The 144,179-nt window shown below is 36.0% G+C and overlaps 4 protein-coding genes, 2 long non-coding RNA genes, 1 other non-coding gene and 2 pseudogenes across 10 annotated transcripts; 4 read left to right on the forward strand and 5 right to left on the reverse strand.

The window, feature by feature from the left end:
• Positions 1-16,279: 16,279 nt before the first annotated feature.
• Positions 16,280-17,151, forward strand: LOC146884247 (uncharacterized). The gene is made up of 3 exons (XM_085665914.1): positions 16,280-16,468; positions 16,567-16,696; positions 16,970-17,151. The coding sequence occupies exons 1-3, from the start codon at positions 16,280-16,282 to the stop codon at positions 17,149-17,151; spliced, it is 501 nt and encodes a 166-aa protein (XP_085522040.1).
• A 4,898-nt stretch (positions 17,152-22,049) lies between these two features.
• Positions 22,050-28,892, reverse strand: LOC114195197 (abscisic acid receptor PYL8-like). Of its 2 annotated transcripts, XR_003606454.2 has the most exons (4): positions 28,485-28,892; positions 23,957-24,172; positions 22,803-23,289; positions 22,050-22,583 (listed from the first exon to the last, which is right to left on the reverse strand). XR_003606454.2 is itself a non-coding variant. In XM_028085588.2 (3 exons), the coding sequence occupies exons 1-3, from the start codon at positions 28,614-28,616 to the stop codon at positions 23,071-23,073; spliced, it is 567 nt and encodes a 188-aa protein (XP_027941389.1). In that variant the 5' UTR covers positions 28,617-28,892; the 3' UTR covers positions 22,668-23,070. The 2 variants fall into 2 exon arrangements, 1 of the variants encoding a protein (XP_027941389.1); XM_028085588.2 differs by lacking the exon at positions 22,050-22,583 and having other exon boundaries at positions 22,668-23,289.
• A 6,888-nt stretch (positions 28,893-35,780) lies between these two features.
• On the forward strand, positions 35,781-36,746 carry LOC114194968 (uncharacterized). Its single transcript, XM_028085370.1, has one exon. It carries the CDS (start codon positions 35,781-35,783, stop codon positions 36,744-36,746), a length of 966 nt encoding a protein of 321 aa, XP_027941171.1.
• A 15,860-nt stretch (positions 36,747-52,606) lies between these two features.
• LOC114193058 (uncharacterized) lies at positions 52,607-59,541 on the reverse strand. Its single transcript, XR_003606214.2, has 3 exons — positions 58,762-59,541; positions 57,335-57,407; positions 52,607-52,815 (listed from the first exon to the last, which is right to left on the reverse strand). It is a non-coding gene; the product is annotated as an uncharacterized LOC114193058 (long non-coding RNA).
• Positions 58,561-65,186, forward strand: LOC114193057 (uncharacterized). 2 transcript variants are annotated; one of them, XR_003606211.2, is made up of 3 exons: positions 58,561-58,753; positions 61,384-61,501; positions 64,488-65,186. It is a non-coding gene; the product is annotated as an uncharacterized LOC114193057 (long non-coding RNA). The 2 variants fall into 2 exon arrangements; XR_003606212.2 differs by having other exon boundaries at positions 61,384-61,482.
• Positions 65,187-73,250: 8,064 nt separating this feature from the next.
• On the reverse strand, positions 73,251-87,540 carry LOC114194341 (E3 ubiquitin-protein ligase SINAT5-like). Its single transcript, XM_028084502.2, has 3 exons — positions 86,897-87,540; positions 74,926-75,312; positions 73,251-74,101 (listed from the first exon to the last, which is right to left on the reverse strand). The coding sequence occupies exons 1-3, from the start codon at positions 87,131-87,133 to the stop codon at positions 73,739-73,741; spliced, it is 987 nt and encodes a 328-aa protein (XP_027940303.1). The 5' UTR covers positions 87,134-87,540; the 3' UTR covers positions 73,251-73,738.
• LOC146884248 (uncharacterized) lies at positions 75,086-83,250 on the reverse strand (annotated as a pseudogene). Its single transcript, XR_014984168.1, has 4 exons — positions 83,095-83,250; positions 81,290-82,938; positions 75,733-81,214; positions 75,086-75,312 (listed from the first exon to the last, which is right to left on the reverse strand). The product of XR_014984168.1 is annotated as an uncharacterized LOC146884248 (transcript).
• A 14,008-nt stretch (positions 87,541-101,548) lies between the features above and the next one.
• Positions 101,549-106,134, reverse strand: LOC146884249 (uncharacterized; annotated as a pseudogene).
• Positions 106,135-106,896: 762 nt separating this feature from the next.
• On the forward strand, positions 106,897-107,003 carry LOC114195711 (small nucleolar RNA R71). The gene has a single exon (XR_003606544.1). It is a non-coding gene; the product is annotated as a small nucleolar RNA R71 (small nucleolar RNA).
• Positions 107,004-144,179: the final 37,176 nt, after the last annotated feature.

The raw sequence follows: 144,179 nt of genomic DNA on the forward strand, positions 1-144,179 counted from the left end.
TGGGTAAGAGTGGAAAGCTAGAGATGAATTTGGTAATGGTAATGAGTGAATTGTGAATTGATAAGTGAGGAAGGTTAACATAAGATAAATCTGTTTATTTTATCAAAAACATACGGTGATAGGTTACATGGATGGGAGTGGAAAATTTGGTTAGGGAGACATTCACTCGAGGAGTGATGTACTAAAGTAGAGTAACATTAGCTGGAATCTGAAGGTAGAGAATGTGTATGAGAAGGTAAGATTGAACTCAGTGGGATCTGTCTTGGAACACAAAGCAGCGTAGTACCCTTAAAGAGGAGGACCTTGATAGGAATGGGAAGTGCATCTTGTAGGAAATTTGAAAATGTTAACATATGTGAGCGTGGTAGAGGCGTGATACACTGAAAATATAACTATTAAACTTGGTGGAGAGACTAATGTGGTCTAGTTATGAATTTCTGTGACGTAATTCAGAACAGTACAGTAACTAGTGGTGCAACTGATACAGCGCCTGGCGGTGGCGGTTAGGCCGCCAGGCGATATCGAGGCAACAGTGGGAATGATGCAGGTGGCGCCTGGCGGTGAGGGAGGTCCCGCCAGGTGATAGAGAACGAACAGAGGCGATATGGGGTCGCGTCCGCCTGGCGGTGTGAACGTTTCCGCCAGGCGGTTGTTGCAGACTTTGAAATTCTTTTGGAGGCGCTTGGCGCCTGGCGGCACGTGTCCCCCGCCAGGCGGTCTGGAAGCTGGCAGCGCCTGGCGGTACGTGTCCCCCGCCAGGCGATTTATACTGCTGCAGCCTTGAGTTTTGGTTTATGAATTTGTGATCTACGGTGCGTCTAATGATGCTTTAAGGGTGAGGTTGCTGGTGTTCCTGGAGTTGTGGCTCGGGATAGGGGTTAAGCACGTGGTATTCCTTGAGTTGTGGCTCGGAATAGCATCTCTAGAGTTGTGGCTCGGGATGGCGGATGAACGCGAGGAACCCTTGAGTTGTGGCTCGGGTTGGCGAGTGTTGCCGGTGTGAGTGTGCTGGTTGTGGCCAGTACGGACGGGTCCGGATAGATTGCCCTCCTCAGTTGTTGGCTGACGAGTTTGGTAGTCTTGGGACGATACGGACTATGTTCGTATATGGGAACTCTACCTGGCATTGCGGTGTATGATCCGTAGCATGTTTTCCCGCACGTGCTCTATCGGTTGTGGCCGATAGGTATGGCAGCAAGTCACCTTGAAGAAATCCTTAGACGTTGTAGAACACGAATAATCTGATTGGGGGTCAGATGGTAGGAATTAAGGAACTGGGTAACGTGATATGTTTATGTTATGTACGATATCTTGTGTGGATATGCTTATGTTTCTGTAACTTTATTCATGTGATTTAATTGTTAAGCTCACCCTATCTGCGTGTGTGTGGCGATGGTCGTGTACGCGGTACACGGGAGCAGATTCTGTTGATGCAGGTGGCTCAGGTGACGCTTAGCCGCGGAGAGGGGTTAGATGTGGGGTAAATGCTTATGTTTCTTTATTGCCTTTGAAAACAGTTGTAAACCCTGATGGGTAATTTTATGACGTGTTGTTTTGGTATTCATAGACTTTATTTGATGGTTTAATAAAGTTTCTAAATTTTCCCGCCGTTTTGGGAAAATGAAGTAATATTAAAAGCACGTGGTTTTATTTATTTCATTTATTTATTTATAAATCAGTAATATCCTGGCGGGATGTTACAGTACGTCTTAAACAAAGTTGTCAAAGTGATTCCTTACATTTTGCAACACCTTGACGAAATCAAGTTTGCACACCCACAAATGAGTGAAAAATGGACACTTAAGGAATATAACAAAACTTTCTTATCATGGTTTAAGAAAAAGGTTTACACGATTCCAAATGTTTCTAAAACTTTATTTGATGAATCCCGTCCCAAGGGTCCATATCTTAGGCCATGGTTTAGGCCAACCTTTATTTGTTTATTTTTAAATAGATTAATAAATATTATAGGAATAGTGTTTTTGTGGTGTAATTAGCATTTACTTTGGGTTGTATTTTAGGCCCACATTGTTTTCAATATTATTTCTTTGTAAATGTTTGGGGCCGATGCTTCCCATTATCACGCAGCCCAACTTACTTTCATCAACGTCACTATGGTGTGGAGTTGCAGCCATCTTCCAACAATACATGCAACATCAATATATCCATCTTTCTCTACATGTCAGCACACCAAATCCTTCAGCATTCATATTGGGCCTGCAACCAGCATCCCAATATCCTTCAGCGTGTGCATCACCTTAGCTTATTTTAGTTAAAACGTGAGTGCAAGACCCACAAGCCAGTAGGATTCATGAGAAACCTATCCCTTCTCTTGGATGTAGTGTAGCTAGGGTTCACCTCCAAACCTCCACCGCCATTCTTTGTTAGGGTTTCATTCTTCCCTTCTTCATCCTTAGATGTTAGGGTTTGTTGGCCAACCTTTTCCACTTATCGTCGTTAGGACTATGTTAAATGGGATCCTTTGCTTTCTCTTCCGTTTAATATTTCTCGGCTGCCTTTGTTCCCCTATAAAAGGCAAGCCAATCTCTTGTATCATTAGCTTTGATGAATAGAGTGAATTTTTCCCTATTTTCAGACCTCACCCTTTAGAGAGGTTTCTCACCTCTTAGGGTTTTGAAACCCCGAGAGTGCTGGTGTAACGTTCTTATTGAAAATTACTTAAATAAAATAAATAAATAATAATTGAAAATCAAACGTCATAATTTTATTATTCCCAAACATAGAAAAATTTAAAAATTATTCGACAGGCTTAAAATTAAATAAAACCACTTCATAAATGTATTATAGGTTCCAATAAACCTACTGAATAAAAAAACATAATAAAAAAATCCTATCCAAAAGTCCTATGCTAGCCCTCTCTCCATCACTACGCATAAACATCATCAACATCGCTAAACACAAACAAAAAGGGTGAGCTCATAAATAATTAACATATAAGTTAATAAATAAAGATACACCCAATTATGTTATTCTATTTAGTTCTTAGCTAAGACCTTAATTCCCCAAGGCTTTTCAACCTACAAGTCACACAAATAATTGACCATGGACTCATAATATACGATGCTCCCACGAACCTGCCCGCTCGTGGTCCTGCCTTTACGAACCTCCTCGCTCATAGTCCAACTCTACGGATCTTCCCGCCGATAGTCCAACACACGTGATCCACTAGCTACGAACTTCCTCGCTTACAGTATCTCTTAAGTGTGAGCACAGAACATACGAACCTCCCCGCTCGTATCCTCAAACGAGAGTATCAGGATATGAACATCCCCGCCCATATCATCATGTGTTAATCACCATCCATGAACCTACCCACTCATGTCACAACACCTCCTGATCCAAGTCTCACATCATAACACACAAATTGAAATAAGAAACCCACTACGTATAGTGCTACCGCTTGGTGCTGCCTAAGCGCCGCCAAGCGGAAATCCTGCGCAGACCGCTTGGCGGGACACCACCGTTGCCAAGCGCCAGACTACCTCCAGACCCACTATTTTAGGGTCTATCGCCTGGTGGTTAATACCTCATCGCTAGATGCCAAATGTTGCAGGGATGTCCCTACTAATCCTATCGCCTGGCGGACACTCGTAGGTCGCCAGGCGCCATACCAGTAGTGTGTTCCTATTGGTTTTGACACCCAAAAATAGGTTGCTCTTCACTCCAGGTTACTTCTGAAGGCAATAATGCACACTCCCATATGAGGGCCTGATTCTAAGTCCTCACTCACACCACACATTATTCACTTACTTATAACTCATATTCACAAATTCATAAATTCAAAACATATGATTCACCAAGTATTCCATCATTTTTTTTCATGACTTAATCTAACTTTTGAAAATGATACTCAGTCTAGTATCTCAGATAACCAACCTGCTTCTATAACATAAATTCCCAAGCCTAATTCCCTTCACTTAAATTAAGCCTACCATTGTAATTTGGAAACCTCACATTCATACCTTAATTACCACACCCATCGAAACCAGACCTTACCTCTAGTCCCTTTAGTCATTTCCATATCAATTACTTACCATATTTTAGCAACTATATTAACCATTTAATTAATACCTCCCAACTTACCAAAATTCCATACATTAAGTGACCCATATTCGCAATATTTCCATTATTACAACATAATTATAATTCAATTTAACTCTCTAAAGCCTCCTTCCCAAATACCCAATTAATTTCCCATAACTGCATACGTACACAACTGTCGCCTGGCGGCTAAAAGGTTGCTGCCAGGCGATGCATCAGTACCTGGGTAATTAACCTAGGTTTTATGCACCCGTGAGAACCCATTTCCACTTTTCACATTTTAGTTATCTCAAAGCACTGGAACCACACAATTTCTCAATTCAACACACATATATATATATATATATATATATATATATATATATATATATATATATATATATATATATATACACCAATTGGCATCATACACTTCTAATCACATCTTAATCAACCCCTATGTCCAAAAATTTAGATTAATTCCTTGATTCTAACATGAACTCTTCATGTTTACATCCCCAATTATATTCACGAGCTCCTCAATAATAGAAATATCATAGCATTACACAATTTCACAAACATAGAAGTTTCACTGGAAGATCAAAACATCATGAAATCCACAAAACACAGCAAAACAGTGATAATCACCACGCGTCGCCTAGTGGTTCCATCTCGCCACTAGGCGATTCATGACAGAACCCAAAAAATTGGGTAAAAAAGATGTGTCGCCTGGCGGCATACTCATGCCCGCTAGGCGATTTTCGGGTGAAAGTCCAGAAGCTTATGAAAATAGCGTAAATAGAGGGAATTTCATGCAATTATGGTCACAAATGGCACTATGTATTATATACGAATAAAAGCACCCGAAAATAGCTCCCTTACCTGGATTCCTTGCTCAAAATTCGGGTTTGGTGTGTGTCCACTCCAACAATGGTTTCTAGTCCTCAACTATCCCTCCTTTAGGTGCTCGAAATTAGCTCTTTTCACAATTGCACTTAGCCTCTCTGTTGGCTCTCAAAAATTTTCTTTTTCCTACCCTAATCACTCTTAATTAATTCAATTCATTAAAAAAACGAAAATGTTTAATTGTGTATGTTAATGGTCATCAATTCCCATTACCTTGATGGTTTCTCAGACCTTTTGGCTTCTCACTTTGACGGCTAGGGTTTGTTGACCCTTCTCATTGATGCCAAAAAGAAAGCTTAATTCATTCTTAGCAAGGTTTAAACACACAACCACACAATTACAAAGTCAATGCACAACCAATTCAACCAATTCATGTTTCGTTATAATTCCTACACCGTTAGGAATTTAATATCATGCACCAAGACACAAATATATTCCTAAAACAACAAGCAATTAAATTAACACACAGTTTGGCATACCCAAGACTCGAACCTAAGTCATCTCACCACAAACAAGTATTTTTAACCATTTGAGTTAATACTTTTCCACATCATAAAGACTAATAATTATTGTAATAAAGACTTCCATTACCCGCATTTATTAAATAATTATTTAAATTTCTCGGGTCTTACAGTTGGTGAGGATCCTTGCGAGAATGAGAGAGAATCGTTCTCTCCTTGATAGATTCGAGTTTCTGCTGCATCTTGAGTGCGTTTGCTCGTGGATTGTGCGATGATCTACCGATTGGAGTGAGAATTTGGAACTTCCACGATGGAACGACTATTAAGGCTAGCTCGTGGGCTGACACCGATGTGATCACATATGGCGGGTACTGCATAAATAATAATTTTTTTTATTCAAAAATGGAAGATGGCAATAGTACAATTCAAAATAATTGGGTTACACTTCAAGTTGAGGCTGTACATTTTGTCAACTTTAAGGACAAAAATCCAGTTACGACATCCATGAGTTATTTCGGAATAATACAAGAAATATGGGAAGTTGAATACGTAAGTTTTAGAGTGTTAGTTTTCAAGTGTAAATGAGTTGATAATAATTCAGGTGTGGGGACAATTGATCTCGACTTCACTTTCGTGAATCTTAACAAGATTAGTTATACGAATGAACCATTTATTATGGCTAGTCAAGCAAGACAAATATTTTATGTCATTAATCCAACTAATAAAAGACGATCTATTAGAAAGAAGAAGCTTGCATGGAAATCATGATGAAGATTGTCTAGATATACTTGAGAAAATGTCTTTTTCATCAAAAACCATTCAAGACAAGGATGATGACGTAGTCGATGACATTCATGCTATTTAAGGTGATCATAATGAAGGCATATATGATAAAACAATACATTAATAAGTATTTATTTATTAATATTGTCAAATTTTCAATTTTTTATTTTTCCTGTTCGAACCTTATAATGGCCATTGATTATATTTTTCTTATCTACATTTACTCACAATGTGTTTTTAGGTCTGACAAGCTCTAGATCAAGAAAGAGCGGACTTGGTAGATTTGTGACTCGATTGCTAGATGTTAAACCTATCAAATTGCCCTAGAGAGGTTGGCGGTCGAGATTGATCCTCAATCGAGTCAACCCAAAGGCCCATGGACAGAAAAGTTCCGTAACTATGTATGAATGTAGGCCAAAACACATGTCTCTATTGCGATTGCATCTTGGGATGACGTCTTGGAGGTCGAGAAGAACCTTATATGGCATGATATTCTGGTATGTTTACTTAAAACAACTATAGTGGTTATTATGTTACCTAATACATAACATGTTTTCTATTTTCAGTAGTAAAATTTTGACATACTAAACATTAGGCGAATTAGGAAGAAATTGTTATCTCACATAGCTACCAAATGGAAGGACTTTAAGGCAAGACTCACACGTTTATATGTGTTCAGAGACAGGCAACATGGCACTACTTGTACTAGGTACAAAATAATTGAGGAGGAGTGTATGCAATTTCGTGCATCTAGAGAGTTTGAGGACTGACATGTTTGTTTCTTAAATTTGTTTATAGTGACACTATTAATATATTTGTGAATTATAGTTTTTAAATTATGTTGTGTGTGACGGGAAAAAAGATAGCAGCCCAACAAATACAAAGGCTTACTGATGCACCGCACGTATTCTCTCAAGGTGGCTATGCATTATTGGAGAAATAATTGAGAAATTCTCATTCAAAGGCTTTAAAACTTGAGTCCCCTGACCTAGTACCTATAATTCCTAGGTACGAGATGTGGAAGGTTGCACAAACTAAGTTCGATGAGCACATGACGTCATAATAAGCTCAAATCATATATGAAAAAATAGTAAGTACAAACCCTATTTGACACCCATAGTTCATATGCAAATGCTTTATGATTAAACTTACTAATGTGGTGTAGGATAAGTTATTTGAGAAAGAGACTTAAGGTTCTTAGCCATGGTCGAGATGATGACATAGCTCATAACAAAGGTCCAATTACTGGAAGCATGTTAAGAAGACTACAAGAAGTTTGAGAGCATGTTGAGCATAGTGGGCCTAACGGACTTCAACTCCTTTTCTCGTGGGCCAAAGAGGACATCAAGATTTGATAGGATTTTAATTAGTCTCGTAGCATAGTTCTTAATTATGTCATGTATTAGGTTAAGGTTTCAATAAATGTAACAACATAGGTGACGACATAGAGAAAAAATGGATCATAAATCACCTAACTATTGAAATTGGATCCATTAAAGCCCAATTTCAATAAATAGGTCGAGAGGTCCATCTAGCATGTTCCACACCTAGCACATTTAGCACATGGTGCAAATGAGAAAGGAATGACTTGCCACATGGCTAGTGATTTGCAAATCATAAGAAGGAGTTAACAACATGTGTTGAAATTTCATGCTTCCTTCCATTTTTCTTTGGCTGACTTTGGATCCTTTCTTTTTCTCCTATAAAGGAAGGCGTCCCCCCTTTGTAAAAATCACTCTGGAGTTTAGTGAATTGCTATTGAGATCACTCTAGAAACCTACCTTGAGAGTCAACTTGGCTAGAGCTTCCTTTAGGATCTCCTCTAGCTACCCTCCCTCTAGGATTGGCCTGACCTTCCTAGTCATCTTCCATAACCAAATCTCTTAACCACACCAAATATCTCCTTCTTTCAAGTTTGCTTCCTTGCTACATCTCCCATGAAGCTCTCCATCTACATCAAATCACGCCTATGGAACTTCATCAAGGGATGATATACTCACAACGACGATTGGAAAGTCGGAGCACCCAGGTCGTGTGCATGGTGTTGGAGGTGCAATTGGTCTTCGAGATTACTTTGGTCCTCTACAAAGAAGTAACAAATTCTTGAGTCAAGAGGCCTTAGCGAAGATGAAGCTCCAAATGAAGGAAAGAGTCAACCAACACATGGTAATTATGGAGCAACGCTTCATGGAAAAACTTCAACAACAACAAGAAATACAAAGACCACTTGAAGAAAAGCTTCGATCCATGCACCATTAGAATATGGAGTTACCAACTAAAGCTCCAACAACACATCGTGTGAGCATAAAATAATTTTTCTAATAACTATATTCCAAATATGCTCACGATGTTCATGTTCTTTAAGTTCCCTCCTTTATAGAACATTATAAACATGCTTCAAGGAGGCTTGTTTTGATCTTTGACCTTATCATAAATCCTTTCAATTGCAAATGTTATTCCTCAAGTTCTTCTTATATATGTTCAGGAGATAGTCCTTTATCATAAATATGATCTTCTTGAAGAGAATTTGTCTTCAAATCTGTACCACTTGAAATTCAAGAGATAGTCCTCTATCATATCCTCCTTCTTAAGGAGAATTTATCCTCAAATTCGTATACCGCTTGAAGATTCCTTATCAAAACATCTTTGTACAATTGTCTTGGTAAAATTAAACTTATGGGGATGAGTTAGAAAATAAAAATAATTGTATAAAAAAATCATCTAAATAATTCCACATCACAAAAATATTAAAAAGAAGTAAAGTTGATAAAAAATGTACCATAAAAATGATTTGATACACCATCAAAAGAAATTGCACATAAAAAAAAATTATAATTAGGTTATTATACAAGAAAAGAAATACCTAAAATTACATGATTAAATATCCAAAATTAAGAGTCAAACATTCTCACGTGAAAAAAAAAATTGAAATCAATAAAAAGGAGTTGAAACAATCAAATGTGTAACTAGAAACTATTTGATCCAATTGAAATTGAGAATGTGCCATTTCAATATAACCGCACACATAGAAAAAGAAATATAATCAAGATTGTGTTAAGAGGGAACATACTTTGAAGATCTGGATGAATTTTATGAATATAGAACAAACCAAACAATTGAGAGATGATTTAATAAACTATGAATATATTAATAATTTAAACAATGATGGAATGAATATTGTGCAGAAAAAAGAAAAATATGAACATATTCATCATCGTTCCTTTATATAGTTTGAAAAATTAAATATCACTTATACTCATATCCATACTTGATTAATATGAAAATTCTTCATCAATACATAGATATATTCGAATAATACTAAAATAAATGAGTTTATAGATTGTGACATGGTCATGTCTCAATATTGTGATGTATACAACTTTGCGCGTATTTCAGTATATCTTCCCTTTGACATCTTTTATGAGTCGACAATGTTATTGTCATCACCAAGAAAAAAAAGAAAAAATCAATTCAATTCAAGATAGGAATTAATTTTCACTTTAAATCCTAGCTTCAATAAGTTGGATTCAAATAACTAGAAATGGTTTTAATTGTAGGAGGCAAAATTGTGGATTTGAGTAAGTAAGGAAAGGAGCAAACATCTTTAAAACAAATCTATGAATTTGTAGTTTGTAAGTGGTCTGTCATGATTAGGATGAGGTCAGCAAATGTCTTTTCAACGGAAGTAAGAATGGGTCTTTTGGTTGAAGCCACAAGATAAATCAAATTCTTTTCAGTCACCCTAGAGCCAAGTAGATGATAAAGGATTGATCCCTACCAAGGATGATGGCCCATGGCGCATGCTTAGAAGAAAGGGAGTTGCTTGATCCCTTCCTTTGCTTTTATTTTCTTTAGTTTAAAATTCCATTAAGTTGTCTTGGTTGACTATTTTTAAGTTGACTTGTTGACCTTCACTTTGGGTTGTCTTTTTGACTCAAAGGATTAGCTTAACCTAAAGCCAACATGGTAATTCAAAATTAACTTGTTTTGTAGGTTCATTAAGAGGTGGGACAAGGAAGGACAAGTGACCCATTTAGATGGCTTTTGGAGAGCACATATGGAGGAAAAAGAAGGAGCAAAGCTTTCTAGAAACATCTAGAAAGGATGACCACATGCCTTGGCCTCCAAGAAGTCTAGAAACATCTAGAATGAGCATCCACCTTGGCTTGGCCAAGAAGGCTTCTAGAATGTGTCCATGTGCTCCTTTATTAGCCTACTTTCTAAACTCTAGGTTTTGTTATTTGCATTGTAATCCTTTTTAGCTTATTTGTTTTTGCTAAGAGGCTCCTATGTAAGACCCAAGAAATTTAAATAATTATTTAATAAAGTCGGGTAGTAGGAGCCTTTATGACATTTAATGCAAATTGTTGTGACGTGGAAAAGTACTAGCTCAAATGGTTGAGAGTACTTTATTGTGTGAGAGGACTTGGGTTTGAGTCCTATGTATGTCAATTTTCATGATATTTTAATATGTGTATTATTTTTAATGATATGACTGAATGTGAATAGTGATAATGTAATACTAAAATTATAGGAATTATTAGAAAACATGAATTGGTTGAATAGTTGTGCATTGATTTGACATTGGCATGTTGTGGGTTCAAACCTTGCTAAGAACGAAACTAACCTCTCTTTTTGCCAAATTTTATTTTGACTTGAATATGAAAGGGTAAAGAAAACTCTAGCTGCCAAGAGAGGCAGCCTATTGGGCTGGAAAACCACCGAATAATGGCTCTTGAATGGACATTAACTTTAAAATTTAAAACCATTTTCGTTTTGGGGTTAATTGAACTTAATTAAGGTAAATTTGGAAGAGAGAGAGAGAAAGAGAGAAAAAAAAAACGTGAGAAAGGAAGAGAGGAACTACTTTGGACGTGAAAAATAGAGATTCTGGAGGTAATTGAGAGAGATGCTATTGTGTTTTTGGAAGAGTGAGAGCTGAAACCTTGGAATAGAAAAGGGAGGTTCTTGAGTACCATAAAGGAAATGTTAGAAGAGCAATTGCAGCAAGGAACTCTAGGTAAGGGGAGTTGTTTTCGTGTTTTTTCTATCGTATATAACATATATTGCATTTTGTGATCCCAATTGTATGAGAACCCCCACTGTTTGTGCCATTTTTTGCATGTTTGTGGGTTTTCGCCCAGAAACTGCCTGGCGAGTATGAGTATATCGCTAGGCGATGCATCAGCTTTAACCTAGTTTAGGTTCTATAGCATGAACTGCCTGGCAATGAGATAGAACAACCAGGTGATGTATGGTGACTGTCACAGTTTCAGTGTGTTTTCATGTATTTTGTGACGTATTGATCTTCCAGTAGACTTCTATGACTGCGTGTTTGTGTATTGTCATGATCTCCCTATTGTTGGGGTGCTTGTAAATTTTAATTGGATATGCAAACATGATGAATTGTATTTCAAATTGAGGAATTCAATGAAACTTTTGTTTTTGGAGGTATAAAGATGTATGTGAAATTTTATGGTGCATAAAGTATAATATGATTGGGGTTAAGTTAATAAATTGTGTTGGGTTCTGGCGAAATGTAAACTGAGATCAAATTTTGGGCAATTTGAGTTCTTCGTAAGTGCAAAAACGTGAGTTTTTTGGCCAGGTTCTGATACGTCGCTTGGCGGCTCCTCGCTGGCCACCAGGTGATGACGGTGGGCAGACCTAGTTTGGTATAGTGATGTAGTTGGCTGCGAGAGAGAGCTTTGAGAATTGAAAGAAATTGGGAATTTAGTGGATGAAAATGGGAAGATTAATGCATAGGTGTAAAATGAGAAGGAGAATTTAAGAAGAATAATGGTATATGTGTGCTAAAGAATAGTTGGAATTAAAGCGGGAATGGCACTAGGAAATAGAGAAGGTATTATTTTGATTGAGAATATAGGTACTAGAAAAGATGTGCTATACAAGGGTACTTTTGAAGAAGTATGATACTTATGCATTAGTGGCTAAGTCATGAATCATAGTGCGTGTAAAATTAAGGGAAAATAAATTGCGTAGAGATTGTGGTACTATTGCAATGGAAAATAATCAGTTATTGACTTGGATGTGCTGGATTGTGTGTAATGTCGTTAAGTTAGAGCAAATCCTTGGAGAGTGATAGCATGCTTGATAAATTCTAAGTCATGACTAGTTAACGTGCTCTGTTGTGTGCAAGAAAATCAGTCATTGGTGCGTTACTATCAAGGTGCCTGGCGGTGCGATGAGGAGCGCCAGGCGATAGGAGCAGTAAGGAGGTCCTTGTACGCATGGCGCCTGGTGGCAAGGTGTGCTCTGCCAGGCGATGGACCTTACAACAATGAGTTTGTGAGAAGATGGCGCCTGACGACGAGGAGGTTCTGCCAGGCGGTCTGCATAGCCATTTCGCCTGGCGGCGCTTAGGCTGCGCCAGGCGATAATGTTGTTGATTGGTGGCGTGTGTTTTTTAACGCATTGATGCGAACTTGGTTAAGAAGATGTTGTGCCATGAGCGGGAAGGTCCATAGATTGTGGTGAACACATGATGATATAAGCAAGGAGGTTCATATCCTGTTACTCTTGTGTGGGGATATGGGAAAGGTAGGTTTGTATGTTTCGTGCTCACACTTGAGAAATGCTGCGTGTGGAGAGGTACGTAGCTAGTGGATCACGTGTGTTGGACTACGGGCAAGCAGGTTTATAGACCAGGACTACGAGCAGAGAGGTTCGTAAAGCAAGACTACGAGCAGGGAGGTTCGTAGAGGCAAGACCATGAGTGGGCAGGTTCGTGTGAGTATCATAAATCCCGAGTCCATGGCTAACTAATTGTGTGAAATGAAGGTTGAAAAACATTGGGGTATTAAGGTTTTGGCCAAGAACTAACTAGGATGAATCATATGAGTGTATTGCTTTTACTCTATTAACTTATATGTTATTTTATTTATAAGCTCACCCTTTCTGTTTGTGATTTTTGATGATCGTGTGACTTGTCACATGGGAGCATATGGTATTCCAGGTGACGTTGTTGATGCATAAACGACGGAGAGAGGGCTAGCTTGGGGACTTGAGTTAGGGATTTTGTTATGTTTTCATTATTTTGTCAGAAATTGGAATTTGTATCGACAGTATTTCTCTTGTTTAAATAAATTATGGCGCCTTGAACGATGTTTTAAATTTTCCCGCGTTTGGGAATAATAAAATCACTATGTTTTAATTTTAATTCTTATTTAATTATTTTTATTAAGTAATTTTCAGTAGGGATGTTACATTTGGTATCAGAACAAAAGTTTTTAAGATTTTTGGGGACTTTGGGGAGTGAGCTTATCATGTTTCCTCTATGAAACCATTGTGTGCTATTGATTGTCAACAATTGATTTTTTTTGTCATAATCTGAGTTGTTTAATGTGAACAGCTGAATTATGTGGCGTGCACAAGCGATGGCTAATAGGAGGCCCAAGAATAACGCTTGGGCTAACGAGATTGCGAATGCAATCTATAGGATGGTGGACGCGGTGCAGCCTATTGCAGTGCAGCCGATGGCTATAATTCCACCAGTCCGACCCGTGACGATGCAGGATTTCATGCGTCATTAGCTAGCAAAATTTACTAGCAAGGCCACCGCAGATGAGGCAGACACATGACTACGAGAATGCGAGAAGATCTTTCGGGTGATTAAGTGCACAAAGGCCCAAAAGCTTACATTTGCCATCTTCTTATTGGTGACCGACGTAGAATATTGGTGGATGGGGATGCAACAACATATGCAGACTTGGGAGGAGGAGGTGTCATGGGCAAACTTCAGGAAGAGGTTCCTGGAGAAGTATTTCCCTAACAGCGCTAAACATGAGTGCGAGGCTGAGTTCCTCACTTTGCAGCAGGGGAACTTGTCAATGTAGGCCTATGTGGAACGGTTCGAGTATCTGGCGAGGTTTTACTCACAGGCAATCATAGAAGAATGACGCTGCAGAAAATTCGAGGGAGGTTTGAAAGATGAGTTGCGGCGATTCATTATACCGCTGTGGGTCAGGGAGTTTCCTGTCTTTGTCGAGTAGGCCAAGAGTGTAGAGTAGCTAGAGATGGGGCCCTACAGGGTCAGTCGACCCTAGAAGAACAGTGCAGAGGATAGACAATAGAAGAAGCCCTATAGTAAACCTTAGTCATCTTCACAAAAGTTATGGTGCTAAAACTATGGAAGAGAGCACCTGAGGATAGATTGTACTAAGTCGGCGGGCAGTGGAGGAGGTAGCACTAGAACTCACAAGTGCTACGCTTGTGACCAGCCGGGGCACTTTGCTAACAAGTGTCTTAATAAGAAGACCACTCCTGGAGTGCGACCGCAACAACCTTCGACATAGAGGCCTAGAGCAGCAGGTCGAGTCTTTTCCATGACTACCATAGAAGCCACCGAGTCAGGTGGCCTCATACTCGACTATTGTATGTTGTTGGGTAATCGGGTATTGGTCTTATTTGATCCAGGAGCTTCGCACTCCTTCATATCTCACGACTGCATGAAGAAGTTGGGATTGTCGACTCGTGATATGGGATGCGAGTTAATAGTCTCAACACCAGCATCTGGACAGGTTTCAACCAATTCTGCCTGTGTTGGATGCTCGATTGAAGTAGAGGGCAGAAGGTTCAAGGTGAACCTTGTATGCTTGCCTTTGGAGGGACTAGACGTAATCTTGGGAATGGACTGGTTGTCAAGTAATCACATAATCATTGATTGTGGATGACACAGAGTGGTGTTCCCAGAGTCAGAAGGGATTGAGTTGATCTCAACTCATAGCGTTTTTAAGGAGATTAAAGATGGAGCTACTTTTTTCATGATAGTGGCTCAAGGAGAAAAGAAGAGTACTATCGAGTTGATCAGAAGTATCCCAATAGTGGAAGAATATGCTGACATGTTTCTAGAAGAAATACTTGAATTGCCACCAAGGAGGGACATAGGTTTCTCTATTGATCTAATCCATGGAGTGGGTCTAGTGTCGGCAGCCCCATATAGAATGGCACTTGCTGAACTAGCAGAATTAAAGAAGTAGATAGAGGATTTGCTGGAAAAGAAATTCATCAGACCTAATGCATTGCAGTGGGGAGCTCTTGTGTTACTGGTGAAGAAGAAGGATGGAAGTTCTCGGCTATGTGTGGACTACCGATAGTTGAATAAACTGACGATAAAGAACAAGTACCCACTGCCGAGGATGAATGATTTGCTAGATCAGGTGAGTGGGGCATGTGTGTTCTCCAAAATTAACTTGAGGTCTGGATACCATTAGATCTTAGTTAAGCCGAAAGACGTTCAAAGACAATGTTCAGGTCGAGAATGGACATTACGAGTATGTAGTAATGCCATTTGGAGTGACTAATGCTCTAACAATCTTCATGGACTACATGAACTGGATTTTTCGGCCATATTTGGACAGATTTGTGGTGGTGTTCATAGATGACATTCTCATGTACTCCAAGAATAGGGAGAAGCATGCTGATCATCTGAGAGGTGTATTGACAGTACTCAGAGAACATCATCTCTATGGCAAGTTGTCTAAGTGCGAGTTCTGGTTAGAAGAGATACATTTTCTGAGGCATGTCATCTCTGCACATGGAATTGCGGTGGACCCAAGCAAGATTGATACAGTGTTAAAGTGGGAAAAACCACAGACTGTGACATAGGTACGAAGTTTCTTAGGGTTGGTAGGGTACTACAAGAGGTTTGTAGAGGGATTCTCTAAAATGGTAAGTCCTCTGACCCAACTCACTAGAAAAGACCAACCCTTCTTCTGGACAGAGAAATGTGAAGAGTGCTTTGAGGAGATGAAGAAGAGATTGACTACGACTCTAGTACTAGTTATTCTAGATACCAGTAAAAAGTTTGAGGTGTATTATGAAACATCTTATTAGGGTTTGGGGTGTGTACTGATGCAGGAGAAAAGGCAAGTGGCTTATGCTTCGAGACAACTGAAAGTTCATGAAAAGAACTACCCCATCCACGATTAAGAATTAGCTGCTGTTGTGTTCGCTCTTAAGAATGGAGACATTACTTGTATGACTCTCAGTTCCAGGTTTTCAGTGATCACAAAAGCCTGAAATACATATTTGATCAAAAGGACTTGAACATGAGACAGTAGCGATAGATGGAGTATCTCAAGTATTATGATTTCGAGTTACTCTACCATCCAGGTAAAACAAATGTAATGGTGGACGCCTTGAGTCAAAAGAGGATGTACATGTCGGCAATGATGGTAAAAGAGCTGGAGTTGATTGAGAAGCTCAAGGATATGAATCTGGGTATACAATTGGGAGAAGATTCCATCAGGTGCAGTGTACTAACGCTGACCAACGACATCTTGGGAATGATCTGAGATGAGTAGAAGAATGACGTTGAGTTACACAATTTGTGAGTTGGCTGGGTATCGAGAAGGGGAAAGATTACAATATGGGATCAGATGGCATCCTGCGATATCCAGATAGAGTATGTGTACTTGGGAATTGGAGATTGAGGAAGCAAATTCTAGAAGAGGGTCACAAAAGCCATCTTAGCATACATCCAGGTATGACTAAGATGTATAAGGATATGAAACAGTCCTTCTGGTGGAACGGAATGAAAACCGATGTCGCTGACTTTGTGGCATCATGCTTGGTGTGTTAAAAGGCAAAGATTGAACACTAGAGACCGGATGATATATTACAGTCGCTAGACATCTTGTAGTGGAAATGGGATAGCATCGCCATGGACTTCGTGACTCATCTGCCGAGATCTACTAAAGGGCATGATTCAATCTAGGTGATCGTGGACAGGTTGACTAAGTGTGCACATTTTCTAGCGATTAATCAGCTGTCAATGGACAAGTTGGCTGAATTGTACATTCGAGAAGTTGTCAGATTGCATGGGGTGCCAGCTAGCATCGTATCTGACAGAGACCCGAGATTCACTTCTCACTTTTGGCAGTCGTTACATACAGCTTTGGGAACCCAGTTGCGAATGAGTTTCGCATATCATCCCTAGACAGATGGTCAATCTGAGAGGACGATCCAATCATTGGAGGATCTACTACGAGCTTTTGTGTTGGACCATATGGGAAGTTGGAGTGAAATGCTTCCATTGTTGTGGATGCATAAACGACGGAGAGAGGGCTAGCTTGGGGACTTGAGCTATGGATTTTGTCATGTTTTCATTGTTTTGTCAGAAATTGGAATTTGTAATGACATTATTTCTCTTTTTTAAATAAATTATGGTTCCTTGAACGATGTTTTAAATATTTCCCGCGTTTGGGAATAATAAAATCATGATGTTTGAATTTTAATTCTTATTTAATTATTTTTATTAAGTAATTTCCAGTAAGGATGTTACACCCTAGACACTTCTATTTAGGGGACCTCTAACACTTGTACAAGGGTTGAACATTTTAGAGAAATTAAACACCTTTGCGTATCAATCATTGTGAGAGTCTTTCTCCTTAGGGAGTGAAGTTCTTTTAAGCCTTATCTTGAATCTTGATTCAAGTGGTGACACACATCCACTCATCTTTAAGGTTGCCATGGCTTCTTCTAGCCTAGCCTTGTAGTGGCGTGCTTCTCACATTTTTATCATTCCTTTCCTTTCCATTTTATGCTTTCTTCTTCCTTTGTGTGTACGACTTGGGTTTTATTCTTTTTATGTGTTGTCCACTCTTATTTGTTTTGAATCAATCCATTCTACTTTTCTCTAGAACCTTGGAAAGGAACCTTCACATATAGATAGCTTGCTATCTTAATGTCCAATGGGGATTCCCTTGGTTTTCTTAATCAATCATCACCATATTCATTAATCTTCTAAGAGGAACAAAATAATCCTACATCAGTAGAAGTCCATAAATTACAAAGTACAAATACTTCTCATCTCTTTACTTCTACTACTTATAAAAAAAGAACTTACTCACACTTAGATGGAGTCAGGCTTGAAGTAAACTTGTGTTTTGATCCAGAACAATATGAAAGTGAAGAGATTGAGAAGTCAGTTGTGAGAAGAAAGGGAAAACAAGGAAAAGGGTTGATTTCTCTTTTTTCTATGTTGGTATGTTATCATCACTCTTATTGTTGCCATATAAATGAATATAGTCACGTGAGTGTCAAGTTCCACTCTTTCCTTAAAGAATTAAAGAGTTCATATTTTCTATTGAACTTTTGATGTTGTCCATTATTCTGCTTTTAAAATATACTAACGTTGGTATTTAAAATATCAAAATTTGTGTTCATTATATTTTGAAAGTACAATAAAATAATAATATAAAAAAATTTTAAAATAACTTTTTTGTCTTAATTTTCGTCAAGTTTAGTCACATCAATCCTAATTTTGCATTTTTGTTTAAATAGATCAAAATTTTCATCAATTTTTTCAATTAGGTCTTTTTTATTTTATACCGTTTAAATCATTAACGATAATGAATTGTGACTGCCACGTGTCACTTTATGATTTTTTTTTATTTATTCTTGAAAAAATGTCCACGTGTTAACCCAACAGCGTGCCACGTGTCAGAGTCAATGTTTTATATTCAATTTAGTCCTTATATTTGTTATTTTTGTTCAATTTAGTCCCAATTTTATTTAAAATTTAACAATTTTGTCATTCTTGAAATTGAGACCAAATTTAATTTTTATATAAGTTATAATGATGTTTTTGTTAAAATTCACATTTTTATTAAATATTTTTGTTTAAGGTTACGATTAGTTTAAAATTAGAACGAAAATCTTAAGGATGAAAACTAACACCATTGATATAATTTTAAAATTAGTCTTTTATTCTTCAAATTTTTTGTTCTAATTTTAAACTAATTATAACCATAAACAAAAATGTTTAATAAAAATGTGAATTTTAACGTAAAAAGTAAATTTAGTCTCAATTTGAAGAGGGATAAAATTGCTTTTAATTTAAAAAAGTGACTAAATTGGATAAAAATAACGAAAATAGAGACCAAATTGAATATAAAACATTAACTTTGACACATGACACACTGTTGGATTGAAGAAAATTGACGAAAAATAAAACTTATTTGAATAAAAGAAATAAAATTATGATTGATTTAACAAAACTTGACACAAGAAAAAAAAATTTTAACCTAAAAATAGTCAGCAGAAAATTCAAATCAGAATTTAACAACGTGGACAGAAAGAAATATACATAATATGATATATTTTAAAAATATCAAATTAAGACTTTAAATAATAATAGGACGAGATCCAACATAAACATATAGTGGGAAGGAATGAGTCTAATACAAATTTACTTTACATAAATTATAAACCAGTGAAAATGTGCTACAAATGTATGCATATTCACTTTTCTTTATAATAATAAAAAATAATAAAATTATTATTATTATAATTATAAAATTAATTTTGAATATTTTTTAGTTTTATTGTAAATATTTTTTTATTTATTTTATAGGTAATTTAATAATTAAAAAAAGATTAAATTTAAAAAAATTGATCAAATTGAAAAAATGATTAAAGTTAAAAAAAGATAAAATTAAAAAATACTTATTTAAGAAGAGTTAGATTTATATGTAAAAAGTAGACCCAAACTCTTATTCTCTTGGGCCAGCTTGGGCAACTCTTAAGTATAGATTTATTTTTTGGGCTTTGTATTATGAATTTAGTAGTGTAAGATTTCTTTTAGGCCTTATATAGTGGGTTAAGTAACATAGGATTTTGGGCCTTATAGAAGCCCATGAGTTGGAGCGCATCTTTCCATTGACTTTACAAAGTCGATATGCATATATGTGTTAGCTTGGAAGGTAAGGAAGAGACTTGTCTCTTTTGGGAGAGAGTGGTCATGTGTCATGCTCTCATTGGAGAGTTCTCCTTAATGGCTACATGACACTATAAGAATGGAGAAGATTTTCCCACCTTCTTAAGCAGCCACATGATACTCTAGGAATGAAGAGGATTTCCCATCAGTGACCACATGTCCTCCTTCTATTGGAGAGAATTTTTACCTTGATTTCCAAACTAACCTAGTTTAGAGTTTTTAGGGTTTTGCATCTCCAAATTTGGAGACACCTTAGGCTATAAATAGAGGTGTCTCCTCCCTTATAAATAAGTAAAGTTATATTGTGTATTCTTACTAAAGTCAAGGCTAGAGCATTCCATATAGTCTTCTCTGACCATCCTTCCTTGAGTAATGATCTAACCTTACTTCAAAGCACACCATTCTACTCACCAAACCACCAAAACCATGAGTTACTATCCCTCCATTCCTTGCTTCCGCACTCCTACTCTTCACCATGGGTCCATCTTCTAGCTTTTGGAGCATTCTAACTTGAGGAGGGAGCCATCATTTATATAATTTTGTTATTTATACATAAGAATGCTACTTAAAAATTTTTTGATGTGAACGAGACATGGAGAAAACATTTAAATATTAGTGTGACATTAATTGTAGATCTACAAAGTAAATTAAACAATGACAATAGTTGTCTTAGAATGGGAATGTCTTTTGGTGTATAGTATTCAAAACATATATATTGCATGATTATTTAATGAATTACTTATTGGGAATTTTGTCTGCACCCTATGTTTCCTTCCTGTACCCTATATGTGATGAAATAACTATTTTATCTTTATTGAAAAATTTTGAAACATGTTTCTGGACTACATAATTTATTTATTTTTTCAAATTTTACAATACAAAATACATTTAAAATATTATACATTTTAAAATATATTTTCGAATCCAAAAATATGTTTTTAATTGCACCATTCATAATATATTTAAATTTAAATAAATGATACATTTTAGATCGTGTAATTCGAAATCTATTTCAAATTTAGAAATACATTTTGAATTACACGTCTTGAAATATATTATTTATTTGAGATTAGTTTTCTTCTTCCTTTTCCTATTTGATTCATGTATTATTGACGTTAATTTTTTCAATTGAGAAAATAAAGTAAATAGTTGAATGTTGCAATTATGCGGGCATGAATAGTGTTGTAAGAAGTACAAAACATACTCAGTGAAGTGGGTGATTGTAATTTGTGATGAATTTGCAGAAGTTGTCATTTGCCTTTTAGTAGGAGGATTTGCCCTCAAAATCTCAACAGCAAGGTAGTCAGCTTAGAAATGGGGTTGCTTTTTGACTTGGCATTGGAATTACTGTGGATGGTGTGGTTTTGGTTGGTGGATGGCTCTTTGTGACTGCCATTGCTGCTGCTGTCTGGTGCACGAGAATATTATTGAAGAATGACACCTCGCGCCGTTGAAGGAAGAGACTTTTGTTTAATGCAGAATCCAAATTTCCGTTACTAATTTTACAATCCAAAATGAAAATTTACATTATAATTTACATTCTCATTGTCTTTGTATTACAAATTATAAAGTCCAAAATGTAATTTATATTTTAGATTGTCTTTAAAATTTATATTAAAGATTGTATAATTTAAAATATAAATTTACATTACAAATTACGTCATCCAAAATATCAACAGAAAATAATTGAAATTTTAAAAATTATAGGATTCAAGAAGAAAACATATCATACACTACATAGATTCTAAAACTCTAAAAAAATTGTTCAATGTCAAAATTGCTAAAATGAATATTAATCTTAAGTTATATTATTTTTAGTAGAAAGTGATTTTTTTATTACCACGTTATTTTCGCTAATGAAAAACATTTATTTTCAACAATGTTCTTTGACTTTAAAAGTGTATATTAAAAATCCTCTTATATCGAAAATTAAGACAAGTCATTCAAACATTCACTTATGGAGAGTACTTTTATAGAATTAAAGAGTATAAACAATAGTTACATATTTAATGAAATTTAAAAGAATAATCTTTTAATAATCATTAGTACATACTTGAATAATCATTAGTACAATATCAATAGTAAATACATGAAAATAAATAAATGATTTCACGTAATTTCGACGAATAAAAAACAACTAAATAATTTTAAAATAGTCCTATACAAAAACGTTAGCATATTGAATCAGTAAAAACACCAGTACAAATACTGGCTCAACCAATATGAATGAAATAAAACTGTAGCTTTGTAGTTCCAAGAGACCAAAACACTACAGTAGATCTAATTTGTAAAATCTTGTATTGATTTCTCCAATTTATCTTACAAAGACAAATTCTTTCTTTTTTCCTTTTTCATTTCCACACCCCTCAACAAGAACCAATAGCAAAAGTCCTCCGAAAACGTATGTATGGTAACAAAAAAATACATTTATTTGTAATAAGATCAAATTTTTTAATTAATTAATGAATATATGAATATTTTTATTTGATCCATATAAATCATGTTTCCAACCACTTCATATATGCAATTAAGAGTGCACAACTTTAAACCTCGAATTACATACCTCTGCTCTTCCCTTTCTTTTCGTATCGGCCAATCCTCTTGGGTTCCACATGAGCTTCTACGGCTGTCACTTCAGATGTTCGTCATTCCTTCAAAACAGAGAAAAGGGGAAGAAACTAGAGAATTACCAAAGAGGAAAAGAACAAAGAACCAAAGCAATTGGAACTCCGGAATTACGTAATCTTTGCTAGATGTTTAATTTTACTGCAATTAGAAACTACAGCTGACCAATCAAATAATTTTAGACAAAGTTTTCACCACCACCTATATACAAAAAAGAACATAGGAAAACGAAAAAAACCACGAACATCTATCTCCAAGCAGCACCTGGTCCTTCACCTGTTACAGTACTAGATTTAGTCACCTGTCTCAAAATATTGTTCTTTAACTCCTAATGAGAGTAAACAGCATATACGACAAGGGTAATCAATAGAGCAAATAAATGAAAAACACTGCTACTCTATACTAATGGAAACAGCATATTTGCCAGTCAGTCTCCTAAGCTTCCGAGATAGGAAAGCCACTGAAGCTTCATCCATGGCAGTCAAGTTCTCAGCAACTTCTGAACATAATCTCCTACATCCGATCAATTGGTTCAGTGCGATCTTGCACAGCAAGCCCTTCTGAGACATCAGCAAGTGATTTGAGATTGCATTTTATTAAGGCCTCCACGAAGTAGCAGGTCTCATCTTTCGTGTTGCCCTCAGGTATATCCACCACAAAAGATTCAATTACCAGTGTACCTGGCCTTCCATCAATGATTTCTGGGTGTAGAGACATGATAGAGGAGTAGTTCTGAAAAACACCAGATACAACTTAGGATAAAAGTTTATTCTTTGTCGGTTGAGAAGGATAAGATAGTTTAACCATTTAGCCCAATTTCTCAGTAAGGCCAACTATTCAAAATTTATGACTCATGCTGGACGCAATGCTATTTGCATCTCTCATACAGAAACATCAGTTATTACAGACAGCAAAGTTCCACATCATTTGCTCATCCTGACTTGTTTTTTTTTTTTAACTCTAGCTCATCAAGGAGGAATTTAACTGGTTGACAATGAAGATTCTACTCACACTGTACATGCTACCATAAATTATACATGCAGGATAATAGAAACCAGAACCAGCATAAGGAATTTCCTGAGAATTTCATTACCTCCAAACTGAAATAACAATTCCAAATTTCACAAATATCTATTTTCTGTTATCTAAATGATTAGACAGAACTTGAAACATTTAAATTAAATCAGGCTGCGCAATCCTCCATCTGTCTAAGAAATAATAATCCCTTATACCCTATACCTACAGCAAAAAACAGCTAACCTTTCATTGATATTTTGATTTGGAAAGAAAAACTACTATAAAAAAAGAGAGTCCAGTATAAAAGACAACATGCATAAAAAATAATTGAGTGAAGTTATCTTCACAAAGAGAGACAAATAATTGAGTGAAGAATTCATACCCTAAGTCTATGATCACCACCAATAATCCTGATGCTGAGAATATGCTCATTGTCATCGAGGAGTTCCAATCTTTCTGTACTAGTAGTGGCTGGAAGCCCTGATTTAACATCGACTTCTCTCAGACTCCCAATCTCAAGGTTTCCCCTTACAACACACCTACTCACAAATGGCTTGTACTTCTGTGGTTGATCAAACCTCCTCACCAAGGACCATACCTAGAGAAAGAAAATCAATGCACAATCAATAAACAATTTCAAGCAGACATGGTAGGTGCTGGCAGAGCATAAACATTAGCAATCTCAAAGAAAAAGTGTTTCCACATTATACAAGACTGAAAAAATACTGTCAGGAAGCACATGATACTCTAGATTCCAAAACGGAAGCAGTGAGGACCAGAAAATGGAACAAAATTACATTCACTTTGAATTTATTAATCTTCACTTAGAAAAATAAATATTGAACTATACTATTGTAATACACTTCTGCAGAAACAAAACTGTGTTATATTATGCATTATATATAAACATAAATGTATCCTGATTGAACCTACCAAACCAACAGTAGCGTTTATATTTATTTGTAAATCTGACAAATTTGTTATTGTCAAAACCATGCTGCTCATTGTGTATATTTTAGGAAGTTTGTATTTTATTCTTATTATATTTTTAATCTTTATTAGAGATGTATCTTGGTATTAAAACTAAGATATGTATTTAAAAACAATCCCATAATTAAAGAGGTTTGTTTCCTTAGAATTAGTTCTCTGAATTTCCTAAAATAAACAGCAGGGTCATATATTTATAGGTCCAATGACCTCATATAGAAGAAATATATTATTCTGTTTTAAATTCTGAGATGGTATCAGAGCTCCTCATCTTTGGAAGTTTCTGACTCTGTCCATCAATCCTAAAACGCAGCCTTCATTGCTGTGCCTCTTTGATACCTGCACTTAAACTTCCTGGACCTACAAAAGCTGCACCTGAATGTGCACCTCAACCTACACCCAAGCCTGCAGCTAATGAGGGTGGAAAATTTGAGAAAAATCTGATTTATTTAAGGAGAGAAAAGGCCATTCCAAAATCTGTCCATATCCAAGAACCCAACCTACAACCATTACATGAGGTAACAATTTCTAATCCTATAATTTTTTATAATTCAAATGAGTTTTCAGAAGCACAGGTGGACCAAAACCTAGACCTTCCCATTGCCTTAGTAGAAAGTGGACCAAAACATGCAGCCAACAAACCCAACAACCACTTTACCCTCTATCAAATTTCTTGTCCTTTGAAAAATTCTCCCCTTCACAATCTTTCTCACAAACCTAAACTCTATAACCACACCTTCCTTTGTATCTGAAGCATTATTTGACAAGAAAGGAAAACAAGCCATGGATGTGGAAAGGAAGGCATTAAACAAGAACAAGACCAAGGAACTTGCCACCTTACAAACAGAAAAAACAAAAAAAAAAAAACAGCAAGGTATAAGTGTGTATATACGGTGAATATCATACTGCTGGGACTATTGAACATTATAAGGCAATGTTAGTGGCAAAAAGACTCACTCAAACCTATGGAGTGAATTACTTGGAGACATTTGCCCAGTTGCTAAGATGAACACAGTCAGAGTAATATTGTCATTAGCAGCAAATCATGATTGAGATATGCAACAGTTCAAAGTGAAGAATGAATTCCTACATGAAGATCTTGATGAAGAAATATACATGGAGTTGCCCTAGGCTATGAAGGACAAGTTGCTACTGGAACTGTTTGCAAGTTAAGAAAGACTTTGCATGGGCTTAAACAATCCCCTAGAACATGGTTTGGTAGATTCACCAAGGTTATGACAAGTATTGATTAGAAACAAAGTCTAGGGGATCACACTCTATTCATCAAACATTCAATTTCAGGGGGAGTAACAATATTGTTGGTGCATATTGATGATATTACAGTAATTGGTGATGGCAAAAGGGAGTAGAAAATGTCAAGTCAATGCCTTGCCACAAAATATGAGATTAAGACACTAGGAAGACTTCAATATTTTTTGGGAATTGAAGTGGCTTATTCCAAAAGAGAAATCTTCATATCTCAACAAATGTAGTTGATTTAATTAAAGAAACAAGGAAGACAACCTGCATACTAGCTATTACTCCAATTGATCCAAACATGAATTTGGGAATTACAGAGGAGGGTATTGCAATGGACAAAGAAATGTATCAAAGACTTGTTGGTAGACTTATTTACTAATCTCATGCTAGGCCAAACATTGCTTTTATTGTGAGTCTAGTAATCCAATTTATGCACCAACCAAAGGAGGCTCATTTAGAAGTTGCTCTTAGAATTGTTCAATATTTAAAAAGGACTCCAGGGAGAAGAATTTTATTTAAATGAAACAAGAGTGTAAGTCTTGAAGCATATATGAATGCAGACTATGCAGAGTCAGTTGTGGATAAGAGATCAACTATTGGATATTTAGTGTGCCATGAACATTACTCTCACACCTATTCTTCGAAGATGTCTACTGGTTTTTCTTGACATTTTGGTTTAGAGTAAATTATAGGATGAACTCCTACATTATATGAGATAGATTTTGGCCTGTTCACTAGATCAATCCTTCTTTGCTAAAACAAAAATTGAAATAGTACCAAACAGAAAATCTTTCTGAAATGATGAATAAGCCCACACTATAAAAGGAAAAAATATAGCAATAGCAAATAATACATTGAATCATAATATGTGATATGAGGGAAGAAACCAGAGTTATCCTACTCTAATACGAACAAAAAAGTGGATATCAACACCCTCAACAATAAGGGTGGCAGCAAATTCACGTAGTTCTCAATCCACTTTCAAGAAGGTTAGTAATGAAGTGAAGGCAATCAGTGAGGGGCGCAACAGAGGAAATTTCGAATGGTTAATGCACTAAGAACTGCAAGAGATAATTAAAAGAGAAAATAATGTTTGCAGGTGGCGCTATGTTATTCATTTCAGACAAACCAGAAAAGTCTAAAATTCCTACCAGAACAGTTTACCAAGCAAAGACCAATTTAGATGAGCTACAAAATTGATTCGCTATGATTATACAATTTGTTATAAACCAAGGAAAGACAACTTAGCGACTGATGCTTTTTCTCAATGTTCTTCTCTTCCAACATTATATCTGTTGTAAAAATGGAAGGATAGCATGGTTGAGAGAAAGAAGTTCAAAAGGATCCTAAAGATTTGTCCCGTCCAGCAATCCATCCAAACTAATAAGGTCAAGAAAGGTCGTAGATTAGTACTCCTGAGAAATTTCGTGTGAATCCCTACTTCAAAGAATTTCATAACTCATATTGGGGGCACTCTAGGTCTTTCAAAACTTATAAATGAATAGCTAGATTTGTTTATCAGATGGGTATGAGGACCAATATTAAAGAGTATGTAGCTTCTTGTGATATATGCCAGAAAAATAAGTCCAATACACAATCTCAAGCGGGTCTATTACAACCTCTCCCTATTCCAAATAAAAGTTGTGTTGACACATCAATTGACTTTATAGGTGGCCTTCCACAACTCAAGGAAAATATTACATTCTAGTGGTAGTGGATCAACTAACTAAATTGTTCATTTCTTTGCATTGACACCCTTTCTCAACCAAGACTATAGTGGGACTGTTTGTTAAGAAAGTGGTTCATTTGCATGGATTTCCATCCACCATTGTTTCACATCAAGACCAACTGAGTAGCTTTTAGAAAGTACTCTTTAGGCTAACAAGAACTCAGCTTCGCATGAATACGGCCTCTCATCCACAGGCTGATGGACAAGTAAAAAGAGCAAAATCGGTCTGAATTAATGAACTGTAACTGCTACCTGCAAGGACGAAGAATGAGGTCTGGAATAAACATCTCACTAGAATCACAATGCCTTCATTTCATAAACTGACCTCGGATATGCATATATTTCGTAATCTGACCTCGGATATGCATATATTTGGGTATTTTTACGGGAAGAAGAACTATTTCCCCCCAAAGAACCTTTCTCAGGGTAAAAGCAATTCTTTTTCTCCAAAACAAATTAAACCAAACATGCACTAGATCACCTCCTACCTATTTTCCTGACACAAACATTCGTTTTCCGAAACCTAAAAAACAGGACCAGATCAAACGGTATTGAGAGATAGATCAACCACAAAAACAACACAGAATAAGTTCCAACGACCTTAAAGAAAACAGCTAAGCATTGAAGCATAACTGTTACCCCCAGCAACCCGCATCCAAACTACCATTTATCCCTCAAAATAAACAAAACAATAAACAATTCCTCGTAAATCAAACTCAAAACGGCAACACCGTTGAAAAAGTTTAGAAAAAAAGCTGACACATAGATGCTCTAATATTCCAATAAGGGTTACGAATATTCCACAGGATCACATTGATGTATACATAAAAAGGAAAAAATCTTCGCAACATACATCCAACGCCCTACTGAGTCAGAATAACACACAAATATTCCATAAATAATTAGAAATATTAAAAAACATTAAAAAAAAGACCTGAGGAACCGGTGCTCTTATATGTTTAACAAGCGCAGAGCCACACTGATTCTCACCAGGCTCGTGCCTGTGGTGTCGTCTAATGTGCTCCATCTCCACGTTGCTCAATCCTCCATTCCCAATCTCATTCATTTTGTTCCCTCTCTCTCTCTTCAACACAAAAGCCAAATCTCAAAACACTCAGTTTCTAATTTCCAACCGCGACAATTGCCAACGTCACCATAGGACTGCGATGCCGAGCCGATAGGCGGCGAAGAATTCCGATCGCCGTCCAACAAGGCTCACCGGTTAGAAAAACGGGTGGGTTACCGGGTAAAACGAAGAAGGTGATGGGCCTGAGCCACAGAAACACCACCGCGGATCATGGAAGGGAAAACTTCTTCTACCGAACCTCTTTATTGTTGTCCCAAATAACCAAAATACTTAAATATCAATTGCTAAATGATAAATAATTTAAAGCGTAAAAGAGTAAAAATAGTTAAATAGTAAATATCGCCGTCGAACTTTGAAAAAAATATACCATTTTCAGTCATTATTTGATTAAACTTAGAATCTATATCTATATCTATATATTTACATATTTAATATTTTTTAATACGAAGAAACCCCTTTTTATATATGCGTATTTAAAATTTTATTATATAAAAATAATAAAAATTTTAAAATATAAATAATTTTACAAAAATGATATTTAAAATCTTAAATAATATAATTTAGGCTTAAATATCTTTCTCGTCATCATTTTAGTAGTGTTTGTTGCGGGTGGTCCTAATTTTTACCAAATATTTGAAATGGTCCTCATTTTGGCAATTTGTGTTTAATTTAGTCATTTTCTGTGATGTCGTTTAAATCAGTAACGAAATATTGTATAAGTGGCACTGTTTGTATTATGGTTTAATTGTGGTGTATTACGTGTACAGTATAACTGAAATAATTGCGAAGTTAGGGATAAGTAGGTGAGCTAGGGTTTTGAAAATGAATTGGTGGGCAAAAGAAATTTTTACACTATTCCTTCCTCCATTCCCAAACCGTGTTGGTGCCTTCCTGCAATCTTCTTCTTGCAATCCCATTATCTAGGTATATCACGGTCCCAATCTTCTTCCTTTACCTCACAGTCCCAATAGTGTTGTAGCACTTCCTGCAATGTTGGTGGTTCGACGAGAAATGGATTAACCTCAATTTGTAACTGTAGAGAGATGACAACTTTGAGGGTGACAAGAACTCCAAATAATATTGGTAGATGACATCTCTCTACAATTAATAGCGCCTTTACCTCACAGTCCCAATTACAAGGCGCTATTAATTGTACAATCTTTTTATTTTTTGTTAATAAAAAATGTGTGTGTTAATTTTTGGTTTGTTGATTGACAGAATGGTGGTTCCAATACTATATGTTGTAACTTCTTCGAATGGCGGTGTGAAGAAGATGTTGACGAAAGGGATGTCATCATCATGACATAAAGGAGGCAAATTAATGATTTGGAGAATTCATTGAAGGTTGCCAAGAAGAGATTGCAATTAGTAATAAGGTTCAATTGTGTTTTTATTGTATTTTACATAGTGTTGTTTTATGTAATATTTTAAATTTCATCTGTTTTGTACTATTCTCAAATGAAGAAATGAATTAGTATTGCTATGTTGATATTAGTCCCAACCTGTTCAAAATCATAGATGTATATAGGCATTGAAAAATTGAAATTGAACTAAGTTCAGTACATTAATGTTTGGTAATGCCTGCCAAAAGTTAAATTGAACTAAGTTTGGCAAAATTGAAATTGAACTAAGTTTGGTAAAAGTGAAATTTAGTACATTAAGTCATCCTCATAAAGATTCAATACATCAACGTTTGGCAAAAGTAAAATTGAATGAAGTTTGGCAAAATTTAAAATACATATAATGGCTTACTAAGGTTATCTAATTCTACATTAGAAATGCCAAAAAATAAATAGGACGTAGACATTCATGGGCATGGCCTCCTAAACTGCAACTTCATCATGGTGTTTGATGGTTGTGACTGCTGACATGGTTGGTCTAGTGCTGATAGTGTTGGTGCTTGACTTTTGTTTACTGACTGTGGCGTCTGAGTGGATTGACTCTCCACTTCATTATGTGTTGGTTGAGTTGTTAGGGGTCCTTCTGTTTGTTGTGTGGGTGGTGAATCAACAGGATCAGCAGGGTCAACAGGCTCAACATGTGGTGTAGTTTCCTCAGCCTATACTTCTGCTACAGTTTGCTCATCCACAGGTTTTTCTGGGCAATTGTTCTTGCTATGGCCAATCTGACAGCATATGCTACATTTCTTTTTGTGACCACCTTTGCTCATTTGTGTGTTATCCTTCCTCAACTCCCACTTTTCCAACCTTCCTTTTTTCTTGGATCTTTTTGGTAAAATCTTCTTATATGGTGGGTGGACGTCAAGGTAGGGACTTCTTTCCATAGGACCTCACTATTAACTGGAAAGATGATGGATTGATACATTTCTTCGTAGGTGGACCTCCTAAACTAGATTGGTATGAAGTCCTCAACATTCACATTGATGAAATTCATTGCTACAATAGCATGGCAGCAAGGGATAGCAGTCAAAAGCCATTTCCTACAGCTGCAGTGTTGAGCGTCCACATTGACTGTGTACTTATCTCCAGCCATGGATATGTGCCTCACTTCAAATAGTTTGTCTCCTGACTAGCTGCAAAAATGTGTTAATCAGTACACATATAAATACAAAAATAAGTGGAATGTGTAAAAAATACAAAACCTAACCTTGGGATCCAATATTTGGTTAACTCTTTTTCCTTATCAAGTTTGTCAAGGATCTTGGGGCAGATGGTTCCTTCAAAAGTGGTAATCTTCTTTCTCTTGGTGGCCCACCTTTCCATTAAATAAACTTTGATTTCCTCCAGCATTGTGATAATGAGCTTGCCTCTTGCCTCCACTATGACACTATTAAATGCTTCACTCATATTGTTGACTATTGTATCATATATGGCTCGACCACTAAATCTAGATTTAGACTAGAACCTACATCAATCATAGCGTCAGTATTGAGAGGTATATCAACCAGGTATTTGCACAAAAGTTTGATAAGAAAGAGATACCTTGGAGGTATAACAATGAGGTATCTGTAAGCATCAATATTGTTAACATCACTCTTTCCCAAGTTGTTGGGTGTGTGCTTTTAGCAGCCTTCCACATAAGTATCTTTAATTTCTGGTCAGAGAATCCTTTTCTCAAATTTTCATATAGATGCCTCATGCAAAACCTGTGCTCAATAGTGGGTAATAGGTTATGGATGGCGGACACTAATCCTTGTGCAATGATGAGATTATTAATATTTAAAAAGTAAAGATAAATTAAGTAGTTCAAGATGATTCAAAAAGTGCACATACCTTTTGTTGGTCAGAAATAAATGTCATTGTCCTACACACTTCAACACCTCCAAGATCATCAATAAGCAATTCCAAAAACCATGTCCAAGTTTCTTTGTTTTCAACTTCGACAACAACATAGGCTAAAGGTAGTAACTGATCATTAGCATCCCTACCCATAGCACTCAACAACTCACCCCCGTATTTTCCTTTTAAAAAGCAACTGTCCAAACCTATGATAGGTCTACAAGACACAAAGGAATCTTTGCATGCTTTTGAGCAGGAGTAAAACCTTTGAAAAATTGCTTCATCATTATCATTTTCCACTTTGATTTTAATAGTAGATCCAGGATTACATCTTAGTAATTGATGTGCATAGTCGTAGATTCTTCTATACTGCTCTTTAAATGATCCATCTACTATATCTATAGCCAGTTGATGAGTGCGTATTTTTGCTCTCATTTAGTGTTTAATTTTAGATATTTAATTGAATTTGTGTGCTTAAAGAGTGATTTAATTGACAGTTTTGATAATTAGGCTGTTTGAGCTTATGTGATAAAAATGTCTTAAAAGTGATTTTTAGCAACATAAATTATTTCTTGGATATTTTAACATTTGTTAATACAGTTGAAGTTAAGATTAAGCTCATTTAAGGTGGAAAAATAAATTAATTGAAGTTACAAACCACCTTTAAATAAGTCTAAAATCAGCAAGTTCTGAAAAAATCACTTTTACACCCCATACATTACTTATACACTCCCTTTTTTCAAATGGACCTCTAAAAACCTGTTCTGCATCCTTAGTTTTTACTAAATTGCACCCCTCCTACCACTTAAACTCCACTCAACTAGATCATGTCATGTGGCAATCCTCCACTAATTGAGTTGACCAATCAGAACAAGCCACGTGGCATTAATCATTGCACATGCATGTGAACCAATCTGGGCGTGCCACGTCATCCTCTTCAACCCTAGCTTCTTCTCCTAGAAACCCTAGCAGCCACCATTGAAGCCTCCATCACGCCCGCCGCTGGCAGCACCTACACCAGGTACGACCACCAAAACAACACCTCCACGCATCTGCATTTCGAACCTCCCTCCACGTTCACGACACAACACGTCGTCGGAGCAGCCATTGCAACAATGACCATGAAAAACGCATATGTAGTTTTGCACAGTTCATGTAACCACCGTCCCTGCAAGTCACACCGCTGCACTTGAAAACGCAAACCACCACGCCGTTAGAGCCTTCTATCTTCTCGTCGGCCACCTGCATCATCATGGTAGTCCACCACTGTTAGCTTTGCACCTCACTAGAAACAGAGCAGTGTCGCTAGAATTGAAACGCTCATCACCATCACGCGAGCGCAACGAACAAATTTGCAAATCACAGCAGCCAACCTCGCATCATCTTCTTCCACGAACCACCTGCATCACCACGCAACTGTAGCAAAACACGAACCAAATTCACACACATCGTTCGTCACAGTATCCATGGCAGCACCTGCACCTGCATCAAATAATGTCGTAGCAACCAGTTTAGATTGCCTCTCATCTAGATCCACCAAAGAAGCGTTAACGTTTAGGATGCAGTGCAAGACCCGTGAAAATTAATTAATTAATTAATAAATATGGGTAGAAAGAGCCTTTATGCGTGATCATGTTGTGTGATAATAAGATTATAGAATTATAATAGTTATCACTGAATGTGAATTGGCATAGTGGTTGTGCTTTGGCCATATGAGTGGAAGGTCACGGGCTCAAACCTTGATAGATAAAAATTAACCTTTATTTTTGCCAAAGTTAGTTTCGAGTGAATGTGAAGAGGTAGAGAGAACCCTAGCAGAAGGGGCAGTCCTTAAATGAGAATTAAACACACCATAACACCTAATTTACGTTTGAGAATATGATGTGAATTGATGTTGCTGTGAAAGCTTGTATTTTTGGGTGTCCAGAATGAGGGTTTTGGTATTGTTGTTGTTGTCTTTGGCCAAACCTTTAGTTTTGGTGAGGCAAACCTGTTGAAAACATGTTACTGTGATGGAGTGATGAAATAAAGTGCTTGGTAATGATTGAATTGCGTTTTGGGTATGGTTTTGGGTCTTTTTGTGATTGAACAGTGGCGAAACTCTGCAAGTTTCGCCCAAGCGACTCCTTCTCGCCTAGGCGAGAGTTGTAGGAATTGATTCGGGGTTTAGCCTCGAGCAATTCGCTCAAGCGATCAAGGCTGAGGTTGAGCGAAACGCAGTCTCGCTCAGGCGAGAATGTCTCGCCTAAGCGAGTCACGATGAAACTTGTACCATTATTTGAGCGCGATTTCTCGATCAGGCGAGAAGTTTTGAGTTCTGAGCAATGGACTCTCTCACCTAAGCGAGAGTGGCTTGCCTAAGCGAGTTCACGAAGTGAATTGATGCATGTTTACGTCGAATCCTCGTCCAGGCAAGGATTGTGCGTTATTTTGAGTGAAGGTATGGCTCGCCCAGGCGATAAGAGCTCGCCTAAGCGAGATAACGTAGAGAAACCACTGTTTCACACTCGCGCAGGCGAGGTGAGGTAGCTTAAGCGAGGCTGATGGACTAGCCTGAGCGAAGAGCTCTAGCTTAAGCGAGTGTACTGCGAGTTTAGTGGTTTTGTGCAACATAAGACTGTTTGATTGTGAGATTTTAAAATATAGGAATTATATGCTTGTGTTTGTGGTGTTTGGACTTGAAGGACTAAGTCTGGGATGTGCTTGATGGTTGGACGCATGATGGGCATGGAACTGTGTAGTTCCCGTCGGCTGCTAAGTAGCGAGGAGTCCTTAGTATGGTGATTACATGCATCAGGCGCACGATGGGCAAGGAACTGTTAGGTTCCCGTCGGCTGCTATTGGGCGAGGAGTCCATAGGGCAGGATTATGAGCAGGATATGCTAATAGGGTTGGACCACGAATGGGTTAGTTTCGTGGGAGCATAGTAAAGTCCCAAGACCTAGTTCATGTATATGACTCATGTAGGACTATGAGATCACGAATGGGTAATTTGAAAACAATGAAATACTTAGTCATGTTATTTTGGGGTGGGTGGCATATTTATTTCATGTATATATTTATATATTGTGCATAGCTCACCCTATCTATGTGTGTGGCGATGATCGGGTAATTTATTATTCGGGAGCAAATGATGTTTCAAGTGAGCCAGGAGACGCTTAGTGGCGGAGAGTGGGCTCAACATACGAGGGGATTTTAGAACTGTTTTTATTTAATTTTCCATGTAATTTGATTACAGTTTGTACAATTTGAGAATATTTGGATTTTTTTTAAATTTTTTAGAGTTTTGAAAATTCCCTGTATTTTGGGAAACAAATTATATAATGAATGAGGTATTTATTTTTCTGCCTTGTTTATTTATTTATTTACGTAATTGTTCTTTATTTTAAATAATATCCTGTCAGGATGTTACTTTTGGTATCAGAGCAAAAGTTTTAAAAATATTTTTAAATATTTTGGGGCTAGTGGGGAGTGAGCTTGTCGATGTGGTTGTTTGTTGCGTGTTTGTGTTGAATATTGAAAAAGGTGTGAGTGGTTTTGTTTGACTAAGTGACTGATTTTTAACAGTTGAATGTGGCGTATCCAGGCTATGGCTGCTAACAGGAGGAGAAGGAGTAGTGGTGCTGATAACATCAGGGAGGCTATTCACCGGATGGTGGATACGATGCAGCCACCCGTAGCAGTGCAGCCTAGAATGGCGATTGCACCAATCAGGGTGCCGACCGTGGAGGAGTTCTTGTGCCACAAGCCAGCGAAGTTCACTGGCAAAGCCTCTCCTGATGAAGCGAATGCATGGCTCCGCAAATGCGAGAAGATCTTTAAGGTGATGAACTGCGAAGATGAGCTGTAGCTACTGTTTGCCACATATTTGCTGAATGAGGATGCAGAGTATTGGTGGGCGGGAATGCAACAACAGATGCAGACCCGGGAAGAACAGGTGGAGTGGACTAGCTTCAAGACGCGATTCCTGGAGAAATACTTTTCTAACACGGCCAGGCAAGACATGGAAGCAGAGTTTCTCGCATTGCAGCAGGGAGAGATGACAGTACAAGAGTACGTAAATAAGTTTGAGCACCTGGCAAGATACTACTCATATAATATTACAGAAGAGTGGAGGTGCTTGAAGTTTGAGCGAGGACTCAAACATGAACTAAAGAAGGTGGTGACACCTTTGAGGGAGAGAAGATTCCCAGTCTTTGTGGAACAGGCCAAGAGTGCCGAACATCTAGAGAAAGGCCCTAGTCCAGTTGTCCGACATCAGAGGAATGTCGCAGAGGTGAGACAAATGAAGAAGCCTTACAACCGACCACATGCATCTCAGGGTACCACTTGCTACCAGTGTGGCGGACCCCATCTGAAGAGAAATTGTCCTCAGTTAACAGGTGGGGTAGGAGGGTTAGGAGACCGTCACAAGTGTTTCATATGCGACAAACTAGGACATTTTGCCAATAATTGTCCAAAAAAGAAGAATTTGGGTGTGAAAAAGCCAGCAACATCGCCAGCAGAACGAGCTAGAGCGACTGTGAGGGTCTTTGCCATGACATCTACTGAGGCTACTCAGTCAAGTAACCTTATACTTGAGCCTTGCTTATTGTTGGGTAGTTCAGTGTTAGTGTTGTTCAATTCTAGAGAAAAACAGTCATTCATTTCTATTGCATGTGTGGGGAGATTGAGCTTGGAGAAACGTGACTTGGGGTGTGAGTTGCTTGTTTCTACTCCCTCCTCGGGTCAGGTGGCTACCAGTTCAGTCTGCGTCGGGTGTTCAATTGAAGTGGCAGGTCACAGATTCAAGGTGAACTTGGTGTGCTTGCCTTTGGAGGGACTGGACGTGATACTGGGATGGACTGACTGTCTAACAACCACATCATGATTGACTGTGGACGACGCAGTTTGGTATTCCCAGAAAATGTAGGGTTGGAGTTGATCTCGACTCAACAGGTGTTGAAAGAACTTCAAGGAGGGGCCATGGGTTATATGGTGGTGGCCAAGCGAGAGAAGAAAAGTGTTGCAGAGATGATTCAATCCATACTTGTAGCTAGCGAGTATGCGAATGTATTTCCAGATGAAGTGCCAGGGTTGCGGCCGAGTCGAGACATTGACTTCACCATTGATCTCATTCTTGGTGCAGGTCCAGTGTTTATGGCTCCATACAGAATGGCACCAACAGAGCTCGCAGAGCTCAAGAAGCAAATTGAAGAGTTGCTAGAGAAGAAGTTCATCCGGCCCAGTGCATCACCGTGGGGAGCTCCGGTGCTATTAGTGAAGAAGAAGGATGGAAGTTCAAGACTATGCGTTGATTATTGGCAGCTAAACAAGTTAACCATCAAGAATAAGTACCCACTGCCGAGGATTAACGATCTGCTCGATCAATTGAAGGGAGCAAGAATCTTCTCTAAAATTGACCTACGATCTGGATATCATCAGATCCTAGTCAAGCCGAAGGATGTACAGAAGACAGCGTTCAGGTCGAGGTGTGGGCATTTTGAGTATGTGGTGATGCCATTTGGAGTAACAAATGCACCAGCGATATTCATGGATTACATGAATAAAATCTTTCGACCTTGGTTAGATAAGTTTGTCGTTGTCTTCATAGACAACATTCTTATTTACTCTAAGACGAGAGAGGAGCATGCTAATCACATGAGGGTTGTATTGAAGATACTCAGAGATCACCAGTTGTATGGGAAGTTGTCCAAGTGTGAATTTTGGCTAGAACAGGTACAATTTCTTGGACATGTCATCTCAGCCAAGGGCATTGTAGTAGACCCGGCTAAGATTGAGACGGTGCTTAAGTGGGAAAGGCCTAAGACAGTGACAGAGGTGCGAAGTTTCTTGGGCTTAGCAGGTTATTACAAGAGATTCGTGGAGGGGTTCTCAAAGAAGATGAACCCTTTGACACAATTAACAAGAAAAGATCAGTCGTTCTCTTGGACTGAACAGTGTGAGGAGTGTTTTGAGAAGATGAAGAAGTGTTTGACTACCGCTCCAGTGCTAGTAATTCCTGATACAGAGAAAATGTTTGAAGTATACTGTGATGCATCATATCAAGGTCTGGGGTGTGTATTGATGCAAGAAAGGAGGCCAGTGGCATATGCTTCTCGTCAATTGAAGGTGCATGAGAAAAATTACCTAACTCATAGCTTGGAGCTAGTCGCCATTGTGTTTGCTCTTAAGTCTTGGAGGCATTACATGTACAGGTCTCAATTTCAAGTTTTCAGTGATCATAAAAGCCTGAAATACTTGTTCGACCAAAAGAAGTTAAATATGAGACAACGCATGTGGATGAAATACTTGATGGATTACGACTTTGAATTGCTTTATCACCCAGGCAAGGCAAATGTTGTAGCTGATGCTCTAAGTCGTAAAAAGATGCATATGTATTGCATGATGGTAAAGGAGTTTGAGCTAATTAAGAAACTCCGAGATATGAATCTGGGGATGCAGTTTGGGCAAGGAGTTATACAATGCAGCTTATTGAAAGTCACTAATGAGTTCTTAGATGAGATACGAGTGGCTCAAGGACATGATATGGAGTTGCAACAATTTATAGGATGGCTGGGTATAGATAAAGGAAAGGATTACCAGATGGGAGCGGACGACATCCTACGCTTTAAAGGTAGGGTGTGCGTGCCTATGGGACCTATTTTCAGGAGGCAGATTCTGAAGGAGGGTCATCAGAGTCGTTTTAGCATACATTCAGGTATGAGCAAGATGTATAAGGATTTGAAGGAGTCTTTCTGGTGAAACAGAATGAAGGCAGATGTCGCAGACTTCGTGGCTCAATGCTTGGTTTGTCAAAAGGCCAAAATTTAACACCAAAGGCTGGGAGGTACATTGCAACCATTAGACGTACCTCAGTGGAAGTGGGACAATATCTTTATGAATTTTGTGCTGCATCTTCCGAGGTCAACAAAGGGACATGATTCAGTCTGGGTGATAGTAGACAGACTGACAAAATATGCACATTTCTTGCCTATGAATCAGAAGTGGTATATGGACAAGTTAACGGAGTTGTACGTGTGAGAAGTGGTGAGATTGCATGGAGTACCCGAAAGCATAGTGTTAGACCGGGATCCTAGATTTCCATCACGGTTTTAGCAATCATTGCAGGCGGCCTTGGGTACACAGTTGAGGATGAGCTTAGCTTATCATCCTCAGATGGATGGTCAGTCCGAGCGGACTATCCAATCTCTAGAAGATTTGTTGAGATCTTATGTGCTGGACCATCTGGGAAATTGGAATTATGTGTTACCCTTGGTAGAGTCCACGTACAATAATAACTATCATGCTAGTATTGGAATGTGACTGTTTGAAGCTCTATATGGAAGAAGGTGTAAAACTCCATTGTGTTGGTATCAAGATGGAGAAACATTTATAAAGTCAAGTTGATTCAGGAACGGATGCGAGCAACTCAAAGTAGGCAGAAGTCTTATGCCGATAAGAGAAGACGACCATTGGAGTTTGAGGAGGGAGATCATGTATTTCTCCGAGTTACTCCAACCACGAGTATCAGAAGGGTTCTTAAATCGAGGAAGTTAACTCCGAGATTTATAGGACCTTATCAAATTACACGCAAGATAGGAACAACAGCGTATGAGATTGCTCTACCACCGCACCTAGCCAACTTGCATAATGTGTTTCACGTCTCACAGTTGAGGAAATACATTGCAAGTCCAAATCACGTGTTAGATTCAGATGAGGTGCAAGTGCGCGAGGACCTGACCACGCCAGTTGGACTGGTTCGTATACTGGATACCTAGGTCAAGCAACTAAGGGACAAATAGTTAAAGACAATGAAGGTACTTTATGGGAGATGGAGGACATCATGAGGAGGTCATACCCTCACCTGTTTGTTGGTAAGTTCTATTTTCGAGGACAAAAACTTTTAAAGGTGGGAGGAATGTAAGACCCATGAAAATTAATTAATAAAATAAATAAATAATTAATTAATGCGGGTAGGAAGAGCCTTTATGGCATTAAATGTTATTTGGTGTGACGTGGAAAAGTACTAGCTCAAGTGGTTAAGAGTACTTTAATTGTGTGAGAGGACTTGGGTTCGAGTCCTATGTATGCCATTTATATGTTGTTTGATTATTTAAATTTTAATATTATGCGTGATCATGTTGTGTGATAATAAGATTATAGAATTATAATAGTTATCACTGAATGTGAATTGGCATAGTGGTTGTGCTTTGGCCTTGTGAGTGGAAGGTCACGAGCTTAAACCTTGATAGACAGAAATTAACCTTTATTTTTGCCAAAGTTAGTTTGGAGTGAATGTGAAGAGGTAGAGAGAACCCTAGCAGAAGGGGCAGCTAAGAGGGGCTGGAAACCATCCTATAATGACCCTTAAATGAGAATTAAACACACCATAAATCTGAAGCAAAAGCAATTGTGAACCAAGGGTCCTTCATCCTTCTCAAATTTAACCAAAATTCCAGGTTAGGGGAGCTGTCTTTAATTGTATACGAATTTTGGTTGTAATTCAGTGGTGGGTTCATGCTCAATTTGATTCTGTATGATATGAAGTTCATATTATAGGCATTGTGATTGAGAATTTGATGTTTGGGTGTCTAGAATGAAGGTTTTGGTATTGTTGTTGTTGTCTTTGGCCAAACCTTTAGTTTTGGTGAGGCAAACCTGTTGAAAACATGTTACGTGATGGCGTGATGAAATAAAGTGCTTGGTAATGATTGAATTGCGTTTTGGGTCTTTTTGTGATTGAACAGTGGCGAAACTCTGCAAGTTTCGCCCAAGCGACTCCTTCTCGCCTAGGCGAGAGTTGCAGGAGTTGATTCGGGGTTTAGCTCGAGCAATTCGCTCAGGCGATCAAGGCTGAGGTTGAGCGAAACGTGTAAGACCCGGGAAATTAATTAATTAAATAATTAATTAATTAATAAATACGGGTAAAAGGCGTTGTTGTGATAATTATTGTTGTTTATTATGATGTGGAAAAGTACTAGCTCATGTGGTTGAGAGTACTTGATTGTGTGAGAGGACTTGGGTTCGAGTTCTATGTATGCCAATTATGTATGTTATTTTATTATTGCCTTTTTCTAATATGTATGATTATGGGATTGATGATGTAAGCTTTTTTTTTTTACTGGAGGGTATCACCAAATGTGATTTGGCATAGTGGTTGTGCTTTGGCTTTATGCGTGGGAGGTCACGGGTTCAAACCTTGATAGGCAAAGAATAAGCTTTAGTTTTGCTAATTATTAGTGGTGGTATGAATGTGAAGGGGTAAAGAAAACCTAGCAGAAGGATAACCATTGGGTGCTGAAAAATCTTTCCACTAAGTGACTTGAATAGCTATCAAGCCCACACTTAAGTCCAATTTTGTGTGAAAAGTATGGTTCTGGGTGCTAATTGCCATTACAATAACATTGATATCGATTGCATGTTTTGTGGTATGTTTTTGGGTATGGTTTGACACTGTTTTGGGTAAAATCCGTGTGTGACAGTGAGGGAACTCTGCAAGTCTCGCCCAAGCGAGTCTATCTCGTCTAGGAGAGAGTTGCAGAACCTCACGTCTGATGTGGGGTCGCGCTGCTCGCCCAGGCGACCTTGGTTTGATGTTGAGTGACTCAATCTCGCTCAGGCGAGGAACACCTCGCCTAAGCGAGGTCGCGAGGAAACTTAAGCGCGATATCTCGCCCAGGCGAGAAGTATTGGTGTTTTGAGCGACTCTGTCTCGCTCAGGAAAGAGACATTCGCCTTAGCGAGGTCGCGATGTGGAATGACATGGTTAAGTGGTTCCTCGTTTAGGCGAGGGGAGCGTGTTGCATTGAGCGATGGTGCAACTCGCTCAGGCGAGGGAATCTCGCCTAAGCGAGATAACGTGTAATTGTGGTTGTTTAAAGCTCGCCCAAGCGAGGCGAACTAGCTTAAGCGAAGCAGAGGGCTTAGCTTGGGCGAGGAGTTCCTAGTCTAAGTGAGCTTGTGTGAATTATTGTGTTTCTATGTGCTTGCGAGCGTGTTTTGGATGTTTATCATAAGGATCGACTTTATATGCATGTGGTGTGATGTTTGGGCTTGATGGGCTAAGTCCAATAGGGGCACGGGATGTGCTCGGAAGTTGGACACATGATGGGCATGGAACTGGTTGAGTTCCTGTCGGCTACTAATGGGCGAGGAGTCCTCAGTATGGTGATTGCATGCGTCGGGCGCACGATGGGCAAGGAACTGTGATGTTTCCGTCGGCTACTATCGGGCGAGGAGTCCATAGTATGGTGATTGCGTGCGTGCCAGGGTCCAAGTTATGAGACTTGGATGTTTTACTACAGACGAGGAGTCTGTAGGGCAGGACTATGAGCGGGAGAGACTCATAGGGTTGGACCACGAATGAGTTAGTTTCGTGGGAGCACAGGGAAGTCCCAAGACCTAGTTCATGCATATGACTCATGAAGGACTATGAGGTCATGGTTGGGTGATTTGGAAATTATGAGTTTGTACTTATATTGTTTTGGATGGGAAAGCATATTTATTTCACATATATCTGTTTATGTTTTATTGTGCATAGCTCACCCTATCTGTGTGTGTATGGCGATGATCATATAATTTGTTATCCGGGAGCAAACGATGTGACAGGTGAGCCAGGAGCTGCTTAGAGACAGAGAGCATGGGCCACTTGGGATTTTGAAAGAAACTCTACTGTTTTGTTTTTGATGTAAATATTTTCTATGTTAAATTTTAATATCATTTGTAAATAACGCTATGGTACATTCGGATTATGTATGGTACTAATTATGATTTGAAATTTCCCGCATTTTTGGGAAATAGTTATAATTAATGTGGTATTTATTTTAATTGGAAAACTTATTTGTTTAAAATAAGTAATATTCCTTAGGGATGTTACAAAACGCAGTCTCGCTCAGGCGAGAATGTCTCGCCTAAGCGAGTCACGATGAAACTTGTACCATTATTTGAGCGCAACTTGTCGATCAGGCGAGAAGTTTTGAGTTCTGAGCAATGGACTCTTTCGTCTAGGCGAGAGTGGCTCGCCTAAGCGAGTTCACGAAGTGAATTGATGCATTTTTTCGTCGAATCCTCGTCCAGGCGAGGTTTGTGCGTTATTTGGAGCGAAGGTATGGCTCGCCCAAGCAAGAAGAGCTCACCTAAGCGAGATAACGTAGAGAAACCACTGTTTCACACTCGTGCAGGCAAGGTGAGGTAGCTTAAGTGAGGCTGATGGACTAGCCTGAGCGAAGAGCTCTAGCTTAAGCGAGTGTACTGCGAGTTTAGTGGTTTTGTGCGACATAAAACTGTTTGATTATGAGATTTTAAAATATAGGAATTATATGCTTGTGTTTGTGGTGTTTGGACTTGAAGGACTAAGTCTAATAGAGGTCTGGGATGTGCTTAATGGTTGGATGCATGATGGGCATGGAACTGTGTAGTTCCCGTCGGCTGCTAAGTGGCGAGGAGTCCTTAGTATGGTGATTACATGCGTCGAACGCACGATGTGCAAGGAAATGTTAGGTTCCCGTCGGTTGCTATTGGGCGAGGAGTCCATAGTATGGTGATTGTGTGCGTGCCAGGGTCCTAGTTAAGAAGGCTTGGATGATTTTACTACGGACGAGGAGTCCGTAGGGCAGGATTATAAGCAGGATAAGCTCATAGGGTTGGACCACGAATTGGTTAGTTTCGTGGGAGCACAATAAAGTCCCAAGACCTAGTTCATGTATATGACTCATGTAGGACTATGAGATCACAAATGGGTAATTTGAAAACAATGAAATACTTAGTCATGTTGTTTTGGGGTGGGTGGCATATTTATTTCATGTATATATTTATATATTGTGCATAGCTCACCCTATCTGTATGTGTGGCGATGATCGGGTAATTTATTATCCGGGAGCAGGTGATGTTTCAGGTGAGCCAGGAGACGCTTAGTGGCGGAGAGTGAGCTCAGCATACGAGGGGATTTTAGAACTGTTTTTATTTAATTTTCCATGTAATTTGATTACAGTTTGTACAGTTTGAGAATATTTGGATTTTTTTAAATGTTTTAAAGTTTCAAAAATTCCCCGTGTTTTGGGAAACAAATTATATAATAAATGAGGTATTTATTTTTCTGTCTTGTTTATTTATTTATTTACCTAATTATTGTTTAAGTAATATCCTCTCGGTATGTTACATGCAGCACCACAACTTCCTCCTTTTTCGTTCATCACGAAAACATTGTAGCACTTGCAACAACAACTAGATGGAAGAGGAAACCCTTATTTTGGAGAGAGAAAGCACAACTTCCACGTGTAAGTCTCTCCATGGACATTGAAATGGTCAAATCTGGTCAAAGCAGTTAACTCTGGGCAAATTCTGGTCAAAGTTGGTCAAACAAGAGGGGTTTAACTACAAATACTGATATTTTTGGATGTCTCTGCAAATTTGGACTATCAGATCTCAAAATGGCTGATTTGGAAAATTAATACAAATATTAGTTGGTGATAATTTATCATATATCTTTAATTAATTAATTTATTTAATATATTAGATATTGATATTATCAACCAACTATATTTGTCAAATAGTCTATATCTCTCAAAATATTTTTGAATGTTTATCTTTATCTTTATTTTAAAAGATATTTGAGAGGATTTAGAAACTTAAAAGTGCAGTCCAAGTCCTATATAAAGAGACCAAGGGAGTAGAAGAAAAATCTCGAGACTTCAGAGTTTAGGAACCCTTAAGGGGGGCCTAATTTCGTTTCCTTTCTCTCTCCATTCTTATATTCTTCTTTTATTTTTATTTTGCATTCCATGAAAGGCTAAACTTCTTGGGTTGATTCCATTGTAATTTCTTAATTGGATTCTGAGGTTTGAATAAATTTGTTTGTTCTTTTGATTCTTGTTGAGATTTATTTTCATATATGTCTTTTGGTTCTTAATTTAGTAAAAGTAATGATTTTTATATTGTAGCAAGTTAGTTAGCATAATGTTAAATCTATATAACATAACAATTGTATGAGTCTAAGGGTTTTTAAATTTTAATTGAGAAGTTACTTTGATTAATTTTAGAAACTTTCATATGATTGCATGAGTTTTTGCTAATAATTGAGAAGTTACTTTGATTAAAGGTGAAAACTTAGATTATAATTAATCAAGAAGTTACTTTGGTTAATTAGCTTTTTACTATATATAAAAGGCAAAAGAATGGACATGATAAGGATTAGTAATATTTAATTGAGAAGTTACTTTGGTTAAATTTACTAAGATTAATCTACAAAGTTCTTGCTTTTGATTGAGAAGTTACTTTGGTTGAAAGTAAGGATGCTAACAAATTAATTGAGAAGTTACATTGATTAATTTGAAGTCTTAAATAAGAAATCAATAACAATAATCTTTGGGAAACCAATGATGAATCCTATTTTGAAAAAGTAGTGGAATCGACCTATTTTTCTTTACTATTGTTTCTATCTTATTTAATCTTTTATCTTTATCTCTCGTATTTTTATTATTTTATTTGACTAACTCTTTTGTATAGTTTTATAAGAACTAATTTGTTAAAAATGAATTCCACGTTCGTTGGGAGACGACTTTGGGTTACTTTACCTTTTCTATTTTGTTGACTACTTTTTTAATAATACTAAAGTTGTTATAGATAAGTAGTATTAATTTGATCGCGTCAACGACAATGTTATCACCAGTGCCCTTGCTTTACGAGCTGTTGATATTGACACATGTGTATTCCATTTTCTTAAAGCCCTTTGACGAACGTCATTTATCTTTAACTTTGGATTTTCTATTAGAGTCCGATCTAAGGTTTCACTAAGCCACTTTGCTTTAATGATATTAATCTTGAACTCCTTGCTACAAGAATGAAAAACAAGTAGTTTCCTCAATTGCCAAATCTTACGGCTAGATACATATGAACAATATGCAGACCGTTGACATTTATTTTGTGCACCCAAGCAACCAACCCTAACTCTCTTACTATCATTTTTCACGAATTTTAGATTTCTCCCTACATGAATTACATAAGTTCTAATAGCGTCCTTGAAATAGTTGTTGTCTAGAAAGACAAATCCAACTTCCCATTTGTAATTCGCCATACTTTTTGGCATTACAAATGTCTGGAATGGATCACATCGTGTCCTTTCATCAATGTTTTCTTCATCCCCAACTATCTCACTTTCGCTATCTGGCCCACTAAGTAATTCTTTAGAATGCCACTCATCATCAAATAACTAACTTAAATGATGTGCTCTATTTTCATAATTGCCTTTGCTGGAATCATCACTATCATTGTTTTCATTTATACCTTCCACTTCAATATCACTAGCCACATTCAAATCCACATCCACAAGTCCTGGACCCTCAAGACTGTCCCTATCCAGACCACTCCCAACCCCCACCTACACTTCAGTAGCCTCTTCATGGGCCTTTACTTCAGCATCCTCACACTACACTTCGTGAACCTGAGACTGAGGATCCACTTGCTTAACCTAAACCTCAGTCTGCACTTCATGAACATGATCCTACACCTTAGTCTCCACTTCATGATCCTGCACCTTAGCCTCTATTCCTCCCACTTCACCATCCATTTCCCCAACCTCACCTTCAGCCCGCACTTCACAAATCTCAACCTTCATTTCTCCAACCTGAACTTGCACTTCACCTACCTCACCATCCAATTCCCCAACCTACTCCTCTTTACAAACCTCAGCCTCTATTCCTCCCACCTCACCAACCATTTCCCTAACCTCACCATCCATTTCCCTAACCTCACCCTCAGCGTGCACTTCACAAACCTCAGCCTCCATTTCTCCAACCTAAACTTGCACTTCACCTACCTCACCATCCATTTCCCCAACCTCACCCTCAACCTGCACTTCACAAACCTCAACCTCTATTTCTCCACCTTAAACTTGCACTTCTCCAACCTTAGGATCCATTTCCCCAACCTCTTCATCAAGAGTTGGTGTATCACAAAGGTACAAAATTTTTTCGTCATCCACATTATTACGTACCTCTTCCTCATCAACACCATCTACTATCTCTACTTCATCCACACCATGATCCACAAACAAATGCACCTCGCCATAATGCCTAGAAACTTTCACCATATTAATTGCACCATTGTCATTTGACAATAGGTGAAGCATTTTTTGGACAACAAACCACATCTCCTTAATGTTAACATACCCAAACTCCTTAACTGCGTTTAGAACTTCAAAGTAACTCCACAAATCTGGGTCGCATGACCAGGTTGATTTTTCCCCATTCATATAATGGATCCCACCGTGGTGTACAAAAATACTACCGTGGTGGACAATAACATCAAACCTATCATCACTCATTACCCTAAAGTAAATTCAACAAAGAAAAAAGTTGTATAATAAACCCTACTTTTACTCAATGGGGAACACTGTTATAATCAATTACAATTAAAGTAATAGGAATCATACCCACCACTGACAACCGTCAAAGAAATGAACTAAAGTAATTCCCCACCCAACCCCTACCTATAGACAAAAACTACACAAAAAGTCATGCAATTAACACCCCGCCATGCACAACATCACAACATTCGAACTAGAGCAAATCCCAAAACATAATCACAAAAGCCATAAACCCAAATGATGAAAATCGGCAAACTTTATCACAATCACGAAAACCCTAAACCTAAGAGGAAAGTACTCACCTCATCGATGATGATAATTTGGTGACGTCAAATCGAATGCAGAAATCCCCAGGTCCAATTGCAACCTTTCCCCTCGTCAATGCAGAAATCACATTCTAGATGCTCAAATAGTGAACCTGTCTCTTACAATCCCTAATTACAACGTTTGCCCCAAATTTTTAATTTCAACATAATTACTCCAGTTGTATTGTACACGTAATACACCATAATTAAACGTAATGCAAATAGTGCCACTTGTACAATGCTTTGTTACTGATTTAAACAGTATCACAAAAATGGACTAAATTAAACACAAATTGTGAAAATGATGACCATTTTAAACATTTGGTAAAAAGGAGGACCACCCGCAACAAACACTATGATAATAAAGATGAAAAAAGTATTTAAGCCTATAATTTAAATATATACATATATATATATATATATATATATACACGAATATTATTAAAAGATTATAGGAAATTATTTTTAAATAAAAAATTTATTGCAGAATTTTATATTTATTACGGAATAATTATGAAATGTAAATTTTTATAATGATATATATATATATATATATATATATATATATATATATATATATATATATATATATATATATATATATATATATATAATACTTCATCCTTTACCTCTAAGTGAGGTAGCTAAGGATCAAGTACAAATGAAGCTTAAGAGAGAGGAAGAAAAAAAGGGAAAAGAAGTTCAAAAGTAGAGAGTAGGTAGTTGAAGGTGGGGAAATTAGTGTTTCTTCCCCAAGGTCATTCAACCCGAAGCCCTTTCAACTAAAAAATCTTTAGAAAATATGCTTAATGAAGAACAACCTTCACACCTCTTGTTGTGTCAAGGAACACTCATATAGACTTCTAGTGAATCTTCCACTAAGTCTCTACCTTCTTCTATTGAAAATCTATTGAAAGAATTTGAGGATGTGTTTCCTAAAGAGGGACCGATTAGTCTTCCACCTTTTAGTGGAATTGAACATCAAATTGATTTTGTGCTTGGGGCTAGTCTACCAAATAGACCAGCTTATAGGACTAATCCTCAAGAAACAAAGGAGATAGAGACACAAGTACAAGATTTATTAGATAAGGATTGGGTTTAAAAGAGTCTTAGTCCTTGTGTTGTGCCTGTCTTATTGATTCCAAAGAAAGATGGCAAGTGGAGAATGTGTTGTGATTGTAGAATCATCAATAATATTACAATAAAATATAGACATCCAATCCCTACACTAGATGATATGTTGGATGAATTGCATGGTTCCATTGTGTTTTTTAAAATTGATCTTAAAACTAGGTATCACCAAATTCACATTAAAGAAGGTGATGAGTGGAAAATTGCTTTCAAGACCAAGTTTGGGTTATATGAATGCCTAGTAATGCCTTTTGGCCTTACTAATGCACCAAGCACTCTCATGCGTCTTATGAATCATCTCTTGAGGGATTATATATGAAAGTTGGTTATAGTTTATTTTAATGATATTTTAGTGTATAGTAAGAGTTTGCATAATCATGTAATGCATCTTAGGTCAGTCCCCTCAATTCTTAGGGTCAATCTTTTGTTTGCTAATGTAGATAAGTGCATTTTTTGTGTTGATAGTGTCATTTTCTTAGGCTTTGTGGTCAATAAAGATGGGGTTCATGTGGATCCCACGAAAATCAAGGTTATTCAAGAATGGCCTAGTCCTAAAAATGTAGGAGAAATGAGGAGCTTCCATGGTTTGGCAAATTTCTATAAAAGGTTTGTTCCTAATTTCTCTAGTCTAGCTTCACTACTTAATAAGTTAGTGAAGAAAGATGTTACATTCATATGATGGCAAAAACAACAAAAAGAGTTTGATGAATTAAAAGAAAGATTGACCAAGGCACCTGTCCTAGCATTGCCAAACTTTGCAAAAACCTTTGAACTAGAATGTGATGCCTCGAGAGTTGGTATAGGTGCAGTATTATTGTAAGAAGGTCATCCCATTGCATATTTTAGTGAAAAACTCCATGGCGCTTCTCTCAATTATTCCACCTATACATTGTATGCACTTGTATGCCTCGAGACAAATAAAGGCACCCACCACAAAAATAGAGTTCTTTTCAGTTTTCTACACTTTTAAATTAAACATTTTAAATTATTTTATTAGATGCATTCCTTTGGTATTAGATAAGTTATTTGTAAGTATCTTTTGGGGAAAGCATGGGAATATTATTTTGAAAATTGGTTGAAAAAGGAAGTAGGACATCGACACTTTTGTATTAGAACTGATTTTGAAATTTATGAGTGTAAGGAAGGAAGGAGGAGTAGCAGTGAATGATTTAGGAAAGATACTTTGTGTAGATAATGCACGATTGAACATTGATAAAAGATATGAACCTAACTAGTAAGAATTGAGAACCAAACATTGTGAGATAAATTGAGTGAAGCACCTTGTGCTAATCTAAATTCCTAATTTTTTGTTAAATGTTTGTCTTTGACCTGCACACAACGAGGTGAGGAAAGGATTAAGGAAAATTTTGTTCTTATATGAGCTAGAGCCAAACAACCACCTTAAATTTGAATCAAATATCCTATTTGAGCCATGAGCCTTGAAAATACACGCCCTAGCCTGAAAACTATTTATAACCTATCTTTCTCACTAATGAGAAAGATGGAACTACATGTGCATGAATTAAAAAGTAGTTGTACAAACAAGGACAAACAATGAAAACCATAAAAATAGGAAAATTTGGTCAAAACGACTCAATGAAAAAGTTGATATACCTCATAGGATAGAATTAAGATTCATAAAGCATAGCCAAAATGATGGAAAAATGGTTTACTTGAATGCCAAAGGATGGAAGAGGACCAAGGCACTCTTCACTGAATTGCGAAATTGATGCCAATGATGGAACATGACCCAAATGTAGGAATAGGCTTTGGTGCCAAATGATGGAAACCCACTTCATGAATGTTGAAGTTGCTTCCATGGAGATGATGCGCCTGGATGCGCAATCTTGAAACGATGAATGAGAATTTGTTTGGAGAGTGGTTTAAATGTGTGTCGTGAAGGAGGTTGGGTCAATCCTCAAGGAAAAAGGTCTAGGAGAAGTCAAGAAGATAACTTATACTAGTGAACTTAGAAAGGGCGAGCTGCATATTTGGAAGGATTTCTCTATATTATTTCCAATTGAATTTACAATGCTTAGGCACTCCTATTTATAGAATTTAGGAGTGAACCCAAGCATAAAAAAGATACAAAGAACCTTGAAACTAACAAGCTCTAGAACTTTAAAGAGTGACTAATGAGTTGATGAAGGATTGACCACTCAAAGAACCATGGAGACTCCCCCAAGGAGAATTACTAGGAGCATGACTAAAGGGGAGGATCCTTCTTCTATGTCTCTTTCTTTATTTTCCATCTTAATTTCTTGATTTCCCTAAGTTGACTTGGTTGACTTAATTTTGGTTACCTTGTTGACCTTTGACTATGGTTGATTCATTGACCAAAATTATTTAAACTTAAGCCAACATGCTAATCCTTGTTTAAGTTGTTTTGTAGGTTAATTTTGTAGAGAAAAGCTTGATAGGTGGCGCATGGTGATTGGAGGGCATGGATGATGTGGAGGAGAGAGTAAAGCAAAAGCAAAAAAGCATAAAGCAAAAGTAGACATTGTACCTTTTGTCTCTTTTGCTCTTTATGCTCCTTTGCATGATTTGGAGACCACTTTTGTCTCGTCCTCCACCCTTTTGGCCGAGAATCAACATGGGAAGCAACATCACCATCTCATTTTGTGCCTAGCTTGAAGATGCTTCTAGAATTAGGGTTTCATTGCTTTTCTAGTTAGCCCTTTTCATCTTTTGTACTTTTCTTAGACTATCTATTTAAGGGGAGCTCTTCCACTTGTAAAAGGGTTGAATACTTTGAATCTAAACACTCTTGTTTTCAACCTCATTTCGTGAGTTATCCCTCCTCCCGAGGAGTGGAAGAACTATTGCCTTATCTTGCTATGCAAGTGGCGACACCATACACTCATCTCTAGAGCTTGGTTTGGCTTTGCCTACTCTATGAGTGGCGTGCTCCACTTCCATAACCACTACTATCTTCTCTTCCATTTTATTTGTTCTTCTTCTTTCATTGCATTTTCGTTTTTGGTTTTGCTCTTGTTTTTTTCGTTTCTAAGCACCTTAAACTATTTATTCTCCTATTGAACTCTTGTAAAGGAACATTCACATCTAGATAGATGGCTATCTTAATGTCCAGTGGGGATTTCCTTGAGTTTTCTTTAAACAACTCCTTACCATATTCATAATCTTAAAAGGAAACAAGATAATCCTTCATCATGAGTTGTCAATTTCATGCACCAAGTTAACTACCTAATGTTCTAAGGGTTAATTGAGGCCCAAGCAAGCCGAAATAGGACCTTAGTTCGGATAGTCAATTAAGAATAAGCTTGTAAACCGAAATTGCACATTTGTGGGACGCTGCCTGATTTAATCGATTAGGTTATTTACATAATCGATTAGATTGAGTTGTCACATATTGGCCAAAATACAAGGCCTAAAGGAAATATAAGCTTGGCCAAAATACAAGACCTAAAGGAAATACTTATTTACATTTTTACAAAGCTAAGGGAAGGAAAAAAAAGCTTAATACACTATCTTCCACAAAAAGAAGATGATTAGGGCATGACTTACCATGAAGCAATGTAGGACATTCCTAGAAGAGTGACTAAAAGCATTTAGAAGAGAGACATTTAACCCTTCTTTTTCCTTGTTTTCTATTTCCTTATGTTGACTTTTCCTAAGTTGACTTTTGTTGACTTGACTCTGGTCGACTTGTTGACCATAGTTGATTTGACTTAAGTTGACATGTTGACTATTTTTCTTGTTTGTTTTGTAGGTTAAACTTATGCTAATTCAGAGGAGCTTTGCACTACTTAGAGTGCAATAGAGCTTTGGCCTTGCAACCAAGCTCACATGTGCACAAAGGAGGAGAGGGAGGCCTTGTATACCTTCTAGAATGTGGTCCCAAACCACACATGTAACGTTCTAGCCGAAAATTACTTATTAAAAATAAATAAGAAATAAAATTTAATAAACATCATATATATTCTCGCAATTTCCCAAAAATGTGGGAAAATTAAGTCTTCAAATGTCGCATATGTGAAAAAAATAAAATTGCAATATTCATTTATTACAAAACCAAATCCTCGGTAATAAATAAAAAAATTACAAAAGGAAAATCCATGATGAAATTTAAGAAAATTGTCCCATAGTGATCCCCATTCCATCTCTCTATGCATCTGTATGCTCACCTGCATCAACATCTGCTCCCATGTAACGAGTTACATGATCATCGCCAAACACACACAGATAGGGTGAGCTCAGTTAAATAAATCAAACACATATCAAATAAATATAAATTACATCATCTCATAACATAACCCGGGTTAGTCTACTCTTTCCCTTTTTTCTTAGATCTCCATTTCCAATACTTGCATTAGACGTCTATTATTTCTATACCCTTTAGGTGAGATCAATGATCGATCTTCGCTGCACGAGTGTCTACTCGCCCCTCTGACTATAGGCCACCACCTGATATTCCACACGTGGGAATAACTTTGCCACAACATCTCACCGTGACACCAAGTGGAGCTCTCCAAAACAAACATAAGTTTGTAGTTGTTCCCAGGCTACCAAAGCTCTATCAGAATGCACTGAAGAGGGCAATCACCCGAAACCTCGCCGTACGAGCCATAACTCGCACACTCCACTAGACTTCCTAAACCACCAAGCTACAACCTAGAGTGATCACGTGTTACCCCAATACAAGATACACTCATAACTGGGTCCCTAGCCAAAGCCTCGCATCATGAACATCACCTAAAACTATGTAGAAACCTTTCCTCGCGCACAATCACTGAACCAAAACCGCCTGGCACGCATCTCACGCCGCTAGGCAAAATCTGGGTCTAGACCGCTTTGCGGGCATCTCACACCGCCAGGTGCCACGCGCCATCAGAGGTGCTGCTGCACCGTCACCACCTGGCAGGCCCAAGCCTACCACCAAGCGCCACGCACCATCCAGGTCATCTGCTGCACCACTTCTGCCTGGCGGAACCAACACTACCGCCAGGCGCCTCGCACATACAGGGCCCACTGCCACTATTTTAAGTTGATATCGCCTGGCGGCTCGCCCTCGCCGCTAGGCGCCATACTAGTAGCGCAATTGTTACTAATTATTGGCACATTGAACAGGTCCTACGGGACCTCAAATCACACATTTCACAAACTCACATCACATGTGCAATTATCCATTTATGCTAAAATAACTCAATCATAATGAACACATCTTAATCAAGTCAATAAGACAATTATTCTCATTTATACACACCATGTTTTCTTTTATATACTGAATTGAACTCTATCCTATTCCACTTAATATAATCCAAATATTATAACAATACAAATCAACAATTAAATATATCATGCCTTCCAGATTGTCAATAATATATATGTACTTTTGGAATACACTAGTATGGATGCATATAATCTTCATCACTTCAAGACATCACTCAGCATAATCCATTCGTGAGTATAAATCTGATAAGCATTTTTACACACTTTGCACCTATCATTTTCTCAGTTCTTAACATACAATTTAATTAACTATGAATCCCCTTCTACTTCACATTCCACATTACAACTCAACCTGTTAACCTTATCATGCTTACTAATTCGAGTCTATCACATACCACAACGCATTTAATTTCCCACTCAACCACTCCCGTCATGTGAACACACCCAGAACAATTTTCTGCTAGTCTGATGGGGCACCTAGCGGCATCCTCCGCGCCGCCAGGCGGTGCGTGAAGAAATTGGGTTCTGCTTAGGTTTGTTCGCACCAACCGTGACTTCCACACACCCCAATTATACTACCAGTTCCAATTAGCGTTTTTAATCTAAAGTATGAGTGGTGACATCACACGAGTCTATGTCAGTTTATTTCCATACTATTATCATACAAGCAATCCAATAATTCAACCTGACACAATGTTTCATTATTTCAACACCCCGTAAACCCCAACCCCATATGGAATCCCAATTCATACCAATTCCGCACAATATTCAATTCACCACAGTTTTTCTTCTTTCAATACATTTATACACACATACAAAATTAATTCTAACAACACAAATATCACAAAACTCCGCACGAACCAGAAAATAGACAAAACTAATGGCGTCGCCTGGCGGGCCACGGAAAGCCGCCGGCGGTTCAAGAAAAATCAAGAAAGTAGGCTTAACACGCATGTGTCACCTGGCAGCGCATGAGCTGCCGCTAGGCGGTTTCTGGAAAAAATCCAAAAACACGATAAATGAGGATAAATAGATTCTACACTTCCATTATGATTCAAAACATATATTCATGCGATAACAGAGTGAAAATAAACAGTAAGAACTCCCCTAACCTGGATTTCCTTTCCAAATTTGAGAATTCCTACACTTCCCACTCCTTAGCAATGAGCCTCTCCTTGCCTTCTCTCAATCTCCTTCCCAACTTGATACCAATCTCCCCCCACTCTCTATTTTTTCAGTACTATAGGTGTGTTTGTGCAGAAAGATTGCTCTGCCTTTCTAATTTCTCTCTTATTTCCTTTCCAAAACCTTAGTTTTAATGGCCATGAAGAGAAAAAACGAAAATTGCATTAATCTTGTGTTTAATGGTTAATCAATGATTGTTCAATGGTTTTCTACTCGTTCCAGCTGCCTTCTTAGACAGCTAGGGTTTCTCTACCCTTCCCATTCATGCCAACAATTGAATTTAGCAAAAAGAAATCATTTTGCTTAAGCCAAGGTTTGAACCCATCACCACACAATTGCAATTCAAGTGCACAACCAATTCAACCAAGTCATATTTCATGATAATATCATACATCAAATATTATATCCCTACTTGTCACACCAAGCATCTCTTAAAAAAAACTAACAATTAAATAACACACAATTGACACACATAGGACTCAAACCCAAGTCCTCTCATAAAAATCAAGTGCTCTCAACCATTTAAGCTAATACTTTCCACGTCATGAAGGTTAGCATTTAATCCCATAAAGGCTTCTCTTACCCACATTTATTAAATAATTATTTATTTAATTATTTAAATTTAGTGGGTCTTACAACACACATGAGAGAGAAGCTTGGTAGCCAAGCTAGGTCACCTTCCACACCAAAGTTTTCACCTTCGGACCTAGTTTCTAGAAGCTTTCTTTTTCTTTATTTAAAGACACCCCTATGCTTTGTTTGCTTTGCTAAAAGGCCCCTCACCATCACCTATTTAAGGGGCTCTCCTAGACTTGTAAACGGGTTGATTCTTTGGAGTTAATATACACAATATTCAACCATTTGGTGAGGTGTTCTCTCTTTAGAGTGTGATCTTCACGAGCCTTATCTTGAGCTAAGTCTCAAGTGGAGACATCACTCATTCATCTTTGGGTTGGTTGCCTTTGTGACCCACATAGTGGCGTGACATCACTTGAATCCCCTCCCCTTTCATGTCTTCCATCTTTTACTTCATCTTTTTATTATTTTTTATTCGATTTTTATGTTAACTTTGAGTTCTTATTTTTGTTTCTTTGAGTAATTGAATTCTTTTCTCCTCTAGAGCTCTTAGAACTGAACATTCACATCTAGATAACCTTAGTTATCTTAAGGTCTAGGGGAATCTTCTTAGAGCTTGCTTAATCACCACAACACCATATTTAGTAAACATTAAAATGGATTTGTATCAAAAGAGCTCTTTGAAGTCTTTCTTCTTCTTCCATTCTCCTAGCCATGGCTCATGTTGTAGCTCCCTGGATGGGTTTCCATCATACCCTCCCTCGTGAAGACGATTTGTCCTCAAATCGGAAATATATCTAAGAAACCATAAATGTGATTGTTTATTTCCTCCTAGATCAAAGATATACTTGCAATATCCATTGAAAGAAGATTGAATAAGTTTTTGTACCAAAGTAATAGTATATCTAAAGAAAAGAACAAGGAATTTTTGTATTTTTGAAATGATTTTCTTTAGATGTAATAAGGCCTAATTTAAAAAAATGTTTGTGTCCACTTTGAGTTAATTCTATCTTGTAATGCAACATTAACTCAAAGTGTGATTTTTGAAAATCTACAGAGGAGTTTAAAACAATGGGAGTGGAAATGGAGTTAAAAACTCTTCAAAAGTATATGTTCCAATTAAGAAATAAGAATCATTAATGAAATGGGAAGAGGTAAAAGATTTGAAAACTCCCTTTAAAATTTATGATTTAGTTATAATAGGGGAAGTGGGAGGTGTCTTTAATAGCACTTCCTCATTGAGTAGGATTTCTTCTCTCTCCTTTTCTCTTATCTCAACTTTCCATGTACACTTAGTAGGAGATCAAGAACAAGTTGATCTAGTAGTCTTAGAATTTGAGGGTTATGCCATGACATGGTGGCTTCAAATTTGTATGAATTCTAATGACCAAGAGCCACCTACAGCCTCTTAGATAGACATTAAAACTTTGATGCAACTAGGTTTGTACCCTCCTACTATAGGAGGGAGACTCTTTTGAAGCTCCAAAGGCTTCAACAAGGGACTTTGTATGTGAATGATTATGCTAAATTGTTGAAGTCTCTATTTCTCAAAGTAAGACTTCAATCTGAAAGTGAAAAGGAAAATGTAGCTAGGTTTTTAAGTGGTCTTAGGAGGTAAATACAAGATGCGATAGAATTATATGGGTACTATTGTCACTTAGCCATCAAAGTTGAAACTCAATTGGAAAAGAAAAATAGGCCAAAAGGAGTAGTTCATATACTTACTATTACACTAATACTTGTAAGGGAAAAGAAAGAAAACATGATAAAATGCCTTCCAAAAGCTCCCACGATCCACCTGCAAACTATCAACACCCAATTTCGTCTATGTAACAATGATAAAAATAATAATAGAAAAAATTAATTAAAGTTCAATTGAGAAAAATAAATAAATAACTAATAAAATAAAAAGGTAAAAAAATATGTTTTAGTTTGAGAAAGAATAAATATCTATGTTTATTTTATTTATTATTATTATTATTATTATTTTGTTATTTATTTATTTTATTTTTAATTTAATTTAATTTTTTTGTTCATTTATTTGTGCTTTTTTATTTTATTTTTATTTTTATTATTACTATTATTTTATTATTATATTATTTTTCTTTCTTTTTATTATAGTTCCATTTTGTTTTACGTCTCTTATTCTAGTTTAATAAAAAAAAGAAAAAAAACAAAAGAAAAGAAAAAAACAACAAAAAAAGTGAAGGAAAAAGAAAAAAGAGAGAGAGCTAGAGGTTAACGTAAGGTCCTTGTTATGAAGGAAAAAGAAAAAAGAGAGAGAGCTAGAGGTTAACGTAAGGTCCTTGTTATGAGCAGACTCATGCCTTTTTAGAGCAGACTCATGCCTTTTTAGAGCAGACTCATGCCTTTTTAGAGCAGACTCATGCCTTTTTAGAGCAGACTCATGCCTTTTTAGAGCAGACTCATGCCTTTTTAGAGCAGACTCATGCCTTTTTAGAGCAGACTCATGCCTTTTTAGAGCAGACTCATGCCTTTTTAGAGCAGACTCATGCCTTTTTAGAGCAGACTCATGCCTTTTTAGAGCAGACTCATGCCTTTTTAGAGCAGACTCATGCCTTTTTAGAGCAGACTCATGCCTTTTTAGAGCAGACTCATGCCTTTTTAGAGCAGACTCATGCCTTTTTAGAGCAGACTCATGCCTTTTTAGAGCAGACTCATGCACCTATGCCTTTTTAGAGCAGACCTATGCCTTTTTAGAGCAGACCTATGCCTTTTTAGAGCAGACCTATGCCTTTTTAGAGCAGACCTATGCCTTTTTAGAGCAGACCTATGCCTTTTTAGAGCAGACCTATGCCTTTTTACTATTGGCTAGTTGAAAGATGTTCAGATGTGCATAAGTTATGCCATCATTGTTTTTGTATTGGAGCAGGAAGCAACATCTGCTCTAAGCCTTATCTCACATCCCAAGATTGGAAGGGAAAGCAACATCTGCTCTAAGTCTTATCTCACATCCCAAGATTGGAAGGGGCAGAGGGAAAGAGAACAGAACAAAAAGAGAGAACTACATAATAGGAAAAAACTAAGATTGAGGGGACATAATAGGAACAGAACACACCCTTGACAAAAAATTGCATCCAGAAAGAGGATATAGTGAAAGAGATTTTACAACAAGGTAACAAGGTAACGACCTTTAGCTGCTTAACTTCTGTTGGCTTTGTCTAACAATGATGCTTCTGAACGTATGCGTTGAATTTATTTGAATTTATACACTCTCGCACATCATCATCCATTCATAACCTACACCTCCTCGCCAATTCTTTCGTCACAATTTTTCATTCTCAAACTCATTTGAATCAATATCATCATCTTCATCCAACACGCATGAAACCATCATCAATGCCACGCAATCCCCATTTCTCGTCTTCCTGCATTGAACCTGAACCACTTTCATTCTCGTCTTCATTACTCACCTGCATACCTACATTCACCTTCTCCAATCTTCTTCCAACTAAACCACCGAACGGAACCCCCATTCCAATACCAAACACCCGCATCTCCTAAAACCTAATCCCCTTCCATTCAGTGTAATCGGAAACAGAGAGGAAAGAAAAAAATTGTCGGCGGCGAGCTAAACGATTGAACAGAAATGTGCGGCAACCTTGATTCCAGCGTTGGCTCCACGCGAGGAAGAGAGAAATTGTGCCAAGGAAGTGGCCGCCAACGATGACTCTAGCTCTGACTGTTGCTGGCGATGGCAGCGACCCTGGGTGCTCGCGCGAATGTAGTTCGAGTCTGGGCTCTTGTCGTCAACGACGATTGGCGTCGCCGGCAAGCCTGCTGATGGTGGCGTGGTGGCGTGGTGGTGCGACGGCTGCGGACTTTGCAAGGGAGGAGCCGCATGTGAGAGGAAGAGAAATAAACCCTTTAGGGTTTCTGATTCTTTTAAAAAAATAAGAGGTTGGGTTTGGGTTGGTTGACCCATCTTTACTCCGCGCGTCCCCATCTTTAATATTTACATACACCCATTTTTTATCTCAGTGCACCCCTTTTTTTCTTTATCTCGCACCCCTGTTTTAATTTTACATTACAAGTACTCCCTGATGTTTACTAACCTCGCACTCCTGCCGCACTTGTTTCATGTTATACTTTGCGCACTACCATAATTGAGAATATCACACCCCTGTTTCAATTTTATGTTGCGAGTACCCCTGATGTTTACTAACCTCGCACCCCTACCACACTTGTTTCATGTTTTACTTCGTGCACCACCATAATTGATAACCTTGCACCCCTATTTATGTTGGTCTTATTTTGGGTCTGATTATGTTTACTAATTGCACCCCAAATTTTCAGAATTTACAGCCTTCTTGTATTTTTACTCTATTTTAAGATTTTTACTTATTACACCCCACTGTGTTTTATGCCTACACCCTTCATGCATTTATTTTATTTTTTATTTTTTATTTTTTACCTTCATTTTATTTTTTTCCCATCTCTTGTACACATGTTTTTTTCCTCTAAAAAAATATATTTGAAAATTATAAAAAATTACAAAAATAGAAAAATCTAAAATCTAAAGAAAAAATGTTCTCTTTCACTTTATTGTGTCTATCCGGTCGCCCCCAGCGTGTGACACTCATTTTCAAAAATACAAAAAATAATCTTTTTTTTCTTTTTCTCTTTTAGTGTTTTCTGACCGCTCACGTTGTGTGACACATTTATTTTCAAATAGTTCAAAAACATAAAAAATATATAAAATTTTCAAAATATAAAAATATCAACAATTCCAGCCAAAAGTCTTTTTTAAGAACTACGTGATCCTTGATTCTCCCTTGTGAGATACGTAGGAGCGAGGTCAATCCTTGTCAGGTTCACTTCCAAAAAATTAAATCATTTTCCAAATAGTTTTCCAAATATATTTTTAAAGAACTACGTAAACCTTGATTTCTCATTTTAAATGAGAATACATAGGACCAAGGTCAATTCTTGTCGGGCCAAAAAAAACATTTTTGTTTCTTTTTAGCATTATTGTCTTATTATTTTTGGGGAAAATTAATATTTTCAAAACCACATCAACTTTGCATTTTTAATTAAAGGTACCACCCTCGGGCGAGCGTTGTAGGGTGCTAACATCTTCCCTACACGTAACCGACTCCCGGATCCAAAAATCTGGTTTTTCGCAGACTTTCTTTATTTATGGTTTTCCATAGTTTTCCAAAAATAATTGTGGTGACGACTCCAAATCTCTTATTAAACTCGTTTTCTTTTATGGTTCGTCGTCCCATCGCGATTCTGATTGCGCGACAAACATAAATTCGCTTACAACTCAACCAAATGGTCTGTTACAATCGCAACAAGTTCACTCCACCTGCTAATCAAACTTTCGTACTTGGGGGGCTTTTGTATCTATCTAGCTCAACAAATATACTAAAGAGCATGGCCTAATAGGACACATTCAACATTATTGGCATAAAGTAGCTAAATAATTTTAATAGATATTTGTTGGTGAAATTACCGTATATTAGCAGAATATATAGTAAAATCTCAATAGTTTATTTACATCATAAATATAGTTTTATATCATATATCAACATAATATATGGTTAAATAAAATATTATTGTTATTATCATGTTGATTTATCATAAATATAGCAAGTTTTTATTATTTTTTTATTTTATCATAGATTTCATAGCGCATAGAAACCCTATAAATATACATGATATTTCCAAGGAGTACAATCATTTTCTTATATTCACTCATATTCTCATATAGATCCTAAAGCTCTCTTACTTATTTGAGTGTCGTATAGTTTTTTGTAGGTGGATCTTTCCTTTTGGACAACAAGGGATTCAATTGCAGCTATCAGGAGCATACAAGCCATAACTTGAATCTTGTCACCTATCCAAAGGTCCACACTCTAGATCCCGGTAAAAATAGTTTTGTATCATGAATCATGAGACTCATAAACATTTAAAAAAGCGTAACATACAAGACATTCAAACATGTAAAGATGTAATTAATAATAGCAACCACATTAAAAAAGACTAGTTGTATATTGGGTAAATTAAATTAGTATTATAATGGTTGGATTTAGCTAGTTTATATGACCCAACTCCTTTGTTAAATGGAAAAAGAAATATGTATGGGTTGATAAATAGTTTAGCCAAAGAGAATAGAAAGAAAGATGATATAAAAATAATATAGATGATAAAAAATTATATTCATAAAAATGTGTATCATTAAAAATAATATAGATGATAAAAATATCTCATAAATAATAGTAAATTTTAAGCATTAAAGTTTACGAATTTCCTAATATTCAGTTATAACAAAAAAAAATCAATAAAGAACAACAAGCAAAATATCCCTAATGTGTATCATGTGTAGGGATGACAATGGGTCGGATCGGGCACGGGTAGTGCCTACACGCTACCCGACCCACAACATAAAATCTAAACTATTACCCGTCCCATTGGATATCCATTTAAAAAATACCTATGGAGTTTTAAAACCTATAAGTATCCATGGATACTCGTAGATATTTAAAAATAATAATTTATAGATTTTTAAAATGAAATTTAAATCAAATTTAAAAAAACATAAAATAGAATGTAAATTAAATATAATATAATTTTAATTACATTTAACCTAATAAAATATAAATTAAATTTTAACTTTAATTTTTTATGGGTAATGGATACGGGCGGGCATGAGTACTGGATATCCCCACCTGACCTATTTATAAGCCGATATTATATGTTACTCATTACTCGTGGATATTGTTTGAAGTATTCACTTACTATTGAGGTGGCAAATGAGGATAGCTTGACTCGTTTTGGCAAATGGGCTAAGTCAAGCTCATCCATGGCTGAGAAACGGGTAAGGAATCAAAACTCATGCTACCACATGATGGACTGGCGAGCTAGCCGCCACTTTTTGTTTTTAATTTTTTTTAACTTTTTTATTTTTTTAATCTCTTTTTTAATTTTATTTGTAAAATTTATTTATATACATACTTATAAATAAATATTTAAAGAATATTTAATCATATAAATATTTTCTAAGTCTTTAACTAATCAATTAATATTTTCAATTGGATAAATTAAAATAATTATTATATTTACATGTTAAATTACTCTATTATAACATTGAAACTTAATTTGTAAGTAATAATGATTTAAATTATAATAGCATTGCATATTTATATCTTTATAACAATATAATATAAAAAATTTAATATTTTTAATTATTTTTAATTTTAAAAATAATAAAATAAAATAAAAATGGGGTAGCAGGCTAGGGGCCAAAGGCAAGCTGGCCGCCTTTGGCCTAACAATTTGGCGAGTTAAGTGGGTCAGACCAAAATGGACTGATAAGTTGAAAACTCCAACCCGACTCATGCCATTTGGGTGGGCTGGCTTTGCCACCCATACTTACTATCCATAATTGATAAAATCGCTAATACTTCCATATATGAGTATTTTTGTCATTTTGAATTGTGTGAGCGATAAGAGTCGTTGATACTTGGAGATATGAGTATTTTTTTTCTTTGAATTTTGTGAGCATTTACGCTTGTGAGGTACAAAAGCTAACCCTAACAAAAAACACATTGATTCCCAGATTGCCCCATAGTAAATATTAAAAACAATTTTTCTCTCTCCTATTTAATGCAACAACCCCACTTTAATGCACCAACACCCCTAATTTGACTTAATTGTGGGCGTTGCAAGTGTGAGATCTGCAAGTCCCCTATTTATGCACATCTGGCCAAGCTTTTTCCTTCTCTCCAGATCCGGCCAAGGACATGATTTTCTTTTTTTTTTCTCCACATCTGCAACGTAGCAACACTTCTTCTCCACATAAATTAAGTTTATTGCATATCCACATTAGAAAATAGGAACTAAAACTTCGTTTCGATGGTTTCTTGATTTCTATAGTGAGTTTTTTTTTACGAAGTGTCAAGTAAAATGGATGTTGACATCCAGTATAGCAGTTTGTGTTACGGTTTTCGAAATTCGTAAACCCATTTTTTATAATTATTTTGTATTATGGATGTCGACATTGGGTATAGTGCTTTGTGTTGTGGATGTCGACATTTGGAAGCTATATTTTTTTTAAAATGTTTTTGTGTTGCGGATGTTGACATCCAATATATGGGTTGTGCTACGGGTGTGGACATCCACTGACCTTTTTTTTTTGAATTTTTTGTTTTGCGGATGTCGACATTCGATATACTGGTTTATAATGCGTAAGTCGACATCTAATAATGCTTTTGTTTTGTAATTTTTTGTTTGTTGTGGATGTCGACATCTGCTATAGTGGTTTGCATTGTGGATTTCAACATTCGGTAATTCTTTTATGTCCTATACTTACGGATTTTGACATCCGATATTTGTCGGTTGTTGGTCTTTTCTATTTTTTTTCTCTTTGTTGCTCGTGTGGACATCTCATCTGGTTTATTATATTGCTTGACATCAAGTTTATTCAAATTTGTTTTTTAATTTGTAGTTATGTGTTCAAGCTCACCAGCGACACAATAAAACGTTTCAAAAAAAAACGCTGTTAGAAATGTTGCGGATAGAGGTTGGAGTGTTTTTTCAAAACGTGAAAGCTTTGAAGGTGCAGGGTTTCACTTAAAAATTATCTGAGGATAGTAAATATTTTAATTACCTCACCTACTTTATTTGGTAGGGCCATAAATGTAATAAATGCAGAGATTTGGGGTTACAAAAGAATTTATTGGAGGTTGATAAGTTTCTAGAATGCGTAAAATTTCCATATAAATATGACACTTATCATGCTTTAATTAATCATATTTTATAAGTAAACAACCTATTTTAGCTTATAATTACAGAATGAGGTATTAAAAAGAAGAAAAAAAAAGAAATTGATGAATTTTTGATGATTTTGCAGCAATTTCTTGATGAAGGATTGACCCCAACCAAGGATGGGGGCACATGCTTAAGAAGACTAAGCATGTTTAGAAAGGAAGTTTACTAATCCTTCATCACTTTCATTTGTGTTTGTTATTTTTGACTCCCTAAGTTGACTTAGTTGAATCAACCTTAGTTGACTTGTTGACCTTTGACTAGGTTTGACTTGTTGACTAGAGTTGGCTTGAGTTAAGCCAACATGCTAATCTATGTTTATTTGCTTTGTAGGTTAATTAGGAGTAAGAAAGTAATGCTACGTGGTGCATGGTGATGGGGGAGCATAAATGATGTGGAAGAGATAAAGCAAAGGCATAAAACATAAAGTAAAAGGCATAAAGCAAGTGTACCTATGTACCTTTGGTCTCGTTTTTTTTAGCACACTTTGGCCTCTTTTGGAGACATATGAGACACCTTCTTGGTCTCCTTTAGTGCTAGAACGAAATTAGCCTTGCACACACCATAATTATCTTTTTTGTCTCTCATTTTGTAAACTTATTTGACCTAGTTTCTAAAAGCTAGGGTTAGGTTTTTGTAGAGACATCCTTAGGTATCTTTTATTTGCTTAGAGGTCCCTAAACTCTTCTAGCTTTGTAATGGCGTGCTTCTCGCATTTTTTACTATTCCTTTCATTTCCATTTTATGCTTTCTTCTTCCTTTAATTGTTATCGATTTTCTATGATTTATGTGCATTCCATTTCCTTTTTGTTTCGAATCAATCCATCATCTTCTTCTCTTGAGCTTTGTGAAAGGAACATTCACATCTAGATAGCATGCTATTTTAATGTCCAATGGGAATCTTCAGTAGACTTTCTTAAGCAACTATCACAATATTCATAATCTTAAAAGGAACAAACTTAATCCTATATCAGAAGTATACAACAAGCTGAATGCACCCCTAGTTTTTACATGTACCCCTTCTTCAAAAATGGGCTACACAATCAACTTTCACTATTATACCCCCTATATTACTAACTTTCACCCTTCCTACCACTCTCAAGAACTGTCTAACCAAAACACATCATGTCATCAACCCTCACTCAAACATCTGAACCAATCACATCATGACATGCCATCATCTTCAACCTTCTCTGAACTCAGAAACACTCGACATAATCAGTAGAGTTGTCAAAATGGGTTAGAACCCGCGAGCCAACCCGGCTCACTACAGGTTCGGGCCGGGTTGGGTTGAAATATTTTTATAAATTTCAATACGGGTTGATTTTTGACCCGCTCACTTAGAACCCGGCTCACTCGGGTTGAACCCGTGGTGAATCGGGTTGGCTCACCAACCCACAAATAAAGGGTCACACAAGTATTTTTTGTTAGGTTGAGTCTTCATTCTAATCATTGAGTGGAAGCTCCACAATGTAGTAGTAGGACATAATAAGGTTTGTGAGGCACGAGGGAGGTGCTCTTAGCATAAATCTTACGTGTACATGCTGTTGGAATTGCATTGTAATATTCTATGAGTACCTGAACTCCTTTGTGTCCAAGTTTGATGTAATCAATTCTTATTCTATTCGCTTCTACTTCTTAGGTATTTATCTTTGCTTTTATTCAGTTTTTTGTGGTTTGATTTATGCTTAATGATGACTTAATCACTCATCTATTTAACTAGTTTGGATTTTGAGTTGAGAAACCAATCTCAAACTGTGGTCCAATCAAATCATCATACATGTACTGGATGCTTTATGGCATACCAGAGTTGATGCTGGAGGAGAAAGTCTTGCACATTAAAGCAATGACTCATTCTACCAGGAGTTGAGAGATCACACTAGTGTTTGGAGTCCTTAGGTTCTAGTGTATCCGAGATGATCCTATATCTACATAGAAAGAGTACTCCCTGGACATTGAATGATTCACAAAGTAAGTAAACAAGATGATAGTGGTGTAGTAGAAGATGAGATGAAATCAATTCATAGCCCCTACTCCACTCAATTCATAGCCCCTACTCCACTCATTCTCTATCAACCAAAAACTCAAAAATCAATCTACCAATATACTTGCTAAATCCTTGTGGATACGATACTTGTTAATATTACTACGTACCAGTACACTTGTTGGGAAATGGTTGTTGAAAAATAGTCATCAAAGTTTTTGTCACCGGTGCTAGGGATTTAGTTCATGTATTTTGTAGATCTAACCATTCTTTCTGTAAATAGGAATATATTTGGTAAATATTGGGTCTGTATTGTTGTAAAGTTTCATTTTTTTCATTTTGTAAAGTCTTGTTTTTCATTTTTTGTTTTGCTTTCACAAAGATCTTAAGCAAGAGGTAAGTTCCAAAGATACATATCTCCTTTTCTTATTTGAAATCTTGTGTTTTAGGCTACTAGAAAGAGATCTCGTAGAGAAGTCATCAATCCTCTAAAAAGTTGCATAACAATTTTGGGTTTCTACTTTGTGGTTGAGCACCACCTATGCAGCTGAGCGGAAAATATGCAGCGATTGTGAATTCTTGTTATATATGATCCCCACTTATTTGAAACGTTTCAAACTTAAAAAAAAAAAAAGAATTTCTTTTATTTTGTTTCACTCCGCAGATAATGTGATCTTTGAACAAATTAAAAGCAAAAGTAAGAAAAAGGCTAAGAAAGATTAAAAGAAAGCTCTTATTAAACAAGTGAGATGACTGATCAAACAGATAAAGGAGATGGTAGAATCATCATTTGGGATTTTTGAGGTGGACCCTATGCTTTAAGGATATTGTCCCATGCACCTGAAATTTAAAAATGTTGCAAGATCTGTCATTCCACCTGCTACAAGAGGAGTAGAAGCTAAACATGCATTTCTTAACCTTATTCTTCACATCTATTTCAGGAAAAGATCATGAGGATCCTTGAAACATTCAATGAACGTTGCGCGCAATGACGGGAACTAGAATAAAGGGCTTTGAATCCTTAACTAGTACTTAAAACACACAACTAGCCAATATTGAAGTTGGCTAAACAAGTCAAGGATTTGAATCAAAATGACAAATCGCCAATACTGAAATTGGCCAATCCATTTGCCAGTGCTGAAGCTGGCTAATCAAGTTCTTTTTAATTATTGCACATTTAAATTTATGTCTTTAATTTTAGTTTTATTTTATTTTTTTATGTTTTGCTTTTATTTATCGCATAAGTATAAAAATAAACATTTTGGGCAGTTGATATCTTTTGAGAAACACACATAAAATTCTTCTTGAGCTTTAGTTGAAACAAGAATTGGGAGAAAAACCTTTTTGAACTTTAAAAGACTTAAGGAGTTGCAAAATTAGGAAAAATAGTAAGTCCAGTGCTTAAAGTTTCAAGATGCATTGCAAATTGAGTTCACAGTTTGACAAAAAGAGAGAATCCACCTAGTAAGAGGAGGGAGCAAAACACCAAAGGTGAGTTGAGTGAGACATCTTTGTTAAGTAATTTCACTTGTTTTGTGTTAAGTTTTGATTTCTTTTAAGCATAAGAAGCAATGAAAGGATCAAAACATGTTCTTTGTTGAATACTTTTAGCCTAGAGCCAGAATAGCTAACCAACATAAACTGAATTGTCCTTTTTGAACCTTAGCTTTGCATACACGCACCTTAAGCCTGAAATTGTGAAAATCATACCTTCCTTACTGATGAGGGAGATAGAACAATGTGTGTGTTATAAAAAGCAAATTAGGAGTTGTAATGGAACAAAAAAAAAAAAGAAAGAAAGAAAGTTCCAAGTGTTATCAGGAAGAGTTTGAAAACAAATTAATGCAACTCTGAGTGAAAAAGTTGATGCACCTTGATGCGAGAAATGAAAAATGCCAAACAAGGTTGGAAAAGAAAGAAAGAAACTCATGTCATGTGCATACTACTAAAATTCCCTTATCAGTGAGTTTTGTTTATCTTGAAAAACCATACTTTCTTGATAGCCCAACCACATTACAACCCTTTAAAGACCTTAGTGATCCATGATAATTGTGTGTTCATAGTGATTGGAAATAAAAACACAAAACTAAGTGGAAGCTTACAAGGTTGCCTAAAGTGAAACACTCAACTGGGGAGGAAAATCTCTTGCACTTGAATGGAAATTTTGATGAGAGAAATTGTGTTCAAAACTATGTAATCATTTTTGCCCTTGTATTTTGATAGTTTGAATGGACTCCCTTTATTACGGTGAGCAATGCCTTGATATTTGATATCAGTTTTTGGGCAAACTAATGCAAAAATTATTTTGATCCATTTTGTACAAACTGATTATGTTTTGCTTTGTTTGGAGACAAACAAAGAGCTAAAGTGGGGTGTTGTGATAAGTGTTTAGAATGTGTAAAGTTTTCATATAAACATGACACTTATCGTGCTTTAATTGATCATATTTTGTGAGTAAACAACCCACTTTAGCTTATAATTATAAAATGAGGTACTAAAGAGAAGAAAAATAAAAAATTGATGATTTTTTTATGATTTTGCATCAATTTCTATAAATAAAGACCATGAGTCTTCATTCTAAGCATTGAGTGGAGGCTCCACAATGTAGTAGTAGGACAGAATAGGGTCTGTGAGGCATGAGGGAGGTGTTCTTAGTGTAAATCTTATGTGTACATGTTGTTGGAATTACATTGTAATATTCTATGAGTACCTGAACTCCCTCGTGTCCAGGTTTGATGTAATCAATTCTTATTCTATTCACTTCTAGTTCTTAGGTATTTATCTTTGCTTTCATTCAATTGTTTGTGGTTTGATTTATGCTTAATGATGACTTAATCACTCATTTATTTAACTGATTTAGATTTTGAGTTGAGAAACCGATCTCAAATTATGGTCCAATCAAATCATCATACATGTATTGGATGCTTCATGGCATACCAGAGTGGATGTTGGAGGAGAGAGTCTTGCACATTAAAGCAAGGACTCATTCTACCAAGAGTTGAGAGATCACACTAGGGTTTGGAGTCCTTAGGTTCTAGTGTATCAGAGATGATCCTTGATCTACATAGAAAGAGTACTCTCAAGACATTGAATGATTTACAAAGTAAGTGAACAAGATGGTAGTGGTGTAGTAGAAGAAGATGAGATGAAATCAATTCATAGCTCCTACTTCGCTCAATCTATCTAATAACTACTATTTTTATTTACTTGCATTCTCTATCAACCAGAATCCAAAACTCAAACTACCAATATACTTGTTAAATCCCTGTGAATATGACACTTGTTAATACTACTACGTACCAGTACACTTGCTGCGAAATGGTTGTTGAAAAATAGTCATTAGAGGTGTAGGGAGAAGCCCCCACAAAAAAGGACGGACGAGTGTTGGACTTTTGGGTTGGGTTGGGTCAATTTCTTAATAAAATATGGACCAAGTCAATTTAGGGGGCTTCTCCCTACACCCAAATGGTTTCTACTGTACCCCAAAATGTTAGAATTTATTACCATTATGACCTTACCTAACTTGGTTGGTGTGGGTAATTAAAAAAAGTTACCGCGCTCCTCATTTTTAATGGAAATGTTACACCTCCAAACTTCTTCTTCAGTTATGAATAGTTCACACCTCCAAGAATTTCTTCTGTTCTGTTCTCCATAAAAACACCTCCAAATTTGCTTCGTTATGTTTTGTCCTCTGCACACTTTTTCTCTCAAATGGTCTTGTTATTCGAACCTCTCTAGCTGTGGTCCCTGTTCCAACCACTCAGCCTGTGGTCCCTTTTCAAAACTCGTGGTTCCCTACCATTTTTTTTATCATTTGACACTAATAGGTTAGTGTTTGCATTTATATTTCATTGCACTTATTTTGAATGCTTGTTAATTGTGCTCGTTGGGTGACTGTTGTTTGTTGCTGAGGTAACAAAATTGGTATACTAGGTGTTTATGAAATAATCATCTAAGTACCAGTTGTCGATATCCAGTATTTATATTGTAGAACTGGATGTTGACATTCGTAAAAACACATTCGCTATTGTAGACCAGATGTGGACATTTGGTATGTGTGAAATCTAGATGTGGACATCCGGTATGTGTTGAATCGAGATGAGAACATTCAGTTCATTATACAAACGGATATCACATGGCATGTGCACTTTCGATTTATTTTTAATTGTAATAAATGTTTATTAATTTTTATTCTTTGAAAGTTCAATTTCTATTTAACATTATACTTATATTTTATCTATTTTTTCTATGTTTTAAAGATAATAATTTATTTATTATTTTCTTTATTTAGTATAATTATTTAATAAGTGTGTTAAAAAAATAAAAAATCAAATTTGAAAAAGTACCGAATGTGAGATATTGTTTGAATCGGATGTGGACATCCAATGTGTATAACAGATGTGGACATCTTTATTTTTTAAACAATAATTTTTTTTTTCTGATACAGTGATCTCACAAAGCTAAGTAACTTTTTTTTAGTTTATTAGCATAAAGATTTAATAATTATGATATTTATTTCTTTTAATTAACTTTTAAGTTAATCATACAATATTTTTAGAAAAGTAATAAAATACTAATCAGATGTCCACTTCCGGTTTCTTTTTATTTGTTAATTTTTATGTTGTGAAAGTTAAATTTCTATTTAACGTATTTTTTATATATTTTGTATGTTTTTAAGACAATGATTTATTATTTAATTTATTTATTTAAATTATTTAAAAAATGTGTTAAGAAAAAAAACCAAATTAAAAAATTTATCTGTGGTAAATTGAACACCAAATGTGGAGTGTTTGCATTGGATGCGGTACATGGACATCCGTTTTACCTTTGTTTGTTAACCACACTTTTTTTTTTTATTTTTTATTCTCTCATAGAGTGACTTAACAAACTTTGTTTAATTTTTTAGTTATTAAGATAAACATTTAATAAGTGTTATATTTATTTATTTTAATTTATTATTAAGTTTATTAAGATAAATATTTTTCTACATTATTATATTTAAAGTTTATATTAAAAAATAAATTGGATGTGGCCATCCAGTATAGTTTAGTAACAAATGTCAAATTTGTGAACCGGATATACACATCCACAAATCATTATTTTCTTTTAATTTTTCATTGAAATAAATTTTGACCTTGATTATTGATCCATTTTATCCGGTATATATTATTTTAGATATAGAAAAATTTATTTAGTTTTTTTCTATACATATGTAATTATATCTAACTAATGTCTTTTTACATTACTATAATTTTATTTTGTATACATGATTATTCCTATCAATAACACATTTTCATAATTATAATAAATAACACATTTGCATTCGTTGAGATCCGCATCTCACAATCATATCAGCATTAGATTATAAAAAAACAAATAAATTCTATACTAGATGTCGACCTTTGTAACTCAAGATTATATTATAAATGTCGACATCCGTAATGATTTCGTCTCGATGTCACATTCGCAATGGAACAATTTAAGTGCATGAAAACTAAAAAAAAGTGAACCAGATATCGACATCCATAATGCAATTGTTTGACATCCATAATGCAATTGTTTGAACTGAATGTCGTCATCTGTAACAATCCTATTACCCACCAACCACATCCATATGAGAATTCAAAAAAATGTGTACCGGATGTTAACATCCGCAATGCACTTGTCTGAATCAGATGTCGACATTCGTGAAAATCCTATTATCCAACCACATCCGTAATGAGAACTCAAAAAAATGTGAACCCAATGTCAACATTCGCAATGCACTTGTCTGAATTAGATGTCGACATCCGTAAAAATCCTATTATCCAACCACATCTGAGAACTCAAAAAAATGTGACCCAAATGTCTACATCCGCAATGCAATTGTATCAATCGGATGTCGACATCTGTAATTGTACAAAACAAAATTAAACATGTGCACTAGATATCGACATCCACAATTCAACTTTCTGAATCAAATTTCGACATCCGTAGTGGTATTTTTCGGAAAAAAAAAAGGATGTGCTGTGGAAGTTCACTTTCGCTATTTCAACTGCCGCAATGCCATGCACTCAAAGTGATGAACCAATTCCATCCACTATCCAATTTGAGCATAATGGCTGCAGCCGGAAGAGCAATGGCCACATTGGAGGACCCCAAGTAGGTGACATAATCAGCCTTTTCAACCACATCAACGTTCCCGAAAGCACGAATGGCCGGCACCGCCCTCGTGGCAGCAACCAGGGCTTTTCTCTCCTCATCCTTGGCATCCCTCCCAAGATGGAGGAGGTACCTATTCCTAGGATGGTAAACTACTGCAATGCTAATTAATCAAACGAGAGAGAAGAGAGAAAAGAAAAATGACGGATGTAGATGTGGGAGAGAAAAGAAGCTGCTGCCGCACAAAAGGGGCTAGGTCTTATTGGAAATTGGGGATGCATGAGCGAGGTACTGTATTAAATATAGGAGAGAGAAAATTTACTTTTTTTTATTTTACTTTTTTTACTGTGAAAGACAAAATAAAAATTAAATCAACTTTTAAAGGTACAGAAGAAATCATTTGGGATGCACCGAAAAGCCCCGTCAATTTATAATAAAACATGGGAGCCATCAAACCCTAAATCCATCAAAGCAACCGTCAAGCCTTAACAGCACAGCAGTAGAGAAAATCGACGTGGCGAACGAACCTCCGATTTGGTGTGGAACCCAATAAAAGCGCTATGATCTGGCCAGCTTCCGATCTAGCCACCGCTTCAACTTTGGGTGAAAACACAATATTGTGCGAATTTACAATCTCACTCGAAATTTTAAACTGCCCATAACGATTCAAACCACACGATTAAGGGTGATTCAAAAATCAAATAGTACGTACGAGAGCAAAAATGAGTTTTCAAATAATTTGTATTGTGAAGGTGGAGCATTATATCTTATCGTATGATACTTACTACCATGCTTTAAACCGTAAATTAGGTACATAAAAACTACAATCATGAAAGCTAGTCAAGCATCCACAAGTGTGCTCAACACTCACAAAAATGTCATGTCGGTGAAAGAATATACAGATTTGTGATGAGATAGCTTAAACATTTGTTTATCATTGTGTGGTCTCTTGTGAAATCACTTCCTTGATGGCAACGAACGCGATTATCAGACCAAAAGACTTCCTATGACATCACGAGAACCTCACAGAAAATACGAGCCAAATTTGGGTTGCAGTCTCTTTCTGATTAAGCAAATTTGAAGCAAGACATTGTTGTTTTATTACACAAGTGGGATAACAGACACTTTGAAAAGCCATCTTAGTACCTTACACTGTTACAGAGAGTTGGTGTGGTTGATACAGCTCCATTGTCCCAACAGAAGCATTTGAATTAGCTGCAAAGATTTGGTATGCACACCCCAGCATCTGGATTTTGTTGTTCCTTCCATATTCTTCCTGTAACTCTTAGTTTGAGCTCCTTCTTATCACCTCCAGAGAAAAACAAGGCCATGTTTCGTTGAATAATGAGACCGTCGTGGCTATCCCTGACTTTCCTGTGGCTATCGCGAATACTTCGTGGTGTGCCCTCCCAAATGAGTTTCCTGCCATTTGCCCCAACCTCAAGGCTGTAGCTGTAGTTACGAGCCTCGTTCTCATCACCCATAAATCGAAGGAATGCCATATAAACAGGAGCCATGCCAAGCTGGAAAGCTTCGAAGTGAAGGCAGAAGTATTGCCCAAAACAATGAAATACCTATGGAAACAAATGTCAACTGGTAACAGCAAAATCACATGCATGCACAACTTAAAACATAATTTTAAGCTAATTCTACATTTATGGCAAACATAATTTCAATTTCTTTTTTCTACTTCCTATCCTACAAATTTTTATATTAAAGTTTGTCTATAGAGAATGAAGTACATTTGAAACCTTTTTCAATACCAGAAAAAAAATAGAAATTCTTTAATTAATCATGCTGTGTCTTCCAGGCTTGGAAACCTTGAGAGCAAAGAAATAGAAAGAAAGTACGAAAAACGAAAACAAAAGAGTAAGTAATATAAAAAAAAACGAGGTAACAAACTTGCATTAAACTTTCTGTGCAAAAACAAAAAGATTTGCTTAGAAATTTACATAATCAATTATACGAGGAATATTTTATTAATATTTATGAATATTATATCAAAGATTGACTATTTCATTAATATATTTTCTTCTTTATTATAATAATAGTAATAAATAATTAAAAAATGACAAAATAAATAAAAATGAAATTTTTAATAATAATAAATAAATATATCTCACTTTTCACTTGTTTCTACTTTCTTTAACTTATCCAAACGATTTTATTTTTTGTTCTCTTTCTCTTCCATTATCCTTTTCACTCACTAACTTTCCATTATTTAATCCAATGAAAGCATAAAACAGAACGAAGTAAATAGAATATTTCTTCCCAAAAGAACCGTTTAAAAGATTTTCACATAGCAGCATCTCCTCACTAAAAAAGGAAGTTTGATGAGCATTTGAATGACCATTTGACACAGCATAAATAATCTATCAATGAAATGTAAAACACTTACGGTTAGCATCCAAGTTGCATTCTCTACTTCACGAGGATTGGACTTCACATAACGATGGTTGAATGTGCAACCTGTGTGCATGTCCACCTTATGATCATCCCTCAAATGTGCAACAAGGAAGGGAATGTCCCCAACAACAGAGCACTCTGATCCAGCATAAGGACAATTGTATGGTCTAAAATTGCATACAGTCTCATGCTTAAGCTTGCTGTAATATGGAAAGATTTCGGGACATCCAAGGGAGTAGTACTTGCAAGGTAACTCGAGTGATTCAGCCACCTTCTCCAATGCTAGACACCTAATATCTCCAAGCTCTTGTCTACAAGTGGGGCATCGATTGTGCACCCTTGTTTTACAAGTGGAACACAGTGTGTGTCCATTGTGGCACTGCAAGAAACTATATGTTACTCTTTTTTTCTTCGCCTTCTAACAAATACATACTTTTCAGCAGGTTCGACTATTATACTCCAATCATTTATAAGATCAACTTTAAATGACCATATAGCTTCATATGTTCAGGCAATTGCAGAAACAAATATTAGGCCGCATATGAGAAAATTAAGAAAATTGAAGAAATAAATATTAGGCAACATTCTACTGGCAAGAAATTTTGGGCCTTAAAACCACAAAGTACCCTCACTTATGCCAATACTTAGGAAATCAAATTTGGCATGTTTTATGAGTACGTTTAAATTTGAAATGTGGTCGTACAAGAGAGAACAGGAAGATAGCTCTCAACATACCAATACAAGTACTATGATTTTGAAGAATAATTTATTGAATGTTATATATGGTGTCAGAGATTACCTAGATTCATTGTTAGGTCACCTACATTTGTCACATTCCACACGCCACAAACGGCATTGAAAGTCACCTTAAAGCAGTCATCCCTAGTCCACCATAGTTGTAGCCCGTTTAGAGACTGCCATAATTGCAGTCTAGAGGGCCTTAATTTAATCTCACACATCACCTAGAGACTTAGTTTATCAAGTTTAGGCAGTCATGATCTTACAAGTCAATTTTGTTAACCTGCATATGTTTTAAAGCTTAAATTCTAAGACAAATCAAATCATCTCTTCTTTCGTTGTTTACCGGAATTATTACTGTTAGCACTTAGGAAGACACTGGGTTTTGGCATTGTTTATTAGCTATAATCCCAGTTATCTCTGGTGAAAAAATTGACATTGTACAGATAGGCCAAAAATGTTTTACATGATTTTTTACAGGTAAAAGTGATTTTTTAAACCAAAAGTTACTCTGGAAATGTCCAAAAGTGTTTTCTCCCTTTACAAAGTGAAAAAAAAAAAAAGTCGAAAGTATTAGCATTTAATTAGTAAAGTCCGGAAGAAAATAAAAGAAAAAGTAATTTACATTCTTTCCATTTTTCATTTGACGGGAAAAGACAAGCATCTGTTAGTCTAACCAAAGAGGATATAAGCTTCAATTTCACATTTTAATCCAAGTATATCTCATAAACCAGACCCAGTTTGCATGTGCAAAGTGGTACTAAACCTGACATCAAATTTGTAATTCCTGAAGAAGAATGCAACTGCCATTCATATGTTCCATCTCAGAGTACTAGCAGCTTCACATTTAACCATAAAAAATACAAGTTAACAGGGACGGAGGTAGGCACGCTTTCGTGCGGGGAGTCAATTTTGATTCAACAAAATCACACGTGTATGTATAAAATTTCATATAAAATATTTATTCATGTAAAATATCCAAAACTTTAATTCCAATAGTAAATTGGTGAAAATCACAGAAACATCAATCATCCCTTTCATGAGACAAACTAAATCAACTCCTTTTTTAAAAGTTTAAAAATTACAAATATTGATCACAAATTTCACATGCTGAGAACATATAATTCTATGACTTCATAATGAAAAAAAAAATCCATGTTAATCACAAATATTTAGGAATAGATATTATTGATTATGTTCTATAAATCTATTAAATTAGAATGTATTACGTTACTTGTTAGACGATAATAGCCAAGAACCATCGAAAAAGAATATGCTTACAAAATGTTGAAAAGTAGGAGAATGTTGTGTCATGACAACAGTCATACACATAAAGCAAATTTTGAGGAATATATGCTGCAATTCGCTTGCATCTCCGAAGACTTATATCGACATATTTGGATTCATACACTCGATCATAGAAACATGTTAAAGCCTCACATACAAAGCCTAAAAACCAAGAAAAAGAGAATAAAAACAAAAGGAATAGAGAACGAGACTAAGATTGTACATAATCAATTCGGATTTAGGCCAAGAAGAAATAGGAACTTTATCTTCTAAGGAAATGTACATATAAAGAGTATATATATGAATTAAGTTGAAGAAAGCATATGGTCCAGCACTTAGAGAAGTGTTTCGGGAAAGAAAGGTTTATGCACGACTTACATCTAAGCTGTACACGACACATAATGAGGTAACTACCAGTGTGACTGTGTGTGAAAACTTCTAGACTAAGGAATTTCATATAACGATAGATTTACATGTAGGACTCAGCCTTTGGTCTATGCTTATTAATTTTGTCTAGGATGTCTAATGGATACATGCAAAAGATTAACCTTAAATGCATGTGTTTTGTGGATAATAAAGTTTCAAAGAATCAAGAGAGAAGAAATTAACTCTAAACTTGAGCTTTCAAGATAAAAATTAGAAGCAAGGGGGTTTTCTCTAAAATTGGGTAAAACAATCTATGCGCCATGCAATTTTAGCAAGAAATAAGAGGAAATCATTCGGAGGTAAAATTTGGAGATGCCATCAGTTTAAGTTTAAGTATCTAGGATCAATTTTAAAAAATAATGGGGAAATTAATGAAGATGTCACAAAGGATACAAACTGGAATGTTAAATTGCAGGAAAGCAAAGAAAGTTGTGACAACAAAGTACCTACGAAGTTCAAAAAGACAAACTTTATTGTTCTACTATACTATCAACCAAACTCTAGCAATTAAGGTTGAGTTGTAAAAGCGTAACAGTGAGCAATGTTATAGTAGCATAAATGAGAATATTAAGATGGATGTGTAGACAGGATATGAACTAATTCCATTTGAGAAGTTATTAAAGTGGCATCTGTCAAGAAAAGAATGGCAAACAATTAGTTAAGGTAATTTGGAGATAAGCAAAGAAGGTTATTAGAGACACCAGTGAAGAAAGTAGATTGCAAGAATTTTAATCCCATGAAAGGTGGCAGAGGGAAACTAAGAAAGATATTTCACCAATATCTCTAAGAACTTAGTTTTCTACCATGTCAAATGGTGTCATGTGCTTAATGTAGCCAACCGGATCTACTGAAAAAAAGCTGCTCCTTTTGGTGTTGGTAATAATTTAGAGACCATAAGATATGAGCTGAAACTATAAGAAACAACGATACATCTATATTTGTTTTATTTCAAGAGTTAAACTATAAGAGTGAGAGACACAAAGTTGAAACCGTACGTTTGAGACATTATGGATATTTTATTGGTATTGAAAAAATTGAATCAATAGATTAGAATAATTTTAACATTAGATTATCCTGATCATAAAGGCATAAATAAAAGCATTACTAATAATACATTTATAATTTAGTTTGTCCTGATCATAAAGGATTTGGATCTTATATTTGTATAAGTACAATATTCCCCTTTAAGCTGGAGCATGTATATCATATGCATTTAGCTTGCTACAAACATAATCAATCCTTGGTCCTCTTAGCAATGTGATAAATATGTTAGCCAACTGTTCACTAGAGATCAAATCTCAGTAACTTAGTCTTCATGTTCCAGCTTTTCCCTAATGGAATGACAATCTACTTCAATATCTTTGGTTCTCTATTGAGTGACAGGACTACACGCATTGTGTAATGTTGTCTAGTTGTCACATATAAGGCTAGTTGTTTTGGCCATAAGAGTTCACACATGACCAATATTATTGCCCTGTAAATTATTTCTGCACTTGATCTTGCTAAAAAAATATTTTTCCTTACTTTTCGATGATATTGTTTAACTCCAATAAGAACACTATCTTAAGGTAGAGGATTTATCGCTTCAAGACCCTACCCAATACTTTAGGATATTTACGACTGCATTCTAATGGTCTTAACAAGAAGTGTTTCAAAATTGACTTACTATGCTCACTGTAAAGGTAATGTTAGGATGTGTCAAAATGATGTAATTTAAGTTGCCAACTAACCGCTTAAATCTTGTAGGGCTAGAATAAGCTTCTCTCGGATGGGTACAAGTTTGACACTCAAATCAGTTGGTGTGCCCACAAGCTTAGCATTTAACATCTTTGTTTCTTCTAAAATGTACAAAGCATACTTTCTCTAAGATATAATTAAACCAACATTTGGATTGTGCAACTTCCATACCAAGAAAATACTTCAAGTGTCGAAGATCTTTTATCTGAAACTGTTAAGTGTTTTAGTTGTACTATGATTAGTTCAGAAATAGATTTCACACAGAAAGATACCTTTTATTCCACCAGATCTATTCTGTACCAATGAAGTAGGGATTTAGACCAAAATTCTATTACAACAGAGGTATTTCGAGAGACCACACTCTCCACAACCTTTCCTCAAAACTAAGATTCAAAGCATACCCTTCCTACCTCCTAAACAGACTGTTTTATACCCCTATGACAGTAATAACATAACTGTTTCATAACCCTATGACAGTTATAAATAACTGTCTTTACTGTCATGTTTTTCTTTTCCTTCTGTTATAGACAATGCCAAACCTATCAATACCCCTTCCATGAAGCTTCACCTTGTCCTTTAGGTGAAAATCTGGAAACTCCTTGCTGATAGGAGAGCATGCTTCCCAACTATTTTCCGAATTTGGAAGATGCTGCCATTTAATTAAAACTTCCAATTCTCCTTGATTATTTGTCCTAGTCTCCAATAACTGTTTTGGTTGGACATCCAAAAATTAATTCTTTAGTGAGAGTGTAGGGGTAGATCCTGGATTACAATATCTGGCTGGACTGCTCTTTTGAGGAGAGAAACATGAAACACTTGATGGATTCTGCTGAGTGGGCAGATCCAACTTATATGCCACCATCCCAATTCTCAATAATCTTGTAAGTTGTAAGGTCAATAAAACCTAGGGCTGAGTTTTTCATTGGGTCATTTAGCTAAAGATTTTAGCCTGTAAGGCTGCATTTTGAGATAGACCCAGTCTCCCACTTGGTATTCCACTTCCCTCCAGTGTTTGTTAGCCTAAGTTCAATTCTGATCTTGGGCTTTACACAAATTCATTTTCAACTCCTTATTATCTCATCACGTTCTTGTTGAAGCTGGTTAATATTTTCTATCCTAGACGAAATAGTTGTACCTTTAAGAATCAAGGGAGGATCACGACCATACAAGGCCTTAAAGGGAGTCATCTTTGTGGAAGCACTATAATTTGTGTTAAACCAATATTCAGCCGATGGCAACAATTGTGGCCATTTATGAGGTAGAGAACCTATCAATATCCTCCAATCTTTGGAACCTCTCATGCTGTTCATTTTCACTATTGTCATGATCTTGAACCAATTCTTGAACTATCTTTTCCAGGCCATCAATTCTTGATTCCATTCTTGTATTCACCATACCCTATCTTCCATCTCTCCACAGAACCGAGATCACTGCTCTGATACCATTTCACAAAGAGATATCCATATGAGATGTGGCAAGAGAAGTATCAAGAATACCAAGAGTCAAGGTTGTCAAACTCGAGATTACGTAAACTCGTGAGAGTCCAATAAACTCGAACCGTAATCGAATCACAAAACTCTTAAGAGTTTACTTCACATGAAAAAAAAAATATAATTTATATAAATAACATCCTAATTCAAATAAGTCCAAAACTTTATATCATTTAAAAGTTCTTGAAATAAATAAGTTCATACAAAACATAAATTCAAATGTCAAATGTCTATGTCTAATCCTTTAATCCTCTAATGACATCATCATCTCCATTATCATCTTCGTCTAACTCTTCCCCTGATGAAACTTGTGCATCCTCATTGACATCAAAAGTTACGTTATCAAGATCAAGAGCATCTAGAGTTGGATTTGTTGTTGGTATCTAAGGGAACATTATGAAAATCAATTTCACCTTCAACTTGCTCAATCTCAACAATCTCACCTGCCTCTTCAATTATCCATTCATCATCTGATTCAATGTCATCAAATGGAAGAGTAATAGTTTTTCGAATTTGTCTACTTTTCAACTTCAAGTTATACATTACATAAACTAAATCATTCATCTTTTTCTGATGCAAGCGGTTTCTTCTATTTGTATGAACCTAAAATGAAATATTAAATTTTAATAGATATAAACCTAATAAAGAAAATTATAAATCATAAATAATTTAAATTACCATTTCAAATAAGCTCAAATTATGCTCACATCCCAAAGAGTTACAAGTCAAGTTAGAATTTGAATAGAAAATCTCTTCAACTCCGGAGTTCCATCCCCAAACATCTCCCACCATTCCCCAAGATTTAATACTTTCCTACATTCCTTTTTATCTTCCATTCCAAAAAGTCCTCTAGCAAAATGAAATCCAACAATTAGCAAATTAACATTTCTTCTTTCTGCCAAACCTAGTACCAATCTTCTTATGCATATATACAATCCTTCTTTCACCTCTCCACCATCATCTCATCTAAAGTTAGGTTCATAGTGGAAGTGGGGTTTTAGAAAATTAATCTCTTCATAAATGAAACTCATTGCGGGTTTTACATTTGACACCAATCTTAAGACCACCATAAGAGGGGTAGTAGCCTTCAAGCATGTGGAGACATTCTTTCAAAACCGATTGTCTAATACCACGCATTCTACTCTTTTCCCCTCTTGTGAAGTTCTAAACTTGCTTATCTTCTCCTCCTCGGAGCTAAACATGGTCAATAATGATGCCTTCAATTTATGAAGACAACCAAGTATGTTGTGGCAAATCTAGTCACACCCGGTCTTATAAGGTCTCTACCTTTAATGAACTTTTTCAACAAGGAAATCAACATTGTTCTTCCATAAATGTAAGTGGTAATTCTTTTCAAAATCTTTTCAAAATCTTGAAAGATTAAATCAGTACAGTGTGCAGCACATGGAGTCCAATACAGTTGTTCTGTTTTTTGCATCCACAAATCTCTAACTGCCTTGAAATTCACAGCATTATCAGTAACAACTTGAACTACATTTTCTTCTCCAACAAACTCAACAACGTCATCTAACATCTTGAATACTTAGCAGCTGTTTTTGAAATGTCTGAGGTGTCAAGTGAATAAAGAAAAACCATCCCTTTAGAACTATTCACCAAGAAATTACAAATAGAACGTCATTTTTTGTCCACCCAACCATCAGACATAATGGTATAACCAGTTCTCTTCTGTTCCTCCTTGTATTCTTCAAGAATTAAATATGTTTTGCTCACAACTTGTTTCAAGAGCTTCTCTATGATATCATGATAATATGGTGGTTTGTAGCCAACTCCATATTTACCAATAATTTCACACATCACTGGTGTAAAAGACTTCAGCCACTTGAGCATCAACCTCTTCTTTGAATCCTCTTTTCATCATTTGATTTATAGTGGCTTGGACTCCCCCCTTACTAGTAGTGGCAACTATTTGTTTTCTTTAAATCCAAACCGCCTATGTCCTCCTTCAACACTCTCACGTTCTTCATCTTCTTCATCAATGATATTCAACTTTCTTCCCTTCAATGCAACTTGCTTAGCTTCCACAACTATCTATATCATCAAATTTTTAATTTCTTCTCAAACAGAGGCACAAGGTGCAGAATCCTCCTAAGTTCTAGCAAGATGATGTATGAATCTAAATATCCCTCCACTCAAAATGTTTAAGCAATAGTTACATTTAACTTTTCTACCATTGCAATTAATATCAAACTGTGTTTCCATCCAATATAAGATTGATTTTCCAAAACATTTTTACTTCTACTCTTAACGGATGAAGATACACTGGGATTAGTATCCATTGAATTTGATACATTTCCAGAAATAATGGTCTAAGTTTTCATTACAAATTTAACCAAAAAACATCAAAGGTGGTGCAATTTGTAAGCGGCTTAATATCAATCTTTAAGTATTTGAAAAATAAAAAATAAAATAACCAAATAGAGAGTTAGAAAAGTGAGTGGAGGATGCGGGATATTACAATGTACAAAGAGAGAACGAAACAGAGCAGCATGATGAGTAAAGGACGCGTGACCACTGATGACGACGAGGTGGTGGTCGACAGTGAGCCCGATGGTCACAGAAAGGGACACGACAATGATGCAACCAAGGATAACGGGGACACGACCAAGCACCACAACCATAATGACAACAACGCGACCAAGCACCACGACCAGATGATCCGCAAAGGCGAGTGCGATGGCCAACAAAGAGAGACGTGACGGCGAGAGGGTGAATGGATGGCAATGCAGCGAGATGTATCGCGACTAAATGTGACAAACCATTTAGCACCAGATACACTATAGTTTGATGTAGACCCTCAAACATCAGAATGAACTAAATTAAAAGGATGGACACTATTTGTATCAATAGGAGGATATGTGGTGCGATAATGTTTCACAAGTTGACTCACATCACATTTGAATGGTGACTCAATAGACTCTTTGGAAAATAAGGAAGGGAACAAAGGCTTTAGAACATAAACGGAGGGATGTCCCAAATGATGATGGAGAAGCCATATTTGAGAAGACTTAAAAGTAGTGCAACATTGGACACAAGAGGTACATGTTTGTGTATAGATATTATCTTTAATTCTCAAGTTGTTAAAACAATACAACTCTCCCTATTCCTTAACAATTCCAATCGTCCTCCCTATGGCAAGATCCTGGAAAACACAATAAGTGGAAAAGAAGGTTATAGAAAACTTTAAGTCATGGATAAGTTTTTGAACATAAATAAGGTTATCAGAAGTTTTTGGAACATAAAGAACATCTTCAAGGTTGAGGGATGACAAAAGAAAAACATTACTATGTCCAGATATTGGGATACGAGTCTCATTGGCAACAGTAATTACACAACAGTAATTACCTTCTAACAACTTCAATTAGAATATTTAATATCCTACTAACTACACAATATATATATATATATATATATATATAACTATTATCCATACAGTTTATGAAAGTCATGTAAAACATTGTTCCTAGCAAACGACACGACACGTGAAGGTTCTATTGTAGTCTACTACGAAACTCTATTTGTTACATGGGAAACACTCCATTTGCCATTTGTTGAGGAGGACATTTTACATCACTTAAGTGCATGAACGAAATAGGTATATAGTTTAGTTTAGGAACAAAACACAATTTTTTTAAATAATTTTGATGAAATCTAAGTGAGCTAGTATTGGATGTCACATTTAAATCTAATCATAAGAAATCACCTATTAAGCTCGGACATGCCTCAGATGGTGTGTCCCTATGTCTAACAGGTATTTGACACCGACATGCGTATGACACATAAGAAAAGTGTCGAATTGAAAAGACATTGTTTTTGTCTTTTACATAATCTTGACATGGTTCGAACACCATGATAATAAGGACAAATGCAATTATCTTTTTAAAAACTCATAAACTTGTAAACTTATTGTATATGATCACTACTTTTCATTTTTATGACAATATGTTTATATTATAATAGAGATAGATGGGTTAGATTCATTTTTATATTAGATGACAATATGTTTATATTATTATATTATATAGATGATTTTGAGTATATAAATATTGATTGTTAAATGGAATAATTCATAATGATCTAATATATAGATTCATGTCCTCGTGGCCTACATTTTGAAGATTACAAGTGTCGAAGTGTCCGTGTTGTGTCCCGTATCCATATCAGTATCCATGCTACATAGGAAGTCAAACAAGGTGTTCAACATTGTCAACAAATGATGTCAACAATCAACTTGCAAAAGCTTAAACTATTACTTGAGCTTTAATATCATTAACATGCCCACTCATTCACTATCCCTTAGGAATTGATGGGTCTATAAGCATAAACCCATTTTTAGCATTAGTAGATCTGAAAGGATTACTGAGAAAATAGGTCATTGAGAATAATTATAGCTCTATTATACATATAAGTATTCTTCTTTATGTGAAGAAGATATACAATGACATAGTGTTAAACTATTGGAAAGAGAGAGACACTGAGTTGAAACTGTGTTTCTAAAATACCACATACTTTTCATTTATATTAAGAAAAAAGAATCAATATAATAAATAGAGGAGATTTGATATCCTTTAACAATAAAGATAAATGGATGTTAAGCCTAACTCAATCTTACAAAACCAGCTTGTAAGGTGAGATTTGTACCTTCTTATATACTATGGTAAATTTCTAATTCTCGTGGGATCTCCAATACCAACCCTCACTCAGATGACTAAACATATCAAGCATGAGACTAGATACTTGTAGGTGATCATAGCAGACCAAAAGTAGATGTCATAATAGGTCCAACAAGCCTCGTTGGGATAAATTATGATACCATGTTAAACTACACGAGAGAGACATTGAGCTAAAATTGAGTGTTTCTAAGACAACACAAAAACTTTATTTATATTGAAAAAAAATGAATACAATAAGTAGAAGAGATTTGATACTTACTTACAAAAATAAAAATATGATACGAAAATACACAAAAATTATACTAATAATAGTAAGTTATGCTCCTTTTTTCTATAATTATAATATAAGAAACAAAATCAATATCCAATAATGGGAAATATTTGGAAACATATTTCTCCACTAAATTATATCCATAACAAGTAGAAATTGAACGTTTAATTAGAACAACAAGATGACAATGATTTAACTATTGGAAACCAGGTCACGGGCTTAGATATGTCAATGGCCAAACCTACTATAATCTTAAATTGCACGGTATTGAGGTATATACGCTAAGAAATTGTTTTATATTTGACAGGTCCCCTTGCATGAAGGATTAGGGGCATAGAAAATACACAAGCCCAACCTACTTTGTGGTGAAATTCAACTTGTTTTAACCAGATGAAGAAAGACAATTATCAAACTCCTAATCACTTGGTCAAAGAAGCTCCAAGGGAATGACCAAATGTAGTTTAAAGGCTTAAATTGTTAGATGACAGCTTAAATGAGTTAGACTTATAGATATTGGTCCAAGCCAAAATGATACATAATGATACTGGCATGACATATGCTTCGCAGTTATTAGACATCCAACAATATCGAGGCATATCCAACCTGAAGCATTTTGCACGAGATATAGGAACCAAGATTTACTACAAGTTTAGCCCTTTCCGTCTTGGGAAATGAGTGCTTACGTAATTGAGATCAGAACTTCCTCACCTATCATAAATTGAACTCATGGATATGGTTCCTTAATTGCTTCAGAGCACAGTACATAAATAATGTTAAACGCTAGTCATCTCCCATGAATGATGTTCTCAGTATAGGAAACAGTATCTACAAAGTAGCACTAAATCAAATGATCATTGATCATTTTGCCATTATTACACAGTATGAAATGATGATGAACAAATAAACTTTCCTCTGCAAAAATATATTTTCTAAAAAATCAATGATATGAAATACAATGGCCAGTCAAATTCGCTGACTCAATCACTACCATTGCAAGCATTGACCCAAGACTTATCAACGGCAATCAATTGTGGTTAACAAGACACGCTACTTGATAAATAGTGCTTCCTCAAATGGAATGAGAACCTAAATCTCCAAAACCAAATCCAAAACTTCCCCAAACCCCGACAAAAAGTCAAACCAATGCTCAGAATAAACTCAATTCCACTTCAAACCAATCGAATACAGCAAAAATAAATCTCAATAAATATTAGAACAAAAAAAGAGCTCTTCTTCCCACACCCCACAACCCCAATCCACAATTACATATCAAAATTACACAACAGAAACACAAATAAGTTGAAGATGGACGCAAGAGCTGACCTGGTGAATTGGGGGGTACATTGAATTTGTGCAAACAGGGCATTCTAGCAACTCATGAACGCTGGTTGCAGGAGAAATGGCGGTGGCTCCCATAACATTATTGCTATTAGCACCGCCATTACGAGGTTTGTTAGAAGAAAACTCAGAGTGATTATGAGGATGCAGAGTGTGGTGTTGGATCTCATCCTCATCCATGCCATCAGAAAATGACACACAGTCAATGCTGTCCATCTCCATTGATTCACCAAAACCCACTAAGGAAACAAACAACCACTGATCAAAACAGAATCTTCAACCAATTTAATTACCTGGGTACTTCTCCCTTTCTCAATCTTCTTCCTGTGCCCTCTCCAATCCCGTTTGTTTCTCTCTTGTGTTTTTCCTCACTATCCTGTAAAATTTTGCTCAGGAAAAAGAAGAGGAGTGAAAGGAGAAGAGGAGAAGGAAGATGGGGATGGTGGTCATGGATCGATCCAATGGGTGGACTCCGACAAAACCAAACACCTTTCTATGGAAGAACAGGTTCTTTTCTTCTCTCTCCCTTGGCGAGGTCAAGGGTGTCCCGAGTGTAAATTGGGAGAGAGGAACCAGATGAGAATAGCTGGATATGGTAATTTGGATAGGTCAGTAGTTGATCCGACGGTTATTCGTCTCATATTTGTTTTCTTCACTTTATTTTCTCGTGATATAGGTAAACTTAAACTGACAAAAACATATATCGAAGATCAATTTGTAACTATTTATAGTACAATGTAAACCATACCGTGCAGAGTTGTTCATAATTATTCTACTAGTAATAAATTTGAAATTTTTTAATTCAGTTTCTAATCAATTTTAAAAATTTATTGGGTAATATAATAAAATTTTGTTTCTTAATTAAACATTTGAAGATCAGTTTTTCTTTGTTAATTCCATAATATAACTTTTAAATCAATAATGTAGTTATAAGAAAGTGACATGTATTTTTAATCTTTTTTAACTTACTTTAAATTTATTACTCAATTTATTTTTATTATTTTGGTTTAAATATATATTTATATATTTGGTCCTTATTATTATTGTTTTTATTTAATTTGGTATTCATTCTCGTTTTGTATTCATTTAGGTTCTATTTTTGTTAAATTTTGGTCAATTTGATCCTTTTGACTAACGGTGTTTAGATAGGTAACGTTTTTGAATAGTACATGTCACGCTCCAGAGTTTTTAATTTTTTTTTAATTTTTTTAAAAAATTTTAAAATCTTTTAAAATTTCAAAACAATTGTCCATATGTCAAGTCACAATTGTGAGTGTCAATGTTAATGACATGTGTCAATTTGTGGTTGTATTATTTCCTTTTGTTCAATTTAGTCTCTATATTCATTATTTTTGTTCAATTCAGTTCCAATTTTTGTTAAAATAAATCAATTTCGTCCCTTTCAAATTGACACTAAATTTAATATCTTTTAAACAAATTATATTAATATTTTTTGTAAAATTTACATTTTTATTAATTATTTTTTTAATTTAATTATAAATTATTAAATTTAATTATAAATTGAATAAAATTTTTATATTTAATGGCTAAATAGAATATAATTATTTAAAATATTATAGAATATAATTATTAAATATTTTCTGTAATATTTATATTCTAAAATATTTTTAAAATTGATATTTAAAAATATTTTAGAAAAAAGTAAACTAAGTAAAATTACCATTTAAATATAAAATATTTTAAATTTTAATATCTAAAATACAATAAAAATATTAAATATTTTAGATTTAAATGTATATTTTACAAATGTTAATATATTTTTTATATTTTAATAATTATATTTTAATAATATTTTAAATAATTATATTCTATTTAAAAATTGAATCTAAGAATTATATTATATTTATAATTAAATATAATTTTTTATAATTGAATTTCAAAAGTAATTAATAATAATGTCAAATTTAAAAATTAAATTGTTCTATTTTAACAAAATTTGGGACTAAATTAAATAAAAATAACAAATATAGGGACCAAATTGAATAAAAATAACGAATATCGGGACTAAAATGAACAAAAAAAATAATACAATCACAAACTGACATGTGGTACTAGCATTGACACTTGACAAAATTATGACTTGACACGTGGACAATTTTTTTGAAATTAAAAAAAATTTAAAATTTTTAAAAACGTTAAAAAAATTAAAAAAATTAAAAAAATCAAAAAAAAAATCAAAAAAACCAGGAGCTGAAACGTGGCATGTACTGTTAAAAAATGTTAACCATTTAAACACTGTTAGTAAGAAGGACCAAGTTGACCGAAATTTGACTAAAATGAGCACCTAATTGAACACAAAACGAAAATGAGGACCAAATTGAATAAAAAAAGCAACAATAGGGATCAAATATATATTTAAGCCCATCATTTCTTAGTGATGTGTTTTAATGGTGTGATGTTTAGTAGTATGATGAGATAATCTAAGCATAGTTGGAGTAGTGACTTAAAAGAGAATCAAGAAGAATGAATCAAAATACCATTATCTTTGTTTATAATATTACTCTTCACTTTTGTAAATTTATAACAAAAATATTTAAAAAATTTATATACATAATTTTTAATTCCATAATTTTATGAGTTTCAAAAATTTAGAATTTAATAATTTAATAATTTTAAATTTTAAAATTTTTCATAATTTTATAATTTTATAATTTTTACAATTTTACAATTTTATAATTTTATAATTTTATAATTTTATAATTTTATAATTTTATAATTTTATAATTTTATAATTTTATAATTTTATAATTTTATAGTTTTATAATTTTATAGTTTTATAATTTTATAGTTTTATAATTTTATAGTTTTATAATTTTATAGTTTTATAATTTTATAGTTTTATAATTTTATAGTTTTATAATTTTATAGTTTTATAATTTTATAGTTTTATAATTTTATAGTTTTATAATATTATAGTTTTATAATCTTATAGTTTTATAATCTTATAGTTTTATAATCTTATAGTTTTATAATCTTATAGTTTTATAATCTTATAGTCTTATAATCTTATAGTCTTATAATCTTATAATCTTATAATCTTATAATCTTATAATCTTATAGTCTTATAATCTTATAATCTTATAATCTTATAATCTTATAATCTTATAATTTTATACTTTTATAATTTTATAATTTTATAAAATTATAATCTTATAATAATATAATTTTATAATTTTATAATTTTGTAATTTTATAATATTATAATAATTTTATAATTTTATAACTTCATAATTTTATAATTTTATAATTTTATAATTTTATAATTTTATAATTTTATAATTTTATGATTTTATAATTTTATAATTTTATAATTTTATAATTTTATAATTTTATAATTTTATAATTTTATAATTTTATAATTTTATAATTTTATAATTTTATAATTTTATAATTTTATAATTTTATAATTTTATAAAATTATAATCTTATAATCTTATAATTTTATAATTTTATAAAATTATAATCTTATTATCTTATAATGTTATAATTTTATAATTTTATAATCTTATAATGTTATAATTTTATAATTTTATAATTTTATAATTTTATAATTTTATAATTTTATAATTTTACAATTTTATAATTTTATAATTTTAGAATTTTAGAATTTTATAAATTTATAAATTTATAAATTTATAAATTTATAATTTTATAATTTATAATTTTATAAATTTATAAATTTATAATTTTATAATTTTATAATTTTATAATTTTATAATTTTGTAATTGTATAATTTTGTAATTGTATAATTTTATAATTTTATAATTGCTACTTTTATAAATTTTATAATTTTATAATTTTATTTTTCTATTTTTCTATTTTTCTATAATTCTATAATTCTATAATTTTTTAATTCTATAATTCAGCATGATCGACCTGCTAGGCCCATTTATCTTTTCAAGTGTTTAAATATCTTAATAAATGTATATGCTTAATATGTTATGTGTTGTAATTTTATTTTTCTATTGTTCGACAATTCTGTAATTCTATAATTCTATAATTCTGTAATTCTATAATTCTATAATTCTATAATTTTTTGATTCTATAATCTATAATTCTATAGTTCTATAATTCTATAATTCAGCATGATCGATCAGCTAGGCCCATTTATCTTTTCAAGTTTTCAAATATCTAAATAAATGTATATGCTTAATATCTTATGTGTTGTAATTTGTACGTTTCTAGGGTTGTATTTGTGGATAAAGCTTTTATCCATTGTTTTCACATTTTCCTTGCAATTTTTGTTTGGTCCAAGAAGCATCCAATAAGGCCAACTTATTCTCCATCTGCTGCATCACAAGGTGTTGTTGATCAAAAGAGGCCTCCTGGCGTTGCATAGTCGCCTCGTGCTGTTGTAACATAGCATTGCTTTGTTGCTTCAAGGCTGCAGCCATAGCCTCAATCACCCTAGCCAGGTCTTGCCCATGGCCCTGAGGGGGTGGAAGAGGAGCTATACGAGAGGGTGCCATATCACTGGACACACAGAAAGAACCATTAGAGGACTCGGTTAGACTAGAAACTCAGCTAAAACATGACAAAGAAGGCACGACAAAAGCTAATCAAGCACATAACCCACAAATTAAGGAACGAAGGCTCTGATACCATAAAAATATGACATCCCATTTATAATAGAATAATTCTACTAAATTAAAACATCACATAATCATAGTAATAAACAAAGCAACCCGAAGAGTATCATACTTAAAGAATTCACTGTTACAGTTATCCATAAACGTGCTTGGAAATAAACTTAGGCAAAGCCACAATGCCTTAAACCAAATATAAGACCAAAGAGATTTAACAGTTTTTCAAAAGAGGTTACTCCTAGTGCAAGAAAGTTCATAAAGGCTCTAGGGCCAAGACATCTCTCCTAAAAGCCACAAGAAATGGGTCCAGCTAAACAGCGCCGCTGCCCCCATCAGATCTACCACCAGGATTAGCCCCATCTGCTCCCACCAATAAGGTGATCATCGCAAAGAGATAGCAAGACAAGAACACAAAGAACGAAAGGGTAAGGTAGTGTGAAAATATCTTTAACAAATTATAAAGCATGTACAAGGCAAGGCAAGTTATTAAGATTTAACTAGAAACACTTAGATCATGTGAGAACAATCAAATGCAGGTTACTACGACTCGATATCTGGATCATACTCTTGATATAGAATTCTAAAGGAAGTATGCACCTGTGTTGGTTTCTAAACTCTGCAGACACAGGGTTAATCCTCTGTTGTCTTGGGCCCAAACTGTCCCAAGACTAGGACCTCCTGCCACTCCCACCACATAAACCATTCTGCTCTATGTGAGCGTGAACGATTATTAGAGTTTAGGATACCCTCCTTTATCTAGACATCTCCTATATCAAGGTATACACTAGGCATATATATATATATATATATATATATATATATATATATATATATATATATATATATATATATATATATATATATATATATCACCAAGAGTCTCCCATGAAACTCCTTTACCAACACATTCCACATGCCTTCTCAATCACCCAATTTTCATGCAATTCCACCAGCAAATATATCATGTTTCTCATTTCATGCTTATCACATGCATACCAATGTTCAATCCAATGAAATCATAGCTTATTACATAACAACACTTTCATTCCAGTCCCATTCAAGCACACATACCAAGCATGGCCACACATTGTGAGCAAAGAAAATAATTAACACAAGCATGGAGTCACATCAACCAACACAACAACCCTTGTCACGGATTCTCGCCCAAGCTAAAGGTCCTCACCCAAGCGAAAGGGTTCCTTTCGCTTAGGCGACCCCTTCTCGCCTAGGCGAGAGCTCAACAGTGGCCACTACAAGGTTCCAACAGGTTCTCGCTTAGGGGACAGCGTCTCGCCTAAGCGAGACTGCGCCTCGCTAACCAGTCGCCTAGGTGACAACACGAGCTGGAATCCATGGGTGAGTCCTTGCTACTCTCGCTTAGGCGAGGTCACTCGCTTGGGCGAGATTAGTAGGTTCTGCACCTGTTAGCACATGCACTACCATTTTCAACCAAGCATACACACAACAAAAATAGACTCATACACCCATCGATATCAGTCAAACTCCAGACACACAAAACAGACCATAAATGAGCAAAAATAACCTAAAAACACAAATTTTCTAGCTTTCCTTACCTTTTTAGATGCTAACACGGAGAGCGGTAACCCAAGCAAGAGCAAAAGAGTGCATGAGCAACCTACACAGCTGAAAACAAACACTCAAGAAGTTGAGAATGGGGTACTAGAGAGAACCTAAGATGAAACCAGAGCTTTTAACTGGAAAAAGAGGAAGGATGAAGTTGAAGTCCAACTTACCTGAAAGTACGAAGCAGAAAAGCTAGCTGAAAAGAAAGGGAACTTATGCCCTAGCAGAGCTCTAACTAGAGTTCAAGGGTGTTTGAGGGAGGAAAACAGTCTTCTGAAAGGAAACAAGTGTAGAGTGAATGAGCTGCAAGGGTATTTGGGTCCCCTACTAGGCTGGCCTTGGGCCTACGAAAAGGTCAGGCCCAAAACTCATAAGCTGAAAGAAATGGGCCTTACAGTCAAACTCTGGTTAAATTATTCAAATTTGGTCAAAGATTGGTCAAAGAAGATTGGTTTAATTGCAAATATTGATATTTTTGGATGTCTTTGCAAAATTGAACTACAAGATTGAAAATGGGTTATTTAGAAAATTAATACAAATATTATTTTAGTTAAAAGTGAGAACGCCAACAAATTAATTGAGACTTTACATTGATTAATTTGCAAATCTACAACAATAATTAATTGAGCAATAATCTTTAGATAACCGATGATGAATCTATTTTGAAAAAGCAATGGAATCAATCTATTTTCTTTACTATTGTTTTTATCTCTTTTTATCTTTTCTATTTCTTTCTTGTTTATCTTAATCCTCTTATATTTTTATTATTTTATTTGACTAACTCTTTTTGTATAGTTTTATAAGAACTAACTTGTTAAAAATCAATTCCGTGTTCGTTGACGACTTAGGGTTAACTTTACCCTTTCTATTTTGTTGACTACTTTCTTAACAATACTGAAGTTGTTATAGATAAGTAGTATTAATTTGATCGCGTCAACGACAACGTTATCGGGCCGTCATAGGGATTTCAGAGCAGTTGATGGAATCATGCCCAAGACCTTTAAAGAGATCTCAGATTAGCTTCGGATCATAAAACAAGAACTCTTTTTGTAATTATTGTAATGTTTATGTTGGGGCTTTATCAGACCTTTAGTCGTGTTAGGCTTTTTGGTGTTTTGACCCATAGTATATAAGCCTTTATGAGACATAATTGTATTCAGATTTGAGTTATATGAAAAGTTGAGTTTTCTCTCAAGTCTCGAGGTTCTCCTTAGAACCACCGATCCTTATCTATGAATCTCTGATTAAAAGTGGTGGATCTTCATCAGTTATCTTAGAACCTCCTCCAAGGTTTATGCTTTCCTCCCGTTCAGCAAAACCCTCAAATCGACATCTTTAATTTTCCCCCCATTTCGTTCTAGGGTTCATACCCTTTTCGTTTGAGACCTAAATTCACAAAAAATATGATACGATCCTACATCATCTAGTATCAGAGCCAAATTGGTCTTTCATTTAAGGTTTGTTTTAGTTTGTGCGTCTTTCCTTTCAAATTAAATTGTATTACAAGCGATGCCATTTTTAATCGCATCTAAGGTACTCAGCTTCATTCATGTCAAGTCGTAGTAGGTTGTTTTGTTTCTATTCCAATTGCAGTTGGCCTTGTTCAGATTGTCACAAGAAGTGATTCCACATTGACTATTTTCGAATGAGGAGACTCCTACACCAGTACAATCGAAGGCGAGCTTGTTTAGAAGCAGCATGAAATGAAATGAATCTTTATAAACCTTCCAAAGGTTTTCTACAATTAATTTTATTTAGGGCTGGTTATCTTATGCATTTCATTCATGTAACCCATGTGTTTGTAAAATTGACTATATGATGATAACAATGATTCAATTGAATTCGGTGAAACTTTTATTTCTAGTGAATTCAATAGTTATTGATTACCTTTGAATATAGCCTGAATTACATGGTAGTAGTGGTTGTTGGCTAGTTTCATTAGAGATATGACTGGCCATCCAGAATTGTTGCTGCATTTGTTGGTCTGGAGGTTTAGTTGTCTTAGCATAAGCATGCTTGGTGCAAAGATTTGATAAAACAAAGTGCATGAAGATCAAATGTGGTTGATGAAGATTGATGAAGATCTGCTTGAAGATCATGTTTCTATAGTGTTAAGAGGATGGTTCTCAACCAACTTCAAGACTTGAACATATCACAAAATGCTCACCATGCATACTACACTACACGTTTTCAAGATCTGGATGATCATCTACACAACGTTCATGACCTCCTCTCCAATGTCCACAACAGAGACAACGCCAAGGATGAGTGAAGGGGATGGCTCATAGGTCATGCATTGCATGTTGGTGTTGCATTTGTGTGTTTTTATGTCTGCTTCCAGTATTTTAATCAGTATTTTTTCGATTTTAATCACTATTTTTTCGATTTCAATCGACATATTATATCAATCTCAGTTTTATATTGTCATTTTTGTTTCTGTTTGGTTTTTTATGTGTTTGTATCCATTATTAGATGTTTTTATAGTCTCTATGTTTGGTGCATTAATGAAAATTTTACTCTTTATCAAATGATATTTGCATTATTTTTAATTTGATGAATCTAAAGGGGGAGAAAATGAGTAAAATTGAGTTGAATGAGTAAAAATTGATAAACCTAGAATTAATCACTTGCTGGAACTATGTAATATAGCTAACTGATCTACAAAGCTAAAATTAAATCACATTATCAATGATAGGGGGAGCATATGCATATGTAATATGTATGTATGCTTGTGTGCTTTTGCTTGGATGTGTATTTGTATATTGGTATCTTGTGTGGAAAAGCTTTTTCAGGTTTTTCTATGGATCTTAGCTCATCAATTCAACTCGAGGGTGTTGGCTTCATCAAATAAGGGGAAGATTGTTAGTACAAGAAAGCTTGGTGCAAAGATTTGATAAAGATTAATGAAGATCCACTTGAAGATCATGTTTCTATAGTGTTAAATCTGGAAATAATGTTTTGAATATGATGTTCACATGTTGTACCATATTCGTAGGCTATATGACATAGGTTAGATGTCTTGTTAGTCTTGGTATGTCATTTTTAATCTATTAAGATGGGTTTTAATAGGTTAAAAGACTTGTTGCATATAGTTTAAGGTATGAATGTATTCAATAAGTTGAATTGTTTTTCAATCGACTGATTTCACTTAAGTCAACAGATTGTATGAAAAATTCAACCGATTGATTTCACTTAAGACCAAACTACATAAGTTGTATTTTAGAGAGCAAAGATACGATTTTGAGTTTTTGAGCGCGAAAACCTGTCATTCATCACTGGAAAACTTTCTCTCTCTAAATCATATAGTTGTAAGTGGAAGATTGAAGATCTTGGTTGATATTGGAGGAATTTTGGCTTGGTAGAAGCTTGAAGAACTCGAGTTTAGTTGGCTAGTGAGAGCCACCATCATGTTTTGTAGTTCTTATGCCTCTATTGTTCAAAAGTGTAATCTTGGTTTGTGATTTATAAAACTTTTGATAATAGTGGAAACTAGGCTCATGTTTAATGTAGCTCTATGATTGAATGAACTAGTATGAAAACAATTGTCCAATTCGTTTTCTTCATCTCACTCATTTTAAAATCATAAGAAAATCAAACAAATAAATTTTTGTTGTGTTGCCATGCGTTTCTATGTAATCTGATAGCATAATCTTGTTAGAAATATTGTTTGGAACTAATCTTGTGTGTGAAAGTATGCTATTTGAGTGAAATTTGTGAAATCTGCATAATTTTCCAGTATTTTAGCCGATTGTTTTGAAATTTTAATCAGCTTATTCATAAGTGTATGAACAGATTAAGTTGTTGTTTTTATTTTTATTGTCCTACAACTTTTACATTCAAATTTTGTGGTCTATTTGATTCAATCAAAAGGGTTTTTAAACTTTCAAAAAACTTTATATAGCCAATTCAACCCCTTTTTGGCTTAAACCACTGTTTCATTACTAACAAGTTGCATAACACATGTTTGTGCAAATGTCTCCGTGGAAAAATATTGCAAAAGTTTGTAGTTTGGACTTCTAATTCTATCTCAGCTACCACATGAAGCGAGTTCGGCAGGTTGGCACGAAATTTGTGACCAAAGCCATGTTATGTGAACATTAGTGCAACAAACTCATTCACGTGGCGATTGGTTGCAACAACTCTTTCAAGCTAAGCAGTGGAGTTTAGGTGCTGCGGTGAGTGAATTCAAGAGGTTGGTCCACTCGAGTGGCTAGTGGTGTGCAAGATAAACATTGAAACTTGAGGTGGCTGCTTGGTTGGTGCGGTGCGGTGTTGGAAAATTTGATTCATCTGGGAAGCAAATGAGTTTATAGCACATACAAGCATGATATGTCTTGGTGATTGGTCCCTTCATCCAAGCCAATTGTTTGTAAAACTTCAAGCTAGTGGTTGTTTGAAGCGGTGGAGGCAAGAATTTTTGGTGCATTCTTTGACAAAAGTTGGTTCTTTTCAAGTCACAGCCTCCAAAATTTGGTTCAAGCGGTGTAGTGCAGCAGCGAGTTCATCAAAGTGCCTGAATTGGTGGCTGCTAGCTTTTCTATTGGGTGGTGTGACTGCCGAATTAGAAGCGGTGCAACAACAGGCTGATTCTTTTCTTTTAACAGAAAAGAGGTCCATTTTAGGTCTCATTCAGTGTGGGCAGTGGCAGCAACCAACCTCACCTTTGCAACAACTGAAACACTTTCAGGCCTTTGTTTCTTTCGGTGCAGTGGATGTTGTTGAATATGTAAGGCAGTACAATGGCATCAAGCTTTTAAGTTCGTCCAGCAGAGACTTGTTTGACACCAATCGAAGTTGGTCTATCCCTTGTGTTGTCGGGACTGGTCCAAAGTAAAAGGAAGCAAACAGTGCAATTTGGCAAGATTTTTTCAGTAGAAACACGTTAAGCAACAGCTGAGCTAGAGTTAATCAACAATGGTGATTATGATTGGCACGTTGTTTGGTATCTTGGTGTAGTGAAATTGGTTTGAGCAGCTGCCCTTTGTCGTTATTGGTACCTTAGTGCAACAAGAAAGTTATCCAAAGCTAATTTATCGAAAGTTGGGACATCAGTGTGAAATTGGACTTGGGAGTGACTATTTATAGTGTGGATGTTTGATGCGGTGATGAGATGCAAGTGGCAGCAACAGGGAGCAGCTTATGCAGCTGAAATAGTGGCAACAACACCTTTATTACTTAATTGGTGCACTAGAATTAAGCCAACAGGTTTCTTCACGCAATAGCTGGTGTAGTGAAATTTTTGTGGCAGTAACCAAAGTCCTCTTGCACTAACATAGAGGTGCCAAGCAGACTGCTGCAGAAAGATGTTGCTTGGAGTGAGATTGCGTCATTTGGATACACTAAATTGTTCGCTGGAGTTGATTCCAAAGTTAGCACCCATTTTCTAGATTTTTGGTGGATATAATTTATTGTTGGCTTGGCAAACTACTGCAGCAATTTTTTTTCTTTTTCCTTGCGGTGCAGTGCAAAAGTATTTTAATGCAACACACTTGAATTGGCTAGTGCTTTGCGGGTTTAATGTGCATGAGGTGAACATGGGTTTTTTGTTTTTGTCAATTGCAGTAGGCCAGCTTTGAATCTTGGACACGGGGAAGCAGTTGAGTTGTTCAAGTGGAACGTTTTGGAGCTAAAGTAACACATTGCAGAAGCACCAAGTTAATCTGTGGAAATTCAACATCACCGCAACCATTCAATGCAGTAAAATTGAGTTATTTTAGGTGTTGAATTGTGGTGTTTTAAACACCTCTTCTGGTTCAATTTTGGATGCACTTTCTGCATATTTTCCTTTGTCTAATTCTTACCATTCAGAGTCTTTCATTGTTCATTCTTGCTTTGCCGGAGTCTTCTGTATATCATATTCTTTGAGTTTGATTTTTCCTTGGATTCTTGGTCGTGAGACAATGTATGTTGAGCTGAATTGTTGGAAATATTACTTGTGGAAGTTTGAATTGATCATCATAGTTTAGTTTGAGTACGTTGTTTCACAATCCTAGTACTAATGCCAAATACACTGTTTATATTACTCATGTCTTTTAAAGTGCTTTTCTTGCTGTCATAGTCTATGTTTGTCACATATTTACTTTTTTGTTTAGCCATTTCTTGATTTTTATTGTTGTTTTAGTTTGTCTTCATATTTCCTTGGTTTTGTCTTGGAGTTTTCTTTTCCTTGACCTCCTGAGTTGAGTTTAGATTTGTTCCATCTTTCACCCAAATTTGATAGAGGTCGTACCCCACCAAATTAAAACACTTAAAATGCAGTATATGAAAGTGAACCAAGTCGTCTCCCAACGACTAATATTTTCATTCAAAGCTTCAATTTCCAAATCAACACAACAATAACACAGGGGGTGGGGTTTGGCAGATAGATTCAGAACAAACTTCAATTCGCATATAAATTTAATAGTTATATGAACACGCAATGATTCCTTGATTCAATTGAAAGTCCACCAATCACAGATTACCAAATTAATTGTTCTATTCGAATTTGCTCTCATGAATCCTAAGTAATCAACTAAGCAAAAATTACCATGGATTCATTGTCATTAAGCGCAACAAATTTCAGACAGTTAACACCCACAGATTTAAGCAAGTTGTGTCAAAACTCAAACATTACGTATGAATACGAGCCATTAATGTGCACACACGAATTTGAGATTAAGCATGCATCAAATACGTGTTTATCATTTAAACACAACCTGAAACAGAGGCAATTTCGAACGGAACCCAAAAAAACGACCAACAATCTCATAGTTTAATCTCAATTTTGTCAAGGAATCAATGCAATAGGGTTAGCTAGACATCAAAATGGAAGAATCAAGCACTTCAAATCTGAACTAGTACATAAAAAATCAAAAACCCTAACTTATGAATTCTGAAAACGCAATTTAAAAGCAAAAAGAGCGATTTCAAAGCTTCAATGGAATGCAAAACGGTGCTATCATATATATAGATGCGAAAACCCCATTATTGGGTGCTGTTCCAAGTCTATAAAACCCACAAAACGAACTGCCCAAGCAAGAAAACGAATTCAAAATGTAAAACCCTCAATGAGTGCTATCAAATGTGCATAAAAACGGTAAAAATGAGGCAAAAACGGGAAATACCGCAAGGGGCATCTCCATGGAAGCTTGGAGAGCGAAAATGGAGTTTGGAGAAAGGTAGAAGATGAAGTGTGCGACTCTAGCATGGAAGGAGACCTAATTCTCGTGGTCACATCCACTATGCCACTCATATTTACAAAATTACCACTCTACCACTCAAAATTACAAAAATGCCACTCTTGGGCCTCTAATGTTGACCCATTCACTCTGTTGACGTGGAAATGACATGGAAATTATGTGGCGACTCTCTTCAACTGAATATTGATGTTCAAGCTCCAAAATTGCTTCACCCAAATACCTAAAAATAATTAAAAACAAAAATTAGGCCAAATAATGTGAAATTAGTCCAAATTTGGAACAGTGGCCCAATAAAGCCCAACAGATGAAAAACACTCTAAAGATGACCAATTAAGCACTGAACAACTGTCTAATGGGTACACAAAGGCTAGTGGAATGGAAGAAAATAGCGAGGGCATCACAAACATAACCAGAGAGACAAAAAGACACAAGACAAATAGACTCGACACAGACAAATGGAAACACATTCAACACAGAAGGATTCAAAGCTGCAAGGTATCCATGAACATCATCCAAGAAATTGAAAACATGTCAAGTACTCAGTTCAGTTCAGCTCAAAGAGAGAATTGAAAGCAACATAACCTCACGAAATATGCACTATATCACTCAAATCTCTAAGCTACTGTTCACTCTCAAAGCACCCCTGAAAAACAAACATCAACAGACTTGGCAAGCCTCTAGCACCAACAACCAAACCAAAAACACATGCGGGTCAAGATCAGAAGGACTTTTCAAGGTTGTAATGGGGCTGAGGACAAGGTGTGGAACATATGGATAAGTAGCTTATTCACAAAAGAAATAGAGGAGCAATGAGGAATAAGTCTCAATCAAGCATGAAAGTAATCCCACACACCAACACTTCCAAATATGGTTCTCACACAATGCTCAAATCCAAACTCCTTTTATTTCTTTTCTTTCTTTTCTTTTCCTTTCTTTTCTTTTTCTTTTCTCTCTTTTTCTTTTTGTTTTTCTATACAAAGAACATGTAGAGAAACAACAATTTTGAAATCCCACCTGGGTATACAAATGAGCAATCCCAAGAACCAATAACAAGTGCGCGCACAACCACACTTGTTGTGCGCGACCACACTTAATTGAGCACCCATTCCCAAAACAATTCCAAAGCTCCAAAATTTCCTAAGGTAGGAATAATCATGGTTTTTCAGGCTAAGGGCTTGTAATGAGCTGTAGAACAATGAGAGGGTATGTAGGCTAAAAAAGGGTTATCAATGGAAACAGTTCAAGGTAGGCTCATTTGGTTGTAGGCTCACAGAACAAAATTGCCTAAATCATATCCTAACATGCATGTGAATCAGAAAAGCATTCAGAAAGAGTCAAGCCAAGGCCACTGTGCAAGCATTCAAGAGGCATATATCACACAATCAAAGAACAGAGAATGACTCAAATTCTCACACAGGGTAAAATAATTCCAAAAGCAACTTGACATGCAAAGAGAAAGCAAGGATATTTGTCCACAGAGTAACCAACAACTCATTCTCTAAGAGTGAAGTGAGTGTCCCAAACAGAAAACAAAAACATAACACTAACTAACACAAATTAACAAAAAAGAAACAAACAAAAGGAAACAACAACAGACAGACAGACCTGGACAAGTGCAATAAAAGTAAAGAAGGGGAAAGAAAACTCCCTGAATCATGGTGAAACAATAGTGGGGTCAAGTAGGGAAGTCTCCTCCACAACAATATCCACCAAGGTAGGATTGCTGAGGAATGGCTTCAGACGATGCCCATTCACTTTGAAGCTCTTATCGGTAGACTGGCTTTTGATTTCAACTGCACCATAAGGATAAACATTAGTGACAAAAAAAGGACCAATGCACTTTGATCGCAACTTACCCCCCATGAGTCCAAGTCTGGAGTTATACAGTAAAACTTGTTGACCAACAACAAATTCCTTTCTAGCTATGGAGCTATCATGGAATCTCTTGGTCTTCTCCTTGTAGAACATAGAGTTCTGATATGCCTTCAGACGGATCTTGTCTAACTCGTTCAACTGCAGCTTCCTTTCCTCTCCAGCTTGATCAAGAGAGAAGTTGCATGACTTGACAACCCAATAGGCTCGGTGCTCTATCTCCACTAGAAGGTGGCATGGCTTACCAAAGACAACCCGATAAGGAGACATCCCTATAGGTGCCTTGTAAACAGTCCTGTGAGCCCATAAAGCGTCCTCAAGTCTATTGCTCTAATCCTTCCTGTTGGGCTGCACAATCTTCTCCAAGATCCTCTTGATTTCTCTGTTTGAGATCTCGGCTTGCCCATTAGTTTTGGGGTGATATGGTGTAGAAAGTTTGTGCACAACCCCGTACTTTTGAAGCAAAACCCCCATGGATTTGTTGCAAAAATGGGTGCCCTGGTCACTAAAAATAGCTCGAGGGACTCCAAACCTGCAAAATATGTGAGACCTAACAAAGTCCACAACAACTCGAGCATCATTAGTTCTAGTGGCTTTGGCTTCCACGCATTTTGAAACATAATTAACAGCAAGCAAGATGTAAGTTAAACCAAAAGAGACAGGGAAAGGGCCCACGAAATCTATACCCCAGACATCAAACACCTCACAAAATAGCATTGGTTGTTGAGGCATCTGTTGTCTCCAAGAAATGGCTCCTGCTCGTTGGCATTCCTCACACGTGCTACAAATCCTCCACACATCTTTGAAGATGGTGGGCCAATAAAATCCGCAATCTAGCACCTTGCGAGCTATCCTCTGTGTGCCAAGGTGACCACCAGGTGCAGATGAATGACAAAATTTGAGGACCGAGTCAATCTCATGGTCCTGAATGCATCTTCTGGTAACCTGATCACTGCACATTTTCCATAGATAGGGGTCATCCCAAATGTAATACCTAGCATCGCTCTTGAGTTTATCACATTGAGCTCTAGATGCGAGGGGAGGAAAAACAGAAGCAACAAGATAATTCATGATGTTAGCAAACCAAGGTGAGGAAGAAGTAGAGAGTGTCAACAAACTTTCATCGGGAAAGTCATCCCGGATTGGTGAAGCATCATTAGTAGACCTCTCAATCCTGCTTAGGTAGTCTGCAACCAGGTTTTGTGCTCCGCTCCTATCACAAATTTCCAAATCGAATTCTTAGAGCCAGAGCATCCATCTTATAAGCCGAGGCTTTGATTCTGCCTACTTCAACAGGTACTTAAGAGCTGCATGGTAAGTAAACACAACAACAGGAGAACCAAGCAGATAAGATCGAAACTTTTCAAGTGCAAAAACTACTGCAAGCAGCTCCTTTTCTGTTGTGGTGTAGTTTGCTTGGGCAACATCTAATGTCCTGGAGGCGTAATAGATTACCCTTGGCTGCTTGCCAATTCTTTGAGCTAGAACAGCCCCCAATGCATAATTGGATGCATCACACATAAGCTCAAATGGGGTTGTCTAGTCGGGCGCCTGAATGATTGGAGTTGTGGTCAGTACCTTCTTGAGGCAATCAAAAGCCTCTTTGCATCTTTCATCAAAGATGAAGTCAACATCCTTTTGCAGTAGGTTGGACAATGGGAAGGCCTTTTTGCTAAAATCCTGAATGAAGCGCTTGTAAAACCCTGCATGGCCAAGAAAAGAACGAACCTCTCGCACAAAAGAGGGGTAAGGCAATTGTGAAATAATTGAGATCTTGGCAGGGTCAACTTCAATGCCCTTGCTCGAAATTATGTGCCCCAATACTATTTGTTCTACCATGAAATGACATTTCTCAAAATTGAGAACAAGGTTAGATTGGATGCACCTATTTAAAACTCTGTCCAAACTATCCAAACATGCATCAAAAGAGGACCCATACATAGTAAAGTCATCCATAAACATCTCTATCCATTTTTCAATAAAATCACTAAAAATGCTAAGCATGCACCGCTGGAATGTGCCAGGGGCATTACATAGGCCAAATGGCATCCTCCTATAGGCAAAAGTGCCAAAGGGGCAGGTGAATGTGGTTTTCTCTTGGTCCTCAAGTGCAATATGAATTTGAAAGTAACCAGAAAACCCATCAAGAAAGCAATAGTGGGACTTACTTGCCAAGCGCTCAAGCATATGATCAATAAAAGGCAGGGGGAAGTGGTCTTTCCTGGTTTCTTGATTTAACCTTTTGTAGTCAATGCAAACTCTCCAACTGTTTTGCACCCTTGTTGGAATCAATTCTTCTTTTTCATTCTTGACTACAGTGAGGCTTGTCTTTTTGGGGACAACATGGATGGGGCTGACCCACTGACTGTCAGAAATGGGGTAGATGATCCCAACTTGTAGAAGCTTGGTCACCTCCTTCTTTACAACATCCGAGATGACAGGGTTGAGTCGCCTCTATGGCTGTCTCACTGGCTTTGCTCCATCTTCCAACAATATCCTGTGCATGCATGTTGATGGGCTAATACCAGGAATGTTAGCCAATGTCCATCCAATTGCCTTCTTGTGCTTTTAAGAACATGCAACAACTTCTACTCTTGTTCAACAGTGAGGGAGGTGGAAATGGTGACAAACAGTTTGTCCTCCTCCTCTAAGTAGACGTACTTGAGGTTGTGTGGCAGGGGTTTCAACTCTGGAGTGCTAGATGCTGGCTGAATATAAGGAACGGGAGGGGAGGGAGAAATGGGTTCCATAGCCTATACCTCAACATAACAATCAAATGTATATGTACTTCCTACAGCATGGTTAGTGTAATCTGATTGTATAATATCAAAATCATATGGTACAACACCCAGTGAGTCAAACTCAGCAGATTCAAATTCAACATCATCCACATCATAATCAGCATCAAAATCAGAATTAAGAACATCAATGCATGCAAATTTAGATAACTCAGACATAGATGAATGTTTTAATGCATGCAAAGAGTGGAAATAAGAAATAAGTCCATCAACAACATCATCAATAATATCCACGTGAAAAAATAGAGTGATCCTCAGAAAGATGTTTCATGGCATCTAGAATGTTAAATCGCACAACAATATCATCAAACTCCATAGACAAAGTACCTCCATGGACATCAATCTGGGTTCGTGCAGTTTTCAAAAATGGTCTGCCTAAAATGATTGGTGCAAAACCATGTGAAAATCCGTCTTCCATATCAAGAATGTAAAAATCAGCAGGGAAAATCAATTCATCAACACGAACTAAAACATCATCAACCAAACCTGCGGGGTGGGCAACACTTCTATTTACCAACTGAATGACCACACCCGTAGGTTGCAGGGGTCCAAGAGAAAGAGATTTAAAAATAGACAGAGACATTACATTTATTGAAGCACCAAGATCAAGCATTGCATTTTCAAATTTATTGTTACCTATGATGCAAGGTACACAAAATGTACCTGGGTCCTTGCATTTTTCAAGAATCTGAGGAACATATTTACCTATCAATGCTGACACATTTCTCCCCATGCTGATCTTTTCGTTTCCCTTTAGCCTCCTCTTGTGCGTGCATAGCTTCTTCAAAAACTTTGCATATCTGGGAATCTATTTAATGGCATCCAATAGAGGTATGTTCACCTCCACCTTCCTAAAAGTTTCTAAGATCTCCTTGTCAACCTCTTCCATCTTTTTGCTTGGAATGACTCTTGGAGGGAAAGGAAGAGGTATGAAAGGTGCAACAGTAGAGGTGGAAGGCGTAGAAGTCACACCAGATGTGGAAGGACCAGTTGCATGAGCATCATGCTTTCTCTGAAGTGTGGCAGGGTCGACTTCCTTTTGAGGTGTAGGCTTAGGAGTGGGAACTTCAATGTTCTTTCCATATCTCAATGTAATGGCACTCACACTTCGTGGATTCTCCACCGTCTGTGATGGCAACGTGTCAGAATTCTGAGCTTGTGCTTGGTTTAATTGAGTGGCCATTTACCCCATTTGATTTGTCAAACTCTGGATTGAGGCCTAGTCTCCTGCTGGAATTGCATATTTTGAAGGGTCATCATCCTGACCAACTCCTCCGATGAAGTAGAAGAATAAGGTGCAGGTCCTGCAGCAGGAGCTGGTGTGGGTACAAGTGGAACCGGAGCAGCCTGTGCAGGTGATGCTCTTTGTTATGGAGGTGGCTGCACATTTTAAAATTGTTGGTTTTGCTGCTGCTGGTTACCTTGGTTTTCCCATCTCAAATTAGGGTGATTTCTCCATCCTGGATTATATCTGTTTGTTAACAAATCATGGTTCTGTTGTTGATGTTGGGGCCTATTGTTGTTGAAAATATTAGTTGCATAGGCCTGAGAGGTATCCACTGGTGTAAAAGAAGAAGCAACAGCCTGTTGTTGCAATGTTGGGCAAGAGTATGTAAAATGATCAACAGATGTACAAAGACCACAAGCTCTTGCAATTGGAGCTCTTTGATTGGAAGCAAGTTGATTGACCAGTGTGGTAAGAGCATCAATCTTACTTTCCAACTTCTTCGTGTACTCGGCTGCCTCTACATCATGAACACCTCTAACAACTATGGCATCACTCCTTGTGCCAAATTGTGGAGAATTTAAAGCCATGTTCTCTATTAGTTGTCTGGCTGCAGCTGGGGTTATGTTACCAAGAGCACCACCACTTGCGGCATCAATCATATTTCGATCCATGTGGTGCAGGCCTTCATAAAAATAATGTAGAAGGAGATGTTCAGAGATCTGATGGTGTGGGCAACTTGAATAGAGATTCTTGAACCTCTCCCAGTACTCATAGAGGGTCTCCCCATATTGCTACTTGATGCCAGAAATTTCCTTCCTTATGGTTGTTGTCCTTGAAGCAAGGAAGAACTTGGCAAGGAACAATCTTTTCAGGTCATCCCAGCTCGTGATGGACTTGGGTGCAAGGTAGTACAACCAGTCTTTCGCATTGCCCTCCAACAAATGAGGGAAAGCCTTCAAGTATACATGGTCCTCCTGGACATCTGCAGGCTTCATGGTGGAACACACGACATCAAACTGCTTCAAGTGTTTGCACGGGTCCTCACCTGCAAGACCATGAAACTTTGGCAACAAGTGTATTAAACCAGTTTTTAACACATTTGGAACTTCCTCCTCAGGGTATTAAATGCATAAACTATCATAAGTGAACTCTGGTGTAGTGAGCTCACTCATGGTTCTCTGATGAGGTGGAGGAGGTTGATCCATGTTATCAGCATGAAAATCAAAATGCTCAGAATAAACAATATGCTCAGAATGCAAAGAATGAGGAGTGTCAGGAGTGTGATGAAAATCAGAAGATTCAGGAAAAGTCATTGAATATTCAGCATGCAAAGATGGAATCCTAAGATGCCTACGTCCTCTGTGGAATGACCTATCAATCTCAGGGTCAAATGGTTGTAATTCACTTGGGTTTCCCCTAGTCATGCACCAAAAAACATTAATTGTAGTGATATTGGCATAACATAGGGTATAACTACAAGTATACTCAAACAAACTCCAAATGACTTGAAAATTGGTAGAATTGTCCTTTGAGTGCTCAAACAGACCCACAAAAAAAATCAGATCAAAACTCAAAGTACAAGTATTAACATGCACTACACTACACAGAAACACACATGAATGGAAACAGGCACTGAACTTAACAAAACATTAACATCACAATGAACATATACCAACTCAACCACACTTGAACTACACATACACCAAAACACTGAACACAAACACACTGAAAATTTTACTTTGAATAAAACGATTGATCCCTGGCAATGGCGCCCAATTTGATAGAAGTCGTACCCCACCAAATTAAAACACTTAAAATGCAGTATATGAAAGTGAACCAAGTCGTCTCCCAACGACCAATATTTTCATTCAATGCTTCAATTTCCAGATCAAAACAACAATAACACAGGGGGGGTTGGAAGATAGATTCAGAACAAACTTCAATTCGCAGATAAATTTAACAGTTATATGAACACCCAATGATTCCTTGATTCAATTGAAAGTCCACCAATCATAGATTACCAAATTAATTGTTCTATTCGAATTTGCTCTCATGAATCCTAAGTAATCAACTAAGCGAAAATTACCATGGATTCATTGTCATTAAGCGCAACAAATTTCAGACAGTTAACACCCACAAATTTAAGCAAGTTGTGACAGAACTCATAAACATTATGCATGAATACGAGCCATTAATGTGCACACACGAATTTGAGATTAAACATGCATCAAATACGTGTTTATCATTTAAACACAACCTGAAACAAAGGCAATTTTGAATGGAACCCCAAAAATTGACCAACAATCTCATGGTTTCATCTCAATTTCGTCAAGGAATCAATGCAATAGGGTTAGCTAGACATCAAAATGGAAGAATCAAGCACTTCAAATCTAAACCAGAACATAAAAAATCAAAAACCCTAACTTATGAATTCTGAAAACGCAATTTAAAAGGAAAAAGAGAGATTTCAAAGCTTCAATGAAATGCAAAACGGTGCTATCATATATATAGATGCGAAAACCCCATGAATGGGTGCTATTCCAAGTTTATAAAACCCACAAAGCGAACTTCCCAAGCAAGAAAACGAATTCAAAATGTAAAACCCTCAATGGGTGTTGTCAAATGTGCATAAAAAGGTAAAAATGAGGCAAAAACATGAAAAACCGCAAGGGGCACCTCCATGGAAGCTTGGAGAGCGAAAATGAAGTTTGAAGAAAGGTAGAAGATGAAGTTTGCGGCTCTAGCATGGAAGGAGACCTAATTCTCGTGGTCACATCCACTATGCCACTCATATTTACAAAATTGCCACTCTGTCACTCAGAATTACAAATATGCCACTCTTGGGCCTCTAATGTTGACCCATTTACTCTGCTGACGTGGAAATGACATGGAAATGATGTGGCGATGATGTGGCGACTCTCGTCAACTGAATATTGATGTTCAAGCTCCAAAATTGCTTCACCCAAATACCTAAAAATAATTAAAAACAAAAATTAGGCCAAATAATGTGAAATTAGTCCAAATTCAGAATAATAGCCCAATAAAGCCCAACAGATGAAAAACACTCTAAAGATGAACAATTAAGCACTGAACAACTGTCTAATGGGTACACAAAGGCTAGTGGAATGGAAGAAAATAATGACTCATCACACTTAGATGTTAAATTCTTGATGGGTTGATTGAAGGTTCTTTGAAGAACTGAAAAGAACTTGAGAACAAGTGAATACACTTTTGAGAGTGAAACACAAGTGGAATGAGAGTAAACACGTGAGGAGTGGTGAGGTCCATGTTACATATTTTATCTCCATTACTTGTGCTAACCACGTACTATATTTTTTGTTAGTTCTTGTTACATATCTCTCACTCCAGGATTTAGCAATTTTGAGCACTCCACAATGTTCCATACACGTTCGACCTTGATGGAGGATGTCAAATTCATTATGTCCAAAATTGTCAAACTGAATATCAAACTTGCAGATCTTAGAAGGGAGCACAAACATGATAAAAGATCATTTGGCAAGAGACAAAACAAGTGCTATTAGGTGCACCAAGTGTGAAGGTTATGGACACAAAGTTTATCAATGTCCTAATTGGGATGCAAGTCCCATGACTAATTAAGAACTCATGGATTACCTTATATACTTGGAAGAGGTGTAGGGGAGTGTTATGCAAAAGCTCAAAGTTCTAAAAAAAGTAAGACAAGAGCAACAAGCATAAAGGGAGCCAGAAAAAGAGAGAAAATGAGGAAAAAACACTAAGGGAAATGTGAGAAAAAATGAGACAAGAGCAAAACTCAAAGAGAGAACAACAAGAGAAAGAGATAAAAGAACAACAAAGAAAAGAGCTTAGATAAAGACAAGAGAAAAAGCTCAAAGAAAGAAACGAGAAAGAGCTAAAGGAGAGAGAAGAAAAGAGCGACAAGAGAAAGAAGAAGAAGAACAAAGAGAGAAATAAGAGAATCTCTCCTCACATCCCTTACATACATGGTTGAGACTAAATCCTTAAAGGGGGATTACAATACTTTGAACTGTTGTTCCCATGCACATCATGATTTTGCATTTTCATTGGGAAAACTTACTAACCCATTTCTTTTTGTCTTGATGCCTAGGGAAGACTTGTACATTAAGGAGCAATGGCATAAGCAATGAGGTGAAGAAGAGATGATAGAAAGAGAAGAAACAAGATTGGAAAAATATGAACCTATTATTGAAACTATGCTTGTTTGTTTGTCATGCAATGGACATATTCCAAGACTCTTTCTCTCTTATGTGGTTCCTATGTTGAAACTCTTTGATGTGTTTTGCAGTTTAGTCTTTGATCCTGTAGGAAAATCTCCAAGCACATTGATAATAAGAGATTGGCCTCTCCCAAGATTCCAATCTCATTTTAGATAGCCTTTTATTTCTATCTTTAGACTATTCTAGTTTTGCATGCTTTCAACACTTATGTTTGTGTATTTGTCTGTACACAGTAAAGCGCTAAAATTCAAGGTTAAATTTTCTCCAACTTGGAGGCAATGATGGAGGCATGGTTATGGCCACCATAGGGATTTTAGAGTAGTTGATGAAATCATGCCCAAGACCTTCAAAGTGATCTCAGATTAACTTTAGATCACAGAATAGGAAATCTATTTATAATTTTTGTAATGTTTATGTTTGGGCTTTATTGGAACTTTAATTGTGTTGGGCTTATTGGTGTTTTGGCCTATTGTATATAAGCCCTTGTGAGACATAATTGTATTCAGATTTGAGTTATATGAAAAATTGAGTTTTCTCCCAAGTCTCGAGGTTCTCCTTAGAAAATTGATCCTTATCTTTGAATCTCCGATTCAAAGTGGCAGATCTTCGTCACTTATCTTGGAACCTCCTCCAAGTGACGTGCGTTCCTCCAGTTTCGCAAAACCCCCAAATCGACATCCTTCATTTTCCCCCATTTCGTTCATACATTTTTCATTCGAGATCCAAATTCACCCAAAATCTGAGACGATCCTACATCACTGTTCAAATATTTTTGGAAAAGTTTATTCAAATTACTTATTCAAAATTGCCGTTGAATCAATGCTTTGCCTGTATATGTTTTTTTATTCTACCATTGCAAATTGCATGTCTTAGCCTCTGATTTTGATTTGATTACTTAGCTTTAAATTTTTATAATCTCGTGTTACGTCTTAGAGTTGGCGTTTAGTTGTTTTTAAATGTTCTTAAATTCCATAGATGTTGTTCTTATTTTTTATGTCCTGTTAATTGTTTAAATCTGTGTTAGCTGATTTGTTCATGTGCTATTTTTGTGTTCTAGATTTGCTCTTAGACCATTAGAAAATTGCTCTACAGTTCATATTACCACAATTCTTGTTTAATCCTGTTGAGTTCCTTTATTCTATGTTCAAATGATGTTATTTTTGTTTTTTGGTTTTGTGTGCACTAGACCGAGCATGTTGGATGAGTTCTCAATATCTTACTTATCCTTGTGGATTCATTGAATTGCATGTTTCGTTTTGTTCAAAGGTTAATGTGGAAACTACATCTGATTTATCTAACCGTGTTACATATTGAATCAAACTCAAGTCTTTGTTAGTTGTTCTGAACATTGACCAAGCCTTAAGAAATTTCGTGTAGTTTATTGGTAATGTCCTTTATGCTATGACGAAGCATCTAATGCTTCTAAGAATAATATTGGTTGTTATTAATTGCTATTTGGCCGTGTCTATTTTCTTTGAACCACCAGTTCTTTTGCTTTAGTTCTTTGTAGTACTGGTTTAGTTTACATCGTTTTCCAAATTTCGCATATGTTTACTTGGCAATGTGCATCTATGCTTGATGGAAGCAATATATTTTGCTGACTTGAAAAATTTGTTCGTAAATTTGATGCAATGTTATGTCTGGCTTACTTTTGCTTTGCATTTTCGTTCCATCAGATTCTTAGTGTTGTTTTGTCTTTGGCCAAATCATTTCTTACGTCAATCTGAATCATTTTACTTGGAGATTGTTGATTGACAAATTCAGTTTTGCATTGACCATAATTATATTTTATGTGTGCTTTTCAAAATTGTTTTTGAGTTGGATCATTTTAATTTGTCATGTGCAATTGCTAGATTGAATTGGACTTGGAAAACTAAAATTGTTGTGAACTATTGTAAAAAGAAAAGAAAATTAGTGAAAAAGAAATATGATGAGAAAATCTAAAAAGAGAAATTAAAAGCATTGTTTGAATCTTTATAGAGTGAAAAGAAAGAGTGAAGTAACATAGTTCAAAACTTAATCTTTGACTATCCATTTTAATTGCAAAAACATGTGCTCTTGATTCAACTTGTTTGTGTCTTTTTGATTGATTTTGGTTTTATTCATATTATTCTAGTCCTATTCTATAAGTTCCTTTTGAGTGCCTTCTTCTTGCCTTGTGTTATTTTTTTTCTTGTCATTCTTGCTTACTCTTTGAGTATGTCATCTATTATATCACTTGATGTAGTCTAGTTCTTAATTTGAGCTTTTCTTGTTTTCAATTTTTTACTCTTAAGTGGAAGAATATTGGCTTTCCCTTGTTCCTGTTTTGATTTGGGAACTCACTATTTTGGCAGCCTTGTAGGTGACTATTCTTCTTGAAGGAGGAGCTGCTATAAGGAAATATATCATGAGGGAAAACACTTGAGAGGAAATTGGGAACACGTGAGGATTATTAGGATTGAATTGGTATGTGATTGCAAACACTAAGAGCAAATTTGGGCTGGACCGAGAGGGATACACCATAATAGAAAAGAGAGATCTAACCCAACATTTCTGTTTTATTCTTTTCATTATCACAGAACCTTTGCATTTTGTAATTTGTGTTTATGTTTTATTCATAAGCTTGGGTGGGAAAATGATTTTGAGCAATCCTAACCTTAGATAAGTTTGTAATAGCTTTAATCGCTTAGTGTGAAATTGAGTTAAGGGGTTCTAAGAGCTACATGCACTTTTCACTTAGCTTTTATTCGACTAGTTTATGTTTTGGAGTTTTATTGTTTTCTATATTCAACTTGTGCCTGTGTGTGACTTTTTGTTCTAAGTCTCCATGATAAATAGGAAACACACATTTTAACTATTAGATGACCTTTCTCTAGTCTTAGGAAACTTTCTTTCATACACTTGAAAATTGGTTTCTCATACGTGAATTGTTTTTGAGATTTTTATTGAGAGACTTTATGAAAATTAACAAAAGATATCTAGCTAGGAAAGGCTTAGTTCCTAAGTATGTCCAAGTGACTCACCTCTTGATGACTTGGGCCCAATTATAGGTCCAATCAAAGGTCTAGTCACTAGAAGCATGCTAAGAAGCATGCTAAGATGGACTTTCAAGAGCCTAACGGGCTTCCTGGGTTTCAAATGTTATTTGTGTAGGCTAAGGAATTTGTTAAGATATGATGGTCTTGTCTTAGTCCATTAGAATAGATTTAAATTAGGCCAATTGTTTAGGCTATGCTTTCCATTAGAATCTATTGGAATAGATTTAAATTGGGCCAATTGTTTAGGCCATGCTTTGAAAATAAATTGTAAAAAATTTCCTACAAGTAGTTTGGAACATTTTTCACCTAGCTTTTGAAATAGGATCTAATCAAGCCCAATTTGAAAAGTCTAAGCTGAGAATGTGTCTAAGCTTAGCCATGAGTTGCACATTTAGCGCATGTGTTAAATGAGGAAAGTGTGACATGCCACATGGCTAAGGAAGGCAAATAAACCTGCCCCCGTGGGTATTGCCCGAACTCATCCACGTTTTGATGGGGAATCCCTGCATTGACTAGGTATGGGGAATCCCTGACTTTTTCAATTGGGGTATGGGAATGTGTATGGAGATGTACATATTCACCCTATCCTTGTTCCCATACCCACTATAATACCCGTCCCCGTTTAAATTATTAAAATATTCACGGTTAATTTTGTAATCTTATATATATATATATATATATATATATTACTACACACTTTATATTTTTAATTTCTTCTAATTGTTTGGTTTCTCATGAAATTCATTTACATCTCACACATATTTTTCATCTTATCATAACCTTTATACAATTATGTTCAAATGATGTATGTCAATTAAATAATTTTTATGTCTCTCACATTTGAATTTTTCTATTTTTTTTAATATTTTTTTATTTATTATACATTTTCCTTTTACATGAGAATGTTTAACACTCTCAATTTAAGTGTTTAATAACATAAACCTTTCATTTACTAGGTACTATAAAAAGTTTATCTTCTTTACTCTATTATTATTAATTTTTGTTTTATTTGAATAACCTTTTTGTTTTGCTAAAACAATTTTGTTATTTCTCAATCATTGATTATGTTAAAAAAATTTCTTAGATCTTTAAGGTATTTTTCATCTTATTATACATTTATTTTTCTTGGTGCGATTTCATTCAATAGTCTCTCAAATTGCTTCTAAGACACACATTTGGTAATTTTTTAATATTTTTGTTTGTTGTTTATTTTTATCATGTAAAATACTATTTTGATATATGTTATATAATTATTTTTTATTTTCTAACTCATTATCAATCATGCTTTAATTTTGTCACTATAATTGTATAAATAAATTTTATTTACTATAATATAAAATTTTAATATAATTGTCATGATTTTTTTATCATAAGTGAACTCTGGTGCAGTGAGCTCACTCATGGTTCTCTCATGAGGTGGAGGAGGTTGAGCCATGTTATCAGTATGAAAATGCTCAAAATATACAGTATGCTTAGAATATATAGTATGCTCAGAATGCAAAGAATGAGGAGTGTCAGGAATGTGATGAGAATCAGAAGAATCAGGAAATGTCACTGAATATTCAGCATGCAAAGATGGATTCCTAGGATGCCTACTTTCTCTGTGGAATGTCCTATCAATTTTAGGGTCAAATGGTTGTAATTCACTTGGGTTTCCCCTAGTCATGCACCAAAAAGCACTAATTGTAGTGATATTGGCATAACAAAGGGTATAACTACAAGTATACTCAAACGACCTTCAAATGACTTGAAAATTGGTAGGATATTCCTTTGAGTGGTCAAACAGAAGCACAAAAAAAATCAGATCAAAACTCAAAGCACAAGTATTTTTTCAATTTTTCAAAATTAAAAAAAAATGAAGAAAAATCACAAAAAACATTGCTAAAATGTAGAAAATGGCATTTTCTGGAGAATCTTAGTTTGCAAACCGGCGTAGCGGGTTATAACAAGGTGGGAAATCAAATTCTACCCCAAATACATAGAAAATAATAGTGATTCTGATAACCAGAGCAAAAGTTATGGTCCTCTGAAGTTTCACTAAAAATCAGTGCAAAAATTTTTTGAATCTCTTAACTCAGACCATACCAACTGCTCTAGCTATTTTTCCTATCAACTTCAACGTCTTAGAAGTGGGGGAAAAAAATTTCAAGTCAAAACAAGCTCCGTAGCTACCAAAACAAAAATCCAGAAGTTAAATGCCAGATTTGGACACTATTCAAACACTATTCACTACTACAAATGACACTATTCATGCGCGTCGCGACACTATTCACTACACTACACAGAAACACACAGGAATGGAAACAGGCACTGAACTTAACACAACATTAACATCATAATGAACATATACCAACTCAACCACACTTGAACTACACACACCAAAACACAAAACACAAACACACTGGATATTTTACTATGAACGAAACGATTGGTCCCCGGCAACGGCACCAAATTTGATAGAGGTCGTATCCCACCAAATTAAAACATATTAAATATAGTATATGAAAGTGAACCAAGTCGTCTCCCAACGACCAATATTTTCATTTAAAGCGAAATTTCCAGATGAACTTAACAATAAAACACAAAAAAGGGGGGGGGGGGGGGTTTGGCAGATTCACACAAGTTTGCTAAATTCTAATCAAAACTGAATTAAACACACAATTCAAAACGTACTGGTCCCTTGATTTCACTGAAAATCAACCAATCACAGGTCACTAAATCAAGTCTCTTATCCAATTTACTCTCATGAAATCCGAATTAATCAACTATGCGAAAATTAACACAGCTTCATTATGCCATTAAGCATAGCACACATCCTTCTTTCAATTTCACACACTCACACAGATTAAGCAACTGTGGCCAAAACCCGAACTCACTAAGCATGACAAGGATTCTGAAATTGTGCAAAATATGAACCCACGATTAAGCATCACAAATTCCATTTCAAAAGCTACGAAATTGAATAGGATGAAGAGAAATTGGAAATTGGAGTGCATTGCAAAACATCAACCTCATGGTTTCAATTCAGTTTCTTCAAGGAACCAATACGAAAAATTTAGCTATACATGGGAAATGAACAATCAAACACTTCAAAACTCCAATAACAAAACAGAACCAAGAACCCTATTTTATGAAATCTGAAAAATGCAATTCAAGAGCAAAAATAGAGATTTCAAAGCTTAAATGGAATGCAAAACGGTGTTGTCATATATAAATGCGAAAACCCCATGAATGGGTATTGTTCCAAGTCAATAAAACCCACAAAACGAACTGCCCAAGCAAGAAAACGAATTCCAAATGTAAAACCCTCAATGGGTGCTGTCAAATATGCATAAAAACGGTAAAAATGAGCCAAAAACGTGAAAAACCGCAAGGGGGGCGTCCATGGAAGCTTGGAGAACGAAAATGGAGGTTTTGAAGAGAGGTTGAAGATGATGGAGCGGCTGGCCTCCCCTCATGCAGACCTAATTCGTGGTCATATCACCCCCTGCCACTCAGAATTACAAAACTGCCATTATGAGCCGCAGAATTACAAAAATGCCACTCTGGGCCTCAAATGTTGACCCATTGACTTTGCTGACGTGGAAATGACATGGAAATGATGTGGCAATGATGTGGAAAGTTTCTTCAACTAAATATTAATGTCCAAGCTCCAAAATTGCTTCACCCAAATACCTAAAAATAATTAAAAACAAAAATTAGGCCAAATAATGTGAAATTAGTCCAAATTCGGAACAGTGGCCCAATAAAGCCCAACAGATGAAAAACACTCTAATGATGAACAATTAGGCATTAATCAACTGTCTAATGGGTACATAAAGGCTAGTGAAATGGAAGAAAATAATGACTCATCAAGGGGTCTCGCCTAAGCGAGATCCCGCGTGAGGTTACTGTTCCCCTTTTTGAGCCCTCGCCTAGGCGAAGGGGGCTCGCCTGAGCAAGACCCTTCAGCCTGAGCGAGGAGTTGGGCGAGGGCGGTGTGGTGTTTGGTTGTTTCTTGTTCTTGGATGGTTGGCATTTGCTTGGATATATTTGTTATGGTAAAAATATGTGATGAACGATTATGTATGAGTGATGGGATTTATGGATGGTGAATGATGGGTTTGGTATGAACTTGGCATGTAAATTAAATGACATGGTTGGTATCAAAGAGGCATGGCATTGATGTGACATACAAAGGATGAGTTGGTATGGATTCAATAATTGGATATGAATGAGGATTGGTTGAAAAGGGTTGGCATGAGGTTATGTGTATGATAAATATTACCTGATTGATTGAGCATGATTGGTCCGTGTTAGTGCGTAATTCCTTGAAATCTCTAGGTGAGATTTCAGGGTCCTGCTTCAGTGGTCGGGACGTAATTCCATGGCCCCTGTTAGTGGGTGTCCATGGTGGTGCCCCATCTATATAATTCGGTAAGGATTCAAAATAAGGATTGCATCCTGACACTCTAAGGACTCAGTTAGTCTCACTTATAACAGACTGACTCTTGTGGTGAGAGTAGCAGGAGGCCTGAAACTCATTAAGGGCTACCCTTGTGTGTGGGGGATTGATTCATTGTAACACTTGTAACACATAGCTCGAGGGTGAGCAGCTCGGGGGTGAGCAGAGGTATCCACTACAAGTGCAAACATCTGCTGAATCCGACTAGATTATATGTATCCGAATGAGTCGAGTCAGAGTCTAGTGTATTGCTTGAGAAAGTCATAACATGTTGGATGATTTATAAATACTACTTGGATTGAGTGATGGTATGTGACTACCTGATAAATTGTTTTCTACTCTAGCTTACCCCACTATTTGTTGTTGTATGTTCTGCTTGGATTGGATCTAAAACTTTTTGGGCTTTCTTTCTGAGCTATGGCCCATGTACTAGTCTATCTTTTAATTCCCTATTTTGATTATGTTGCACTTTGTTTCTGGTTTGGTTTTTTGGCACCGTGGTGTGCCTTGGATTATTGTAAGGAGTTAAGTTTAAACTCCGGTACTACGCTGTTATATTATATTAGTGTGACGTTTCCTTTAATTATGTTTATTAATTAAATGGGGTGTTACACATTAGAACTTAAAAAATTGAAGTAAATACACATTTAAATATATTTTAATTTGATTTTTTTCCTCTTTTATTTTTTAGGAATATTTTTAAATTTTATCAACTAGGTTCCATTAATGTTTGGAAATTTAATAAATATTTTTGTTCTCATGAAATTTTATTTGATATTCTATTTTGAAATGTATACATTTATAATATTTTTTAAATATTTCATATCGAATAAACATTCATCTTGTTAATATTGAATATTTGATAATATTATGTTTCCTTTACTTTAGTTTTTTGTTATTTTATAAAAATTAATTAATTAATATTGAAACGGTAAGAAAGCGGGTATGGGTATGGGTATGGGTACGAGAATATACGCGTTACCCGGTGGGGATGGGAATGGCATAAAAGTTGGATACCCATTGGGTTTTGGTATGAGGATGAATATTTTCTTTGGGGATGGGTATGGGATAGCGAAATCCGTCTACACGCACCTTGTTGCCATCCCTACACATGGCAAGTGATCCATGAAATGTGGATCTAGGAAGTTAGATTTAGATCTATATCTAACATTTGCATTTAATTTCCTATACCATTTAGCTTGCATTTGAGCTTGCCTTCTACTATAAATGAAGGTTTCCACCCCTTTGTAAATCACTCTTGAATGAATGCAATGTTATGCTGTTGAGATCACTATACTACCTTGGCTTTTTAGAGTCACCCTTAGCTAGAGAATTCTCTAAGATTTCCTCTAGCCCTCCTCCTCTAAGTTGGCTGAACCTCTTAGAGTTCTCTCTACCACCATTCAATTCTACACCATCCTAGCTTCCCTTAAACACTAGGTTCTATGCCAATCATCCATGAAGGCTCCTCCTTCCATCAATCTCATTTAATGAGTTTCATCACCTCCCTTTCTTGGGATCATCTTCAGAAAATTTTCATTATAATTTCTCTTTAGAAATTCCACATCAATTTCTTTGTAAAAATTGTTGAGAAATTTTATTTGATTCAAAATTGATTTTAAAAATGAGTTCTTATTCATATGATAGTATGTTGCATATAAATAAGCATAGTAAGGATGAGATGTGTAAGACCCGCGAAATTTAAATAATTATTAATAAATGCGGGTAGTAGTAGCCTTTAAGACATTTAATGTTAATTGTTGTGACGTAGAAAAGTACTAGCTCAAGTGGTTGAGAGTACTTGGTTGTGTGAGAGGACTTAAGTTCGAGTCCTATGTATGCCATTTATGTGTTGTTTGATTTATTATTAATTTTAATAATATGCATGATTATGTGAGTGATAACATAATTATATAATTATAGGAATTATCACGAAACATGATTGGTTGAATTGCTTATGCTTTGACTTTATGATTCCATGATTGTGTGTTCGAACCTTGCTGAGAAGGAAATTGATTTCTTTATTTTAGCTAATATAATGATGACTTGAATGTGAAAGGGTGCGAAAAAACCTAGAAGCAATGGGCCTCCAAGGGAGTTGAGAAAAACAACCATAATGGTAATTATAGACATTAAAAAGACCAATTTTCGTTCTTTTGCCATTTACCACAATTAGGAACCATATAAAAAGGGAAATTTAGGTAATTAGGAGGATGAGCACGAGTTTTGGAGTGAAAAAGTGAGTTAGAGGGATTCACGTGAGCTGAATTTGGAAGGCATCAAGGGAAGTCAATTTTGGGGCAAGAAGAGTTATCACTTTCACTGTTTTAAGCAAAGGAAAACTAGGTTAGGGGAGCTCTATTGTATGTAAAATTCTGATTGTTAATAAATTCGCCTATTCTGAAATATGCATGAATAAATGTATCATTGTCATGAAATTTCGTGCTCAGTGTAGTGTGAATTGGGGGTTTGCTTGTATGGGAATAATGGGATTTTCTGTACTATTTGTGGATCAAGGTTCAATTTCAAATTTTGGTTTTCAATATGGGGTTCCAATTATGTTCATAATGCTTATACTCGGTGATGAATTGCTTGGTAAAGTTGGATGTGGTTTTAGGCAAATTGGTTTGGTTTCTGAGTGCATGACAGGGAGAATGTCTGCTATTCTCGCCCAAGCTAGCGAGGCTCGCCTAGGCGAGAATAGCAGAAATGCAAAACCTGGTTTGTGTTCAAGCATCTCGCTCGGGCGAGAACAGCTCGCCTAAGCGAGAAATCGAGTAGTTGAGAAGTTGTGCTCGAAGGTCTTGCTCAGGCAAGGAGTGTATGGTTTGGGCGACTGAGCAACTCGCTCAGGCGAGAGGTACTCGCCTAAGCGAGAGATCGTGACAGGATGAGTGTGTTGATGCTTGTCTCGCCGCCTAGGCGAGAGACTTGGTGTGGGGCGAGGGATGATTTCGCCCAAGCGAGAAGGGTTCGCCTAAGCGAGACCTCGCGTTAAGTCCCTGTAGCATTCTTGCTAAGGCGAGGACGCTTAGCCTAAGTGAGACAGGCCTGGTCGCTTAAGCTAAGGCTCCTAGCCCAAGCGAGTTTAGTGTAGTTTGTGTGTATTGTTGTACGCATTTATGCGGACATGGATCGGGAGATGTTGTGCCATGAGCGGATAGGTTCATGGATGGTGGTTAACACGTGACGGTATGAGCGGGGAGGTTCATACCTAGTTACTCTCATGTGGGGATACGAGCGAGGTAGGTTCGTATGTTCCGTGCTCACATTTGAGAGATGCTGCGTGCGGGGAGGTACATAGTTGGTGGATCAAGTGTGTTGGACTACGGGTGGGCAGGTACGTAAAGTAGGACTACGAGCGGGGAGGTTCGTAGAGGTAGGACCACAAGCGGGCAGCTTTATGTGAGCATCATAAATCCTGAGTCTATGGTTAATCTTGTTATGTGAATTGAAGGTTGAAAAGTCTTGGGGTATTAAGGACTTGGCCAAGGTCTAACTATGATAATATAACTAGGTCTTTATATATTATTTAATTTGTGTGATTTCTTATATTACTGAGCTCACCATTTCTATTTGTGCTTGGCGATGATCGTGTAATTCTTTACACGGGAGCAGTTGATGATACAAGTGATGCTGCTAATGCGTGAGACGGATAGAGGGGATAGCTTGGGTTGGAGCTAGGAAATCTATTATGTCTTTTCTTTTACCTTATCAGAATATTTTTGGAATTTGTAATAAGTTATTACACTAATATTGTTTAAATTATGGCACCTCGGTAATTGGTTTTGAATTTTGCCGCGTTTGGGAATAATGAAAATATGAGGTTATTAAAGAAATTGGTTCTTTATTTAAATTAATTAAGTAATTTCCAATAGGGACGTTACAAGATGTATCATACATCTGAGGGTAACATTCCTTCCTTTGGTGAGGACATAAATGCATTGGCATATTTAGCATGGGAAAGGAAAATAAAAGAGTTGCATCCATTCTATAGTAATAGGGGTAAATATTACATACTTAGTTTGTGTATTTCTAGCTTCATAGGACATGCAAAAGAGTGTTGGGAATATAGGCAGTCAAGAATTGAAAAAGGAAGATAATCTCCCATTTAAAATTTGTGTGAGTTGAGACCATGCATGACAACAACATTCGTTCCCCCTTCCTTTGAGAGAGATAAAGAGATAGAAAAGTTAAAATGAAGGAAGGAGGAGAAACTCACAATTTTAAATAAAAAGTTGAGGGAGTTAGAGGAGGAACAAAAGAAATTAGAAGAGAAAGAGAAAAGTAGAAAATAAAGAGAAAGAAGAGAGAAAAAGGAAAGAAAGAAAAATGAGAGCAAGGGAAAAGATGAAGAGAATAAAGAGAAAAATGTGCAGGAAAGAAGAGAAAAGGAAGAGAGAAATTACAGAATAAGAAAGATTAGAGCTTGCAAAAGAGAAAAGGGAGAAGAGAGAAAATAAGGATTTGAGAGAGAAAAAGAGGAAAGGAGAGGAATTAAGCCTAAGGAGCCATCATCCCCAATTCCTTCCCTACTAATTGAAACCAAGCTCTTAAGGGGAGTAACTTATTCTTTAAATCCTTTTCTATTCTTTATACCTTCTCCTTATTTTGAAAATTTTTCAAGTTCACATATTTCTTCAAATTTCTCCTCACATTTCATAAAAATACACTTAAAATTACTGTTACCACCATGGTTATAATTATCTCAAGGTGAACAAAATTGTTTTTATTAAATGTGCCTTCGGTTTCAATAAAATTTTAAGAGGCCTACTTCTAGCTTAACATTTACAAATATTGATGAAGATGTAACCACCTCATCAAGTGCCAAGGAGGCAAACCCTAGGAGGATCACTAGGAGCATGACAAAAGAGAAGGCGTTATCCTCTCTATACTTATTTTGCATTTCTTTAGTTTCAATTTCTTAAAGTTGGTTGTGGTTGACTATTTTGAGTTGACTTGTTGACCTTGACTTAAGGGTTGACTTGTTGACCCAAGATTAGCTTAACCTTAAACTAACATGCTAATAAATTCCTTAATTTGCTTTTGTAGGAATAAGAAAGGAGGTGGACCACATAGGAGACACTTGGCGTCCTAAGGAAGAGAGAGAATGAAGACTTTCTAGAAGCATCTAGAAAGGGGAGGTCCACATGCCTTTGACACCAAGACTTTTAGAAAGTTCAAGAACCCTCCTTTAGGAGCCTTGGCCATGAAGACTTGCCACCTAGATGGCTTGGACGAAAATTCACTCATGTGCACCCTAGGATGACCTACTTCCTAGAACATGCTAGGTTTCTTTTATAAGCCTTTAACTTAGTTGTTTTGCTAAGGAGCCCCTAGACTTGTCTATTTAAGGGGACCTCTAACTTATGTTTCAACCTTTTTGTGAGAGCATTCCTCCTTAGGGAGTGGAGTTCTTTCAAGCCTTATCTTGCCTTGGCAAGTGCCGGCATACACCACTCATCTTCAAGGTTGCCATGGCTTCTTCTGGCCTAGCCTTGTAGTGGCGTGAATCCTCTATTCCTACCCTTTCCCTTGCTTTTCATTTTATGTTTCTTTACTCTTCTCGGTTTATATTGTTTCTAGTATATGTTTTTCCTTTTGGTTTCTTACTTTCCATTAATCCATTCTCCTCCTCTCTAGAACATTGGAAAGGAACCTTCACATCTAGATAACTTGCTATCATAATGTCCAGTGAAGATTTCCTTGGTTTTCTTAATCAATCATCACCATATTCATAAGTCTTAAAAAGAAACAATATAATCCTACATCATTTGGTATCTAGAGCTTTGGTTGTCCTTGAATATGGTGTTTTGATGTTCCTACCTTGTCTTGTGTAGCTATCTTTGAATGGTCCACATAAAAACAGTGCTGGCAGCAACTTATGCATTTTTTAAAAACATACTGCAGTTGTCTCAGTGGTCCAAAAGTAATGTTCTTTACATCAAACGAAAGCCCTGTGAGTCTAGTTTCCAACAAAAATAGAATGAACGTATTTAGAGTTCTGTGGAGAGAGTTATGATCAAATGAGTGAGCAAAGGTCAGAACTGCCGAGAATACGAAAAACAACATTTTCAGCTTATGTTGTGGCAATTTTGGCTTCGGTTTTGTGACTCTTTTGCTCCTAAATGTGGTTGGATAACATGTCTTTGGATGCTTAGTCATTGAGCTTAAAATCCATGAGTTTAAATGCATGATAGCTACATGTTTGCATCTTTGTGTATGTCATGTTGAGTCTTTAAATGTTCCTAACTTTTGCTTGAGTAATATGTCATATGCTAGTTCAAGTTTTCTCTTGTTGTATTCAAAGTGCTTGAACTTTTGCGTGAACCATATATCTTGCTTGGTGTATGTTCCTTGAAATGGATTTTGACCTGAAAAGAAAGGACTAAGTGTTCAAGACACCACAATCTCTTGCCTTAAAACCTTTGGGAAACTAGTTTGGAGAAGAAAGAAAACAAAATTAATTTGAACATTTAGCTTCCTTAAGCCAAGACGAAACTTTCTATTTGGTGAAGCATAGTGCAGTTTTCTTTAAAGGGTTATGCTACTAGTTTCTTGATTTGAATGTGGGTGAAATTGGCTTATTAGTCCAAATTCGTTTTAAAGGTTATTGTCTTTCTTGGGCCATCATGTCAAGGTGAAGCTAAACTCCTTTCCATCATGGAGCATTTTTAGACCTTGTATTAAGGGTCATGTAGTGTAGGTTTTCCTTTGAAGGCCTTGTTTTACGGGCGATATAGTGTAGGGTTTTAAAAATAATATTGCTTGAGTAGGGAGCATCATATGCGCCTAGCTTAAGCAATTCTTTGATGTTTAATTATGCTAATTTTGCTAGTTTAGGAAGGGCGTCCAACATATGCCACATGGCAAGCCCTTAATGGATAGTTCTCTTACAAAGGTAGTGACCATATGTCATTGTCTTATAGGAGAGGCTTTTCATAAAGTAGCTTTTCACATGGCAACACATTAGTGGTTCATTTTGTTAAAGTGAGGATTGCCATATGTCAAGCTCTCCTTCATCCCTTAATGAAGAGTTCTCTTACAAAGGTAGTGGCCATGTGTCATTGTCCTATAAGAAAGGCTTTTCATAAAGTAGTTTTTCACATGATAACATATGAGTGGTTCGTTTTGTGAGAGTGAGGATTGTCACATGTCAAACTCTCCTTTACCAAGATAGTATGTTAGGGTTTTGGTGCATGTTAGCATTTTAGTTTTTGGACCATTTTGGAGACACATTACTCTATAAATAGAGGTGTCCCCCCATGTATTTCTCACTTTGAGAATGATAATTTTATGCTGCCAAAATTAGTTTTAACCCATACTTCTTCTCTTAGTCACTTGCTAGAGCATCCCAAGAGGTCCCTCTAGCACCCATTTCTCTAGAGTTGGCCTAACCTCTCTTAGAGCTCCACAAACAACCTTCATCCCACCATTAAATATCCAAAACTAATAGCCATTTTCTCTCAACACCAAGCTTCCACGAATCCACCATCCACCATAGTCACAATTTCAAGCTTTGACCCAACCTAGCTTGAGGGGGAGGCTATCAAAAATCAACCTACTGAATATGCTAACAGATGGACTATAAGTTCAAAGTTTTCAGAGAGAGAGGTAAGACTTGCAATTTTGAGCGCGAAATCATTTAATATTTTGGGAAAGACTTTCTCTCTCTGGATTATACATAAGTGCAACCATTGGTGATTGATCTTTGTCCTTTCTTGGAGCAATTTCTCTTTTTTTAGGAACTTGGAGAAAGAGGTTTGGTAGGCTAGGGAGAACCTTCATTCAGGTTTGATCTTTCTCAAGTTTCTAGGTGTTACCTAGTGGTTTTCAAGGTTTGTAAGTGGGATATTGCTGTGCTTGTTGAGATTCTTGTGGGATTCAAGAGTCTTGGTTTGTATTTTTGCTTATTTTGAAAGTGCAATCTTATGGACTATGTAAATCTTTTGATATAGTGCAAGTAAGGCTCAGGTTGCCTTGATAAACTGGATATAGCTTGGATTTAAGTGAACTAGTATAAAAAATTTGTGTCCTTGTGCTTGACTCTATCCCTTCTCTCTTGATTTGTGTTTTAAAGTTTCAAGAACTTTGAATTATACAATCTTTTAACTATTCTTGTGTGTTTTAGCATGACATGAGGTTTGGCTCACACTTTTATTGCTTATTTGAATCAATCCATATAAGTCTTTCAAGCTATTTTTGAGTTAAATTGTGATGGACGTCCTTGATGGATAATTGGAAGGAAATCCATGGAGGACAAGAAGAAGATGAAGTGCAGTGAAATTGATTATATGAATAAGAAGAGCTCTCGATAATGGAGGTTTTTGGTGAAGATGAAGAGTAAAAGTGGTGCTATAGTGTGGAAGGTGGCTAAAGGAGAGGAAGGAGAAGAATAGCCATGTATGCTCTCAAATTAATAGAAGTGTGGAGTGATCTCAACACTAGCATCTATTAGCAATTCAAGAGTAACCATTACAATAGTTGAATGGCTCTATTTATAGGCACATAGCCGGACAAATGAGAAGGAAATGCAACAAAGATGAAATGTAAATGTAGCTTGGAGGAGAAGCTGGATTAGAGACCATGTGATGTAGGAGATGAGTCTTGATGATGCCAAGTGGCATGTCACACTCTCCTTGCTAAAGTCACATGCTCCATGCTACCATCACATGCTCCTTGCTTTGCTTGCATCTAAATGAAGAGACAACCAAGGAATTCTCGGCCAAAAATAGCAAATTAGGCTCGACCAAAAATAGCAAATTGGGCTCGGCCCAATTGATCCAAAAATATTCTAGATTTTTATCGAAAGAAAAGCCTAAGTAATGACCCAATTTAAATATAGACTACTTCCTTCATGCATCAACTCATTTTGTAGATTTCTTTAGCCCGTGTGAATAATGTAAAAAGCCCATGATTGACTTGATCACCTTGTGAAATGTCCATGTGAATCTTTCGCATCATGCTTATAGTGATTGGGCCTTGATGTGGGCTTGGGCTTGTTGATGCACTTGAGCTTGGGCTTGTTGGGGTCACATCATCCTCTCCCCCTTGAAGAGGATTTGCCCTCAAATCTTGGTGTTCATCATCCATGGATCATACAAAAGGACTTAAATGAGATATATTGAAAGTGGAATGAACACCATACTCATAAGGAAGATCTAATTGATAAGCAAGAGTATATCTAAAGTAGAGGACAAAAGAAGGTCTTGTTGTATTGTTGAAAGTTAGTTGAAAATGAACAAGACATACTTAACCAAAATGATTTGGTGTACTTTGAGTTAACTTAAACTAGTAGGCAACATTAACTCAAAGTATATTTTTCAAAATCTTTTAAGGAGTTTAAAACAATGGGAAGGGAAATTGGCTTGAAAAACTCAGCAAAAGTAAGATTAGTTTGAAAAAATGAGAATGATTGATGAAATGAGAAGAGTTAATAGATTTGAGCACTCCTTTTAAAATTCCTGTTTCAATGAGAATTGTGGGGGTGGGAGGTGCCTTTAGTAGCACTCATTTCTTGAGTAGGATTTCTTCTTCCTCTTTCTCTTTCTTTTCAACCTTTATTTTTTCTCTCTTTTCTCTTAGCGTCTTGTTAGATTCTTTCCTTTCCTCTTCCTTTCTATCTCTTCTTTCCTTCTCTTTCTCTTTTTACACATGGTCTCTTTGCTTTTTAATTTTGTTGGTATCGCGCAGCGGAATGACTAAACAATGGTCAAAAATCAAGAGGGGGGGTGAATTGGATTTTTAAAATTCTTGACAGGTTTTAAAATTTTTCTCAAAATTTAATTAATTAACTTAAAGTAATAGTTACTTTAAATGCAAGTGCAGATAAATAAGGAGTTTAAGGGAAGAGAATGCACACTGATATTTATACTGGTTCGGATCAAAAGACCCTACGTCCAGTTGTTAATCTCTTAAACAAGGAGATTAACTCAATCACTATAATAATCAAAATTACAACAGATTATATGAGAGAAAAGATTAGAAAACACCTCTCTTGAACAACCACAAGAGATGAACAAAACTCCCCCTGAATCTCACAGAGGATGACCAGCTTTCCTAGCAACAGCACAACACTCAATCTTCTAAGAACTCACTTAGAAAAAGTTATCGCTCACTCACACTAGGTTTTTCAAGCTTTCTTTAAGAATCTCACAGAGCCACACTTTGCAGTCACAGCCAAAGAACTCTGAATCTTAAAAAGGTATTTTTGAAGTTGAACTGCAGTTCCTTAAATAGAGTTTTCGAAAATTAGGTTAAGAATTGAGCCGTTATGTTCCAACTGCCAAGGATAATCGATTATCACTAAGGATAATCGATTATTCCAATAGGTTTTCGAAATTTAAGTTAAAAACTGAATCTTTATGTTTCAACTGCCAAGGATAATCGATTATCACTAAGGATAATCGATTATTCCAGTAGGTTTCCTGAAAAGAAAATTTTGAACAGGATAATCGATTATTTCAGGAGATAATCGATTATTCCAGTAGGTTTTCGAAAAATACAAGTTTTGCACAGATAATGGATTATCAATAGTGATAATCGATTATCACTGTAGTTTTTCTAAAAATAAGAAACCTTCTAGAAAGACGAATGCCATGCTGCTGATTCTAAGTTTAATTAAACTATTCTACAATACACTTATTTTATTTTACAAGATAACATTTGCATAATTGAACACTTTGTCTTCATTAGTGCTTGATCATCATTCAAAATCACTTGACTTCCTTCTTTTTGCCAACAAATTTCTCTTTTCTTACTTAAGAGCAAGTCAAGTTTATCTTTAGAATCTCTTTCTTAACGAGAAAACTTCTTTAGATTTTGAATGAATGCATCTCTTATATCAATGAAGTTTTCTGGTCGAGACTGTTGCTCTCGAGTGATCCTATATGAAGAGGGAACAAAATGTTTCCACATGCATGCTTTCAATTCTTAAAAGGTATTAATGCATGACATTCTTCCTTTTTCCACTTGAAATTTCCTTCGATGCCACCACTCACATGCACATCCTACAAATTTAGAAATAACATGGCTAAGAATGTCAGATTGACTATATTTAAAAAACAAAGGTTGCACCAACAAAGCTTGGATGGCTCTAGATACCAGTTGATGGATGTCCTTGATGGAGAATTGGAAGGAAATCCATGGAGGACAACAAAAGGAAGATGAAGTGCAGCGGAATTGGTGAAATGAACAAGAAGAGCTCTTGACAATGGAGGTTTTTGGTGAAGATGAAGAGTAGAAGTGGTGTTATGGTGTGGAAGGTGGCTAGAGGAGATGAAGGAGAAGAATTACCATGTATGCTCTCAAATTAATAGAAGTGTGGAGTGATCTCAACACGAGCATCTATTATCAATTCAAGAGTAACCATTACAATAGTTTAATGGCTCTATTTATAGGCACATGGCCGACCAAATGAGAAGGAAATGCAACAAAGATGAAATGCAAATGTAGCTTGGAGGAGAAGCTTTATTGGAGACCATGTGATGTAGGAGATCAGTCTTGATGATGCCAAGTGGCATGTCACACTCTCCTTGCCAAAGTCACACACTTCATGCTACCATCACATGCTCCTTGCTTTGCTCATGCTTTGCTTGCATCCAAGTGGAGAGACAACCAAGGAATTCTCAGCCAAAAATAGCAAATTGGGCTCGGCCAAATTGATCCAAAAGTATTCTAGCTTTTTATTGAAAACAAAGCCTAAATAATGGTCCAATTTAAATCTAGACTACTTCTTTCATGCATCAACTCATATTTTGTAGATTTCTTTAGCCTATGATTGACTTGATCATCTTGTGAAAGGCCCATGTGAATCTTTCTCATCATGCTTCTAGTGATTGGGCCTTGATGTGGGCTTGGGCTTGTTGATGCACTTAAGCTTGGGCTTGTTGGGGTCACATCAAATTGTAAATTTGAAATTCTATAGAATTCTTAGTATTTCAATCGATTGGTATGATATTTTGATCTGTTGATTTACACTACACTGTTAACTATTTAATGAAATCAGCCAAGTATCCTCGTGTTTTAATAGATTGAAAGCGTGCAGTCCAGTAGTAATTGTATTCTCATCTCGTGGTTGATTTGATTCAATTTATAGGTATTTTAAGTTTTCAAACGTAACCAAAGTTTTATAAATCCAATTCAACCCCTCCCCCCTTCTTGGCTAAATTACCCATTTCAATACTTACAATTGGTATCTAGAGCAAGGTTCTTGAAAATTATTCATGTTGATCCTAAAATTGTTTTGAGATATTTTGAAATGGTTGAAAATAAGCTTCCTTTTGCAAAAGGTGTCTCTATTCATAGGTCACCTATGTTTAGTGATGTGAATTTTATGTCTCTATACGACCACTTCTTGAACCAAATTTGCAAAGTTGGATTTGAAGGATGAAGGTTTCGTGACTTATGGAGATAACAACAAAGGTAGAATACTTTGAAATGGAATCATAAGCAATGGATCCTCATTCAACATAAAAATGTGCTTCTAGTTGAAGGGTTGAAGCATAACTTGATAAATCAAGTGTCTAAGAATGCATATGATGAATATATGCTCTTGGAGAAACAATCTAGAAAAATAAATCAATCAATTGAAAAGGAAAAACAATAATTGGATTATTGCTAAAGGGTATAATCAAGAGGAAGGCACTGATTTTGATGAAACATATGCACTTGTAGCTAGGCTAGAAGTTGTGAGATTACTATTTCCATATGCTTGCATGTGTAATTTTAAGTTGTCTCAAATGGATGTGAAAAGTGCATTCTTGAATGGTTTCTTAAATGAAGAAGTATATGCATCACAACCTCATGGCTTTGAAGATCACCTTTATCCTAATCATGTGTTCAAATTGAAAAAAGCCTTGTATGGTTCGAAACAAGAAGCATGATAGTGGTATGAAAGGCTTAGAAATTTTCTTTCATCAAAAGCTTATGCTAGAGGTGCTGTTGATAAAACAATCTTCATTAGAAAACATGAAAGTGATGTTATACTTGTTCAAATGTATACTGATGATATAATCTTTGGCTCAAATAATAACTCTATGTGTGAAAATTTTGTTACGGCTATGCAGGGTGAATTTGAAATGTTTATGATGGGCGAGCTAACCTACTTTCTAGTGTTGCATGTCAAAAAACTCAAGCAAGGAACATTTTTAAGCCAATCAAAATATTGCCACTCCAATTGCTAAAAATTGTATCATGGATTCAGATGAGGTTGGGCAACAAGTTGACTCAACCAAATATAGAGGGTTCATTGGTTCTTTGTTCTATCAAACAACAAGTAGGTCATATATTTAGTTTTTGTGTGCTTATATGCAAGGTTTTAATCCAATCCAAAGGAGTCTCATTATAAAGATGAAAAGAGGATTCTTAAGTATCTGAAAGGGACAATCAATGTTGGATTATGGTATCCAAGTGATTCTATGATAACTCTTAGTGATTCTTCAGATTCTAACTATGCAAGATGCAAATTGGATAGGAAAAGCACAAGTGAAACATGTCACCTACTTGGCTCAAGCTTGATATCATGGAATAGCAAGAAGCAAAAATGCTTGGCACTCTCCACAAATAAGGCAGATATATACCAGCTGGTCATGGTTGTGCTCAAATCATTTGGCTAAAACATCAACTCTTGGATTATGGGGTAATTGGTAAAGGTACCCTTGTATTGTGATAACACTAGTGCAATTGCAATACATCACTCTAAAACTAAGCATATTGAAATAAGACATCACTTCATTAGAGATCATGTACAAAAAGGTGATTGTGAAATTAAGTTTGTTAAAACTAAAAATTGATTAATTGATTTGTTCATATAACCATTAGCTCGTGATAGATTTAATAACCTAAGAACTAAACTAGGCATATTGGATAGGAAAAAAGTAATCTGATGTGTTTTTAGCATGTTAAACATGCACAATTCAATTGACTAATTATGCATTCAACATGTTCATTTATAAATACTACACTTGCAAACATGCATTTGCATCCACATCTCTAAGAAATAGCCACACCTACAGTCATCATGCCTCGTCGTTAACAACACCATGTCCAATAAGAGGAAGAACATTGCACTACTCCCACTCCTAGCTCTTCAAATCATGAACACCAAGGGAGAATTGAAGCTTGGTTTGAGGGAAATGAGGACAACATCTAAGTATTCCTCATAGATATGACTAGGAAGTAGATCAAAATTCCTAACGTGCTAAGATACTCATGGCTGAGAACTGAAGGGTTTGAGACTCTCCTCAATTGTTCAAGCATCAAAACTTGAAGACAGTCCTTGAGCCTCGGGGAAAATATACCTTGACTTGGTGAAAGTATTTTTCACCAATTTGCAATTAAAAAATGATGCTCTATTGTCAAGTGTCAAAGGGGTTCAAATGGAGATTTCCAAGAAGGCTTGGAAGGATGTTGTTGGACTAATGCAAAGAGGAGTTCAAGTGAGGAAAGGTGGAACTAGTACTGTTGAAGAGTTCAACAAAGTGCAATACTATGGGTAGTGTTTGAGAAATCCTGGTGTTGAGATCAAGACCTTTCATGTTGGTGGTCTCAAGACGGATGAATGACTTCTTACTATGATCATAACCAAAATCATAGACGTACGTGGAAGTAACTACTCTAGCTTGAATAAGGGAGACTTAATTCTCATGTATTGCATCCAAAATAATGTGCAGGTGAACTAGATTTTCGTGCTTCATTATAACACGCTGAAGGCCAAAAGGCTAACGAATTTTAGGCTTCCTTACGTGGTGTTGGTCTCTAAATTCATTGAATACTTTGGAGTAGACGTGGAAGATGAACTTGAAGAGTCCACAAGGATTTGAAATCAAACCTCAAATCTGAATATGCAAAAAATGGGCTTTACAAAGGCTAGAAATGTCTGGACTATGCAAGAGGCATTGATGGTGTTGAAGGTGGTGGTGCCAATGATAATGAAGTTGGCCCAAGTGGGGCAAATTAAGAGGAAGAAGAAGAGGCCCTGTGTTTTCCCATTTTGAGAGGATGATCCTTCATCAACTACATAAACTCAATGTGTCTCAATATGTACATCACAACTTTTGAAATGAGAGGTTCAATGACGTGGACGACCAAATTCATGGCATTCATGATATGTTGCCATCATTCCAGACTAGAAACAATCCTCAGGATGACTGAGTGTGGTAGCCTTTAGGATCATGCATTACATTTGTGTTGTTGCATTGCCTTGTTTTGAGTTTTGTCAGTTTTTTAGTCGGTTGTTTTTAAATTTTAGTCTGTTGAATGTATTAGGTTTTATGTTTTTATTTTCTCTGTTTCAACCTTTATTCCCATGTATCATGTGCTATGATTAATGAAATATTTTCCTTTATTCGTGTTCTTAATCGCACTACTTCTATTTGATGAATCCAAAACGAGAGAAATATTAATGGGATTAAATTAAGAAATTGAAATATTAAAGGAATATTGATGGAATTGATACTTCTGTATGACAACCCATACTAGTGATCGGGTGAGCATGTGCATTTGTGTGATTTGTTATCTTGTGTGTACTGATTTGGATATTTTTCAGATTCACAAGCTTAGCAATAAATTGAAGATTTTTCTTCACAAATTCAATGAAGTTGCTTCAACTATTCAATGAGATTAAATGGAGATTGATTGAGATTCAATGGAGGTTGACTTCATCAAATCAAAAAGAGATTATTAGCACAAATTATTTATTGGTTGAAGATTTGATGAAGATACATGAAGCCATTGCATTGGAACATGATGAAGACATGATATATTGATGAAGATGTGAAGACTTGGAATTTAACGTGTTGATGAAGCTTCGAGTGTGTGCTGAATCTGAGTTTCACGAGAAAATCAACTTGTACAATATATGCTAATAGGTTGACTATAAGTTTTGAGTTTTCAGAAAGAGTGCAAAATCATTCAATATTTAGGGAAACTCTCTCTAGATCATATAGAAGTGCAAGCATTGGTGATTGTTCTTTGATCTTTCTAAGAGTTATTTTTCTTGGCTTAGAAATCTAGAGAAAAAGCTTTGGTTGGGTAGGAAGACCCTTCATTTAGGTTTGATCCTTCTCAAGTTTCTAGGTGCTACCTAGTGGTTTTTCAGGTCTGTAAGTGGGATCTTGTTGTGCTTGTTGGAATTCTTGTGGGATTCAAGAGTCTTGATTTGTACTTCTGCTTATTTTGAAAGTGTAATCTTGTGGATTGTGTAAATATTTTGAAATAGTGCAAGTGAAGCTCTGGTTGCATTGTCAAATTTGATGTAGCTTAGATTTGAGTGAACTAGTAAAAACACTTTTTGTCCTTATGCGTGACTATATCCCTTCTCTCTTGATTTGTGTTTTAAAGATTCAAGAATTTTGAATTATACAATCTTTTAACTATTCTTGTGTGTTTTAACACGACCTAAGTCTTGGCTCATATTTTTATTGCTTATTTAAATCAATCTTGATATGTCTTTCAAGCTTTTTTTGAGTTAATCTGTATATTCAAAATTTTACAGAATTCCCAGTATTTCAATCGCTTATTAAGATATTTTGATCTATTGATTTACACTACACTGTTAACTGTTTAATAAAACCAGCTTGTTATCCCTTTTTTTAACTGATTCAAAGTGTGCAGTCCAATAGTAATTGCATTCTCATCTCGTTTTAAAGGTGTTTTAAGTTTTCAAAAGTAACCAAAGTTTTATAAAGTCAATTCGCCCCCTCCCCCCTTCTTGACTAAATTACCCATTTCAATACTTACACTTTACGCAGCCAGATAACTAGTCATTCCATTTCTTACACGAGGTACTTGCACCCTCTTCTAGTCATTAGGGTTCTTTTAAATCTTCCATTTTTGCATTTGAATCTTCCCTCATCTTAGAATTCACCATCATTAAGAGTTCAACTTTGAGTTGCCTCATCGGTGAGCTTCCAAGTTCCATCGATGAAACTTGGTGACATTATTTCCAGTCTTCTGCTGCTATTGTTCAATCTTCCACCAATAGATCGAGGTCTAGAGGCTTCACCATGGTACTGTTTGATTTTCCACCTATTAGATCGAGCTTCCATGAGGTGTCATCCATCAATGAGGTATGACGTCCAGTGGTTCTAATGTGAGTGTTGGTGAAGGGTCGTGTAGTGGTTGGTCCTTAGGGTTGCCTTACGATTCTGTATCTAGGGTGTTGGGGGTGACCATTGAGGTTACCAGGGAGTGTAGGGAGATCCTCCCAAAGAACACACTTAGAGTTATTTTCCTAGCAGGATTGGGTATGATTGGGTTCATGAGGAGGTTCAATTTGCGACCTCCAAGTTCATGTGGTCACAATTACCAACGTCTTGGCTTAACAATATATAAGTTTTTGACTAGGGAGTAAGCCCCAACATAGTGTCTCTTAGGAGGGTAAGTGGCATAGATATTTTATGTCATGGTCGCGAAGGGGATGAAGACAACTTCTTCTATGTATATAAGACCTTTTCTGTCCAACTACACGTTCGACTTTTGTTTGATGAGTTCACAATGGGTGTTCTTCGTCCTTTGAATGCTACTCCTACCCAGCTTCACCCAAACAAGTAGGGTGGTTTAAAGGCTTTCCAACTTATTTGCCAAGCTTTGTATTTGTCTCCCACCCTTGAAAGCTTTCTTTATTTTTGTGTTACCCATCCCAAAGATCTGGTTAAATGGTTATCCTTGGTGGGGAGGTAAAACTTGTGTCTTTTTGATGGGTACTCTCAATGCTTCAAAAGGTTCAAGGATAGGTTCTTCAACATGGCCATTACTTTGGCCGGGAAGTAGCATTTTTATGATAGTAATGGTGAACCAAAATTTCTATTTTTCTGGACGACAACTCCCCAAAGATATAAAAAGATCCCTAAGAGTTCGTTATACATAAAGAATAGGCAGATAATGAAGGTGTTGGAACAGTTCCCTAAGAAGATCCCAACTCAAAAGATAATGCATTGTTATCTTTCTCTTGAGCCAATAAATGATATAAGCGATGAGTTTACCTTTTTCCATATCTTGTGTAATTTGGCTTATCTGAAAATTTTATGTTTTTGCAAGCTATATGGCTCAACATTCTACTAAGCTGGGTGTAGATAAGGATATCTTCCTCGAGCTGAGAATGCAGATGATCGAGGCCGCTCAAAAGAAGGGACAGTCTAGTGTTCCAAACTTGACTAACGTCATGGTGGAGACACACCCGTCTGAAAGAGATATGAAGAGACCTAACCACTTCCAAGAAAACAAGAAAAGGCAAGGACAAGAAGAAGATCAAATTTTTGGCTTAGGTGGCACACTAGGTTCTTGCTCTGCTACCTCGGATCTTGGTGACCTTGACGGCCCAAACATCCATATGAGGAAAATCATAGACCATTACTTAATTGAGTAAGAGTTAGAACTTGTAGATGCGTGGGAGCTAGGTGCTACCATAAAGGCCTTGTTGGAATTTCAAATGCAATCCATGGTGATGAGCTAGAGGGTAGCTAATTTGATACAAAAGGAGCTGGTTGACAAAGGCAAGAAAAAGGCGTTGAGGAACTTGTTGCTTTGAAGATGATGGATGTCAACCAAGCTGAATGAAGCGTTGAGAAGAAAAACTTTGAGGAAGAGATCAAGAAATGGAAAGGTTGGAAGGCGTGGTACTTGGAATCTGAAAAGAAGTTGAAGGAAGAGAAGAAAGAGAAAGAGAAATTGGCTCTGTAAGAGGCTGAGACCAAAATTGTCACTCTTCGGTAGTATGTTATATCAAAACATATTAATCATTTCTAGAGAGTGCCAAGGCAAGTTGAGTTCTTATACAAAAAGGTGTCAATTGATGTTCGCTTTAGTGTGAATCTGGATGGTCCAACTCTATGAACCTCCCCACTCGTAGTCCAACTCTACGAATCTCTCTACTCGTAGTCCAACTCTACAAACCTTCTTGCTCGTAGTCTAACTCTACGAACCTCTCCACTTGTAGTCCAACTCTACGAACCTCTCCACTTCTAGTCTAACTCTACGAAACTCTTCGCTCGTAGTCCAACACGCGTGACATAACAACCTCAAGTGTGAGCATGGAACATACGAACCTCCCCACTCTTATCCCTACACAAGAGTACATCCAATACGCACCTCCCCGTCCGTATTAATAATGCGTTTCCAACTCTATTATGAACCTCCCAGTTCATAACTTATCCAAGCATATCCCAGACCAAGACCCTCACAACAAGCCATGCAAAACGCACCAGAAACGCACTCTACCACTACACTATCACCTAGCGCGACCTAAGTGCCGCTAGGCGAAATGTCAATGCAGACCGCCTGGTAGTACCCACACACCACCAGACGCCACAAGCATTAGAACACTCCTATTGGTAGCTATCGCTTGGCAGTCATATCTGCAAAGCCAGATGCTACACCAGTAACGCGATTTTACTGATTTCCTAGGCACAACATGATAGATTCCCACACATTGATCATTATAGGCACTCATTAAAATATCAATTGCATAATCTTACAGTTCTATATACCACAACTACAACGCCACATTTCACATATCTCAATCAAATAGAATCACACATACTCAACAATCACACCATACAATTTTCACTTTCATCTAAAGATATCTCATACTCATAGGATCTATAAAATAGAACACTCAACTAATACAAAATACATTCCTATATTTTAATAAGATACAATTGCTAAATGATCCATCATATACTCTAGTAATTTATACATATAGATACACATGACTTAATCTTACAATTATCACTTGAACCTAGAAAAGGGAGGATCATGCTTGTGGAAATGACAAAAACCACACAATACAAAGTGCCATAGCTCATACCAAACCATACATTACTGCTAAACAACCTTGCATTCAATCCTGCCTCAAATATCTCATCCCAAATTAAGTAGCACCTAATTACCCAATCATGTTTAGTGCACAAAACATACCACAATACAATTGGTCCCAATTATCTCCTATTATCACATGCATAATTCCAAGTGAAACCCAATAGACTTCCCCAACTCGTGTTCCACTTAGCCAACCATGGAAATTGCTTGTTACTAGCTGCTGTTTGGCAGTAAGAACGTATCACTAGGCGATGCATCAAATTCTGGGAAGGGACTACTCATGGGTAGCCAAGGTTCGAACTCACATTCCTCCAATGTATCAAGCATATGCACAACCAACAAACCAATACATGTTTCATGACAATTCATGTACACATTTGATTATAAATCACGGCCCACCACCAAACATATATGCAAAATAAAGAAAACAATTAAAACATTACACTAATGGCCTACACAAGACTCGAACCCAAGTCCTCTCACATAATCAAGTACTCTCAACCACTTGAGCTAATATTGTTCCTTATCATGACTTGCCAACTAATGCTCTTAGAGGTACTTTCAATCCACAATTATTGCTAATTAATTATTTATTATTTATTTAAATTTCTCGGGTCTTATTACAACCATGGCAACATGATTAATGTGGAAGAGATAGCGTCGGTCATTAAGGTTGTTAAGCATGTGACCGAGGGTGCTGAGGATGAACATGTCTATGAGGATACAATTAGGATGATTCCTTCTCCCATTGTCGCACAAACTATTAATCAAAGAAATGGAAAATGTTGAGGATGTCGTAGAGGTGTAACATAATTGTTTATATTTACGTTTTGATATGTAGAATATGTCTTCTTGTATTTCGACTATGGATATTAAGGTCATTTTTGTATGAACTTTTTTGTGCTACATGAAAAGTTGATGTTTTAGTTTTAAGACTTGTGTTTTTCATCTTGTTGCTCTTTTCAGTTTGATTACTTTATGTAAGCGGTTAGGGATTGGTAAGATTGGTTCGACCAACACCACTTAGATTAGTGGCTGAGAACTATATCATGGGTTCAACCAGTAACACTTAGATTAGTGGTTGGAAACTATATCGTTGGTTCGACCAATACTTCTTAAATTTGTGGTTGGGAATTATATCATGGGTTCGATAAACCACTTAAATTACTTGTTGGGAACTACATCGTGGGTTTGACCAGTACCACTTGGATTAGTGGCGAGTAATGTGTGAAACGAAAGTAAAGAGTAACGAAATTTATGGTAACCCTTTCTTTATTGAAGATGTTGGTGCCTCCATAAAACCTTTCCAGCCAAAATCCTCCTTAGGGAAAAAGACCGAATAAGGAAATAGTACATCAAGGTTATAATGTTACAAATTATTGACTTGAATGAAACGTTCAACTAAAATAAATCTTCAAGTAAGATACATTCCAAGTGTTTGGGACAAGTTCACTAGATAGCCTCTCTAATTTATAAGCGCCTTTGTCGATATCTTCAAGTACTATAAAAGATCCATCCCAATTTGCTGAGAAATTCTTATTATGTTTTCGTTGCATTGCTTGCCACCTGCCATACTAGATCCCCTTTATGAAATGACCCGGATGCAACTTGGAGTTGTATTTTTTAGATGCCCTTTGCTTGGTTGTCATTTCTTGAATGCGAACTCTTTCTCTTACTTTACCCAACAAGTCAGGATTGGTATTAAGGTAGCCTTCGTTAAACTCTTCATTAGAGTGTTCTCGACACAAGGTCGATTCTTTGATCTCTACTGGTATCATGGTATCAGTGCCCTATATTATTCTTATGTGACCAAGTTGTACTCCATAAATATTCTAAACTTTTCTAGTATCCAGGCTCTGGCTTGATGCTTCCTTACTTTGACGAAGCTCCGATCATAGTGCAATTGTGCCTACAAAAGACACTTTGATGCTTAAGTTAGCACTGGTGATGTAAGTGGTTTCAGAGATATTTAATTACTTAATGAATGCATAGAACAATTTACTATTTATATTTTTTTTACCTATAGGTCCTACTTGGAATGGGCCTTTGTGCCCAAAATACCTTATCAATTGTTCCTGGATCAAGTAAAAATGGGAAAAATTACTAGAAAACCTTTATGGGTTGTTGGTAAGCGGCTTTGTAGATCAACTAGGCCAGGTACTATATACCATGCGAGATTTAGAGTATTCAGTACTCGATAAGTGGCTATGCGGGTAACTGGGGTTGGATACTATGTACTAAGTATGCGACCTTGTGAGTAAACGAGGTTCGATCCTGTGTTCTAAGAGAATTTAATAGTACACAGTATCTTGTGGGTGACCTAGTGAGGTCCAGTAGGCGACCTAGTGAGTGGATGAGAACATATACTATTTATTAGTGGATTTCCTTAATACATAGTAGCCAATAAGTGGCCCTCTAAGTGCATGAGGCTAGGTACTATGTATTAATGGATTTCCTTAATACATATTAGCCAGTAAGCAACCCTCTAAGTGCATGAGGTTGGGTACTATGTATTAATGGATTTCCTTAATACATAGTATCCAGTAAGAAACCCTTTGAGTGCATGTGGTTGGCTACTATTTATTATTGAATTTGCTTACTACATAGTAGCTAGTAAGCAGCCCTTTTAGTGCATGAGGCTGGATACCTTGGATAAATGGATTTCCTTAATACATAGTAGCTAGTAAGTGGCCCTCTAAGTGAATGAGGTTGGGTACTATATATTCAGTAGCCAGTAAGCGGCCCTCTAAGTGCATGAGGTTGGGTACTATGTATTAATAGATTTCCTTAATACATAGTAGCTAGTAAGCATCCCTCTGAGTGCATGAGGTTGGGTATTATGTATTAATGGATTTCCTTAATACATAGTAGCCAATAAGCGGCCTTTTGAGTGCATGAGGCTGGGTACTCTATATTAATGGATTTCCTTAATACATAATAGCCAGTAAGCGACCCTTTGAATGCATGAGGTTGGGTACTATGTATTAATGGATTTCCTTAATACATAGTAGCTAGTAAGTTGCTCTTTAAGTGCATGAGGTTGGGTATTATGTATTAATGGATTACCTTAATACATAGTAGCCATTATGTAGCTTTGTGAGCACATGAGGTTGGGTATTGTGTACTAAGGTATTTTACTTAATGCACAATATGTTTGGAACATTCGACACGAGGAAGAAAGGCATCTCTTTTGTGGAAGATTGGGGAGTGCACCTGTATGCCCACAATCCCCCACTTCGAGAAGGGCCATGGTGGCAATTACATGATTTAGCGACACTTGATTGTTGTGGATGCTATTTCTAAGATCTAGGAAAAATAAATAATTTTAAGAAAAGTAGTTTTAGTGTGAGTAATATTTAAATTATTAAATAAGAAACATTATTCAATAATGACGTAGCATAGTTAGTTAAAGCTTATTGATATGGATAGTAGAACTTGGGTTCAATTCCCATCATGGGCATTTGTTATGTTTTTGGTTGATTTTAATTGGTTATAGTTTTTTGTATTAATTGTTTGGTTTGGATTACTTGTTTAATGCTTTGTTGCTGTGTGTTTGAACCTTGCCTAGAACAAAATGTATTATTTTTTTTACTAATTTTGCTGTATTTATGGGAAGGTGGAGAGTTGAAGGTAGGTTCCTTGAATCTATATTCAACGAATTTTATGATCACTAACATAAAAAAAATTGTTCATTAAGGTGTTTAAAGTGCAAAAATAAATATTAAGAATTTATTTATTTTTAATTATTTTATGAGCAGAAAATTGAAAGGGTGGTCATAATTATTTCTATTTTGGTGCATCCATTAATTGAATTATTTTATTATTTTAAAAATGGATTATAAGAAAGGAAAATTAAGTATGGAAATTTTTAGAGGAGATAGGTATCAATGTTAAATTTTAAGGGAAAATAGAGGGGTTTTTAGCAATGTTAAAACTGGCCTGTGAGAGGTGTGGTAGAGTAATGTACAATTCTAAGAGAGAGTGATCAGAAAATTTTGTGAGTTGAAGACAAGAGAAGAAGGACAAGGTCACTTTGGGCAGAAATTTTCTTTGGAAGGAAGAAAAATTTTGTTCTGGAATTTCCAAGTAAAGGGAGCTAAATGTTTCTTCTTATTATTTTGTGGTTATTTGCATAGAAATATTTTGAAGTGGGAACATAGAATTGAAAGGGATTTTTTTTTTCTATAAAATGTTTGAAGTTGGGATGATAAGATGAATTTTTTTATGGTTATAATATTATTTTTGGATGTCTCTTTTATTCTATGGATGGATTTATGGTGAGACAATGATACAATGTTGCTGACGTGATTTGTAAGGGTTATGGGTATATTCCAATTTTTCTGTTCATGGTCAATTTTGAGAAATATTGATGCAAAAGAAATTTGTAAAATTTATGGGTTTGGTAGAATTATCTATACGTAGGAATATTTGGGTTGGGGCAAAATTTCTATTTTTTGGTTGTTATTCATATGGTATGTTAAATCATAATTGGTGGTTGAATTATCTATCATATTATGGACTATGTGGTAAATAGCCAATAGTTAACCTGGAGTGGTTCTACACACTAGTTTCTGCACCCCTACCTCTTTGGATAAGATGAGACTGCCTATGATGGCCTCAAACTCAATCTGATTATTTGATGTCTTAAATAATAAATGGAGTGACTTCTCTATGAAGACCTCATTTGGTCCTTCCAGGGCTATACCAACCCCCACGCCTTTTGGATTTAAGGAGTTGTCGCCATTTAAGGTCAACCATTCTTCTTTGACAAGATGCTCTCCTTATATACCAGTGGCCAAATCAACTAAGCATTGTGCTATTATCAACCCTCGTGGCTCATATTAGATACTAAATTTTGATAAATCAACAAACCAAGAAAACATTGGGCCCGTTAGGTCTGGTCTTTGTAGGATCTTCTGTATAGGATGATAGGTTTTGACGATAATCGAATGGCTTTGAAAGTAAGGTCTGAGTTGTCTTTTTATAGTTACTAAAGATTGTTAGTTTTGAAATGGTTGAAAAGCCAAGAAGGGGGGGTTGAATTGACTAGTTAAAACTTTAGGCTATCTTTGCAAGCTAAAAACCACTTTTTATTGAATCAAATAGATCACCAAGTTAGGATGCAAAGAGAGAAAGGTTAGAGAAGAGAGGACACCACGAATTTTTATACTGGTTCACTCAAACCTGAGCTACATCCAATTTGTCAAGGCAACCTTAGCTTGACTTTGCACTATTTCAAAAGTTTTACAAAGTATCAACCCTTACACTTCCAAAATATGCAAAAACACCACAAAAGACTCTTGAATCACACAAGAGTCACACCAGCAAAGCAAGAACCCTCTTGCAGACCTGGAAAACCACCAGGCACACACCCAAAGCTTGAGAAAGATCAAACCTCAGTGGTAGCACAGCCTTGCCTACCACAACCCATTTTCTCCAAGCTTCAAACTAAGCCAAAAGCTTCAAGAATTGATCCAAGATCAATCTTCAATAGCTACAACACCTATGATCACGAACGAGAGAGTTTCCACACGTTTCTAGAATCAAATCGTGCTCTAAAATGATCAACAACACTCTCTTTCGAAAATCACAGCTTTTATAGTTAAACTGTTACGAAATTCAACAAGTTGATTTTCAAATCAATCGGTTGATTTCACTTGACGTAAGTGAAATCAGTCGTTTAAAAACTAAATCAACTGATTGAATTTGTTGCAGTTTAAAACTACTGCAGCCAACCTTGTAACCTGTTAAAAAAACCATTCAATAGATTAAAAGAAACATTTTAACCTGTTGAAAAACCATTCAACAGATTAAAAACACACATGAATTACAAACTTAAAGTAAACTTTCTAAATGACGTAACTACATGGAGAGCACACATTCCAGCCTTGATCACCATGGATATCATCAAATCTCCTTTCCTTCATCAATGTAGACTTCATTCCAATGTTTATGGCTTCAAGATAGTTCAAAAGAGCTTCATTCAATCTTCATCAAATCTTCAAGAAGCAAACCACCTTAGCTTCTCATGTCAACAATCTCCCCCTGATTTGATGAAGCCAACCTTTATTCCATCTATCTTCTTTTATCTTCCATTGCAAAATGCTTCTTCCATTTGTTGGAAACCAATTGATGAAGTAACACCTTATCTTGAAGCTTTTGAACCTGAAAAACCATTTTACAACAGCAATACACACAAGCTAGCAAGTATACAACTGTGATCATGCTCCCCCTATCAATAATATGAGTTCAAATTCAGATTTGATTATTGATTCCAATTTTAATGCTTAGTTTAATGTGATCAATTATCCATTTTCCAATTTTTTCAATTTTTCTCCCCCTTTGGATTCATCAAACAAAACAAATGCATAAGGATAGCACGCATTGCATATCATTTGATTAACACTGGAAGGAAATACAACCAACAGAAATTGAAAAACAAAAAATAGATGCATAAAGCTGATACAATCAGCCAACTAA

Source organism: Vigna unguiculata, chromosome 8 (assembly GCF_037176805.1).
Source record: "Vigna unguiculata cultivar grain cowpea cultivar isolate G323 ecotype 2 chromosome 8, ASM3717680v1, whole genome shotgun sequence".
In the NCBI taxonomy this organism is placed as follows: domain Eukaryota; kingdom Viridiplantae; phylum Streptophyta; class Magnoliopsida; order Fabales; family Fabaceae; genus Vigna; species Vigna unguiculata.

Bases quoted from the DNA above. Each gene is read 5' to 3' on its own strand.
- LOC146884247 (XM_085665914.1), top strand. From the start codon at position 16,280: ATGGAGTATCTCAAGTATTATGATTTCGAGTTACTCTACCATCCAGGT. The intron at 16,469-16,566 runs GTACTAACGCTG...GGTATCGAGAAG, and splicing joins AAGATTCCATCAGGTGCAGT to GGGAAAGATTACAATATGGG. The intron at 16,697-16,969 runs GTATGACTAAGA...CACATTTTCTAG, and splicing joins CCATCTTAGCATACATCCAG to CGATTAATCAGCTGTCAATG.
- LOC114194341 (XM_028084502.2), bottom strand. From the start codon at position 87,133: ATGGAGATGGACAGCATTGACTGTGTGTCATTTTCTGATGGCATGGAT. The intron at 75,313-86,896 runs GTCAGCTCTTGC...AGTTTCTTGCAG, and splicing joins TGTACCCCCCAATTCACCAG to TGCCACAATGGACACACACT. The intron at 74,102-74,925 runs GTAAGTGTTTTA...TTGTTTCCATAG, and splicing joins ATGCAACTTGGATGCTAACC to GTATTTCATTGTTTTGGGCA.
- LOC114195197 (XM_028085588.2), bottom strand. From the start codon at position 28,616: ATGAATGAGATTGGGAATGGAGGATTGAGCAACGTGGAGATGGAGCAC. The intron at 24,173-28,484 runs GTCTTTTTTTTA...TTCTTTCTCTAG, and splicing joins TAAGAGCACCGGTTCCTCAG to GTATGGTCCTTGGTGAGGAG. The intron at 23,290-23,956 runs GTATGAATTCTT...GGTGTTTTTCAG, and splicing joins GTGGTGATCATAGACTTAGG to AACTACTCCTCTATCATGTC.
- LOC114194968 (XM_028085370.1), top strand. From the start codon at position 35,781: ATGCAACAACAGATGCAGACCCGGGAAGAACAGGTGGAGTGGACTAGC.